This window comes from Triticum aestivum, chromosome 6D (assembly GCF_018294505.1).
Source record: "Triticum aestivum cultivar Chinese Spring chromosome 6D, IWGSC CS RefSeq v2.1, whole genome shotgun sequence".
In the NCBI taxonomy this organism is placed as follows: Eukaryota; Viridiplantae; Streptophyta; class Magnoliopsida; order Poales; family Poaceae; genus Triticum; species Triticum aestivum.
The window spans coordinates 487,030,148-487,174,326 of record NC_057811.1 but is presented as its reverse complement, the minus strand read 5'-3'; positions in this window follow the sequence as shown (position 1 = coordinate 487,174,326).

Sequence of the window (144,179 nt, the reverse complement as noted above, 5' to 3'; positions counted from 1 at the left end):
AGTTGTGTTGACCAATCCACAATTTTTTTTCAACCCCGTTGGCCAGTCAACGCATCCATGGAACGCATCCGAAAAAGGGGAAGCACCACGGATAACCAGCGATGGGTAAACTTGAAGGCCATCGGAGGCAGAACCAGCAAGCCGGCGTATCATGAATCAGTTGAGCCACGGCGGGTCGAGCGCAAGGTGTTGAAACTGATGGTGGCGCAAGGCCGCAGAGGCGGCTCGGCGGTGGAAACAGAAGTCCGCGGGGACGGAGAGGCACCGGCAGAACGGTGGCTCATCATGGAGCGGCTCAGCAGCAGGATGCCACCAAGGCGATTTACCGGGGGCGTCGCGGTGAACCGGAGGTGTACGTCCGCGACGGCGACTCAAGGCGGAAATGGCGGAGGTAGCCAGCGCATTGGAAAATTGGAATAAAGCGATGTGGCCACTTCGACGTGAGGCCTTGCGATGGCTCGAGGCGCTTCAGGCGGTTCATAACATCGCAACTGCGATGGCAAAAATCCGGCGATGAATCGAAACCGGCAAGGAGCAAATGGCCCGCGGTGATTTGCGGAGGACTGAGGCCGTGGCAGCTCAGGGGCGTCAGCGGGTGCCGGATCCGACACGGGGAGGAAGCAGGGCCTTGCACCAGGGACCATGGAGGTTAGGCAGCTGAGGCGGCTTATGGCACAACCACGGCCGCAACAGCAACGACCCGGCGATGCGGCGGCCGGCTCAAGATGACTCAGGTCAGCAGCAGCGTCCAGCAGGAGGCAGGGATGGTGCGACGGGCGGCTCAGCGGAGTGAGGCCGAGGCAATTTTTGGCGACGGAGGAGAGGCGTCTGCTGGCTCAGATGCGTGGCGAGTCGGCCGCGGGCGTGGCAAGGCCAGCAAGTGGCTGGGCCGAGATAGAGGGGCGCCGGCGGTTTGGCCACGGCAGGGTGAGCTTGGCCACGAGGAGGCCGAGTCCAGGTGACCACGGGGCGATTCACAGCAACATAGAAAACGGTGCGGTGAACTGGACAGAGGCGGAACACCAACAGTGGCCTTTCCGCGGCGGAGGTGGAGACCGCGGCAGCGACTCCGATTGAAGAATGGCGACTTGGGCGACGCGGTCAAAACCGGAACGGGTCGTAGCCAGTTCGCGAAGGCGAACAGGGTGGCGTCCGCGGCCCTGGGCTTGCGGAATCAGCGGAGGTGGGCGGTTCGTCCGGTTTGCAGGTGACCGCGGCGGTTTGAGGCCACTCCGGTTTGCTAGAACGAGGCTGCGGCAGCTCAGCGCGGCTTGGCGCGTCGGGCGGCCCGGGGTGAGGTGCGTCGTGGCTGTCTTGGAATCAGTCGGCGAGGGCGGCAGCCCAGGCAGGCCCGCGATGAGTCGATCGAAGCATAAAACGGCCGGCGGCCCAGAGTACAGTGACTCAAGGAGGTGGTGAAGGAAGCTCAATCGTGGTGGCGTCGGCGAGCCAAGGAAGCCCCCGGCGAGGCTGAGCTGCAGAAGCAGGAGTCATTTGAAGGCCGAAACGGGTTGCGCCGGCGGGTCAAGGCTGAGGAGGCGCATGGCCGCTGGGTCCAGAACCGGCCGTGGTAAAGGCGTCTGAACGAGGCCGTGGGTGACTCGCCATCGACTTGGCGGAAACGGCTTGAGGCCGGGTGCCCGTGGCGGAAACGAACCGGGGCGGAGGCACGCAGGCGTAGCCTCGTGCAGCGGTGAACCGGACCGGGTCGTAGACGGCCAAAGGCAGGCCGGCTGCAGGGGGAGACGGAGCCGGCAAGGGTGCTCGTGGCAGAGCCGGCGACGCGGCGGAGGAGGTGAGGCGGGACACAGCCGCGGCGGCGCGGGGACAGCCCAAGATCCTCTGGTGGCTCAGCGCGAGGTTGAGGTAACCGTGAAATCTGAATCCTTCGAGCGAGGTTGAGGTAACCCGGATGGCGGTTTGAAGCTGAGCGCGAGGCCGGGGTGCGGGTGTGAAACCGGCGGGTCGCTCGAAGTGGAATCCGACCAGAGGAAGCGCCAGCGTTGGAGGTCGAGGCACCTCGAGGTGAGGTCTGAAGCACTGATGGTCAAGGAGTCCGAGTCTTGGCCCGCTCCGTTTTCGGGTAATCTTCTCAGGTAGACCCAGTCGTATAGTTTGGCAGCAATTTCGATTGCTACTGTTTTGCCCGTGCAAACAAAGGTGTCACATGAGTATACTGCAACAGATCTGAACCCTTCGTGCGTGTGCGTCTTGACTGATTGGAGGAAAAACGAGGACTCTGCGATTTGACCGCAGCACACAAGAACAATTGCAGCGGAACAACGACTCACGGCGCGGGCAGATCAAAACGGCCACAGTGGTGGAAGAGTGGCTCCGGTGACCCGGCAAGGAGCGATGGCGAGTTAACGCGGCCATATGTTGACAGCCATTTTAAACAGCAACAGATCTGAACCCTTCGTGCGTGTGCGTCTTGACTGATTGAAGGAAAAACGAGGACTCTGCGATTTGACCACAGCACACAAGAACAATTGCAGCGGAACAACGACTCACGGCGCGGGCAGATCAAAACGGCCACAGTGGTGGCAGAGTGGCTCCGGTGACCCGGCAAGGAGCGATGGCGATTTAACGCGGCCATATGTTGACAGCCATTTTAAACAGCAAGAGATCTGAACCCTTCGTGCGTGTGCGTCTTGACTGATTGGAGGAAAAACGAGGACTCTGCGATTTGACCGCAGCACACAAGAACAATTGCAGCGGAACAGCGACTCACGGCGCGGGCAGATCAAAACGACCATAATGGTGGCAGAGTGGCTCCGGTGACCCGGCAAGGAGCGATGGCGATTTAACACGGCCATATGTTGACAGCCATTTTAAACAGCAACATATCTGAACCCTTCGTGCGTGTGCGTCTTGACTGATTGGAGGAAAAACGAGGACTCTGCGATTTGACCGCAGCACACAAGAACAATTGCAGCAGAACAGCGACTCACGGCGCGGGCAGATCAAAACGGCCACAGTGGTGGCAGAGTGGCTCCGGTGACCCGGCAAGGAGCGATGGCGATTTAACGCGGCCATATGTTGACAGCCATTTTAAACAGCAACAGATCTGAACCCTTTGTGCGTGTGCGTCTTGACTGATTGGAGGAAAAACGAGGACTCTGCGATTTGACCACAGCACACAAGAACAATTGCAGCGGAACAGCGACTCACGGCGCGGGCAGATCAAAACGGCCACAGTGGGGGCAGAGTGGCTCCGGTGACCCGGCAAGGAGCGATGGCGATTTAATGCGGCCATATGTTGACAGCCATTTTAAACAGGCAGCTCAGCGAGGGCTCAGGCAAGCCACGACGACTCGGATAATAGAATCCGTTGATGCTTGTGTCATAGCTTCTGCAAATTTCACCTGTGTGATTGAAATCACGGAATAACCCGTTGACTGCTTTCGGTCATCGCGATCTGATCCCGTCAGTCTTTGGTAATTTTCGAGACGGCTCAACCGATGCAATCCGGATCATCCTGTGCGATGGTTCTCTGCCGGTTCTTCTTCATCCAGCCAAACACGTACTTCTTGATTTCTGAGAGAGATCCCTCCAAGAACTCCTTACCACTGTGCGCACGCCCCACGGTGGGCGCCAACTGTCGTGGAATTGTCACGACAGATGTCCTTAGTGTGAGGACTTAGTCGTGAGGCCAACGCATCTATGTGGTAGCTTAAGAGGGGTTGAGCGAAATTGAGAAAACGCAACACAAGACAAAGATTTAGACAGCTTCGGGCCCCGAGAAACATCACCCGGTAACAACCCTACATGTTGTTGTGGCTAGGTCTCATTATCATCATGAGGGAGTCGCCGTAAACCAGATCTCCCAGTTATGACTGGATCTCCCAGTTATGTCTAGCCCTAAGATTGTTTCTTGTTCCTTGTCCCTCTTTTGGGGAGCTCTACCCCTCCTTATATATGTTGAAGGGGCGCGTTACATGTAGAGTTCATCTCGGACTAAGACTTAAACTATTTTGACTTCTCTTCCTGAGCTTCTTAACGTCTCGGGCTTGTTAACCCCGGACGACTCTGTCTGCCGGGTTATGACTGGTGCCGGTTTATGATGGTCTGCCGGTTTATGATTGTCTGCCGGGTTATGACTGGTGCCGGTTTATGATGGTCTGCCGGCTTATGATTGTCTGCTGGTTTATGATTGTCTGCCAGGTTATCATCTGACTTAACTCCTGCCGGGTTATCATCTGACTTAACTCCTGCCGGTTTATCATCTGTCTTAACACCTGCCGGTTTATCATCTGTCTTAACACCTGCCGGGTTATCACTCCGGTCGGGTCATACCGCGGGGTATATCCCCGACACATGCAGTGGCGACCGCGGAGATCGGGGCGGCGATCATGGCGGTGACCGTGGTGGCCAACTTGGTGCCAACCGCCACCAGCGCGGCGGCCGCGGGCGCAGACGGGGGCGTGGGCGCGGTGACACCACCGCTGGACATGGTGCGGGCGGCCAGCCGTGGCTGGGCTACTTCGCGCCCATGGGGATGCCCTTCCCGCCGCCACGGCCCCCTGGATCCCATCGAACTCCAGCGGCATCCTTGGGCCTCGCCCAGGGGCGCCTACGCAGGCTTACCCGCTCCTGTACTCCACTGCTCCGGTGCCTGCTGCTCCAACGCCCTACGCTGCACCACCACAAGGCTGGGACGCCTCTGCCATGTTCCACGCCGCGCCTAGCTATGACGCTGCCTTCCTGTCCGGTGTCGAATGGATCATGGACACGGGCGCGGCCTCACACGTCACCGGCGATCCAGGTACCTTGTCCACGTTACATCCCACTGCAGTGCCGAGGCAGAGTACCGTGCAGTTGCTAACTGTGTGGCTGAGTCATGCTGGCTGCGCCAGCTCCTTGTAGAGCTCCATCGCCCTCCTCGCCGAGCCACGATCGTGTACTGCGACAATGTGAGTATTGTGTATCTCTCCTCTAACCCCGTCCAACATCAGCGCACCAAGCATGCGGAGATTGACCTACATTTTGTATGTGATCGTGTGGCTCTTGGTGAGGTCAAGGTGCTGCACGTCCCGACCACATCTCAGTTTGTTGATGTCTTCACCAAGGGATTGTCATCTTCAGTTTTTCGTGACTTCCGATCCAGTCTGAACGTCTTGCCTAGCACCGTTCGGACTGCGGGGGGTGTTGAACTGTCACGTTATATCTGTACCCTCTGTGATGTATATCTTGGTTTGTTTGTTGTAACCAGTAGGCCTAGTCTATAGGGGTGTTCCTAGTCTAACGCCACCTTCTGGATAGTGCCCTGCATGTAGGGACTTCCGCCTGTATATGTAACCCTGATCGCCTAAGGCAATACACAGCGTGATTCACTTGTCTTGTGAGAAGGACTATGGCTGAATATCCTGATGAGCAGAGCACACCTGCTGTTGATGCTCAAGTAAACGATCCTCCCAGTAATTTGCATGGGTCAGAAACTGATGCAAGGGAAGGAGCAGCAGTAGTCGGCCACGCCTGCCTTCCATGAGCAGCAGGGAGCTCCGCATCCAGCGTCGATGTCGTCAAGTCCAAGAAGCCAAGGCACTGCAACCCGGCCTCACGCTCGCGCCCGCGCCCGGGGCTGCTGCACGGCGCTCGGCCCGCCGCCGCACACGGCTTGCGCTCCTGGCCGCGCCCAAAACACACTCCAGGAATCTTATCAGAATGCCAGTGTCAGCGACCCAAATGCTGCCACAACCACATGGACCCAAGCCCAGGAGGGCCCCGCCCCACGGTCGCCCATGATGCACCCCTGCTCTGCATCGAGCTGGCGCCCGTCACCTGTTCGACGGATTGCACGGCCCAGGTCGTCACCATTGCCAGCGTCGACGAGGTCCACGACACCGCCACAACCGTCTGCCTCGAGCCTGTGGTCGATCTCATCCACCAGGAGGTCGCGCAGCTCATGCCTGTACATGCAACACCCTCCGTCGGCACCAGCACCACCTCTTCGATCACCGAGGAGGTTGTTTCCCCCATGGTGACCACCACCGATGTCGACCCCAAGGCCGGCTTGCAGCCCACTTACGAGCGAGTGATTCACAACGTCGTCTCTATTGTCTTCAGGGACAGTGCTGCCCCAACCACCCGGCAAGGGTGGTCAGCGAACAAAAAAAACAGTGCTGCCCCAACGCTCACCGCGAGGTCTATGCAATACTCAAGTCGCGACCCACCCCTGTGATGTTCATGCTCCACCCAGTTGTGACATTCTCATGGCTGGTGCTACGACCGAAGCCATGGCCGTCATTTTGGAGGGATTGTGCAGGGAGGGACCGAGGATTATGATGATTCAGAATTCCATTGTGCGTCTATTTCGGAGCCTGAAGAACCCAGGTACTTTGAGCACAGAACTATCAAGCAAAAATGGTCTTTCAGTCAATGTGGCTCAAGTAGAGTCCAATGGATGAACCTCTCAATTCTCTGCAAGATGAACAATGGCAGTCCCGGTATTCCCGGATCGTGCAACACACATGTACAGAGCACCAAGAGTCATTTGCAGAACGCAATGCAGTGCTGGGCATTTGATATTTCTGGAGGTTTCAGTCAGGCAAAACCGGAGGAACTTTTTGTACATTCAGATGCAGCCTTTCCTAAACCTTTCAATTGCAGTCAGTCGCATGAAGTCACATATGTCAGCTCTGCACTAGTTCCGTTGTTTTTCAGATATGATGATCCTCTACAAAGTTGCTGCTGCAAGCTGATTCTCGTAGACGAACCCTTCAGTTGTTCCCACGGTACACAACGGGAGTCTCGGAATCTGGGTGATCAAAGAACATTTGCCATACAAACAGCTTATTTGATTTCTGGTATGTCCAAAGTCCAAACCATGCCCATGGGTGTCGTTTGATTGCTTTCATGAAGGCGCGTAATTGAAGTATACATGTCCGCAGTCGCAAATTACTTATGGCATGAATCATTTTTCTGGTGCTCTGAATGCCCTGATAAAATCCTTGAGATGTCGCCTAAGTGTGCACCTGAAATTATCGTGGTCATCATTTTCAAGCAATAATGGAGCAGTATAAGTGTGGTTAGAACTACCCAGGTGTGAACTCCTTGATGAATACTACTATGATGTTACCATTTTTTCTTCAGTGGTGACTATATCTGTTCTTGTCGTTTGTTCATTGGAATCTGTTGAGCATCAGGTGCTAGCTGCTCCTGAGCACATCACGAGCATGCCAGTTGTATCTTTTATGAAGTCATCATATTAATTTCTTGCTCAAGTTCAACAAGCTCCTTGTACCAAGACCATGGCCACTGTTCGAGTTCAATCCGGAGACCATCCAGCTGAAGCTACCATGTACATCATTTTCAGATAATTGCCGAGTCGTACATGTGGTGTTCAAGCATTACTTGTGTGGTCACCCCTATCCAAGAGTAATGAGCATGTCAATGCACAAGCAAGTTTTGAGCCAAGAGCAACATAAGGGGAGTGGCTGTTTTGCTAAAGAATGCAGACTTGAACAATTAGATGGTGGTTCAGGGGCAAGAATTCAGCTTGCTGTACTGACCAGCTTTCAGTATTGCTTCTTGAAGTGTAGACCAGATAGGATACTATTGGTCAGGCCACCTGCAAAAAAGAGAACATCAGAGGAAAACAATTCGTCAGTAAAGGCATTTTTCACAGCTGCTCATACACATGAAAATTGGTTTGTTGGCTACACCATTCGTCATTGTACCCTTAGCAAAAAGGTGAGGAGTCAAGGTTACACGGTGCAATATTAGGAGCTTTATGCTACTTTCCTGCCCGTGAAGATAGACCCAATGACCAGTACTGATGCTTGGGAACAGGGGGTCTGTCAACATTTTATATCAACCGGGACTTCTTTCATGATTGATCTCTTGATCCTTCTTTCATGTTCGATGTATCAGCAGGTTAGCATTCCGCAGTTTGGTTGCAACCCCAACTCGCTACTTCCAAAAGCCCCGTTCCTAAATGGTCCACAACTATTTGGGCGTACAAAATTGAGTGGTTCTGATTTTATCCAAGGAGTTCTCTATGACTACGATTTTTTCACTGCTGTTCTGATTTTGCACTCGTTCTACTTTTAACTCTATTAAATCAGCCTATTTATATGATAAGTGCAGCTCATCTTGAACAGGTTCACAATATGTTTTCACCATTTTCGATATAGATATTTTTCTCAGTTGAGTTTTTCTTAATCATTTGATTATTTGTAGTTACTCAATCTTCTGGAAGTTGTTATGCTTAATGCTGAGAATGAAGTAAATCAAGCTAAGTTGGAAAGTTCATCTGAGAGACTGTCTGGACATGAGAATGCAACACAAGATGCCCAAGAGGATGCCAGTGTTGCTGGATCATTTGGAGCGAAGCCCAATGCTGAGGATAGTGGTAAATCATCTGCAGATAATATAAGTGACTTGCATGCTGTTTTGCATAGTCTTCCGCAAGCCGAGCTTCGGTTGCTGTGTTCATTGCTTGCGCATGACGGCCATGGTATGAACTTCTAACTTCTTCAGTAATTTATACTATTCGTTTTCCCTATTGGCCTGCCGGCATTGCCATAATCATGCACACTATTGTTTTGCTCAGTTTAAAAAAAAATAGATAGCTTTTTTGTTAGATGTTCTTGTATCAGTTATCCTTGCCTCATATTCTTATGACCAACTAACATAAGCGAGGCTGGTCCTTATTTGTTTCCAGGTTATCAGACAATGCATATCTCCTTGTAGCAGAAGTTCTGAAAAATATTGTAGCTTTGGCTCCTTTCATCTGTTGCCATTTCATAAATGAGCTTTCACGTTCGATGCAAAATTTGACTGTTTGTGCCATGAATGAGCTTCACTTGTATGAAGATTCTGAAAAGGGAATTCTGAGCACATCATCAGCCAACGGCATGGCAGTTCTAAGAGTTGTGCAGGCCTTGAGTTCTCTTGTCACATCTCTGCAAGAGAGAAAAGATCCAGAGCTTCTTGCAGAGAAGGACCATTCAGATGCACCGTCCCAGATTTCTGATATTAACACAACATTGGATGCGTTGTGGTTAAGGATTATTGATATTATAATAACTACCAGCTACCACCACTACTACTAACAATTTTCTCTCCACGGGTTCGAAAAGCTCTCTTTGATGCCCAACTTTTGGATGTCCATTTCACTAGATCTTTCTACAAGCACATACTTGGTGCCAAGGTTACTTACCATGATATTGAAGCCATTGATCCTGCTTACTACAGAAACCTTAAGTTAAGTGGATGCTTGAGGTATGTATATTTGTGTGTACGTTTATGTTTATGTCGACCGTTGACAGTCCAGATGTGCTTTTCTTTTGTGCAGAATGACTTAAGTGATGTCCTGGACCTCACATTTAGCATGGATGCAGATGAAGAGAAGCTGATATTGTATGAGAAAGCTGAGGTACACCCTCTCCCCCCCTTTCTCTCTGTCTCATTCCTCTCCGTGTGGTTACTGGTTAATGTGGGTGACTGTAAGTACCAACTCTATGCAGTGAACTGATTGTGAGTTGATTCCTGGAGGGCGTAACATTAGGGTCACTGAGGAGAACAAGCATGAATATGTGGATAGGGTAGCAGAGCATCGTTTAACCACTGCAATTAGGCCTCACATTAATGCTTTCATGGAAGGATTTAATGAGCTCATTCCTCGCGAGCTAATATCCATTTTTAACGCCAAAGAGTTTGAACTGCTAATCAGTGGACTCCCAGATATTGACTGTGAGTTGAAAGAGTTAATTCAGTTCTATAATGATCCGTTTAGATCTTGCATCTGCTCTACTTATTTAGATATTGACTGCGAGTTGAAAGAGTTAATTCAGTTCTATAATGATCCGTTTAGATCTTGCATCTACTCTACTTATTTAGATATTGACTGCGAGTTGAAAGAGTTAATTCAGTTCTATAATGATCCGTTTAGATCTTGCATCTGCTCTAGTACTTATTTTGTACATCTGCCTTTAGTGGACGACCTAAAGGCGAATACAGACTACAGCAATGCTTCTCCAGTTATTCAATGCGTTGATGCTCTTAGTGCATGTTATATGTGGTGTTTTATCCTTTGAACTGAACTGCAGGTACCTCTAGAGGGTTTCAGGGCGCTCCAAGGAAATATCTGGGCCACAAAGGTTCCAGATACACAAGGCAGCACCAACCATCTGCCCTCAGCTCATACTTGGTAGCCAATCTACACTAGTCCATGATTGTTTCATTTAGGTATATATTGATTTGCTATTCTTCACTAGTCCATGATTGTTTCACTTGGTAGCCAATCTTCACTAGTCCATGATTGTTTCATTTAGGTATATACTGATTTGCTATTCTGCTTCTGCACCACAGACCAGCTGCAGGAGAGATTGGCTATTCATGAGGCAAATGAAGGGTTTGGATTTGGTTAATCAGTCATTCCATTCGCTGGTGGGTATTTGTACAGATAGTACGAGAGTCGCAAGAGTCAAGGGAATGTGTGCCTGCTTGTTCCACAGCCTTTGTTCCACAGCCTGCTACTCCCTTCCTTTCCAAATATAAGTCTTTGTAGAGATTTCACTACGGATGTATGTTACAGTGTAGATTCACTCGTTTTGCTCTGTATGTAGTCTATAGTAAAATCTCTACAAATACTATAGTGTAGATTCACTCATTTTGCTTCGTATGTAATCTATAATAAAATCTCTACAAATACTTATAGTTAGGAACAGAGGGAGTAGATCCCACTAGTTGGCAACATGAAGCATCTGCCTTTGCCCTGTTAAAATGTCATCTTGTGTCACATTGGATCTCTTGAGGTCTTTTACTTGGTTTTGCGGAATGGACTGCTGGAATGCAGCAATAAGGCTAGTGCAATTTTCTCTCTTAGTCATCACCATCGGTGCTACCTTGTAGTCGACCAACAAGATTTCACAGTGGCAGCATTTCAGTCAAATCAAATGTGAATCCATACATTTCTTCAGTCAAATCAAATGTGAATCAGTAAGCAAAGATCTAACAAAGTGAACCCATACCATCAGAAGCATTTCTTGTTGATGTTCCAACACACAAATCGATAGAGAAACATCAACTCACCCTTCAATAAAATCAAATGTGAATCCTTCAAATCAAATGTGCATCAGTAAGCAAATATCTAACAAAGTTAACCCATACATCAGAAGCATTTTTTGTTTATGTTCCAGCACACAAATCTATAGAGAAACATCAACTCACCCTTCAGTCAAATCAAATGTGAATCCATACATTTCTTCAGTCAAATCAAATGTGAATCAATAAGCAAAGATCTATCAAAGTGAACTCATACATCAGAAGCATTTTTTGTTGATGTTCCAGAACATCCAAAAAGATCATATTAAAACGGAGGGCTTTAGCTTTACAACATCTATGCAACAAAGCAGTGGGTTAAATATATACACAACACAGCAGTGGCATCTAAGCAACACATAGAACTTGCAAAAATAACTGATATAGCATCCAAAAAAACTGAAAAATCCGCAAGGCTCTACTATAAGAAGAATGGCAGAAGAGTAAAAACAAAAAGGCAGGAACAACAAAAAGGACACAAAGCCGGGTTATAAATTGCTCATCATATCATGCAGGTAAAATGCACTCTCCGTTCAAAAACTGGCTTAAGTTAGACCAAATGGCCCCTCCGGAATGCGATGATTTTTTCGACCACCTCCAAATCATGTGTGCAAGCTTGGAAACCATATTTTCCACCACCTCCAAATCACTCAAATTTTCTTGTACTTGGTGACCCACATGTGCCAAACATGGCTATGAAAGAAAAAATTTGAAAATATATATTTTACAATGCCCCCTTGAGGTATAGACCGATATTTTGACCAGTCAGTCTAGAGGGCATTATAAATTAATTAAAAATTTAAAAAATATAAAACCTTGGAAACTAGCTTTGTTTGTGCAAGAGATCATGTGTGCCAAAACTGAGGTGATTTGGAGGTGGTCGAAAAAATCATCGCATTCCGAAGGGGCCATTTGGTCTAACTTAAGCCAGTTTTTGAACGGAGAGTGCATTTTACCTGCATGATATGATGAGCAATTTATAACCCGGCTTTGTGTCCTTTTTGTTGTTCCTGCCTTTTTGTTTTTACTCTTCTGCCATTCTTCTTATGTTGAGGGCACGTGGCGGCCGCTTTCGAATGTTTAGGATGGTCGATGGCTGCGGGTGAGCCCCCTGGCCGTCTGGTGACCGGTGTTGAGGGCACGTGGCGGACAAGCGGCTAACGTTGACGGCGACGTCCATCTTACATTGTTTTCCTAATAATATGTCGAGTAGCATTTTGTTTAGTTTTAGAAAATGGTAGCATTTGTCTACGTGTTTTATCCACCGCAAAAAAGTCCACGTGTTTTATGTGTATTTTTTTGTGATGTGTTTTATCTCTATTATGTGTATGACCTGGTTTGTTATGAGCCCGTTGAAATAGTGGTCTACCGAGCCTGGCTTTCATTGGATGATCTGGGTTTCACTGGCCAGGCAATGTGCTTTCTCAAAATCTAAAAATAAATATTTTAAAATATTGCTTTTTGACTGTTTTAAAATTTTCGCATGAGTTTGATGTTGGCGTCCTTGGTCCTGTTTTCAGCATGGTTGGTCGTTCGGGTCATGCTTTTGGTCGCTCGTAAGTCATCCATCATGCTCGCCACACGACGGGCATGAAGGACCAAACAAGCTATGTGACCTTGTAATGGTGAGAAAATCTTGTCATGGTTTATTTTCTACTTTGAATAAGTTACAGTCGTTTACTTCACAATAGTGTCATGCGTAGTTTTTGGATGAACAAAATGCATCATGTTGATAGTATTACTTATAGCATGCATCGATCCGTCACTTCGCGACTTGTGTTTTGACTCTCCGACAAGACCTTAAAATGCCTAACTCGACAACCTCAACATGAGCCCGACCTATCATGGTTCGAAAAATACAAACAAATGGCAGCTTAAAAAATTATTTAGGAGATAATGTCAGCATTGTGCATATATTAAAAAAATGTAGGTGTTCAGACCAAAAATTGCCACGAGCATGGCCTCCTGGCAAGCTTCGGGATCGGGCCGTCAAGCCATGCTCGACAATATAAGATGCTCAAGGCTCCATGGGATGCTCTTCAGTCCATTCCTCAAGGCATCTTCGTCGTAGTCATCTCCACCTATGTCCTCAGCTTGTTATCATCTATTTGTATGTGGCGACCATGCCCCAAGCTTCTTATCATTGCCCTGTCTACGGCAACCATGTCCCAAGCTCGTTACCATCGATTTGGCCGCGACGACAATGACCCAAGCTCATAATCATCACTTCGCTCGTGATGACCATGTTCAAGGCTTGTTGTCCTCCGTTTGCTGATGTTTGTTAGGATATAGTCGTCGATCATCTACCGATGGTCTCGGACCGCTTATAGATGGTCATGGTGGCTGGTAGCTGTGGATGGCCAGCCCCCGAGGGTTTGATGGCCGGCGTTGAGGATACATGGCGGATACACGGCTAATGTTGACATGGTCGCTCATGTTACGTTTGCTAACGTGTCGAGCTGCATTTGGCAACGGGTGGCGGGTCCATGTCTTCTCTATGAAGGCTTGGTTTTTCATGAGCCTGTTGAAAATACGTGGGCCTTCTAACCCTTTATAAATCGAAGAGGAGATTTGTTCGTGTTAAGAATACAAATTTGTGTCACGGGTTTGAGAGACGATGGCCAAAATGTATGCGTATGGGCGTGCGCCAAACATGCACCGAGCCACGCGTTGGAGAGGTGTGCAGGCATGCCTTGGTGCGCTGTGAGAAGAGTGAAGTCTGATTTAAACCTTGAGTGTGTAGAGCTCGTCCGAAATGAACCCTCACCTTAAAATCCCTGAAGTCTGTATCCTATATTTCGTAATCCCGGTCGTTTTTAACCTATCCAAACAGGAAAAGGGCCGGGATTGGCGGATTAAGCAAAATATATGTGTGTGTGGCCTACTTGTCAGCGGGAGAAATACAGTATGCGGCCACTTCTCGGCAGGAGAAATAAATAGCAAAATGAAAATGGAAAGAACAGGATACGGACCAGCGAGCAAGATCGAGCTCTGCACCTGTTAACCATCCCAACTAACTTCGTACATTGAGCTCTGAATTTTGGGAAGCCTCTATTCCCGATTTTATTTCTCACCTTTTTGTAAAAGACCTATCCATCATTTAAGAAATAAAGTCTTACCTTTTTCAAAAAAAAACATCGTATGTCTAAACACTGAGCTTGAATTATGTATACCCACTTTTGTAAACCTGGCTCCGCCACTCAAGGAGCAATTGCAAGACGGCGTACTTAACGGCTGTAGACAGGAGGAGCGAGGATGTACGACGGCGTACTAACGGCTTTAGGCAGGAGCGAGCGAGTGAGCGCGGGTGCACGACGGCGTACTCGACAGCGAGCAGGCAGGGCGTCGGCCTTGGATGCAGTGTTGCGCCCGTGTGCAGGACACTGGCCTTGAACGCAACGGCCTAGGAGGCGAGAGCGTGCTGGTTGGTCTGGAGTCCATGAACTCCTCGCCTAGCCGCGCACGCCGTCCGAGAACTCCCGTTCAACCAGAGAACCCATGTGGAGGCTCCCTAGGGTTTCCCCCCGCTCGCGGTCCTCCCCTGCTCGGGCGGTGATGGCCGCCGGCGGTGCGTCTCAGCCGGTGGCGGTCCGGCGTCCTGGTGTGGAGGTCGGCTGTGCTCGCCATGGTGGTGCCGCCTCTTGGCGGCTGGGTGGTCCGGTGGTGCTGGCCGGCCGGGGGCGCGTCCCCGGCCCAGATCTGGGCCCGTAGGGTCCCTTCTGGGTCCTTGCGGGTCGGCTCCGGCGCGACCGCGACGCTCTCTGTATGGGGAGGCAGGGGAGCGGCTTGGACTGGGACAGCGACGCTGACGGCGTACCAGCTGCTGTGCGGAGGCGGGAGCTGTCCGGGCCCTTGAGGGCCCGGCCGGGCCTGTGGGGCCACGGGCCCGGTAGGCTCCTGCCATGGCGTCCGGTCGGCTACCGTCGTGGACGGTGGAGGTGGGGCCCTCCCGTATGCCGACGGTGCTGTTGCCCTAGTCCCGACTCCTCTTCTCCGTTGTGCAGACCATCTTCACGGTGCCGTGGTGAGACAGCGTGGGAAGCTTCATGTCCATGTTGGCGCAGGGTGGTGGTCGGTCTGGTGGCGAGCTCCGGAGTGCCTGAGGTAGAGGCTGTGATCGGGAGAAATCTCTGTTGGCTTGGCCGACACTGACGCGGTGGCGCCTGAGGGTGCCGCCGGACCTTCCTGGAGGGCGTCGGGGCTACCCTTCCTCTCTCCTCGCCGTGTACCGGGGGAAACCCTTGGCAGCAGCTTCGTCATCGTCGCGTCCCTTCTTGAAGGTGTTGTTGGGTATCGGCACTTCGAAGTCTCGGAGCTTGATGGGCGATCTCCGATGGACGCAGCGGTCACGAGGCTTCGTCGTTTTGTCGATCCGCCGTTATCGGCATTTGTTTCTTTTCTTTTTTCTCTTCCCTTTCTTTTGGGCGTGTTTGTGCTGCTTTCGCCCCAACCCCTATCGTCGGTTGTACCCTTTTTCTCAACCAGAGAACCCATGTTCCGGTACCTAGGCAAATCGTGGGACAAACTGGGCTGCCTGTGCAATGACTCTGAGTTGGCCTTGCAGCCGACGTTGGTGGCGCCCCGCTACAGAGATCAACTCTTTTAGTTGTAGTAGTACAGCTCGCCTAGCATCCATTAATCCATGCAAATACAAAACCATGCATGCATGCGGAGTATGCAATGCAAGCAAGTCAGCAATCCCAGCGTCTCGCTGCCACATCATCAAATCCCCTCCCAAAAGAGTGTCAAGGTTAGAAACGACTGGGATTACAAAGTACAAGGTATAGACTTCAGGGATTTGAAGGTGAGGGTTCATCTTCGACAAGCTCTACAAATTCAAGGTTTAAAAGTGGGCGTAGCCAGGCCCACAGTGATGCCCAGCTCTCTCAAGGAGGTTAGATTCGTCTTGAGCGGGTCGACGACTTTTCTAGTAGTATGGGGCACAGAACCGGGCCTCGTGACCTCGTGCTCTCACGTGCCTGCCACCCTCGTCTCATACTATTTTTCTTGTCCCGATAGAAATGCTCGGGTAGTCCGAAAGCTGAACTATGGCGAGATAGACAAGGCACTAGGCAACCCACACTCTGGCAATAATTAAAGGCATCTCCAACCCTAAAAGCACGCCCCGTCTAACCAAGTTGTTTGTACGCAATTTGCGATCTAACATGATAACGGTTTGGAAGTTCGTTTTCTCACAAATCGGAGGCGGACAGAAAGGAAGGCTTTATGGGAGTTCAGGCCGCCAACACATAGGGGGTTTAATGAGCAATGGGCCAATCTGATTATGAATTGTGTTTCTTTTGTGAAATATAATGTTAGATATAATTCTCAGGAAACAGAACAGTTCATTCCCACAAGAGGTCTTCGACAGGGTGATCCTCTATCACCATACCTGTTTTTGCTATGTTCTGAGGCTTTATCTAGCTTACTGTTGTTTGAAGAAGAAGTTGGTGGCATCGAAGGGATCAGGGTGTGCAGAAATGCATCATCAGTTTCACACCTTTTATTTGCTGATGACTCCCTTATTCTCATGAAGGCAGATATGAGTAATGCAACTTCCTTATAGCAGGTGCTTGATTCCTATTGTGCAAATTCAGGACAATTGGTGAGTTTTGCAAAATGTAGTATTTTCTTTAGCCCAAATACTGAAGTGGATATGAGAGCAGATATATGTTTGCATCTGAATATAGATAATGAAGCACTGTCGGACAGATACTTGGGACTCCCGGCACTTGTTGGTATTGATAGAAGTGACTGTTTTAAACATCTTGTTGAATGAATTATGCCGAGAATTAATGGTTGGAAGGAAAAGAACTTGTCCATTGCTGGCAAAGAAACTTTGTTGAAATCGATTGCACAAGCCATTCAAGTGTTTGCAATGGGAGGTTGTGACCAGGCACCAAGCTTGTGATCGTTGCCTTACTCGTGGCGACAATGTCCGAAGCTCATTACCATCTTTTTGCCCGTGGTGACCATGGCCCAAGCTTTGTTATCATTGCCCTGCCCGCAACGACCATGTGTCAAGTTTGTTATCCTCGCTTCGCATGTGGCAACCATGTCCCGAGCTCATTATGCTCGGTTCGTCACGGTGAAGATATTGTCGTCGGTCATTTCATTCCTCCATGGCGGTCGCTTTCGAATGTTTAGGATGGTCGATGGCTGCGGGTGAGCCCCCTGGCCGTCCGGTGACCGGCGTTGAGGGCATGTGGTGGACAAGCTGTAAACGTTGACGGCGACGTCCATGTTAAGTTTTTTTCCTAATAATGTGTCAAGTAGCGTTTTGTTTAGCTTTAGAAAAAGGTGCGTTTGTCTAGGTGTTTTATCTCTATGTGTATGACCTACCGAGCCTTTGTAAATCGGAGATGAGGTTTGTTCTTGTTTTTAAATTAAATTCCTCCAATGCACCAATTAAGAAGCTATCCATATATTAACCAAATAATCACAATTTGTCGATACACATATAATTGACAAGTATATATGTGTATGAGTTATGGATCATACATGTGCTTAACCGCTAATCAGGCCATGCGTCGGAGTCATGCCTGCTTGCATGTAGGCTGGAGCATAACCTAGGTTCTTGGCGTTGTTGTCTGCTTGTTTGCATGTAGGCTGGAGTAATAACCTAGGTTATTGTTGTTGTTGCAGGCAAACAGTAGCACCACCTGCAAATATATGCAGAAAAGGAGATAAGCATATAAACATATAAACTCACCTGGAGATAAACATATGAACATGAAAAAATACAGGGAGAGCAAAGACAAAAAGAATTGCAGCCTAGGTAGAGGTACAATATGGATTCACCTAAGGAAAAAAATTCAAAGAGAATAGCACGCGAAGCATTGCACTCTGGGCATATCTTCTGCATATACAGAACACGTATCACACAGTAAATTTGAATACATGCATCCTTCTCCATTACTCTCCACCTGGTTAAAATCATCTTTGACACGAACTGGTGCCTAAACTACAACAAGACAAAATTATACAAAGTAGGGATAACAAAAAAAATGGGTGAACCGCGCAGGTCACCAAAATTCTGGACACTGAAGAGGCTCCAACAGATTGGTACACCGCTGTCTGGGTCATTCATATTCAACTCGTATGGGTAGAGATATACTACTTGCTCTATTTTCCCGTAGGCTGGATTGATTGAGATCTATCACATTGCACTTCTGATTCCCCCCACCAGAAGAACTCGAGAACAAAAGCACTCAAATGTAGTAAGTGAGAAGATTCCCAAAAATCAAATCCACCAAGCAACGAGCTAACAACCTTAGCATGTTTAGAATTCCAGTACGACAAAATTAAAACTTGAAACAATTATTTCTATATCTTGTGATTTTTTAATTGAAAGAACTCAAGAACAGGAATAACTTATGCACTAATCCTGACACTGTTCAAAAAATCCTCCGATTCAGCTATTTATGGTCCGATTTATCACTACTCAGGGGGTGACCGATAAGATTATGTCTTATCTTCTTTGTTTATCTTTTGGGCCGATTTATCGCTTTGACAAGCGATTTATCAGGAATCTACCGATAAATCGGGCCTATTCCTAGCAATATGTATATTTGTGTTTTTGTGGACCTTGTTATGCAATGTGTACTATTGTCCTATTTTGTTTGTCATTGTGCGAGTATTCAATGGCTAGGAATCAAGGTAACACTTATGTATAATATATTTTTGGTGTTGAATATATCATATTTTTGTCTTGGAAACCTGGGATTTGCAAAAAATGGTCGATTAATAGTCGACCGATAAAATCGATTAATCATCCAATTTCCGATTAATATCTAATCCCTAGCTGACAGAGACACTGACGATAAGCGATATCCTCAATATTGAATCCATATATGAAATTGCCTCCAAAAGCTTAATTATTCTTTCCCTTGAAAAAATGAAATTATGTTCAAGAGTAAATTCCACCAAATAAGCTCATGAATAAAGATGTAGAAAAATAAATATCAACTCATGACAGCAACAGGGGCATGCATATATAAACAAACATAGGCAACGTGACATGAAGGGCAATACTAATTACATTGAGCTAGATTGGAGTGTCATATGTGAAGATTAATACTCACGCGTCATGGATTTAACAAAACGGGGAGAGGAGGGGAGTGGAAGACGGTTAGACGGCAGCAACAGTCCTCGTGTGCATGGCTACGGCGACGTGAGGCTGATACCTCTCCAACGTATCTATAATTTTTAATTGTTTCATGATGGTATATTATCAATCTTCGATGTTTTATATACATTTACCAGGAATTTTATATGATTTTTGGGACTAACCTACTAACTTAGTGCCCAGTGCCAGTTGCTGTTTTCGGCTTATTTTTTACTTTGCAGAATATCCATATCAAACAAAGTCCAAATGCCACGAAACTTTTTGAAGATTTTTTTTCTAAAGATAAGAGACCCTGGAAGCTATGGAGGGAACCAGAAGATGAACGCGGGTCCCACTCAGCACCAGGGTGCGCCAGAGGCCCCTGGCGCGCCCTGGTGGGTAGTGGGGCCCACAAGCACCGCCTTGACCTCCCTCCGACTCTATAAATACTCTAAAATCCCCAAAACCCTAGAGGAGCATACAAAATACTTTTTACGCCGCCGCAAGTTCCAGAACCACGAGATCCAATCTAGAGGCCTTTTTCGGCACTCTGCTGGAGGAGGAATCGATCACCGAGGGGCTCTACATCAACCTTGTTGCCTCTCCGATGATGTGTGACTAGTTTACCACAGACCTACGGGTCCATAGCTAGTAGCTAGATGGCTTCTTCTCTCTCTTTGATCTTCAATACAATGTTCTCCTTAATGCTCTAGGAGATCTATTCGATGTAATGACTTTTTGTGGTGTGTTTGCTGGGATCCAATGAATTGTGAGTTTATAATTACATCTGTCCATGAATATTATTTGAGTTTCCTCTGAACTCTTTTATGCATGATTTGTTATAGCCTCGTATTTCTTCTCCAACCAGTTGGTTTAGTTTGACCAACTAGATTGATTTTTCTTGCCATGGGAAGAGGTGCTTTGTAATGGGTTCGATCTTGCAGTGCTCAATCTCAGTGACAAAAGGAGACATGGCACACATGTATCATTGCTATTAAGGGTAACACGATGGGGTTTATTCATACGTGAGTTTATCTTGTCTACATCATGTCATCTTGCTTAAAGCATTACTCCATTTTTTGTGAACTTAATACACTAGATGCATGCTGGATAGCGGTCGATGTGTCTAGTAATAGTAGTAGATGCAGGCAGGAGTCGGTCTACTAATCTTGGACATGATGTCTATATACATGATCAATGCCTTGGATATTTTCATAATTATTTGCTTTTCTATCAATTGCCCAACAATAATTTGTTTACCCGTCGTATGCTATCTTCAAGAGAGAAGCCTCTAGTGAAAACTATGCCCCCCCGGGTCTATTTCTATCATATTATTTTCAGATCTATTAAACCAAAAATACAAAAATACCTTGCTAAAATATATTTACTTTAATTTCATTTGCATCTGGCAATCTATCTTTTTATCAAATACCATACAGTTTAATCTTGCACGTAACCTTCGAGGGATTGGCAACCCCTTATTGCGTTGGGTTACGATGATTTGTTGTTTGTGTGTAGGTGCTGTTTACATAGTGTTGCTTGGTTCTCCTAGTAGATTGATAACCTTGGTTTCATAACCGAGGGAAATACTTTTCTCTACTGTACTGCATCATTCTCTCCTTTTCGGGGAAATACCAACGCAGATCACAAGTAGCAGGAAGAATTTCTGGCGTTACTGGGGAGACATCATCAACATCTATCAAGTATTTACGCACACACTTTCATCTCCTCGCAATTACATTATTTATCATTTGCCTCTCGTTTTCGTCTCCCCCACTTCTAAAACTTTTTCAGAAAAAATACAAAAATACTTGCCTATTTATTTGCCTTCTTCCCTTTGCCTTTTTCTCGCTTGCTTTTTTTTTGCTTGTTTTGAAACTATCATCATGAGTGATTTTGGTATGGAAGAAAGGATAATGGCAGAACTCCTAAGATTGGAAGTTCTACTAATCTTGATGCTAAAACTTTCGTCTTAGGGCAAGGAAATGTTATAGGGAAAAAGTGTCATCCAAGAATCCTTTAATTGCATTGAAACTTTGACTTGTGATGGCGTTCCTATACTGAAAAGAACTAAAACTTATGCAGAAGCTATTTCCTCCATTGTTCTTAAACTTGAGGAAAATTTATTCACACTCATCCTACCTTGCAAAGATTGTATTATGAGTTGCCTGTTATAAAAGATCCTAGAGCTAAAAAGATACCTACCCTTGTCCTTGTGAATGAATCCGATCACATAGTACGGGAAGCTAGGGAGATCCTTGATTTTTATGGTTTGAACCGTGAAAAACGGTAATAGATGAGATCCTTTATAATAGTGACTACTTATTGAGGTATTTGCTTCACAATGATCACATTTTTTATAAGAACCTTAAAAGAAAGTCCCTCCTTTGAGTATAATCCAACAAGTTTTGAATAATGTTAATGAACAATATTCTTGGATTGTAGCCACAAATTGAGGGGGATTTGTAGACGGGCAACTTGCTAATGCTAAAGTTTCTATGGATGATGTGTTTCATGTTACATTTGAAAAAACTTTCGTTAAAAAAACATCTATTGAAAATAAAACCAAAGATGACAACACTTGAAACTATGCAATATGCCTATGCCTAGCTAGGAGCGTAAAACAATAGCGCTAGTTGGGAGGCAACCCAATATTTATCTTATTTTTTCTTGAACTTTTTCTGTATTCCAATAATTACACATTTACGCCTTTGTTTTGGATGTGTATTTGTGTTTTAATTTAGTGTTTGTGCCAAGTAAGACATTTGGGGTGATGTGGAAGATAGTTGATTTGATTCTGTGCTGAAACAGAAACTTTCACGTCTAGTAGCAGAATTCTCTGTGACTGATGGAGCTTGAAAAACTTCTGATTTTTTCACATTATTAATAAACGAATTGCTCATGTTGTCCTAATTTTTCAGAATTTTTAGAGTTGCAGAGGTATGACTATAATTTTGACAGATTCTGTGTTGTTGTGTTGTGTGCTTATTATGATGAATCTATGGATTGTATCTTGGGGTATAAGCCATGGTAAAGTTGGAATACAGTAGATATATGATACGTCTCCAACGTATCTATAATTTTTGATTGTTCCATGCTGTTTTATTATCAATCTTGGATGTTTAATAATCATTTTATATCATTTTTTGGTACTAACCTATTGACATAGTGCCAAGTGCCAGTTGCTATTTTTTCCATGTTTTTTTACATCGCAGGAAATAAATATCAAACGGAGTCCAAATGCCACGAAACTTTACGAAGATTTTTTATGGACAATAAGGAAGATATTGGGACCTGATTGCACCTGGGGGGAGTCCCGAGGAGGGGACAACCCACCAGGGCGCGCCAGGAGGCCCAGCCGCGCCCTGGTGGGTTGTGCCCACCTCGGGTGCCCCCCGGGCCGCCTCTTTGCTCTATAAATACCCCAATATTCCAGAAACCCTAGGGGAGTCGACGAAATATTCGTCCAGCCGCCGCAGAGTCCAGAACCATCAGATCCAATCTAGACACCATCACGGAGGGGTTCACCACTTCCATTGGTGCCTCTCCGATGACGCGTGAGTATTTCTTTGTAGACCTTCGAATCCGTAGATAGTAGCTAGATGGCTTCCTCTCTCTTGCTGAATTCTCAATACAATGGTCTCTTGGAGATCCATATGATGTAACTCTTTTTGCGGTGTGTTTGTTGGGATCGGATGAACTTCAAGTTTATGATCAGTTATATCTTTTTATATCCATGAAAGTTATTTGAGTTTCTTTGATCTCTTATATGCATGATTGCTTATAGCCTCGTATTTCTTCTCCGATATTTGGATTTTGTTTCGCCAACTTGATCTATTTATCTTGCAATGGGAAGAGGTGCCCGGTAGTGGGTTCGATCTTGCGGTGCTCGATCCCAGTGACAGAAAGGGAACGACACGTATGCATCGTTGCTACTAAGGATAAAAAGATGGGATCTATATCTACGCAATAGATAAACGGATCTTGTCTACATCATGTCATCGTTCTTATTGCATTACTCCGTTTTTCCATGAACTTAATACACTAGATGCATGCTGGATAGCGGTCGATGTGTGGAGTAACAGCAGTAGATGCAGACAGGAGTCGGTCTACTAATCTTGGACATGATGCCTGTGTAATGATCATTGCCTGGATATCGTCATAATTATTTGAAGTTCTATCAATTGCCCAACAGTAATTTGTTTACCCACAGTTTGCTATCTTTCTCGAGAGAAGCCACTAGTGAAACCTACGGCCCCCGGGTCTTCTTTCTCATATATTTGCCTTTGCGATCTACTTTTTCCTCGCATTTATTTTCATATCTACTAAACAAAAATTACAAACATACCTTGCTGCAATTTATTCTTATTTATTTTGTTTGGCGTTCGATCTATCAATCTACTAAATTTTCCTCACGTCCGTTTGCCTATCTTGAGGCGCCGTACCCCGAAAGGGATTGACAACCCTTTTAACACGTCGGGTTGCGAGAGATTTGTTCTTTGTGTGTAGGCGTTGTTTACATTGTGTTGCTTGGTTCTCCTACTGGTTCGGTAACCTTGGTTTCATATCTGAGGGAAATACCTACCGCCGCTGTGCTGCATCATCCCTTCCTCTTTGGGGAAATACCGACGTAGCTTCAAGCAACATCAAAAGGAATTTCTGGCACCGTTGTCGGGGAGGATCAAGTCAAGATAGTCTCCCGGCCACGTGCCAATTTCTGGCGTCGTTGCCGGGAAGGATCTTCAACATAACCAAGTTCCTAATCACAAATCTCATCTCCTCGCAATTTACATCATTTACCATTTGCCTCTCGTTTTCCTCTCCCCCACTTCACAAAAATTTGCCGTTTTATTCGCCTCTCTTTTTCCATTCGCCATTTTCTTGCCGGATCTTTTTCTGAGTGCAATCTTGTTGTGTGGTCATCATGACTCAAGAGAACACCAAATTATGTGATTTCTCAAGTACCAACAACAATGATTTTATTGGCACTCCGCTTGCTCCTCCCGCCACTAGTGCGGAGTCTTGTGATATTAATACTGCTTTGCTGAATCTTGTTATGAAAGACCAATTTTCCGGTACTCCTAATGAGGATGCCGCGTCCCACTTAATACCTTCGTGGAATTATGCGATATGCAAAAGAAAAAAGATGTGGACAATGATGTGGTCAAGATGAAATTATTTCCGTTTTCTTTGTGTGATTCTGCAAAAATTTGGTTCTCTTCTTTGCCTCGTAATAGTATCGATTCTTGGAATAAGTGCAAAGATGCTTTTATCAGTAAGTATTTTCCGCCCGCAAAAATTATTTCCCTTAGAACCCAGATCATGAATTTCAAGCAACTTGAACATGAGCATGTTGCACAATCTTGGGAAAGGATGAAAATAATGCTAAGGAATTGCCCAACTCATGGGTTAAATCTTTGGATGATCATACAAATTTTTTATGCGGGGTTGAATTTTGTTTCTCGTAATCTTTTAGATTCCGCCGCGGGTGGTACTTTTATGGAAATTACTTTGGGTGAAGCCACCAAATAGCTTGATAATATTATGGCAAATTATTCACAATGGCATACTGAAAGGGCGCCTACTAGTAAAAAGGTTAATTCGGTTGAAGAAATTTCTTCTTTGAGTGATAAAGTTGATGATTTTATGAAATTGGTTGCTAGTAAAAGTGCTCTATTGATTTTAATGATACGCCTTTGTCTACTTTGATTGAGCAAAATAGTGATGCCATTGATGTGAATTTTATCTCTCGCAATAATTTCAATAACAATGCTTATAGAGGTAATTTTAATCCTAGGCCTTTTCCTAGTAATTCCTCTAATAATTATGGTAATTCCTCTGGAAATCGATCTTACAATAATAATATGAATATATCTGATCTTGAGAATAATATTAAAGAATTTATCAACACGCAAAAGTTTTCAACACTTCCATAGAAGAAAAGTTGAATAAGATTGATGATTTGTTTAGAAGTGTTGATAGAATTGCTCATGATGTGGAAAATCTCAAGTTGAAAATTTTTGTGCCTAAAGTTGATGAATCAATTAAAGCTCTTTATTTTCCTATGGATGAAAGTCAGAAAAGAACTGCTATGCTTAGAGCTAAAAGAGAATTTTTAGAGAAAACTTTTTCTAGTGATTATTCTAGCGTAAATGATGAAGATCTTAAAATGATTGGTGTCTTCTATTGATTCCTTGTTTAGTAAAGTTAATATTGATGAAAAAGGGACTGGAGAAGAGTCAACTTTAGGTAGAAGGCGTCCCAATATTTCAGAGGGTGAAAATCTTGTAGAGAAAATTGATGAAAGTGGGTTTGGAGAGGTCAAAACTTTAACTAGTGATGTGCCCACTCTTTTGGATTACAAAGAATTTAACTATGATAGTTGCTCTTTGATTGATTGTATTTTTTGTTGCAATCCATGCAAAATTCACCCCATGCATATGAACAAAATAAAGCTTTTACTAAACATATTGTTGATGCTATTATGAAAGCTTTGGAAGAAAAACTGGAATTGGAAGTTTCAATTCCTAGAAAATTTCATGATGAATGGGAACTACTATCAAAGTTAAGATTAAAAATTACGAGTGTTTTGCTTTGTGTGACTTGGGTGCTAGCGTTTCCACAATTCCGAAATCTTTATTTGATGTGCTTGGTCTTACCAATCTTGAAGAATGTTCCTTGAATTTGCACTTGGCGGATTCTACCATTAAAAAGCCTATGGGAAGAATTAATGATGTTCTTATTCTTGCAAATAGAAATTATGTGCCCATAGATTTTATTGTTCTTGATATTGATTATAATTTTTCTTGTCCAATTATTCTTGGTAGACCGTTTTTATGCACTATTGGTGCCGTGATTGGTATGAAAGAAGGCAATATTAAGTTCAATTTTCCTTCGAGGAAAGGTATGGAACACTTCCCTAGAACAAGAATTAAGCCACCCTATGAATCAATCATGAGAGCGTCTTATGGATCTCAAACCAAAGATGACAAAACTGAGATCCTTGCCTTACGCCTAGCTAAGGGCGTAAAACTATAGCACTTGTTGGGAGGCAACCCAATGAATAAAATTCATTTTTGCTTTTTACTTTCTGTTCTTGTGTGTTTGCACAATTATGCTACTGTTATGATTATGTTTTTTTGTTTTAATTAGTGTTTGTGCCAAGTACAGCCTTTAGGATCTTCTTGGGTGATAGTTGTTTGATCTTGTTGAAAAAGACAGAAACTTTGCTCTCACAAAAATAATTTTCACAATCACAGAAAAGAGATTTTGCCCTGATTCTTTTTGCAGAAGATCAATATACAAATTACCCTGGTCGCCCTAATTTTTCAGAATTTTTGGAGTTACAGAAGTATTCGAAAGTTCTAGATTACTATAGACTGTTCTGTTTTGACAGATTCTGTTTTCTTTGTGTTGTGTGCTTATTTTGATGGCTCTATGCATTTATTTGATGAGTTTTTGCCATAGAAAAGTTGGAATACAGTAGATATAATACAAAAACAAAATATGAATAGGTTTGATACAACACTTATAGTGGTTTGCTTTCTTACACTAACGGATCTCACAAAGGTTTTGTTGAGTTCTGTGTGATTGAAGTTTTCAAGTTTCGGGTAATCTTACGATGGATGAAAGAAGGATAGAAGAGCCTAAGCTTGGGGATGCCCCGGCATCCCAAGCTATTATCCAAGAATGAGAAACCAACTAAGCTTGGGGATGCCCCCGAGTGGCATCCCCTCTTTCTTCTAATGAGCATCTGTATTTTACTCGAGACTATACTTTTATTCGTCACATGATATGTGTTTTGCTTGGAGCGTCTTGTATGATATGTGTCTTTGCTTGTTTTATTTTGTGTTTTAAGTCATCAATCCTTGCTGGACACACCTATTTGAGAGAGCCAAAATTATATCATGACTTGTTAGAGTTGCTCTCTGTGCTTCACTTAAATCCTTTATGAGCTAGGACTTGCTCTAGTGCTTCACTTATATCTTTTTGAGCACGGTGTGCTTAGTATTTTTGAAGAAATGCTCTCTTGCTCCACTTAGATTTATTTGAGAGTTAGTAAAATTTTGAAGAAATTCTCTCTTGCTTCACTTAAATTATTTTGAGAGAAAGAAAAAATTTATGCTCATGATCTTCACTTATATTTGTTTGAGCTTATGAGAAGCAACACATGAAAATTAGTCCCAAAGTGATAGATATCCAAGAAGGATGAAGTAAAAAAATGCCATGAAGATCATTGGACAAAATAAACTTGATTCTTAGTAATAGTTTTGAGATATGATGATGTGATATGTGAGTTATGTTGATGAGTAATTGTGCTCTAGTAAGAATATTGGTGTTAAGGTTTGTGATTCCCTATGCATGCACGAAAGTCAATAATCATGCAATGAAAATTATATGGTGCATTATTCGGTCTTAATTATGCTTAATGCTTGCTTATGAGATTATTTGTTTCTTGGTTGGTCGCTTCTCAATCTTTTTGCTAGCCTTCATTTTTGCACCAAGAATGACCTCTACTTGTGCATCCAAAATCCTTTAAACCAGTTTTACCACATGACTCCACTATATCTACCTATATGCGGTATTCTTTTGCCGTTCTAAGCGAATTTGCATGTGCCATCTCTAATTTTCAAAATAAACTTCTCTTTTGTGTGTTTGTTTCGCTCACGGAACGGTAACGGGTGGCTAATATTTTCCATGCTGGATGTGTTATTCTCACGATGAGTGTTTATTCACTTGTCATTGCACGAGAATAAGGCAAAGGTTTTAGGGATGCCCATTCCTGAAATGCAAAAATGAATTTACTTTATGTTGTCAAATAATAAATTCCTTGGAAAGTGTTGGTATGGAAGGCAACCGTCGATTCGGCTAGCCATGGAAAGTGAAAGTATGGTGGAAAAAGGAATAAACTTTATTTTTTGTTTGGAACCGCCTATGGCATATCTAGCATGGAAAGTGTTCGGAACTCTGCGTCGTTTTCGTGGTGGGATGGATACACCTCCCAAAATGTTTTTTATCTCTATTTTTTGCTTTGAGCTCTGGCACCTCTACAAATCCCTACTTCCCTCTGCGAAGGGCCTTTCTCTTAATTTATGCAATTTTTATTTTGAATTTGAGTCTCCATCTTCTCTTATAAAAGCACCAACTAAGAGGCAATATGATCATGCGTAAGTATTGGGTATAGTTAATATTCGAGTGTGTTTCATGAATGGATCAATGTTTGAGCATGATGGGCTAGGGATAACTTGTTTTAGCATTGATATTTTGAAAGACATGGTTGCTTGTTGATATGCTTGAGTATCTAAATTATCATGTCAAAACTAGACTATTGCTTTGAATCACATAAAAGTCTAAATGTCCATGCCATAAACAAAAGAATATGATATGACATGATAAACAGCACTCCACATCAAAAATTCTGTTTTTATCACTTACCTACTTGAGGACGAGCAGGAGTTAAGCTTGGGGATGCTGATACGTCTCCAACGTATCTATAATTTTTGATTGTTCCATGCTGTTTTATTATCAATCTTGGATGTTTTATAATCATTTTATATCATTTTTTGGTACTAACCTATTGACATAGTGCCAAGAGCTAGTTGCTGTTTTCTGCATGTTTTTTACATCACAGGAAATCAATATCAGACGGAGTCCAAATGCCACAAAACTTTACAGAGATTTTTATGGACCAGAAGGAAGAGATTGGGCCCTGGTTGCACCTGGGGGGGAGTCCCGAGGAGGGGACAACCCACCAGGGCGCACTAGGAGGCCCAGGCGCGCCCTGGTGGGTTGTGCCCACCTCGGGTGCCCCCGGACCGCCTCTTTGCTCTATAAATACCCCAATATTCCAGAAACCCTAGGGGAGTCGAGGAAATATTCATCCAACCGCCGCAGAGTCCAGAACCACCAGATCCAATCTAGACACCATCACGGAGGGGATCACCACTTCCATTGGTGCCTCTCCGATGCTGCTTGAGTAGTTCTTTGTAGACCTTCAGGTCCGTAGTTAGTAGCTAGATGGCTTCCTCTCTCTCGCTGAATTCTCAATACAATGGTCTCTTGGAGATCCATATGATGTAACTCTTTTTGCGGTGTGTTTGTTGGGATCCGATGAACTTCGAGTTTATGATCAGTTATATATTTTTATATCCATGAAAGTTATTTGAGTTTCTTTGATCTCTTATATGCATGATTGCTTATAGCCTCGTATTTCTTCTCCGATATTTGGGTTTTGTTTGGCCAACTTGATCTATTTATCTTGCAATTGGAAGAGGTGCCCGGTAGTGGGTTCGATCTTACGGTGCTCGATCCCAGTGACAGAGAGGGAAACGACACGTATGTATCGTTGCTACTAAGGATAAAAAGATGGGATCTATATCTACACAATAGATAAATGGATCTTGTCTACATCATGTCATCGTTCTTATTGCATTAGTCCATTTTTCCATGAACTTAATACACTAGATGCATGCTGGATAGCGGTCGATGTGTGGAGTAATAGTAGTAAATGCAGGCAGGAGTCGGTCTACTAATCTTGGACGTGATGCCTATGTAATGATCATTGCTTGGATATCGTCATAATTATTTGAAGTTCTATCAATTGCCCAACAGTAATTTGTTTACCCACCGTTTGTTATCTTTCTCGAGAGAAGCCACTAGTGAAACCTACGGCCCCCGGGTCTTCTTTCTCATATATTTGCCTTTGCGATCTACTTTTTCCTCGCGTTTATTTTCAGATCTACTAAACCAAAAATACAAAAATACCTTGCTACAATTTATTCTTATTTATTTTGTTTGGCGTTCGATCTATAAATCTACTAAATTTTCCTCACGCCCGTTTTGCCTATCTTGAGGCGCCGTACACCGAAAGGGATTGACAACCCCTTTAACACGTCGGGTTGCGAGGATTTGTTCTTTGTGTGCAGGCGCTGTTTACGTTGTGTTGGTTGGTTCTCCTACTGGTTCGATAACCTTGGTTTCATATCTGAGGGAAATACCTACCACCGTTGTGCTGCATCATCCCTTCCTCTTTGGGGAAGTACTGACGTAGCTTCAAGCGCAATCACCCCTCCATGATCGAATATTGGTCTTAAGGTTTGTGATTCCATATGCATGCACATTAAGTTAAGAGTTATGCAATGAAATTATATCCTACTTATGGTGCACCTACCTATATGTGGTATTTGCATGCCGTTCCAAGTAAATTTGTATGTGCCAACTCTAATTTTCACAATAAATTTCCTGTTTGTGTGCCCGTACCGCTCATGAAGTGGTAGGGGGTGGCCAATATCTTCCATGCTAGATATTTTATTCTCACGGTGATTCTTTATTCACTTGTCATTGCACGAGAGTGTGGTAGGTAATAGGGATGCCCAGTCCCGAAATGAAAAGGAAATTAATATTATGATAATAAATTCCTTGGTATGTGTTGGTATGGAAGGCATCTGCGGATACGGCTAGCCATGGATTGTGAAAGAATGGTGGAAAGGAAATAAACTTTATTTTCTGTTTGGGAACCGCCTATGATTTATCTAGCATGGAAGATATTGGGAATTCCCGGTCGTTTTCGTTGACAGGAAAACCATACCTCTCAAAACAATCTTTATCTCTCAATTGAAGCTATGAGCTATGGCACCTCTACAAATCCCCGCTTCCCTCTGCGAAGGGCCTATCTATATACTTTTATGCAATTTTTATTTTTCTTGACTCTCCATCTTATCTTATAAAGCACCAACTAGAGAGCACTATTGTCATACTTGTGTATTTGATGTAGATAATATTAGGATGCTTCATGAATGGATCAATGATTGAGCATAATGGGCTTGGGATTACTTTCTTTCACATTGAATTTTGAAAGACAAGGTTGCTTGTAGATATGCTTGAGTATTGATTTCTTCATGTCAAATTATAGTCTATTGCTTTGAATCATTCAAGTCCAAAAGTCCATGTTACAAAGAAAATAATATATGATGAATATGTTAGGCAGCATTCCACATCAAAAAATCTGTTTTTATAAATAGCCTACTCGAGGACGAGCAAGAATTAAGCTTCGGGGTGCTTGATACGTCTCCAACGTATCTGTAATTTTTTATTGTTCCATGTTGTTATATTATCAATCTTGGAATTTTTTATATACATTTACCAGCAATTTCATATCATTTTTTGGGACTAACCTACTAACCTAGTGCCTAGTGCCAGTTGTTGTTTTCTACTTGTTTTTTACTTTGCAAAATATCCATATCAAACAAAGTCCAAATGCCACGAAACTTTTTGGAGATTTTTTCGGGAGCTAAGAGACCCTGGAAGCTTCGGGAGGGAAGCAGAAGATGAACATGGGGCCCCCTAGGCACCAGGGCACGCCAGAGGCCCCTAGCGTTCCCTGGTGCGTAGTGGGGCCCACGAGCACCGCCTTGACCTCCCTCCGACTCTATAAATATTCTAAAATCCCAAAACCCTAGATGAGTAGATGAAATACTTTTTTTGCCGCCTCAAGTTCCAGAACCACGATATCCCTAGAGGCCTTTGTCGGCACTCTGCCGGAGGAGGAATCGATCACGGAGGGGTGATTGCGCTTAAAGCTATGTCGGTATTTCCCCAAAGAGGAAGGGATGATGCAGCACAACGGCGGTAGGTATTTCCCTCAGATATGAAACCAAGGTTATCGAACCAGTAGGAGAACCAAGCAACACAACGTAAACAACACCTGGACACAAATAACAACTTCTCGCAACCCGACGTGTTAAAGGGGTTGTCAATCCCTTCCGGGGTACGGCGCCTCAAGATAGGCAAAACAGACGTGAGGAAATTGTAGTAGATTGATAGATCGAATGCCAAACAAAGTAAATAAGAATAAATTGCAGAACGGTATTTTTGTATTTTTGGTTTAATAGATCTGAAAATAAATGCAAAGGAAAAGTAGATCGCAAAGGCAAATATATGAGAAAGAGCCCGGGGGCCGTAGGTTTCACTAGTGGCTTCTCTCTAGAAAAATAGCAAACGGTGGGTAAACGAATTACTGTTGGGCAATTGATAGAACTTCAAATACTCATGAGGATATCCAGGTAATGATCATTATATAGGCATCACGTCCAAGATTAGTAGACCGACTCCTGCCTCCATCTACTACTATTACTCCACACATCGACCGTTATCTAGCATGCATCTAGTGTATTAAGTTCATGGAAAAACGGAGTAATGCAATAAGAACGATGACATGATGTAGACAAGATCTATCTATGTAGAGATAGACCCCATCTTTTTATCCTTAGTAGCAACGATACATACGTGTCGGTTCCCTTTCTGTCACTTGGATCAAGCACCGTAAGATCGAACCCACTACAAAGCACCTCTTCCCATTACAACATAAATAGATCAAGTTGGCCAAACAAAACCCAAATAGCAGAGAAGAAATACGAGGCTATAAGCAATCATGCATATAAGAGATCAAAGAAACTCAAATAACTTTCATGGATATAAAAAGATATAACTGATCATAAACTCAAAGTTCATCAGATCCCAACAAACACACCGCAAAAAGAGTTACATCATATGGATCTCCAAGAGACCATTGTATTGAGAATTCAGCGAGAGAGAGGAAGCCATCTAGCTACTAACTACGGACCCGAAGGTCTACAAAGAACTACTCACGCATCATCGGAGAGGCACCAATGGAGGTTGTGAACCCCATCTGAGATGGTGTCTAGATTGGATCTGGTGGTTCTGGACTCTGCGGCGGCTGGATCAATATTTTGTCGACTCCCCTAGGGTTTCTGGAATATTGGGGTATTTATAGAGTAAAGAGTCGGTCCGGGGGGCACCCGAGGTGGGCACAACCCACCAGGGCGCGCCTGGGCCTCCTGGTGCGCCCTGGTGGGTTGTGCCCTCTTCGGGACACCCTCCAGGCGCAGCTAGGGCCCATTACGTTCCTTCTGGTCCCAAAAAATCTCCGTAAAGTTTCATGGCATTTGGACCCCGTCTGATATTGATTTCCTGCGATGTAAAAAACATGCAGAAAACAGAACTGGCACTTGGCACTATGCCAATAGGTTAGTACCAATAAATGATATAAAATGACTATAAAATGATTATAAAACATCCAAGATTGATAATATAACAACATGGAACAATAAAAAATTATAGATATGTTGGAGACGTATCAGCATCCCCAAGCTTAACTCCTACTCGTCCTCGAGTAGGTAAGTGATAAAAGCAGAATTTTTGATGTGGAATGCTGCCTAACATGGCATATCATATTCTTTTCTTTATAGCATGGACATTTGGACTTTATGTGATTCAAAGCAATAGTCTAGTTTGACATGGCAATTTAAATACTCAAGCATATCAACAAGCAACCATGTCTTTCAAAATACCAACGCTAAAATAAGTTATCCCTAGCCCATCATGCTCAACCATTGATCCATTCATGAAACACACTCGAATATTAGCTACACCCAATACTTAAGTACGATCATCTTGCCTTCTAGTTGGTGCTTTTATAAGATAAGATGGAGACTCAAATTAAAAATAAAATTGCATAAAGTAAAGGATAGGCCCTTCGCAGAGGGAAGTAGGGATTTGTAGAGGTGCCAGAGCTCAAAGCGAAAAACTTAGAGATAAAAACATTTTGGGAGGTGTATCCATCCCACCAACGAAAACGACTTAGAGTTCCCAACACTTTCCATGCTAGATATATCATAGGAGGTTCCCAAACAGAAAATAAAGTTTATTCCTTTTTCCACCATACTTTCACTTTCCATGGCTAGTCGTATCCACGGTTCCCTCCATACCAACACTTTCCAAGGAATTTATTATTTGACAACATAAAGTAAATTCATTTTTGCATTTCGGGACTGGGCATCCCTAAAACCTTTGCCTTACTCTCGTGCAATGACAAGTGAATAAACACTCATCGTGAGAATAACACATCCAGCATGGAAAATATTAGCCACCCCTCACCGTTCCGCGAGCGAAACAAACACACAAAAGAGAAGTTCATTTTGAAAATTAGAGATGGCACATGCAAATTTTCTTAGAATGGCAAAAGAATACCGCATATAGGTAGATATAGTGGACTCATGTGGCAAAACCGGTTTAAAGGATTTTGGATGTTCAAGTAGAGATCATACTTAGTGCAAAATGAAGGCTAGCAAAAGATTGAGAAGCGACCAACCAAGAAACGGATAATCTCATAAGCAAGCATTAAGCATAACTAACACCGAATAATGCACCATAAGTAGGATATAATTTCATTGCATGACTATTACTTTCGTACTTGCGTGGGGAATCACAAACCTTAAAACCAATATTCTTACTAAAGCATAATTACTCATCAACATAACTCACATATCACATCATCATATCTCAAAACTATTACTAAGAATCAAGTTTATTTTGTCCAATGATCTTCCTAAAAGTTTTTATTATATCCTTCTTGGATACCTATCACTTTGGGACTAATTTTCATGTGTTGCTTTTCATAAGCTCAAACAAATATAAGTGAAGATCATGAGCATAATATTTCTTTCTCTCAAAATAATTTAAGCGAAGAAAGAGAGAATTTCTTGAAAATTTTACTAACTCTAAAATAAATCTAAGTGAATAGAGAGAGCATTTCTTCAAAAATATTAGAGCACACCGTGCTCAAAAAGATATAAGTGAAGTACTAGAGCAAGTCCATAGCTCATAAAAATTTAAGTGAAGCATAGAGAGCAATTCTAACAAGTCATGACATAATTTTGGCTCTCTCAAATAGGTGTGTCCAGCAAGGGATCAAGACTAAAAACACAAAATAAAACAAGCAAAGACTCATATCATACAAGACGCTCCAAGCAAAACACATATCATGTGATGAATAAAAATATAGCTTCGAGTAAAATACCGATGGTCGTTAGAAGAAAGAGGGGATGCCACTCGGGGGCATCCCCAAGCTTAGTTGGTTGCTCATTTTCAGATAATAGCTTGGGATGCCGGGGCATCCCCAAGCTTAGGCTCTTCTATCCTTCCTTCATCCATCATAAGATAACCCAAAACTTGAAAACTTCAATCACACAAAACTCAACAAAACCTTCGCGAGATCCGTTAGTATAAGAAAGCAAACCACTACTATAAGTACTTTATTAAACCAATTAATATTTTATTTTTACATTATATCTACTGTATTCCAACTTTTCTATGGCAAAAACTCATCAAAGAAAACCATAGAGCCATCAAAATAAGCACACAACACAAAGAAAACAGAATATGTCAAAACAGAACAGTCTGTAGCAATCTGACTATTTTGAATACTTTTCTAACTCCAAAAATTCTGAAAAATTAGGACGACCAGGGTAATTTGTATATTAATCTTCTACAAAAGGAACCAAGGAAAAATTACTTTTTTGTGATTTATGAAAATCATTTTCATGAGTGCATAAGTTTCTGTTTTTTAGCAAGATCAAAAAACTATCGCCCAAGAAGATCCTAAAGGATTTACTTGGCACAAACACTAATTAAAACAGAAAAAACACAATCATAACTGTAGCATAATTGTGCAAACACACAAGAACAGAAAGCAAAAAGTGAAAATAAATTTTATTCATTGGGTTGCCTCCCAACAAGCGCTATAGTTTTATGCCCTTAGCTAGGCATAAAGCAAGGATCTAAGTTTTATCTTCCGAAGTTTTGGCAACTTTTGTAAGGGTTTTCTCAAACCTCGGAGGCTCCTTATGCTTCCCTAAATTCTCAGGGAAAGAAACCATTTTAAGATCCAAAATATCTAGTCGCTTGTTATAAAGAGTAATCAAGGTATTCATGCGGTTGATACTACCGTTGATGTGTTTGAGAGGTTCATTATATTTCTGTATTCAACCATATGTTTATGCAAATAACCAAGTTTATACAACATTTGAACGCCCTCAGGGGTAAAAGAAAACCCCTTCTTTTGAGGTGGAATTCCCAAAATTCCTCCTAAAATCTCATAAGCTGCATTAGCATCGAGCTCAATAAAATTTCCTTTAGCGGCAAAGTCTAGAAGTTGTCTATGATGCCAAGCCAATCCTATGTAAAAATTGTGAAGGAAAACCTTAGCGTCCCCCTTTAGATTGGAAATACGATACGATTCCATAAGCCTATACCAGGCATCTTTCAAATTTTATCCTTGTCTTTGCTTGAAGTAGAGAACTTCAAAATCTGGTGACAAAGGAGGAGCAGGAACGCTAGCCATCCAAACTGAAAAGCAAGAGAACGGCGAACAGAAAAAGAGAGGCGAATAAAACGGCAAATTTTTGTGAAGTGGGGGAGAGGAAAGCGAGAGGCAAATGGCAAATAATGTAAATTGTGAGGAGATGAGATTTGTGATTAGGAACCTGGTATATGTTGAAGATCCTCCCCGGCAACGGCGCCAGAAATACCTTTTGATTGCGCTTAAAGCTACGTCGGTATTTCTGTTGGAAATATGCCCTAGAGGCAATAATAAATGGTTATTATTATATTTCTTTGTTCATGATAATAGTCTATTATTCATGCTATAATTGTATTGTCCGGAAATCGTAATACATGTGTGAGTACAAAGAACACAACGTGTCCCTAGTAAGCCTCTAGTTGACTAGCTCGTTGATCAACAGATAGTCATGGTTTCCTGACTATGGACATTGGATGTCATTGATAACGGGATCACATCATTAGGAGAATGATGTGATGGACAAGACCCAATCTTAAGCATAGCATAAAAGATCGTGTAGTTTCGTTTGCTAGAGCTTTTCCAATGTCAAGTATCTTTTCCTTAGACCATGAGATCGTGCAACTCCCGGATACCGTAGGAGTGCTTTGGGTGTGCCAAACGTCACAACGTAACTGGGTGACTATAAAGGTGCACTACGGGTATCTCCGAAAGTGTCTGTTGGGTTGGCACGGATCGAGACTGGGATTTGTCACTCCATGTGACGGAGAGGTATCTCTGGGCCCACTCGGTAATGCATCATCATAATGAGCTCAATGTGACTAAGGCGTTGGTCACGGGATCATGCATTGCGGTACGAGTAAAGAGACTTGCCGGTAACGAGATTGAACAAGGTATTGGGATACCGACGATCGAATCTCGGGCAAGTAACATACCGATTGACAAAGGGAATTGCATATGGATTGATTGAATCCTCTACACCGTGGTTCATCCGATGAGATCATCGTGGAACATGTGGGAGCCAACATGGGTATCCAGATCCCGCTGTTGGTTATTGACCGGAGAGGCGTCTCGGTCATGTCTACATGTCTCCCGAACCCGTAGGGTCTACACACTTAAGGTTCGGTGATGCTAGGGTTGTAGAGATATGTGTATGCGGAAACCCGAAAGTTGTTCGGAGTCCCGGATGAGATCCCGGACGTCACGAGAGGTTCCGGAATGGTCCGGAGGTGAAGAATTATATATAGGAAGTCCAGTTTCGGCCACCGGGAAAGTTTCGGGGGTTACCGGTATTGTACCGGGACCACCGAAAGGGTCCCGGGGGTCCACCGGGTGGGGCCACCTATCCCGGAGGGCCCCGTGGGCTGAAAGTGGAAGGGAACCAGCCCTTAGTGGGCTGGGGCGCCCCCCTTGGGCCTCCCCCCATGCGCCTAGGGTTGGGAACCCTAGGGGGGGGAGCTTCCCCCTTGCCTTGGGGGGCAAGGCACCCCTTCCCCCCCTTTGGCCGCCGCCCCCCCTTGGAGATCCCATCTCCCAGGGCCGGCGCCCCCCACCAGGGGCCTATATAAAGGGGGGGGGGAGGGAGGGCAGCAATACACAGCCTTGGGCGCCTCCCTCCTCCCCTGCAACACCTCTCTCTCACAGAAGCTCGGGAAGCCCTGCCGGAGACCCGCTACATCCACCACCACGCCGTCGTGCTGCTGGATCTCCATCAACCTCTCCTTCCCCTTGCTGGATCAAGAAGGAGGAGACGTCGCTGCACCGTACGTGTGTTGAACGCGGAGGTGCCGTCCGTTCGGCACTCGGTCATAGGTGATTTGGATCACGGCGAGTACGACTCCGTCATCCACGTTCATTGGAACGCTTCCGCGCGCGATCTACAAGGGTATGTAGATGCACTCCTTTCCCCTCGTTGCTAGTATACTCCATAGATGCATCTTGGTGAGCGTAGAAAAATTTTAAATTATGCTACGATTCCCAACAGTGGTATCAGAGCCAGGCCTATGCGTAGTTACTATGCACGAGTAGAACACAAAGCAGTTGTGGGCGTTGAGTTTGCCAATTCTTCTTGCCGCTACTAGTATTTTCTTGTTTCGGCGGTATTGTAGGATGAAGCGGCCCGGACCGACCTTACACGTACACTTACGTGAGACAGGTTCCACCGACTGACATGCACTAGATGCATAAGGTGGCTAGCGGGTGTCTGTCTCTCCTACTTTAGTCGGAACGGAATCGATGAAAAGGGTCCTTATGAAGGGTAAATAGAAATTGGCAAATCACGTTGTGGTCATACGTAGGTAAGAAACGTTCTTGCTAGAAACCTACAAACCACGTAAAAACTTGCAACAACAATTAGAGGACGTCTAACTTGTTTTTGCAGCAAGTGCTATGTGATGTGATATGGCCAGAAGATGTGATGAATGATATATGTGATGTATGAGATTGATCATATTCTTGTAATAGGAATCACGACTTGCATGTCGATGAGTATGACAACCGGCAGGAGCCATAGGAGTTGTCTTTATTATTTTGCATGACCTGCGTGTCATTGAATAACGCCATGTAAATTACTTTACTTTGTTGCTAAACGCGTTAGCCATTGAAGTAGAAGTAATCGTTGGCGTGACGACTTCATGAAGACACAATGATGGAGATCATGGTGTCATGCCGGTGACGAAGATGATCATGGTGCCCCGAAGATGGAGATCAAAGGAGCATGATGATATTGGCCATATCATGTCACTATTTGATTGCATGTGATGTTTATCATGTTTTTGCATCTTATTTGCTTAGAACAACGGTAGTAAGTAAGATGATCCCTTATAATAATTTCAAGAAAGTGTTCACCCTAACTGTGCACCGTTGCGAAGGTTCGTCGTTTCGAAGCACCACGTGATGATCGGGTGTGATAGATTCTAACGTTCGAATACAACGGGTGTTGACGAGCCTAGCATGTACAGACATGGCCTCGGAACACACGCAATACACTTAGGTTGACTTGACGAGCCTAGCATGTACAGACATGGCCTCGGAACACGAAGGACCGAAAGGTCGAGCATGAGTCGTATAGAAGATATGATCAACATGGAGATGTTCACCGATCTTGACTAGTCCGTCTCACGTGATGATCGGACACGGCCTAGTTAAACTCGGATCATGTTTCACTTAGATGACGAGAGGGATGTCTATCTGAGTGGGAGTTCATTATATAATTTTATTAGATGAACTCAATTATCATGAACTTAGTCTAAAATCTTTACACTATGTATTGTAGATCAAATGGCCAACGTTGTCCTCAATTTCAACGCGTTCCTAGAGAAAACCAAGCTGAAAGATGATGGCAGCAACTATACGGACTGGGTTTGGAACCTCAGGCTCATCCTCATAGTAGCCAAGAAAGATTATGTCTTAGAAGCACCGCTAGGTGATGCACCAATCCCACAGAACCAAGACGTTATGAATGCTTGGCAGCAGCGTGCTGATGATTACTCCCTCGTTCAGTGCGGCATGCTTTACAGCCTAGAACCGGGTCTCCAAAAGCGTTTTGAGACACATGGAGCATATGAGATGTTCGAGGAGCTGAAACTAGTTTTCCAAGCTCATGCCCGGGTCGAGAGATATGATGTCTCCGACAAGTTCTTCAGCTGTAAAATGGAGGAGAACAGTTCTGTTAGTGAGCACATACTCAGAATGTCTGGGTTGCATAACCGCTTGACTCAGCTGGGAGTTAATCTCCCAGATGACGCGGTCATTCACAGAATCCTCCAGTCGCTTCCACGAAGCTACAAGAGCTTTGTGATGAACTACAATATGCAGGGGATGGAAAAGACCATTCCTGAGGTATATTCAATGCTGAAATCAGCGGAAGCGGAGATCAGAAAAGAACATCAACTGTTGATGGTGAATAAAACCACTAAGTTCAAGAAGGGCAAGGGTAAGAAGAACTTCAAGAAGGACGACAAAGGATTTGCCGCGCCCGGTAAACCAGTTACTGGGAAGAAGTCAAAGAATGGACCCAAGCCCGAGACTGAGTGCTTTTATTGCAATGGAAGTGGTCACTGGAAGCGGAACTGCCCCAAATACTTAGCGGACAAGAAGAAGGCCGGCAACACCAAAGGTATATGTGATATACAAGTTATTGATGTGTACCTTACCAGTACTCGTAGTAGCTCCTGGGTATTTGATACCGGTGCAGTTGCTCATAATTTTAACTCAAAACAGGAACTAGGGAATAAACGGAGACTGGCGAAGGATGAGGTGACGATGCGTGTCGGGAATGGTTCCAAGGTCGATGTGATCGCCGTCGGCACGCTACCTCTGCATCTACCCACGGGATTAGTTTTAAACCTTAATAATTGTTATTTAGTGCCAGCTTTGAGCATGAACATTGTATCTGGATCTCGTTTAATTCGAGATGGCTACTCATTTAAATCCGAGAATAATGTTGTTCTATTTATTTGAGAGATATGTTTTATGGTCATGCCCCGCTGGTCAATGGTTTATTTTTGATGAATCTCGAACGTGATGTTACACATGTTCATAGTGTGAATACCAAAAGATGTAAAGTTGATAACGATAGTCCCACATACTTGTGGCACTGCCGCCTTGGTCACATTGGTGTCAAGCGCATGAAGAAGCTCCATGCAGATGGACTTTTGGAGTCTCTTGATTACGAATCATTTGACACGTGCGAACCATGCCTCATGGGTAAGATGACCAAGACTCCGTTCTCCGGAACAATGGAGCGAGCAACCAACTTATTGGAAATCATACATACCGATGTGTGTGGTCCAATGAGTGTTGAGGCTCGCGGAGGATATCGTTATGTTCTCACTCTCACTAATGATTTAAGTAGATATGGGTATGTCTACCTAATGAAACACAAGTCTGAAACCTTTGAAAAGTTCAAGGAATCTCAGAGTGAGGTCGAGAATCAACGTGACAGGAGAATAAAATTCTTACGATCAGATCGTGGTGGAGAATATTTAAGTCACGAGTTTGGTGCACACTTAAGGGAATTTGGAATAGTTTCACAACTCACACCGCCTGGAACACCTCAGAGAAATGGTGTGTCCGAACGTCGTAATCGCACTCTATTGGATATGGTGCGATCTATGATGTCTCTTACCGATTTACCGCTCTCATTTTGGGGTTATGCTTTAGAGACTGCCGCATTCACTTTAAATAGGGCTCCTCGAAATCCGTTGAGACGACACCGTATGAATTATGGTTTGGGAAGAAACCTAAGCTGTCGTTTCTAAAAGTTTGGGGATGCGATGCTTATGTCAAGAAACTTCAACCTGAAAAGCTCGAACCCAAGTCGTAAAAATGCGTCTTCAAAGGATACCCTAAGGAAACTATTGGGTATACCTTCTACCTCAGATCCGAAGGCAAGATCTTCGTTGCCAAGAACGGGTCCTTTCTAGAGAAGGAGTTTCTCTCGAAAGAATTGAGTGGGAGGAAAGTGGAACTTGATGAGGTGATAGTCACCCCTTCCGAACTAGAAAGTAGCGCAGCGCTGGAAAATGTTCCTGTGGTGCCTACACCGACTGGGGAGGAAGTTAATGATGATGATCATGAAGCTTCGGATCAAGTTACTGAACTTCGTAGGTCCACAAGGACACGTTCCGCACCAGAGTGGTACGGCAACCCTGTCCTGGAAATCATGTTGTTAGACGACGGTGAACCTTCGAACTATGAAGAAGCGATGGCGGGCCCGGATTCCGACAAATGGCTAGAAGCCATGAAATCCGAGATAGAATCCATGTATGAAAACAAAGTATGGACTTTGACTGACTTGCCCGATGAGCGGCGAGCCATAGAAAACAAATGGATCTTTAAGAAGAAGACGGACGCAGATGGTAATGTGACCATCTACAAAGCTCGACTTGTCGCTAAGGGTTATCGACAAGTTCAAGGGATTGACTACGATGAGACTTTCTCACCCGTAGCGAAGCTGAAGTTCGTCCGAATCATGTTAGCAATTGCCGCATACTATGATTATGAGATATGGCAGATGGACGTCAAAACGGCATTCCTTAATGGCTTCCTTAAGGAAGAGTTGTATATGATGCAGCCGGAAGGTTTTGTCGATCCTAAGAATGCTAACAAAGTATGCAAGCTCCAACACTCAATCTATGGGCTGGTGCAAGCATCTCGGAGTTGGAACATTCGCTTTGATGAGATGATCAAAGCGTTTGGGTTTACACAGACTTATGGAGAAGCCTGTGTTTACAAGAAAGTGAGTGGGAGCTCTGTAGCATTTCTCATATTATATGTGGATGACATATTATTGATGGGAAATGATATAGAATTCTTGGAAAGTATAAAGGCCTATTTGAATAAGTGTTTTTCAATGAAGGACCTTGGAGAAGCTGCTTATATATTAGGCATCAAGATCTATAGAGATAGATCAAGACGCCTCATTGGTCTTTCACAGAGTACATACCTTGACAAGATATTGAAGAAGTTCAGTATGGATCAGTCCAAGAAGGGGTTCTTGCCTGTATTGCAAGGTGTGCAATTGAGCAAGGCTCAATGCCCGACCACGGCAGAAGATATAGAAAAGATGAGTGTCATCCCCTATGCCTCGGCCATAGGGTCTATTATGTATGCCATGCTGTGTACCAGACCTGATGTAAACCTTGCCGTAAGTTTGGTAGGAAGGTACCAAAGTAATCCCGACATGGAACACTGGACAGCGGTCAAGAATATCTTGAAGTACCTGAAGAGGACTAAGGATATGTTTCTCGTTTATGGAGGTGACGAAGAGCTCGTCGTAAAGGGTTACGTTGACACTAGCTTCGACACAGATCTGGATGACTCGAAGTCACAAACCGGATACGTGTATATTTTGAATGGAGGAGCAGTAAGCTGGTGCAGTTGCAAGCAAAGCGTCGTGGCGGGATCTACATGTGAAGCGGAGTACATGGCAGCCTCGGAGGCAGCACAGGAAGCAGTCTGGATGAAGGAGTTCATTACCGACCTAGGGGTGATTCCCAATGCGTCGGGCCCGATGACTCTCTTCTGTGACAACACTGGAGCTATTGCCCTTGCCAAGGAGCCCAGGTTTCACAGGAAGACCAGGCATATCAAGCGTCGCTTCAACTCCTTTCGTGAAAGTGTTCAAAATGGAGACATAGATTTTTGTAAAGTACATACGGACCTGAATATAGCAGATCCGTTGACTAAACCTCTCCCTAGGGCAAAAAATGATCAACACCAGGACGCAATGGGTGTTCGATTCATCACAATGTAACTAGATTATTGACTCTAGTGCAAGTGGAAGTCTGTTGGAAATATGCCCTAGAGGCAATAATAAATGGTTATTATTATATTTCTTTGTTCATGATAATAGTCTATTATTCATGCTATAATTGTATTGTCCGGAAATCGTAATACATGTGTGAATACATAGACCACAACGTGTCCCTAGTAAGCCTCTATTTGACTAGCTCGTTGATCAACAGATAGTCATGGTTTCCTGACTATGGACATTGGATGTCATTGATAATGGGATCACATCATTAGGAGAATGATGTGATGGACAAGACCCAATCTTAAGCATAGCATAAAAGATCGTGTAGTTTCGTTTGCTAGAGCTTTTCCAATGTCAAGTATCTTTTCCTTAGACCATGAGATCGTGCAACTCCCGGATACCGTAGGAGTGCTTTGGGTGTGCCAAACGTCACAACATAACTGGGTGACTATAAAGGTGCACTACGGGTATCTCCGAAAGTGTCTGTTGGGTTGGCACGGATCGAGACTGGGATTTGTCACTCCGTGTGACGGAGAGGTATCTCTGGGCCCACTCGGTAATGCATCATCATAATGAGCTCAATGTGACTAAGGCGTTGGTCACAGGATCATGCATTGCGGTACGAGTAAAGAGACTTGCCGGTAACGAGATTGAACAAGGTATTGGGATACCGACGATCGAATCTCGGGCAAGTAACATACCGATTGACAAAGGGAATTGCATACGGATTGATTGAATCCTCGACACCGTGGTTCATCCGATGAGATCATCGTGGAACATGTGGGAGCCAACATGGGTATCCAGATCCCGCTGTTTGGTATTGACCGGAGAGGCGTCTCGGTCATGTCTGCATGTCTCCCGAACCCGTAGGGTCTACACACTTAAGGTTCGGTGACGCTAGGGTTGTAGAGATATGTGTATGCGGAAACCCGAAAGTTGTTCGGAGTCCCGGATGAGATCCCGGACGTCACGAGAGGTTCCGGAATGGTCCGGAGGTGAAGAATTATATATAGGAAGTCCAGTTTCGGCCACCGGGAAAGTTTCGGGGGTTACCGGTATTGTACCGGGACCACCGGAAGGGTCCCGGGGGTCCACCGGGTGGGGCCACCTATCCCGGAGGGCCCCGTGGGCTGAAAGTGGAAGGGAACCAGCCCTTAGTGGGCTGGGGCGCCCCCCTTGGGCCTCCCCCCATGCGCCTAGGGTTGGGAACCCTAGGGGGGGGAGCTTCCCCCTTGCCTTGGGGGGCAAGGCACCCCTTCCCCCCCTTTGGCCGCTGCCCCCCTTTGGAGATCCCATCTCCCAGGGCCGGCGCCCCCCCAGGGGCCTATATAAAGGGGGGGAGGGAGGGCAGCAATACACAGCCTTGGGCGCCTCCCTCCTCCCCTGCAACACCTCTCTCTCTCGCAGAAGCTCGGCGAAGCCCTGCAGGAGACCCGCTACATCCACCACCACGCCGTCGTGCTGCTGGATCTCCATCAACCTCTCCTTCCCCCTTGCTGGATCAAGAAGGAGGAGACGTTGCTGCACCGTACGTGTGTTGAACGCGGAGGTGCCGTCCGTTCGGCACTCGGTCATCGGTGATTTGGATCACGGCGAGTACGACTCCGTCATCCACGTTCATTGGAACACTTCCGCGCGCGATCTACAAGGGTATGTAGATGCACTCCTTTCCCCTCGTTGCTAGTATACTCCATAGATGCATCTTGGTGAGTGTAGAATTTTTTTAAATTATGCTACGATTCACAACAATTTCCCCAAAGAGGAAGGGATGATGCAGGACATCGGCGGTAGGTATTTCCCTCAGATATGAAACCAAGGTTATCGAACCAGTAGGATAACCAGGCAACACAATGTAAACATCACCTGCACACAAATAACAACTTCTCGCAACCCGACGTGTTAAAGGGGTTGTCAATCCCTTCCGGGGTACGGTGCCTCAAGATAGGCAAAACGGACGTGACGAAATTGTAGTAGATTGATAGATCGAACGCTAAACAAAATAAATAAGAATAAATTGTAGTAAGGTATTTTTGTATTTTTGGTTTAATAGATCTGAAAATAAATGCAAAGGAGAAGTAGATCGCAAAGGCAAATATATGAGAAAGAGACCTAGGGGCCGTAGGTTTCACTAGTGGCTTCTGTCGAGAAAAATAGCAACCGGTGGGTAAACGAATTACTATCGGGCAATTGATAGAACTTAAAATACTCATGACGATATCAAGGCAACGATCATTATATAGGCATCACGTCCAAGATTAGTAGACCGACTCCTGCCTGCATCTACTACTATTACTCCACACATCGACCGCTATCCAACATGCATCTAGTGTATTAAGTTCATGGAAAACGGAGTAATGCAATAAGAACGATGACATGATGTAGACAAGATCTATCAATGTAGAGATAGACCCCATCATTTTATCCTTAGTAGCAATGATACATACGTGTCAGTTCCCTTTCTGTCATTGGGATCAAGCACCGTAAGATCGAACCCACTACAAAGCACCTCATCCCGTTGCAAGATAAATAGATCAAGTTGGCCAAACAAAACCCAACTATATAAGAAGAAATACAAGGCTATAAGAGTTCAAAGAAACTTAAATACTTTCATGGATATAAAAAGGTATAACTGATCATAAACTCAAAGTTCATCAGATCCCAACAAACACACCGCAAAAAGAGTTACATCATATGGATCTCCAAGAGACCGTTGTATTGAGAATTCAGCGAGAGAGAGGAAGCCATCTAGCTACTAACTACGGACCCGAAGGTCTACAAAGAACTACTCACGCATCATCGAAGAGGCACCAATGGAGGTGGTGAACCCCTTCCGAGATGGTGTCTAGATTGGATCTGGTGGTTCTGGACTCTGCGGCGGCTGGATAATAATTTCGTCGACTCCCCTAGGGTTACTGGAATATTGGGATATTTATAGAGCAAAGAGGTAGTCCGGGGGCACCCGAGGTGGGCACAACCCACCAGGGCGCGCCTGGGCCTCCTGGCACGCCCTGGTGGGTTGTGCCCTCCTTAGGACACCCTCCAGGCGCAGCCAGGGCCCATTACGTTCCTTCTGGTCCAAAAAAAAATCTCCGTAATGTTTCGTGGCATTTGGACTCCGTCTGATACTGATTTCCTGTGATGTAAAAAATAGGTAGAAAACAGCAACTGGCACTTGGCACTATGTCAATAGGTTAGTACCAAAAAATGATATAAAATGACTATAAAATGATTACAAAAAATCCAAGATTGATAATATAACAACATGGAACAATCAAAAATTATAGATACGTTGGAGACGTATCAAGGGGCTCTACATCAAACTTGCTGCCTCTCCGATGATGTGCGAGTATTTTACCACAGACCTACGGGTCCATATCTAGTAGCTAGATGGCTTCTTCTCTCTCTTTGGTCTTCAATACAATGTTCTCCTTAATGTTCTAGGAGATCTATTCGATGTAATGACATTTTGCGGTGATCAATCTCGGTGACAGAAGGAGACATGACACGCATGTATCATTGCTATTAAGGGTAACAAGATGGGGTTTATTCATACGTGAGTTTATCTTGTCTACATCATGTCATCTTGCTTAAAGCATTACTCCGTTTTCCATGAACTTAATACACTAGATGCATGCTGGATAACGGTTGATGTGTGGAGTAATAGTAGTAGATGCAGGCAGAAGTCGGTCTACTAATCTTGAACATGATACCTATATGCATGATCATTGCCTTGGATATCATCAGGATTATTTGCTTTTATATCAATTGACCAACAGTAATTTGTTTACCTGTCGTATGATATCTTCAAGAGAGAAGCCTCTAGTGAAAACTATGGCCCCCGGGTTTATTTCTATCATACTATTTTCAGATCTATTAAACCAAAATACAAAAATACCTTTCTGCAATTTATTTATTTTTATTTTATTTGTATCTATCAATCTATATTTTTATCAAATACCATACAGTTTAATCTTGCATGTAATCTTCGAGGGATTGACAACCCCTTGTTGTGTTGGGTTGCGAGGATTTGTTTTGTGTGTGCAGGTGATGTTTACATAGTGTTTCTTGGTTCTACTACTGGATTGATAATCTTGGTTTCATAATTGAGGGAAATACTTATCTCTACTGTACTATATCATCCTCTCTTCTTCGGGGAAATACCAATGCAGATCACAAGTAGCAGACACTACTGGAATCAGCTAATTTGCCATCTGCCAGCTCTTTGCCGTCTGCTAGCTGACGGCAAAGAAGCTCTTTGCCATCAGCTACACATAAGTAGACGGCAAAGAAAAGGCTGACGGCAAAGAAGCTCTTTGCCATCTGCCAGCTCTTTGCCGTCTGCCAGCAGACGGCAAAGAATCTAGTGACGTGTAGATGACATCATACGGCGGACGGCAAAGACCAGAGAAATTTTGCCGTCTGCGGCGGACGGCAAAGGTCCGCCGTTAGCCACTTAACGGACTGACAGCGCAATTATTGCCGTCCGCCCTCTTTGCCGTCCGCCACAGACGGCAAAGAGCCTTTGCCGTCCGCCGCCAGGAAGCAGACGGCAAAGCAGCTGTTTACCGTAGCCTTCTTTGCCGGAGCCTTTTGCCGTCCGCGGCTGACGGCAAAGGTCTTTGCCGTCCGCCTTTCGAGCCTTTGCCGTCCGCCGTGGCAGACGGCAAAGTAGCTGTTTCCTGTAGTGAGAGTCATTCTTTTGATATTTCGTCCTACAAAATTAAAATGATCCTGCAACTCATAAAGAATCGGAGTAAAGGTGTCCAAGCTAAATTTAAATTTTACTTCAAGTAAGTTGTGGGCCCATGATTCCATCGAGAAAAAAATACATTAACTCCATGGCAAATCCATGAGGAGGTTATACCATATTTTATATGCATTAGGAATTGTGCCCATGAAATCACCTCCAGGTTTGATTGAGAAGCTTCTTTACATGTTCCTCACTTTCAAAGCATAACTCTGAAGATTTGTAAATGTATTGATCAACATCGAGAGGATAAAAAATTGTATGGATTGATCAGTAATGATCTTGGTATGTATATGTGTGTACTTGCGTGTGGTCGTCGCGACGAGCTAGACCTTGCCGTCGATGGCGACGTGGCAAACTTTGCCGTCCACGGCAACGAGGCTGAAGTTGTACTCACCAGCCTTGCAGACGCGGAATCGTGCGAAGAGGTGCACAAGGAATAGAGGAAGACGAGCCAAGCGTGATGTCACTCCCATCTGTTTCACGTTCGGCTATTCTTCCTTGGCTCAACGACCACCACAGATGTAGGGGCCCCCTTGACTCACAACGCTCCTTTGTGCTATCCCTCGTTCTCTCTTCCATGGCTGGCACAAAGGACATGACGGACAGGATACAACCACTTGATCCAGATCGGACAGAGGTTAGGTTTGGAAAGAATAAATTAGTGGTGATTCAAGACTTACCTCTAGATCATTAGTGATGAATGGAGGCACGCCGACGACGAAGTCCTACTTCAGGAGGAGGAGGCGGACTAAGGTGAGAGGGTCTCAGGGATTGGCTCGTCGTGTGGAGGAGGAGACCTGTGGGGACGAGCTTCTCTCGCCTGGAGGTACCGCGCGGCTGCTCCCACTAGAGTCCAACATCGATGAGGCAAGTATGGATGCCGTCGTCATTCATACCACCTCGCCATGTCGCCTCCTTTTTCTAGATCGATATTCCAATGCGAGAGAAGAGAAAGGGAGAATAAAGAGTCGCGGAAGGAAGGACATAGAAAGGTATCACATGACGGGCAAAGGGAGAATCACTCCAGATCATGTGGGGGTTGGGTTTGGATAGAAAAATCAAAATCCAGAATGGATCGGGAAGGAGATTGAGGTGGATCAGAAAAGAATCACTCCCTGCCCATTTGTAACATGTCTGGTTAGGAAAGTTTAAAAGGGTCAGGAACGTTTTTATTGGGAGGGTGAAAAAACCATTGTGAGAAGATGGTGGTGGGAAGCGAGACAAAAAAAAGCCAGACGAAGGTGGGAGGTGGGACGAAAAAACCCGGAACGGAGACTACCAACTGCTCCATTAGGAGTAGGTATTTTTACTCTGAGGACTCGACCTACATGCTACACGGGAGAGTGATACAGTCAAAGTGCAAGATCTTTCATTGTTCCAAACAACTTGTCACGAGGAGACAAGCATGCCACACCATTGATCCGCAAGTAAGGCTCTCAATGGACGATCATGGTTACACTGTGTTGGAGTAATGGGCCACAGGTAGCCTAACCCGAGTCCCTGAGCATTTCAAGACATTGGGCCGGCTACGCCCCTCAAGCATCCAAAGTGAAGCGCCGCCTTCTGGTGGCCGGCTGGCTCAAGCGGCCGGCTGCCAGAAGACGGCCAAGTACCAGAAGACGGCACCAAGACGGGCCGACTCCTAGCAGGCGGCCCACAATGCCCTCAAAGTCTGTGCCCCCATTAAGAAGACAAGACATGATGTGGCTATAGTGTAGCCCATCACCCCCATATCCAAGGCACGGCGCAGCCACAGTGCCCCGTACAGGCGGAGATTTCCGCATGACGCGGCACTGTTGCCACTCCACCCCTGACGTCACCCCTGTCAGGCGGAACCCTACTCCCACGATGGCCTGTCGGTACGGCCTGCAGGCGGCGGGCCCTACCGGGCAGTGAGAGACTGGAGGGCGGCAGGGCTCGACCAGTCAGACCCAAGGGAGGCCGGCTTCTAGCAGGTGACCCACTCCTCCCTCGGTGTCCGTGCGCCATTAACCAGACGAGACACGGAGTGGCTACAATGATCTCCCACCAGACGGCGGGACTGTAGCCACGCCCCCCCGACCAAGCAGGCGTCATTAGCCTTGTGGCTACAGTAACAAGCCGCTGACCAGACCCGCAAGCGGCGGGGGCGTCCTGTCGGCTCTGCTCCAGACCAGTCGGCAGGGCCCACCAGGCGGCGGGCCCCAGCGGCCGACGGAGAAGCCGGCGACCAGAGACACTGACAACCAGGGCCAACACCCGGCCAGATTACCATTGTACCCCTGGGGGTAGGCCTATATAAACCCCCCAGGGCACCCATGCAAAGGGTTCCCAACCTGTTAGACCTAGACTCATACATAGAGGGAGGAGAGAGCTAGCGTTGCTTCCTCCTACCTCCAACATACAGCTCAAGGAGCACCATTGTACTCACTAGTGCCTTAGTGATCATGCGGAGACCCCGCAGAGCAGGAATAGGGGTGTTATCTCCTAGGAGAGCCCCGAACCTGGGTAAAGTACGCCGGCGTTCGTGTCTACGCCTCATCTCGCTTCCGAGCACCGGCGACGTTCTACTCGCTCCCACCATGATAAGCCATCCCTTGGCATAAGTCGCACCCAACCCTCGACACACTGGCCAGTGTGCTTTCCCGAAATCCAAAAATAAATATTTTAAAATATTGTTTTTCATCTAATTTTAAAAATTGTCACGAGTTTGATGCTGCATCGTCGCAAATATTTTAGCATTGTTGGGGTTTTAATCTTCCACGTCGTCGTCGCCTCACTTCCCGTTGTTATTGCCTTTGCCGCCACCACCACTATTAGTGTTGCCATATCCTCCTATGGGGGACCGTCATCCCCATTCTTGGGGCTATCTCCCCCTCCGTTCTTAGGGGTGTCTACCATGTAGACGTCATATGTGGAGGTTGCAGTCCAATGGCCTGTGCGGGCGGCTGCTGGGGGTGCGTTTCCGAAAGATTCTCCCACGTCGTCATCCATGTCAATTTTCTCCTTAGGGGAACTTGCGAGGATGTCAATTAAATCTTTGACATTGGCGACTAGGTGGGTGGTGGGTGGGTTACAAATTCCCACCTTCCCCGGAATTCCCTAGATCTGCTCGTAAACTGAGGTTTGTTCATCTGAGATCGCGAGGTTTTTAATCTGATCTAACATCTCATTCAAAAGTTTCTTCTCACTTTGACCCAGGGCCCGATCGAGAGTCAAGACTAATGGGAATCTCTCTAAGATCTGATCTGACATGGTCTCAGGTTCTTCTTTGTAGACCAGGACTAGATGCCTAATCCTCAGGAGTGGTGCTCAGATATACTCGAGGCCGGATCCAAGGTATGGACTTTTCTATTGTCTTAACACTGAGCTAGGATTGATTCCGATGTCTGGACGGGCATGTTGTTGCATTCTTCAATCTGGTATGACACCCAGTTCAAGAACACAAGTTCACGCGAGAATCCGCGGCGTATTCCAGTTTTCTGAATGTGATAGTTCGTCCTGGGGTGAAGGTATGACAAGTGAATCAGCGTGGAGGGCGATGCTGCCAAAGAGAAAGCGTTGTCCTAGCATGAAATTCATGCCACAACCAACCTGATTGTCGATTTGGAGGCGCGACATCAAACTGCTTTAACTACTCAGATGGACCTGTATGGGCACCAATGATGGATTCAAATCCAGCAGATCTCGGGTAGGGGGTCCTAGGCTGCTAGGCTTGGCATGATGGTAATAGGGAAACATGATTTTACCCAAGTTCAGGCTCTCTCGAAGAGATAATACCCGACGTCCTGCTTTGATCGTATTGATTTCGAGGGAGTACAAGTTACATGTTAATCTACCACGAGATATGTGTGTCCATGAGAGTTGTCGTCTATGAGCTTTGTCCCTCGGTTTATATAGATACAGGGGTTGCCTAGGGTTTACACATAGGTCAGTTACATCTAGGGTAATCGTTGTGAAGAAGACCTCTAAATCTTGGAGTATGTGCCAAGTTCTCAAAAGTTTTCCTCTTGGCACTCTTGGGCCCGAAGAACATGGCCCACTTGAAAATTATCTTGGGGGTTGTCGGCCCTGCCTAGCTAGCCAAGACACGTCTGGGTACGCACCCCCTAGTCCAGGACACCAACACCGTGGGAACAGGGAGAGCAAGGGGCTTCGAGCAAAAGCCATGGCAGTGCGGGTGCTGCAGGTCGGAGTTCGGCGTAGATCCATTCGTCTTCGGTTTGCACAAGTTAGAACAGGAACATGGGGGTAATCCACATGTAATCTCTCTCTCTCTCTCTGTCTGTGTGTGTGTGTTCAAACTAATGGGATGCCGACTGATATGCCCGGACCAATCTAGGTCAAAGGGCGGCGGGGTGCTGGGAGCGCGGGCGAGAGGGCGATGGCCGACGAGGACAAGGGGTCGCCAGTAGGAGAGAACTGCTCGTGGAGGCTGCTCTTTTCCATCGAGTGCAAGTCATATGGTCCGAGGAAGGAGAGGGTTGACTTGTGCGATAGGAAATGATCAATCCAATGGGTGTTAATGGGCCAATCGGACGAGTGCGCGACAACCTGCAGAAATTCCGGCCGAACGACTCGCGCATATCACTGCCCTAACAGAAGCTACCAGGGAATAATGGCAATATGTCGGAGCTTGGTCTCCTTGTTCGCATTCGCCTCTGAGTCTTTTGGGCCAATTCCTTTTCCTGGCTTCTAGAATGAGCTGCCCCTACCCAGCTTATTATAGAAACCCTAACGAAAATTAGTTTTTTGAAGCTTACTAGCTATTAACTAAAAGAACTAGCCCACGGGGTTAGTGCTTCTGGCATTGTCCACTCTAGTCATCTCTTTTGGGCGGGATGGCCCAAATGGGGAAAAGGCGACACGGGAAAATTGGGAAACAGACCTTCAAAAAGACTTCTCCTGACAACAACAATCTCAGGCCCGTGGTGGAGGCATATACACACATAATAATTACATAATCATCACAATCACATTATTAGAAAAAATAGTTATATCCAAGAGCCTACTAAACACATATAAATAATTTAATATCTAAACAAAATAAAAGACCTAATTTGTAATAGCAAGTTCCCCTACCAAGCAATTTTAGTTAGCCCACTAGTTTCTTTCTCTGGTGAACGTTATCTTAGCTAGAACTATGTTAAATATACATCCCCCCGTTCCTAAATATTAGTGTTTTAAGATATTCCACTATAGACTACATACAAAGAAAAATGAATGAACCTATACTCTAAAAGGCGTCTATATACATCCGAATATAGTCTTTACAGTGGAATCCCTAACATCACCAACATATTACCAACATATTAAATACTATTCCAATTATCAGGTGCAAAGATCCTTGTACTCTTGTGTACTCTAGATTTTTCTATTTGCATATGTCTAACCATAAAGATCACTATCGATATACATTTTATACCACACTTTAGAAGTATTTACTAAGATAGTTCAGGAACAAATATAAATATGCACTATATCAATGCAAGATTCACGAACTAAACCAAGAAGACTTGCAATTTTATCATTTCTAATTTTCTCACATTTAAGTGAAATTGATGTAAATATGTTTTAAGGCGTATTCTATTGAAACTTATAAATTTATTACATAATGTAGTTTAAAGTTATCTTAATAATTACTCCCTCCGGCCCAAAATACATGGCGTATAAACTAAGTCAAAAAGTCAATGCTTTCTAAGTTTGACCAAACCTATATACAAAAATATTAAGAGAAACAATACCAAATTAATATCAATATATTTACCATTGATGTATTTTATAATTTATTCATTCAATATTTTAGTTGTTGATATTTTCTTTTATCTATTTGGTAAAACTTAGACAACATCGACTTGCTATATGAGAAATTTGAGTTTAAGACCTGGTGGTTCCCCAGAATGGATTGACCAACAGATCAACACCAAGCAGATCAAGCACATACATATCATGGACAAACAAATTAGGTCGGGGCAACGAACAACAAAAAGGAAAGACCTATAAAACACAGTACGGGCGAGGCGAGATCACAGTACATGCGAGATGAGCAGACAGATTACATGTGGATTAACCTAACGTCGGATCTATATAGACGACAGGGTAGAACAACGGCAGAGTTCGCGGGAGGGGGAAGTTTCAATTCCTAGAAAATTGCATGATGAATGGGAACCTACCATCAAAGTCAAGATTAAAAATTGTGAGTGTTTTCTTTTGTGTGACTTGGGTGCTAGCGTTTCCACAATTCCGAAATCTTTATGTGATGTGCTTGGTCTTACCAATCTTGAAGTATGTTCCTTGAATTTGCACTTGGCGGATTCTACCATTAAAAAGCCTATGGGAAGAATTAATGATGCTCTTATTCTCGCAAATATAAATTATGTGCCCATAGATTTTATTGTTCTTGATATTGATTACAATCCGTCTTGTCCAATTATTCTTGGTAGACTGTTTTTACGCACTATTGGTGCCGTGATTGATATGAAAGAAGGCAATATTAAGTTCCAATTTCCTTTGAGGAAAGGTATGGAACACTTCCCTAGAACAAGAATTAAGCCACCCTATGAATCAATCATGAGGGCATCTTATGGATCTCAAACCAAAGATGACAAAACTGAGATCCTTGCCTTACGCCTAACTAAGGGCGTAAAACTATAGCACTTGTTGGGAGGCAACCCAATGAATAAAATTCATTTTTGCTTTTTACTTACTGTTCTTGTGTATTTGTACAATTATGCTACTGTTATGATTGTGTTTTTTTGTTTGAATTAGTGTTTGTGCCAAGTAAAGCCTTTAGGATCTTCTTGGGTGATAGTTGTTTGATCTTGTTGAAAAAGACAGAAACTTCGCGCTCACGAAAATAATTTTCATAAATCACAGAAAAGAGATTTTGCCCTGATTCTTTTTGCAGACGATCAATATACAAATTACCCTGGTCGCCCTAATTTTTCAGAATTTTTGGAGTTGCAGAAGTATTCGAAAGTTCCAGATTACTACAGACTGTTCTGTTTTGATAGATTCTTTTTTCTTTGTGTTGTGTGGTTATTTTGATGGCTCTATGCATTTCTTTGATGAGTTTTTGCCGTAGAAAAGTTGGAATACAGTAGATATAATACAAAAACAAAATATGAATAGGTTTGATACATCACTTATAGTAGTGGTTTGCTTTCTTACACTAACGGATCTCACAAAGGTTTTGTTGAGTTTTGTGTGATTGAAGTTTTCAAGTTTTGGGTAATCTTACGATGGATGAAAGAAGGATAGAAGAGCCTAAGCTCGGGGATGCCCCGGCATCCCAAGCTATTATCCAAGAATGAGCAACCAACTAAGCTTGGGGATGCCCCCGAGTGGCATCCCCTATTTCTTCTAACGACCATTGGTATTTTACTCGAGACTATACTTTTATTCGTCACATGATATGTGTTTTGCTTGGAGCGTCTTGTATGATATGTGTCTTTGCTTGTTTTATTTTGTGTTTTAAGTCATCAATCCTTGCTGGACACACCTATTTGAGAGAGCCAAAATTATATCATGACTTGTTAGAGTTGCTCTCTGTGCTTCACTTAAATCTTTTATGAGCTAGGACTTGCTCTAGTGCTTCACTTATATCTTTTTGAGGACGGTGTGCTTAGTATTTTTGAAGAAATTCTATCTTGCTCCACTTAGATTTATTTGAGAGTTAGTAAAATTTTGAAGAAATTCTCTCTTGCTTCACTTAAATTATTTTGAGAGAAAGAAAAATTTTATGCTCATGATCTTCACTTATATTTGTTTGAGCTTATAAAAAGCGACACATGAAAATTAGTCCCAAAGTGATAGATATCCAAGAAGGATAAAATAAAAATGTCATGAAGATAATTGGACAAAATAAACTTGATTCTTAGTAATAGTTTTGAGATATGATGATGTGATATGTGAGTTATGTTGATGAGTAATTGTGCTCTAGTAAGAATATTGGTGTTAAGGTTTGTGATTCCCTATGCATGCACGAAAGTCAATAATCATGCAAGGAAAATTATATCCTACTTACGGTGCATTATTCGGTGTTAATTATGCTTAATGCTTGCTTAGGAGATTATTCGTTTCTTGGTTGGTCGCTTCTCAATCTTTTTGCTAGCCTTCATTTTTGCACCAAGTATGACCTCTACTTGTGCATCCAAAATCCTTTAAACCAGTTTTGCCACATGAGTCCACTATATCTACCTATATGCGGTATTATTTTGCCGTTCTAAGCGAATTTGCATGTGCCATCTCTAATTTTCAAAATAAACTTCTCTTCTGTGTGTTTGTTTCGCTCGCGGAACGGTAATGGGTGCTAATATTTTCCATGCTAGATGTGTTATTCTCACGATGAGTGTTTATTCACTTGTCATTGCATGAGAGTAAGGCAAAGGTTTTAGGGATGCCCAGTCCCGAAATGCAAAAATGGATTTACTTTATGTTGTCATATAATAAATTCTTTGGAAAGTGTTGGTATGGAAGGCAACCGTGGATTGGGCTAGCCATGGAAAGTGAAAGTATGGTGGAAAAAGGAATACACTTTATTTTCTATTAGGGAACCGCCTATGGCATATCTAGCATGGAAAGTGTTCGGAACTCTGTGTCGTTTTCGTTGGTGGGATGGATACACCTCCCAAAATGTTTTTATCGCTATTTTTTTGCTTTGAGCTCTGGCACCTCTACACATCCCTACTTCCCTCTACGAAGGGCCTTTCTTTTACTTTATACAATTTTTATTTTGAATTTGAGTCTCCATCTTCTCTTATAAAAGCACCAACTAAGAGGCAATATGATCATGCGTAAGTATTGGGTATAGCTAATATTCGAGTGTGTTTCATGAATGGATCAATGTTTGAGCATGATGGGCTAGGGATAACTTGTTTTAGCATTGATATTTTGAAAGACATGGTTGCTTGTTGATATGCTTGAGTATCTAAATTATCATGTCAAAACTAGACTATTGCTTTGAATCACATAAAAGTCTAAATGTCCATGCCATAAACAAAAGAATATGATATGACATGATAAACATCACTCCACATCAAAAATTCTATTTTTATCACTTACCTACTTGAGGACGAGCAGGAGTTAAGCTTGGGGATGCTGATACGTCTCCAACGTATCTATAATTTTTGATTGTTCCATGCTGTTTTATTATCAATCTTGGATGTTTTATAATCATTTTATATCATTTTTTGGTACTAACCTATTGACATAGTGCCAAGAGCTAGTTGCTGTTTTCTGCATGTTTTTTACATCGCAGGAAATCAATATCAGACGGAGTCCAAATGCCACAAAACTTTACAGAGATTTTTATGGACCAGAAGGAAGAGATTGGGCCCTGGTTGCACCTGGGGGGAGTCCCGAGGAGGGGACAACCCACCAGGGCGCACTAGGAGGCCCATGCGCGCCCTGGTGGGTTGTGCCCACCTCGGGTGCCCCCGGACCGCCTCTTTGCTCTATAAATACCCCAATATTCCAGAAACCCTAGGGGAGTCGAGGAAATATTCATCCAACCGCCGCAGAGTCCAGAACCACCAGATCCAATCTAGACACCATCACGGAGGGGATCACCACTTCCATTGGTGCCTCTCCGATGCTGCGTGAGTAGTTCTTTGTAGACCTTCAGGTCCGTAGTTAGTAGCTAGATGGCTTCCTCTCTCTCGCTGAATTCTCAATACAATGGTCTCTTGGAGATCCATATGATGTAACTCTTTTTGCGGTGTGTTTGTTGGGATCCGATGAACTTCGAGTTTATGATCAGTTATATATTTTTATATCCATGAAAGTTATTTGAGTTTCTTTGATCTCTTATATGCATGATTGCTTATAGCCTCGTATTTCTTCTCCGATATTTGGGTTTTGTTTGGCCAACTTGATCTATTTATCTTGCAATGGGAAGAGGTGCCCGGTAGTGGGTTCGATCTTACGGTGCTCGATCCCAGTGACAGAGAGGGAGACGACACGTATGTATCGTTGGTACTAAGGATAAAAAGATGGGATCTATATCTACGCAATAGATAAATGGATCTTGTCTAGATCATGTCATCGTTCTTATTGCATTACTCCGTTTTTCCATGAACTTAATACACTAGATGCATGCTGGATAGCGGTCGATGTGTGGAGTAATAGTAGTAGATGTAGGCAGGAGTCGGTCTACTAGTCTTGGACGTGATGCCTATGTAATGATCATTGCCTTGATATCGTCATAATTATTTGAAGTTCTATCAATTTCCCAACAGTAATTTGTTTACCCACCGTTTGTTATCTTTCTCGAGAGAAGCCACTAGTGAAACCTACGGCCCCCGGGTCTTCTTTCTCATATATGTGCCTTTGCGATCTACTTTTTCCTCGCGTTTATTTTAAGATCTATTAAACCAAAAATACAAAATTACCTTGCTGCAATTTATTCTTATTTATTTTGTTTGGTGTTCGATCTATAAATCTACTAAATTTTCCTCACGTCCATTTTGCCTATCTTGAGGCGTCGTACGCCGAAAGGGATTGACAACCCCTTTAACACGTCGGGTTGCGAGGATTGTTCTTTGTGTGCACGCGCTGTTTACGTTGTGTTGCTTGGTTCTCCTACTGGTTCGATAACCTTGGTTTCATATCTAAGGGAAATACCTACCACCGCTGTGCTGCGTCATCCCTTCCTCTTTGGGGAAATACTGACGTAGCTTCAAGCGACATCAATATAATGCAATAGTAAAATATGAATGAGTTTCCAACAGTACTAAAAGTAAAGATTAGATTGGTTATACTAACGAATCTCATGAAGTTTTGTTGAGTTTTGTGTGATTGAAGTTTTCAAGTTTTGGGCGAGATCGCGATGGATGAAGGAATAAGGAGTGGCAAGAGCCTAACCTTGGGGTTGCCCAAGGCACCCCAAGGTAATATCTAAGGACTACCAAGCAACTAAGCTTGGGGATGCCCCGAAGGCATCCCCTCTTTCTTCTAACGACCATCAGTAATTTTACTTGAGGCTATATTTTTATTCGTCACATAATATGAGTTTTGCTTCGAGCGTCTTGTATTATATGAGTCTTTGCTTGTTTTGCCTTTTAGTTTTTCACAATCATCTTTGCTGGACACACCTATTTGAGAGAGGCACATGCATATCATAATTTGTTAGCATACTCTATGTTCTTCACTTATTTTTTTTAGCTAGGCAGTTTCTCTAGTGCTTCACTTATATCTTTTTGAGCACGGCGGTGGTTATACTTTGAAAAAATATTTATGCTCTCATGCTTCACTTACATCTTTTTGAGAGGTAAGAAAAATATTAATGGTAATTTGCACGAGATATGAATTTGGTCCCAAAGTGATAGATATTCAAGAGGGATATAGTAAAAACTTTCATAAAGCTCATTGGATGTTATGAACTTGATTCCTTGCAGAAGTTATGTGATATGGAGATAGTGATATGTGAGTCATGTTGATGAGTAATTATGCTTTAGTAAGAATATTGGTGTTAAGGTTTGTGATTCCGTATGCATGCACAATAAGTTAAGAGTTATGCAATGAAATTATATCCTACTTATGGTGCATTATTCAGTGTTAATTATGTTCAATGCTCGTTTATGACCGTTTTCGTCTTTGGTTGGTCGCTTCTCAATCTATTTGCTAATCTCCATTTTTACTAAACGGGAATACTGCTTGTGCATCCATTTCCTTAAACCCAAAGTCGTGCCAAATGATTCCATCATACCTACCTATATGTGGTATTTCCATGTCGTTCCAAGTAAATTTGTATGTGCCAACTCTAATTTTCACAATAAATTTCCTGTTTGTGTGCCCGTACCACTCATGAAGCGGTAGGGGGTGGCCAATATCTTCCATGCTAGATATTTTATTCTCACGGTGATTCTTTATTCACTTGTCATTGCACGAGAGTGTGGTAGGTAATAGGGATGCCCAGTCCCGAAATGAAAAGAAAATTAATATTATGATAATAAATTCCTTGGTATGTGTTGGTATGGAAGGCATCCGCGGATACAGCTAGCCATGGATTGTGAAAGAATGGTGGAAAGGGAATAAACTTTTTGTTTGTTTGGGAACCGCCTATGATTTATCTAGCATGGAAGATATTGGGAATTCCCGGTCATTTTCGTTGACAGGAAAACCATACCACTCAAAACAATCCTTATCTCTCAATTGAAGCTATGAGCTATGGCACCTCTACAAATCTCCGCTTCCCTCTGCGAAGGGACTATCTAGTTACTTTTATGCAATTTTTCTTTTTCTTGACTCTCCATCTTCTCTTATAAAGCACCAACTAGAGAGCACTATTGTCATACTTGTGTATTGGATGTAGCTAATATTAGCATATGCTTCATGAATGGATCAATGATTGAGCATAATGGGCTTGGGATTACTTTATTTCACATTGATATTTTGAAAGACAAGGTTGCTTGTAGATATGCTTGAGTATTGATTTCTTCATGTCAAATTATAGACGATTGCTTTGAATCATTCAAGTCCAAAAGTCCATGTTACAAAGAAAATAATATATGATGAATATGTTAGGCAGCATTCCACATCAAAAAATCTGTTTTTATCAATAGCCTACTCGAGGACGAGCAAGAATTAAGCTTCGGGGTGCTTTATACGTCTCCAACGTATCTGTAATTTTTTATTGTTCCATGTTGTTATATTATCAATCTTGGAATTTTTTATATACTTACCAGCAATTTCATATCATTTTTTGGGACTAACCTACTAACTTAGTGCCCAGTGCCAGTTGCTGTTTTCTGCTTGTTTTTTACTTCGCAGAATATCCATATAGAACAAAGTCTAAATGCCACGAAACTTTTTGGAGATTTTTTCTGGAGATAAGAGACGCTGGAAGCTTCGGGAGGGAACCAGAAGATGAACGTGGGGCCCACTAGGCACCCGGGCGCGCCAGAGGCCCCTAGCGTGCCCTGGTGGGTAGTGGGGCCCATGAGCATCGCTTTGACCTCCCTCCGACTCTATAAATATTCTAAAATCCCAAAACCCTAGAGGAGTAGATGAAATACTTTTTTCGCCGCCGCAAGTTCCAGAACCACGATATCCCTAGAGGCCTTTGTCGGCACTCTGCCAGAGGAGGAATCGATCACGGAGGGGTGATTGCGCTTAAAGCTACGTCGGTATTTCCCCAAAGAGGAAGGGATGATGTAGCACATCGGCGGTAGGTATTTCCCTCAGATATGAAACCAAGGTTATCGAACCAGTAGGAGAACCAAACAACACAACGTAAACAACACCTGCACACAAGTAACAACTTCTCGCAACCCGACGTGTTAAAGGGGTTGTCAATCCCTTCCGGGGTACAGCGCCACAAGATAGGTATTTTTTATTTTTGGTTTAATAGATCTGAAAATAAATGTAAAGGAAAAGTAGATTGCAAAGGCAAATATATGAGAAAGAGACCCGGGGGCCGTAGGTTTCACTAGTGGCTTCTTTCGAGAAAAATAGCAAACGGTGGGTAAACGAATTACTGTTGGGCAATTGATAGGACTTCAAATACTCATGAGGATATCCAGGTAATGATCGTTATATAGGCATCACGTCCAAGATTAGTAGACCGACTCATGCCTCCATCTACTACTATTACTCCACACATCGGCCGCTATCTAGCATGCATCTAGTGTATTAAGTTCATGGAATAATGGAGTAATGCAATAAGAACAATGACATGATGTAGACAAGATCCATTTATCTATTGCGTAGACATAGATCCCATCTTTTTATCCTTAGCAGCAACGATACATACGTGTCGTTTCCCTCTCTGTCACTGGGATCGAGCACCGTAAGATCGAACCCACTACCGGGCACCTCTTCCCATTACAAGATAAATAGATCAAGTTGGGCAAACAAAACCCAAATATTAGAGAAGAAATACGAGGCTATAAGCAATCATACATATAAGAGATCAAAGAAACTCAAATACTTTCATGGATATAAAAAGATATAACTGATCATAAACTCAAAGTTCATCAGATCCCAACAAACACACCGCAAAAAGAGTTACATCATATGGATCCCCAAGAGACCATTGTACTGAGAATTCAGCGAGAGAGAGGAAGCCATCTAGCTACTAACTACGGACCCGAAGGTCTACAAAGAACTACTCACGCATCATCGGAGAGGCACCAATGGAGGTGGTGAACCCCATCCGAGATGGTGTCTAGATTGGATCTGGTGGTTCTGGACTCTGCGGCGGCTGGATCAATATTTTGTCGACTCCCCTAGGGTTTCTGGAATATTGGGGTATTTATAGAGTAAAGAGGCGGTCCGGGGGGCACCCGAGGTGGGCACAATCCACCAGGGCGCGCCTGGGCCTCCTGGTGCGCCCTGGTGGGTTGTGCCCTCCGCAGGACACCCTCCAGGCGCAGCTAGGGCCCATACGTTCCTTCTGGTCCAAAAAAATCTCCGTAAAGTTTTGTGGCATTTGGACCCCGTCTGATATTGATTTCCTGCGATGTAAAAAACATGCAGAAAATAGAACTGGCACTTGGCACTATGCCAATAGGTTGGTACCAAAAAATAACTATAAAATGATTATAACACATCCAAGATTGATAATATAACAACATAAAACAATAAAAATATTATACATATGTTGGAGACGTATCAGCATCCCCAAGCTTAACTCCTACTCGTCCTCGAGTAGGTATGTGATAAAAACAGAATTTTTGATGTGGAATGCTGCCTAACATGTCATATCATATTCTTTTCTTTATAGATGGACATTTGGACTTTATGTGATTCAAAGCAACAGTCTAGTTTTGACATGATAATTTAAATACTCAAGCATATCAACAAGCAACCATGTCTTTCAAAATATCAACGCTAAAATAAGTTATCCCTAGCCCATCATGCTCAACCATTGATCCATTCATGAAACACACTCGCATATTAGCTACACCCAATACTTAAGTACGATCATATTGCCTCCTAGTTGGTGCTTTTATAAGAGATTATGGAGACTCAAACTCAATATAAAATTGCATAAAGTTAAAGATAGGCCCTTCACAGAGGGAAGTAGGGATTTGTAGAGGTGCCAGAGCTCAAAGCGAAAAACTTAGAGATAAAAACATTTGGGAGGTGTATCCATCCCTCCAATGAAAACGACTTAGAGTTCCCAACACTTTCCATGCTAGATATATCATAGGCGGTTCCCAAACAGAAAATAAAGTTTAATCCTTTTTCCACCATACTTTCACTTTCCATGGATAGCCGTATCCACGGTTGGCCTCCATACCAACACTTTCCAAGGAATTTATTATTTGACAACATAAAGTAAATTCATTTTTGCATTTTGGGACTGGGCATCCCTAAAACCTTTGCCTTACTCTCGTGCAATGACAAGTGAATAAACACTCATCGTGAGAATAACACATCCAGCATGGAAAATATTAGCCACCCCACACTGCTCCGCGAGCGAAACAAACACGCAAAACAGAAGTTCATTTTGAAAATTAGAGATGGCACATGAAAATTTGCTTAGAATGGAAAAAGAATACCGCATATAGGTAGATATAGTGGACTCATGTGGCAAAACTGGTTTAAAGGATTTTGGATGCACAAGTAGAGATCATACTTAAGTGCAAAATGAAGGCTAGCAAAAGATTGAGAAGCGACCAACCAAGAAACGAATAATCTCATAAGCAAGCATTAAGCATAACTAACACCGAATAATGCACCATAAGTAGGATATAATTTCATTGCATGACTATTGATTTTCGTACTTGCGTTGGGAATCACAAACCTTAAAACCAATATTCTTACTAAAGCATAATTACTCATCAACATAACTCACATATCACATCATCATATCTCAAAACTATTACTAAGAATCAAGTTTATTTTGTCCAATGATCTTCCTGAAAGTTTTTATTATATCCTTCTTGGATATCTATCACTTTGGGACTAATTTTCATGTGTTGCTTTTCATAAGCTCAAACAAATATAAGTGAAGATCATGAGCATAATATTTCTTTCTCTCAAAATAATTTAAGTGAAGCAAGAGAGGATTTCTTGAAAATTTTACTAACTCTCAAATAAATCTAAGTGAATCAAGAGAGCATTTCTTCAAAAATACTAGAGCACACCATGCTCAAAAAGATATAAGTGAAGTACTAGAGCAAGTCCATAGCTCATAAAAATTTAAGTGAAGCATAGAGAGCAATTCTAACAAGTCAAATAGGTGTCTCCAGCAAGGGATCAAGACTAAAAACACAAAATAAAACAAGCAAAGACTCATATCATACAAGACGCTCCAAGCAAAACACATATCATGTGATGAATAAAAATATAGCTTTGAGTAAAATACCGATGGTCGATAGAAGAAAGAGGGGATGCCACTCGCACTACTACAAAAACAGCTATAGCCAATATGGACACTAATGGCGCACTGTACATGTGGTGCGCCATTACTAAATACTAATGGTGCACCATGTGTTGGTGCGCCATTAGTGCGAAAATACTAATGGCGCACCACATCTACGGTGCGCCATTAGTATTTTTTTTAAATTTTTTCAAAACTACTAATGGCGCACCGTGGGATGGTGCGCCATTAGTAGTTCAACTAGTAATGGCGCACCATCCCACGGTGCGCCATTAGTAATTATGTTTCAAATTTTTTTTATTTTTATTTTTTAAACTACTAATGGCGCACCGTGGGACGGTGCGCCATTACTAGTTCAACCAGTAATGGCGCACCACTCCCGCGGTGCGCCATTACTAGTTGAACTACTAATGGCGCACCACTCACAGGTGCGCCATTAGTAATTTTGTTACAAATTTTGTTTCAATTTTTTTTGAAAAACTACTAATGGCGCACGGTTGGGGTGGTGCGCCATTAGTAGTTCAACTACTAATGGCGCACCACCCCCACGGTGCGCCATTAGTAACTTGGCCCATTCCACCGAATGCACCCCCACCCCACCCTGGACCGCCTTTTCAGTTTTTTAAAAAATAAAAGAAAATGATGGAAATGTCAAACAAAATAAAAGAAAATAAGTTTCCCATGTGATATGTGGTCTAGTTGTTGGGAAAATTAACAAATATGAATTTCGACTTTATTTGCAAAATCTCTCTGGAATTTCTTAAAATGGGCATAACTTTTGCATACGAACTCGGATGAAAAAGTTTTTTATATGAAAAATCATCTACTCGAAAAGTTACATCCGAATTTAACCGGGGGAACCCCGTTAAACATTTTCAAAATCCTCAAAAACCTAACAGAAGAAAGATACGGGGCTTTCAAGATCTAGAGGCAAAAAAATTAAAAAAATTTCAAACTTACTAGTGGCGCACCGGTTGCTAGGTGCGCCACTAGTAACAGAAAAAATATTGGTTTTGAAATTTTTTTTGGATTTTTTTTTCAATAAATGATTCGTAATATGACAGGGAAGTTTGAAATATTTTTCAAAATTTCATCATACTCATGAATATGAACAAAGTCCTAGACATCAACAAGGTTTAATAGGATTGATATGATAGATATATCAACAAGTGGCTGTTAAGTGAGGTGGTGCTGGGGTTGGATAGAACCGCGAAGTTAAGCGTGCTCGGGCTGGAGTAGTGTGAGGATGGGTGACCTTCCGGTAAGTTTGACCACTTAGTGCGATTTGACTTGAAATTAAGCATATTGACCTGAGATTAAGCCATAGTGACCTGAGATTAAGAAAAAATTGAAAAAAAAATTGGAAATATTTTTTGAAATTTTTTTGAAAAAAATATTTCTGAAAAAAAATTAAAAAAAAAATTTGAAAAACTTTTTTTCTGAAAAAAATATTTGAAAAAAAATTGTTACTAATGGCGCACTTCTATGTGGTGCGCCATTACTAAGTCAGATAGTAATGGCGCACCGTGGCATATACTAATGGCGCACCACTGGTGCGCCATTAGTATACCAGATACTAATGGCGCTACAGCGGTGCGCCATTAGTAGGCACCAGTAGTGGCGTGATGCTAGTGGCGCCATTAGTAAAAATTACTAGTGGCGTGATGCTAGTGGCGCACCAGTAGTGCGCCATTAGTAGGCAAAACTGGTGCGCCACTAGTAGGCCTTTTTCTAGTAGTGTCGGGGGCATCCCCAAGCTTAGTTGGTTGCTCATTTTTGGATAATAGCTTGGGATGCCGGGGCATCCCCACGTTTAGGCTCTTCTATCCTTCCTTCATCCATCATAAGGTAACCAAAAACTTGAAAACTTCAATCACACAAAACTCAACAAAAACCTTCGTGAGATCCGTTAGTATAAGAAAGCAAACCACTACTATAAGTATGATACGTCTCCAACGTATCTATAATTTATGAAGCATTCATGCTATTTTATTACCTGTTTTGAATGTTTATGGGCTTTATTATACACTTTTATATTATTTTTGGGACTAACCTATTAACCGGAGGCCCAGCCCATATTGCTGTTTTCTTGCCTATTTCAGTGTTTCGAAGAAAAGGAATATCAAATGGAGTCCAAACGGAATGAAACCTTCTGAAAAGTTATTTTTGGAACAGAAGCAATCCAGGGAACTTGGAGTGCAAGCCAGGGAAGCTTCGAGGAGGCCACGAGATAGGGGGGCGCGCCCACCCCCTAGGCGCGCCCTCCACTCTCGTGGGCCCCTCGTGGCTCCCCCGACCGACTTCTTTCGCCTATATATTCCCATATACCCTAAAACCATCGAAGAACAAGATAGATCGGGAGTTCCGCCGCCGCAAGCCTCTGTAGCCACCAAAAACCTCTCGGGAGCACGTTCCGGCACCCTGCCGGAGGGGGAATCCATCACCGGTGGCCATCTTCATCATCCCGGCGCTCTCCATGACGAGGAGGGAGTAGTTCACCCTCGGGGCTGAGGGTATGTACCAGTAGCTATGTGCTTGATCTCTCTCTCTCGTGTTCTCTCTATGGCACGATCTTGATGTATCGCGAGCATTGCTATTGTAGTTGGATCTTATGATGTTTCTCCCCCTCTACTCTCTTGTGATGAATTGAGTTTTCCCTTTGAAGTTATCTTATCAGATTGGGTCTTTAAGGATTTGAGAACACTTGATGTATGTCTTGCCGTGCTTATCTGTGGTGACAATGGGATATCACGTGATCCACTTGATGTATGTTTTGGTGATCAACTTGCGGGTTCCGCCCACGAACCTATGCATAGGGTTTGGCACACGTTTTCGTCTTGACTCTTCGGTAGAAACTTTGGGGCACTCTTTGAAGTACTTTGTGTTGGTTGAATAGATGAATCTGAGATTGTGTGATGCATATCATATAATCATGCCCACGGATACTTGAGGTGACAATGGAGTATCTAGGTGACATTAGGGTGTTGGTTGATTTGTGTCTTAAGGTGTTATTCTAGTATGAACTCTATGATAGATTGAATAGAAAGAATAGCTTCATGTTATTTTACTACGGACTCTTGAATTGATCGAGCAGAAAGGATAACTTTGAGGTGGTTTCGTACCCTACCATAATCTCTTCGTTTGTTCTCCGCTATTAGTGGCTTTGTAGTGACTCTTTGTTGCATGTTGAGGGATATTTATATGATCCAATTATGTTATTATTGTTGAGAGAACTTGCACTAGTGAAATTATGAACCTTAGGCCTTGTTTCCTACCATTGCAATACCGTTTACGCTCACTTTTATCATTAGTTACCTTGCTGTTTTTATAATTTCAGATTACAAAAACCTATATCTATCATCCATATTGCACTTGTATCACCATCTCTTCGGCAAACTAGTGCACCTATACAATTTACCATTGTATTGGGTGTGTTGGGGACACAAGAGACTCTTTGTTATTTGGTTGCAGGGTTGTTTGAGAGAGACCATCTTCATCCTACGCCTCCCACGGATTGATAAACCTTAGGTCATCCACTTGAGGGAAATTTGCTACTGTCCTACAAACCTCTGCACTTGGAGGCCCAACAACGTCTACAAGAAGAAGGTTGCGCAGTAGACATCAAGCTCTTTTCTGGCGCTGTTGCCAGGGAGGATAGGTAAGCGGCACTCACACCCCGTCAACTAAGCTCTTTTCTGGCGCCGTTGCCGGGGAGGTGAGTGCTTGAAGGTATATCTTTACATCTTGCAATCGAATCTTTTTTTTTCTTGTTTTATCACTAGTTTAGTTTATAAAATACAACTAAAAAAATGGAATTGAGTTTGCCTCATACGCTTCATCTTTTTAATATCTTTCGTGAGAATGATGGAAAGGAAAATTGTGCTCAAGTGCCAGAAGAAGAATGCATTAAAATGTTTGGTACTAGATCTTTGTGTGCTGAGCATGATTGCAATGTTGTTAGTATGAATTCCTTGAATATCCATGATGCTAATGATATGCAAAGCCACAAGCTTGGGGAAGCTATGTTTGATGAATATGATATTTTTAGTCCCCCAAGTTTTGATGAGAATATTTATTATGATGAAAGCATGCCTCCTATTTATGGTGATTATGTTGATTAAAGAGGATTTGGAAGAGTGTCAACTTTAGGAAGTAGTGATCCCACTATTTTGGAGGATGTTTAATCTTATAATATTTATGAAAGTGGATTTGGAAGAGTGTCAACTTTATTTAGTGATGATTCCACTATCTTGGAAGAGGTTTCAATCGATTATGATGAGAACAAAGTTGCTACTTATGATGACTATTGTGATTAAACTTATGCTATAAAAATTAGTGATTATTATATTTATAAAACTTGTCATGATTATGATTTCCCTTTTTATGAACATTACTCTTTTAATGTGGAAACAATTTTTAGTATTCGAGTCTTTTATGATACTCCCACTATTCCGAATGAGAAAAATTTTGCTTATGTGGAGAGTAGTAAATTTTCTATGCTTGTAGATCATGAAAAGAGTGTTTTAAGTGATGGTTATATTGTTGAATTCATTCATGATGCTACTAAAAATTATTATGAGGGAAGAACATATGCTTGTAGGAATTGCCATAATATCAAGTTTCCTCTCTATGTGCTTCAAGTTTTGAAGTTATGCTTGTTTTGCCTTCCTATGCTAGTTGATTATTGTTCCCATAAGTTGGTTGCTCACAAAATCCCTATGCATATGAAGTGGGTTAGACTTAAATGTGCTAGTCATATTCTTTATGATGCTCTCTTTATGTTTCAATTCTTATCTTTCATGTGAGCATCATTGAAATCATCATGCCTAGCTAGGGGCGTTAAACGATAACGCTAGTTGGGAGGCAACCCAATTTTCTTTGTGTTTTTTGTTTTTGTTTCTGTTTAGTAATAAATAGATCATCTACTTTATGTTTATATGTGCTTTCATGTTTTAATTAGTGTTTGTGCCAAGTAGAACCTATAGGATAACCTATGGTGATAGTTAATTTGATTCTGCTGAAAAACAGAAACTTTGCGCGCATGATAAAAAATTTAGTAAATCACAGAAAAGAGATTTTGCGTTGATTCTTTTTGCTGTATATCAATAGACAAATTTCCTAAGACTTCCTATTTTTGTAGAATTTTTGGAGTTCGAGAAGTTTACGTTAGTTACAGATTACTACAGACTGTTCTGTTTTTGACAGATTCTGTTTTTCGTGTGTTGTTTGCTTATTTTGATGCATCTATGGCTAGTAAAATAGTTTATAAACCATAGAGAAGTTGTAATACATTAGGTCTAACACCAATATAAATAAATAATGAGTTCATTACAGTACCTTGAAGTGGTGTTTTGTTTTCTTTTGCTAACGGGGCTCACGAGATTTCTGTTGAGTTTTGTGTTGTGAAGTTTTCAAGTTTTGGGTAATGATTTGATGGACTATAGAATAAGGAGTGGCAAGAGCCTAAGCTTGGGGATGCCCAAGGAACCCCAAGGTAATATCCAAGGACAACCAAGAGCCTAAGCTTGGGATGCCCCGGATGGCATCCCCTCTTTCGTCTTCGTTCATCGGTAACTTTACTTGGAGCTATATTTTTATTCACCACATGATATGTTTTTTGCTTGGAGCATCATTTTATTTTGTTAGTATTTTCTTGGTGTTATTTAGAATAATGTTTTGCATCTTTATTTTCAATAAAAATGTCAAGGATAGCCTTTACCATGCTTATTTTGCAAGTATACATGTTGCTGTTTGAAAACAGAAAGTTTACCGCTGTTGCGAAAATTCCCTAGAAAAGTCAGAATGTGATAAAATGTTGAAACCTTTTTCATAATAAGATCTGATAAATTTACTACAGTGGGAATTTTCTTTCATAATTTTTGGAGTTATGGAAGTATGATGAATCTTGCATTCTTTACAGACTGTACTGTTTTGGCAGATTGCTGTTATATTTGCATTGTTTGCATATGTTCGCTTGTTTAATGATTCTATTTGAGGATAGGAGTATTAAATATGCAGAGACATTCAGTATACAATGTTGAATAATAATTTTAGTGATTTGCTACAGTAGAGTATGATAAGGTTTTTGCATTGGTTTATACTAACTTATCTCACGAGTCCTTGTTGAGTTTTGTGTGGATGAAGCTTTTGAGATTTAGGGAGACCGTGGTAAGGAATTAAGGAGACACAAAAGTTCAAGCTTGGGGATGCCCAAGGCACCCCAAGATAATATTTCAAGAAGTCTCAAGCATCTAAGCTTGGGGATGCCCCGGTAGGCATCCCACCTTTCTTCTTCAACAATTATCGGTTAGTATTGGTTGAGCCTAAGTTTTTGCTTCTTCACATGAGTTGTGCTATCCTTGCAATGTCATTTTATTTTGCTTTGCTTGCTGTTTGAATAAAATACCAAGATCTGAAATTCTTAAATGAGAGAGAGTCTTCACGTAGTTACATAATTATCTAGCTACTCATTGATCTTCACTTATATCTCTTTGGAGTAGTTTGTCATTTACTCGTGTGCTTCACTTATATCCTATGAGTAAATGGTTGAATGAGTTGAATGTCATAAATCTGAAATTATATATGTTTCATTTGCTTATCCCATGGGGAGTAATGACTTCACATCTATGATGTAGAGGTTGTAAATTTATTGAAGGTTAGCAAGCATTGTATTGGTCATTTGAACAATTCATGAAAGAATATTGAAGGAAGAGAGGTTTCACATATAAATATACTATCCTAGACATCTTTTATAATTGTGAGCACTCATTAAGTATGACATGCTAAAGAGTTGATGTTGGACAAGGAAGACAACGTAATGGGTTATGTTTTCTCACATCTCAGTTAAAGTATATTGTCATGGATCATTCAAACATGTTGAGCTTGCCTTTCCCCCTCATGCTAGCCAAAATTCCTTGTACCAAGTAGAGATACTACTTGTGCTTCCAAATATCCTTAAACCCAGTTTTTGCCATGAGTGTCCACCATACCTACCTATATGCGGTATTTACCTGCCGTTCCAAGTAAATTTGCGTGTGCCAAACTCTAAACCTTCAAATAATAATCTGTTTTGTATGCCCGAATCGCTCATGTAGCGACTAGGGGCTGTCAGTATCTTCCATGCTAGGTGGGTTATTCTCACGATGAGTGGACTCCACTCATCATTCACGAGAAAATGGCTGGTAACCGGGATGCCCAGTCCCACAATCAAAAGATCAAAATCAAATCAAAAATAATTGTAAACAAAACTCCCCTAGAATTGATGTTAGTTGGAGGCACTCGTTGTTTCGGGCAAGCCATGGATTGATGATTGTTGGTGGAGGGGGAGTAAAAACTTTACCATTCTGTTTGGGAACCGCCTATAATGTACTCCCTCCGTTTCTTTTTAGTTTGCATATAAGATTTGGTCAAAGTCAAACTTTGTAAAGTTTGAACAACTTTATAGAAAATAATATCAACATCTACAATACTAAAGTTATATGATATGAAAATTAATTTGATGACGCATCTAACAATGTTGATTTCATATTGTGAATCTTGATAAAAAAATTTATAAACTTAGTCAAATTTAATAAAGTTTGACTTTGACCAAATCTTATATGCAGACTAAAAAGAAATGGAGGGAGTATGTAGTATGGAAGATATTGGGAACTCTTGGTTGTTATGTTGACAATGAGATCATACCTCTCAAAATTATTTATCTCTATTTCAAAATCGAGCTCTGGCACCTCTGCAAATCCCTGCTTCCCTCTGCGAAGGGCCTATCTTTTACTTTTATGCAAGAGTCAAGGTGATCTTCACCTTTCCCTTTTTCATTTTATCCTTTGGCAAGCACCTCGTGTTGGGAAGATCCTGATATATATATATCCAATTGGATGTAAGTTAGCATGAACTATTATTGTTGACATCACCCAAAGGTGAATATGTTGGGAGGCGAAATTATAAGCCCCTATCTTTCTCAGTGTCCGATTAAAACTCCATAACCATAAGTATTGCGTGAGTGTTAGCAATTGTAGAAGACTATATCATAGTTGAGTATTTGGAGTTTGCTAAATTAAAGCTCTGACATAGACCCTTCCTGAAAATAAGATGAACTGTAATTGTTTGATGACTGAGAATGAAGTTTGCTAGTTTTCAAGAAAGTTTATGGTCTATGCTTTAACATATGAATAGCTTGTTACTTGATCTTGAGAAGCTTTATGAGATGAACTACTGTTATGACATATAATCATGCTAGAAAAGGTGATTGAAATTATCATTGATCAAACTTGTGCACCTGCTAGCATTCACACTTCATAAATTCTTCCTTTATCATTTACCTACTCGAGGACGAGCAGGAATTAAGCTTGGGGATGCTGATACGTCGCCAACGTATCTATAATTTATGAAGCATTCATGCTATTTTATTATCTGTTTTGAATGTTTATGGGCTTTATTATACACTTTTATATTATTTTTGGGACTAACCTATTAACCGGAGGCCCAACCCATATTGCTGTTTTCTTGCCTATTTCAGTGTTTCGAAGAAAAGGAATATCAAACGGAGTCCAAACGGAATGAAAACTTCGGAAAAGTTATTTTTGGAACAAAAGCAATCCAGGGAACTTGTAGTGCAAGCCAGGGAAGCTTCGAGGAGGCCACGAGATAGGGGGGGGGGCGCCCACCCCCCTGGGCGCGCCCTCCACTCTCGTGGGCCCCTCGTGGCTCCCCCGACCGACTTCTTTCGCCTATATATTCCCATATACCCTAAAACCATCGAAGAACAAGATAGATCGGGAGTTCCGCCGCCGCAAGCCTCTGTAGCCACCAAAAACCTCTCGGGAGCCCGTTCCGGCACCCTGCCGGAGGGGGAATCCATCACCGGTGGCCATCTTCATCATCCCGGCGCTCTCCATGACGAGGAGGGAGTAGTTCACCCTCGGGGCTGAGGGTATGTACCAGTAGCTATGTGTTTGATCTCTCTCTCTTGTGTTCTCTCTATGGCATGATCTTGATGTATCGCGAGCATTGCTATTATAGTTGGATCTTATGATGTTTCTCCCCCTCTACTCTCTTGTGATGAATTGAGTTTTCCCTTTGAAGTTATCTTATCGGATTGGGTCTTTAAGGATTTGAGAACACTTGATGTATGTATTTCCATGCTTATCTGTGGTGACAATGGGATAGGACGTGATCCACTTGATGTATGTTTTGGTGATCAACTTGCGAGTTCCGCCCACGAACCTATGCATAGGGTTTGGCACACGTTTTCGTCTTGACTCTCCGGTAGAAACTTTGGGGCACTCTTTGAAGTACTTTGTGTTGGTTGAATAGATGAATCTGAGATTGTGTGATGCATATCATATAATCATGCCCACGGATACTTGAGGTGACAATGGAGTATCTAGGTGACATTAGGGTTTTGGTTGATTTGTGTCTTAAGGTGTTATTCTAGTATGAACTCTATGATAGATTGATCGGAAAGAATAGCTTCATGTTATTTTACTACAGACTCTTGAATAGATCGAGCAGAAAGGATAACTTTGAGGTGGTTTTGTACCCTACCATAATCTAATCTCTTCGTTTGTTCTCCGCTATTAGTGGCTTTGGAGTGACTCTTTGTTGCATGTTGAGGGATAGTTATATGATCCAATTATGTTATTATTGTTGAGAGAACTTGCACTGGTGAAAGTATGAACCTTAGGCCTTGTTTCCTACCATTGCAATACCGTTTACGCTTAGTTTTATCATTAGTTACCTTGCTGTTTTTATAATTTCAGATTACAAAAACCTATATCTATCATCCATATTGCACTTGTATCGCCATCTCTTTGCCGAACTAGTGCACCTATACAATTTACCATTGTATTGGGTGTGTTGGGGACACAAGAGACTCTTTGTTATTTGGTTGCAGGGTTGTTTGAGAGAGACCATCTTCATCCTATGCCTCTCACGGATTGATAAACCTTAGGTTATCCACTTGAGGGAAATTTGCTACTGTCCTACAAACCTCTGCACTTGGAGGCCCAACAATGTCTACAAGAAGAAGGTTGCGTAGTAGACATCAAAGTACTTTATCAAACCAATTCATATTTTATTTTTGCATTATATGTACTTTATTCCAACTTTTCTATGGCAATAACTCATCAAAGAAAACCATAGAGCCATCAAAATAAGCACACAACACAAAGAAAACAGAATCTGTCAAAACAGAACAGTGTGTAGCAATCTGACTATTTCGAATACTTTCGTAACTCCAAAAATTCTGAAAAATTAGGACGCCCAGGGTAATTTGTATATTAATCTTCTGCAATAAGACAGGGAAAAATAACTTTTTTGTGATTTATGAAAATCATTTTCGCGAGTGCATAAGTTTCTGTTTTTCAGCAAGATCAAACAACTATCACCCAAGAAGATCCTAAAGGATTTACTTGGCACAAACACTAATTAAAACAAAAAAAGCACAATCATAATAGTAGCATAATTGTGCAAACACACAAGAATAGAAAGCAAAAAAGCAAAAAATAAATTTTATTCATTGGGTTGCTTCCCAACAAGCGCTATAGTGTTACGCCCTTAGCTAGGCATAAAGCAAGGATGTAAGTTTTATCTTCCGAAGTTTTGGCAACTTTTGTAAGGGTTTTCTCAAACCTGGGAGGCTCTTTATGTTTCCCTAAATTCTCGGGGAAAGAAACCATTTTAAGATCCAAAATATCTAGTCGCTTGTTACAAAGAGTAATCAAGGTATTCATGCGATTGATACTACCATTGAGGTGTTTGAGAGGTTCATTATATTTCTGTATTTCAACCATATGTTTATGCAAATCACCAAGTTTATCCAACATTTAAACTCCCTCAGGGGTAAAACAAAACCCCTTCTTTTGAGGTGGAATTCCCAAAATTCCTTCTAAAATCTCATAAGCAGCATTAGCATCGAGCTCAGTAAGATTTCCTTTAGCGGCAAAGTCTAGAAGTTGTCTATGATGCCAAGCCAATCCTATGTAAAAATTACGAAGCAAAACCTTAGTGTCCCCCTTTAGATTGGAAATACGATACGATTCCATAAGCCTATACCAGGCATCTTTCAAATTTTATCCTTGTCTTTGCTTGAAGTAGAGAACTTCAAAATCTGGTGACAAAGGAGGAGCAGGAAAGCTAGCCATCAAAACTGTAAAGCAAGAGAAAGGCGAACAGAAAAGGAGAGGCGAATAAAACGGCGAATTTTTGTGAAGTGGGGGAGAGGAAAACGAGAGGCAAATGGCAAATAATGTAAATTGCGAGGAGATAAGATTTGTGATTAGGAACATGGTATATGTTGAAGATCCTCCCTGGCAACGGCGCCAGAAATTCCTTTTGATTGCGCTTAAAGCTACATCGATATTTCCCCAAAGAGGAAGGGATGATGCAGCACAGCGGCGGTAGGTATTTCCCTCAGATATGAAACCAAGGTTATCGAACCAGTAGGAGAACCAGGCAACACAACGTAAACATCACCTGCACACAAATAACAACTTCTCGCAACCCGACGTGTTAAAGGGGTTGTCAATCCCTTCCGGGGTACGGCGCCTCAAGATAGGAAAAACGGACGTGAGGAAATTGTAGTAGATTGATAGATCGAACGCCAAACAAAATAAATAAGAATAAATTGCAGAACGGTATTTTTGTATTTTTGGTTTGATCTGAAAATAAATGCAAAGGAGAAGTAGATCACAAAGGCAAATATATGAGAAAGAGACCTAGGGGCCGTAGGTTTCACTAGTGGCTTCTCTCGAGAAAAATAGCAAACGGTGGGTAAACGAATTACTGTTGGGCAATTGATAAAACTTAAAATACTCATGACGATATCCAGGTAGTGATCATTATATAGGCATCACGTCCAAGATTAGTAGACCGACTCCTGCATGCATCTACTACTATTACTCCACACATCGACCGCTATCCAGCATGCATCTATTGTATTAAGTTCATGGAAAACGGAGTAATGCAATAAGAACGATGACATGATGTAGACAAGATCTATCTATGTAGAGATGGACCCCATCGTTTTATCCTTAATAGCAACGATACATACGTGTCAGTTCCCTTTCTGTCACTGGGATCAAGCACCGTAAGATCGAACCCACTACAAAGCACCTCTTCCCATTGCAAGATAAATAGATCAAGTTGGCCAAACAAAACCCAACTATAGGAGAAGAAATACAAGGCTATAAGCAATCATGCATAGAAGAGATCAAAGAAACTTAAATACTTGCATGGATATAAAAAGATATAACTGATCATAAACTCAAAGTTCATCAGATCCCAGCAAACACACCGCAAAAAGAGTTACATCATATGGATCTCCAAGAGACCATTGTATTGACAATTCAGCGAGAGAGAGGAAGCCATCTAGCTACTAACTACGGACCCGAAGGTCTACAAAGAACTACTCACGCATCATCGAAGAGGCACCAATGGAGGTGGTGAACCCCATCCGAGACGGTGTCTAGATTGGGTCTGGTGGTTCTGGACTCTGCGGCGGCTGGATAATAATTTCGTCGACTCCCCTAGGGTTTCTGGAATATTGGGGCATTTACAGAGCAAAGAGGCAGTCCGGGGGCACCCGAGGTGGGCACAACCCACCAGGCACAACCAGGGCCCATTACGTTCCTTCTGGTCCAAAAAAAATCTCCGTGAAGTTTCATGGCATTTGGACTCTGTCTGATACTGATTTCCTGCGATGTAAAAAACATGCAGAAAATAGCAACTTGTGTCGGTGTCAAAACCGGCGGATCTCGGGTAGTGGGTCCTGATCTGTGTGTCTTAGGCTAATGGTAACAGGGGGCAAGGAACACGATGTTTACCCAGGTTCGGGCCCTCTCGACGGAGGTAAAACCCTACTTCCTGCTTGATTGATATTGATGATATGAGTAGTACAAGAGTTGATCTACCACGAGATCGTAGAGGCTAAACCCTAGAAGCTAGCCTATGATGATTATGATTGTGATCGTCCCTCTAAGGACCAACCTCTCCGGTTTATATAGACACCGAAGAGGGCTAGGGTTTACATGGAGTCGGTTACAAGGAAGGAAATATAATATCCGGATCGCCAAGCTTGTCTTCCACGCAAAGGAGAATCCCATCCGGACACGGGACGGAGTCTTGAGTCATGTATCTTCACGCTCCAACAGTCCGGACAAAGTATATAGTCCGGCTGTCCGGATACCCCCTAATCCAGGACTCCCTCAGTAGCCCCTGAACCAGGCTTCAATGACGATGAGTCCGGCGCGCAGTTTTGTCTTCGGCATTGCAAGGCGGGTTTCATCTCCGAATACTCCAAAGTAATTTCCGAACACTTAGACCGTGTCCGGATATGCAAGATGATCTTCACATACCACCTATAGGGAAAATGATATTTCACAAATATAATCTGCTGACAACTTTAGACAAAGCGACATGATACTACGGTCGAGTCATTATTCGAACCGTTTTTCCACAACCAGCCTCAGCACATATCGTGAGGCGGTTTCCTCTGCACGTTTTGCCGAAGCAGAGATCGTGTTCCCTTATCGCGGGATTCTCATCAATACGGGTGCGGGGTAACCCAGACGCACCGCCAATTACGGCGAGTGGAGAACGAGCGGGTTCCATGAGGCAAGTGGGGAGGCGCAAAAGCTTTACCGCCCTATAAAGAGATGAGATCTCTCCCTCTCTACCCACGCCCTTTCCCCCTGCCAGTCCATTCTCTACTGCTCGAGCCCTAGCGCCCAAGCATTCTTCTTCTTCACCGAAGAGAGGTTCTCCGAAGATGTCCAGATCTAGAGCAGGAGGCAAATGGATGGCCTCTACAGTCCAGGAGAGGGATATTAGGAGGCTCCGAGAGGGCGGGTACCTGGCCAAAAAGATCGGCCATCGTCTTCCACCGGCGGGACAGATCGTCCCGACTCCGGAGTCTCACGAGAGGGTCGTGTTTCTTCCTCATTTCATCCGCGGGCTCGGGTTTCCCCTTCACCCATTCGTTCGCGGTATCATGTATTATTACGGGATTGACTTTCATGATCTGTCTCGCAATTCTTTCCTTAACATCTCGATGTTCATCGTCGTGTGTGAGGCTTTTCTCCGAATTCCGCCTCACTTCGGCCTATGGCTGAAAATTTTCAATGTGAAGCCCAAGGTGGTGAGTGGCGAGCACACCGAGTGCGGCGGCTCCATGGTGAGCAAGATGCCCAAGGTTATATGGCCGACGGGCACCTTCAATGACTCGGTCAAGGAGTGGCAGCAGCAGTGGTTCTATATCACTGAACCACGCGGCAAAAAGTGGGCCGCGGCCCCTGAGTTCAGATCCGGAGCCCCGCTTCGGCTCACGTCCTGGCCCGAGAAGGGCCTGAACTGGTCCTCGTCCGATGAGCTGTCACTGCTCCAGACGCGCGTCCAGAGTGTGGTCGACAAGGAAGTCAAACTTGTCGACGTAGTCCAGGTGATGTTAGCTCGCCTGGTTCTCCCTTGGCAACGTCTAGCCTGCAATTTGTGGGAGTTCGACCCAACCGAGCACCAGACCCTTCAAGAGCTCTATGGTTCCTCCCACAAGGATATCTGGAAGGTGCTCTTTAAGTTCGGCAAATCATGGCCGGACTCCACCGAGGACCGTGGGTATCACTTGTCCCATTCTGCAAGTTCGGTAAGTTACTGCTATGCTCTTGTCCATCCATGCTTTAGTTGGCATGTCCTGAGGGGGACACTTTTATCGTGCTCTACCATGACCCTAGGGATGGATAAAAAAGGTGGAGCGGATACACTGTCCTGCCCCGCTACCGGAGGAACCGGCCGGACCTCTTCTGACGAAGATGCTGGTCCCAGCGCCTTACGAGGCGCCAAAGAAAGAGGCTTCCAAGAAGGTCAAGAAGACCCGGAGTAGCCTCCGTCGTCGCGATGCTTCGGACACGAAATCCGAAGACTCTAGCGACCGTCCCTCCTCCGAAGACGAAGAGGAGGAGGAGGAAGACGAGTTCCCCGCAGGGGGTGGAAAGAAAAGGACAACTTCCTCGTCCCTGGAGGCCGGATCGCCAAAGAGGGGGAAAGGTCCCCTCCTCGAGGCGTCCACCGCGGCTGTTGATAGCAGCCCGGAGTGGGATCCCAGGGTCCAGCCCCTGGAAAAGTCGTAAGTATACGAAACCCGAACACGCATACGCGCCCGCGGTTGTTAGGATATGAGAGTTTTAACCGTCACAATATTTTGTGCAGCCCGGCAAGGTCCCACGCCGGACAGTCCTCATCGGAGGATTCACTGAGCTCTGATGCCCTGGCGAGCGAGACGCCTCCAGAGGCCCCTTCCCTGAAGTCTTGGCGCGACACCGAGGTATCGTCTCAACGGGACTCGGACCGGGGGGGCATATCCCTGGGGCCGGACACACGGAAGCAGCGGCTCCCAGGCGTGTTGACGGCGGGGGCGATCTCGGGTACGGACCGCAGCCGGACGCGGTCCTGGAGACCTTCAAAGCTCCAGGATCGGGCGAGCAGCCTCCTTTGACGAGGGGAGGCTTGCCTACCCCGCCAGCAACCTCTGTCTAAGCAGAGCTACCGGGCGGCCTATTGACAGCGCTAAGGAGCGCGTCCATCGTCGATGAACACCGGACCCTCATGGGTGCGGTGATTGAAAAGATTCAGTCCACTGAGAGCGGGCTGAATGAGTCCTGCCTTGGTCTTATAAAGGGTTTTGAGGTACGTATTTAGAAACCTTTTGGAGATTGTCATAGTATGAGCAGTAGCCCATGATGCACTGTCCGGCGAAAGAGAGAAAAAGCCGGACAGGGGATCAAATCATCCGCTTTGCAGGTGACTCAGTTAATGACGTGTATCCCTTTGTTTGAAACCAGGCGTCTGTAGAGACAACCGCCGCTCATAGTGCGGAGGTGTCCGGACTAAAGCAGAGTCTGGAACAGGCCGAAGAGGAACTTGGCCGCGTGAAGAAGCAATTGGAGGATAAGCAAGGTATGTTGAAACCTTGTCCTAAATTTGGCACGGATGAGGAGTTGTGCCTGACTAGAAATATTTGTATTTTATGCTCTAGGGGCGAGTGCCGAATATGAGGCACTGAAGAAGGCTGTGGCCGAAGCCAACGAGAAGGTCGCCGCCGAGCAGGCTCTTCGTGAGAAACACGAGGCCAGGGTCATTGAAGCTGAGCGAGAGCTTCATGAGGCTGTGAAGAAAGGTGAGGCCTTGGAGCAGAGTTTAGGAGGGAAAGAATCCGAACTCGCCCAAGCTCTCCAAGCCACGGAGGATGCTCGGGAAGAAGCCCGAGGTGCTCTGAAGGACATTCAAGAGGCACGGAAGATTGCGGCTGGTAAGGCCTTTTGTACTCAAGGCCACGTTTTTTATAGTAATGGCGGCTCTATGCGACAAGCTGAATTCTTGTTTCTCCAGGTGTGTTTGCGGACCTGCCACACAGCATATCAGATGCTTCCCACTTCTACCGTACTGAGGAGAAGAAGTCTGCGGAGAAGGATTTCTGGTCGCAGTATTTGGCGCCGAATTATCCGGTGCCCTTTATTGATCAGCTGAAGCAGCTGGTCGAACTGCACCAGGCGGCCGAACTAGCCATGAAGGACTTGATTGTCCGGCTGTGGCCCGCGGAGCCTATTCCAAGCAGTTACTTCGGACTCGTGAAGCGGATTGTTGGCGCCTGCCCTCGGCTTGATGTCATTAAGCGATCGGGTCTGCATAGAGGGTGCACGCATGGCGTTCGCCCGTGCGTAGGTGCATTGGGGGAAGCTTGACGCTGAGAAGCTGATGACTGAGGGACCGCCGGAGGGTAAGGAGCATCGCAAGCATGAGTTATACTATGAAGGTGTCCTGAGAGGAGCCCGCCTTGTGGCGGATCAGTGTACCAAAGACACTATATTTCCCTGAAGGCCGTCGTGCCATTCTTTGTAATGTGGGATAATGGCACTTTTATTATTTATTGCCTGTTTATGTGAACGTTTGTTCTTCCTGTGCGGCCGTTTAGTGTATATAAAACCTGAGAGTTGGCCAGTCGTCGGCTTCTGCCCCCACATGAAGAGCACGGGGGTGTTCGGGATATACCTGAACACTCTTTATCCCATTGTTGGGTCCTTTTAAGGAGGTGTTCCTCATCATGAACCAGGCAATCAGATTATAGGGCTTTATCACTCTCACTTAGCCATAGAATTTTGAGTATGGTTGGCGCAACCCCTGGTATTCGGAAGGCCGTACTAGGGGTTCTATCGGCGCCTGATCGGGAAACTGATCCCTCGCACTTTGCATTTATGATGGCATTGTGCGGAATGAATCTCTAGAGATTCTATAACCTCTCGAACAGCTGACCAACTCTCGCCGTATCATGACAATCAGTTTTTGGCTTTCTCTACTGAGGTGCTCGTCCGGAAAAACCGGGACACAATCGCAGTAGTTCTCCCAGTGCTACCTTAGCCGATAGAGAGGAACATAAGGTACCAAAGCATGGGAGCCGGTGAAACCCAACTAATGACCCAAGACATGATTCGGAGCTGATGCATAGAATGCTATAAGTTCGGGGTGCCGAGCGACCGAAAAGGTGGCTGGACTTTATTGCCGTGCTATGAAGCCCCTGGTATAATGGGGCGTGACACAAGGCATAGGTGCCATTTGTGACAAAAAGGCGTCAATGAGAAGCGACGGCCGGCAAATGCTATCTAGGTCTACGCATTGTAGTAGAGTGACATGTCTATGCATATGAGTGCAGTTTATGTTTATGAAAAAGAAGTGTTTTTTGGCGGAACCTGTCGTGGCCGGACTGGAGGAGGCTGTGCATGGATCTGAGGTGTATCCGGACTGCCTTATGCGTTCCTGCCTTGTTTGCCCGAGCTGATTTCGCGTCGCCAGTCCTGTTCTGCGCCAGAGTTAGTCTGTAAAGACAAATGCTTAAAGGAAGCTGCATGTACTTTTTGTGTTTGAATCATGGGTGCCTGATTGGAGCCTAGCTGAACCAGGCTATCATGCCATAGAGTAGCTCGTACTCCTCAATTGGTGTCCGGGTAGTTGGCTGCCGAATCAGGATTTGATAAATAGGCACGACTCGCTATTCCAGCAGCGGTATGATTTCCACTCCAAGGGTGGGTTTCGGCCTAGCCCATAATTGTGACTATGTCACGCGGGACTGGCCTAATGTTGTACCTCGTTGGATCTAGCCAACGTGGTTCGTCCTGGTAGTATGTGGTAATTACTGTGTAAGGGGACAGTGCCTGAAGACTTATTCTTCGGCATGGTATTTGTTTGGTGATCCGAAGACAACCATTAATATGGTGGGCCAGTTAAAACTTGGCCTTGGCACCTGGCATCTTTGAGGAGATGTTATTGGTAGTTTTATGCCCGTGGGGGCTCGTGTAAGATGGAGCCCCCAAACTGGGTGGGTAGTGAATGTGACGAAATTGCTATGGCTGATGTTTGCCCGGACGGTCGATGTGATTAGAAATGATCGGCCGTATTTTTGCACTGTGGGGGGATCTTCCTTTGTCCTCACCATGTTTGATTGGTTTTTGTTTGAGACCTCCCTTCATTGTTTCCGGCGTACGACCGGCCGTTTTGTTCTGAGGATCCGACATTCTCTATTAGTGTGCTTGGCCGCCCTTCTGGGGGTACCATGAATTTCACATGGTTGATCAAGTATGCCGCTTGGGCCGGATGGGCTTGAGGTGTTCTTTGTCCGCTGACCGGACTGGGGGCCTCTGAATTTGGTACTAACTTCCCTGATTTGATGTTTATGACGATTGCGCCGAGGCTTGAGGGTGCCGCCTCGTGTTTCCATCGTATTGTCCTGGACCGTGGTGGTATATTGGCGTTGTGGTATGTGCCTTAGGTTCTCCTTCTTAGGTTGAGGTAGCGAATTGTGCCTTGTGTGCTCTTTATCGGGGCGGTCGAGTCCGTATTCCTCGGTAGCCAGGACCTTGGTCCATCTGTCTGTGAGCAAATCTTGGTTGGCTTTGAGCTGCTGTTGCTTCTTTTGTAGGCTCCTCGCAGTGGCTATAAGCCGACGCTTAAAGCGAACTTGTTCCGCGGGATCCTCAGGCACGCCGAATTCATTGTCACCGAGGCTCACCTCGTCTTTGGAGGGGGGCCTATAATTGTCCCTCTCCAAATATCCGTCCGTTGCCAGTCCGGCCTGCTTAAAGGCAGGCTGACCAGGATTGTATTCTTCGGCACCATCCGGATTGTTCGTGTCTCCTGTGCCGGTATTGTTGTGGCAGGGCTTGGAGCGGCGTTGACGACGCCCATGCTTAGCTTTCTTCCCTGAGGGGTTATCCTCCGTTGCCTCATCGTCATTGGTTTCTTTCGGAGTGTCCACCATGTATATATCATATGAGGAGGTGGCTGTCCACCACCCCGTGAGCGGTGGTTCCTGTTCTTCTCTTGCATCGTCGTTCATACCGTCGATGTCTTCGGAGTCGAAGTCAAGCACGTCGGTTAAATCATCGACCGTGGCGATGAAGTGGGTGGTGGGTGGGCAACGAATTCCTTTGTCGCCTGCCTCCCACTCGAGCCGGACATAGTTCGGCCGAGAGTCTCCTGACAAGGAGAGACTTTAACGAGTTCAGCACGTCCCCAAAGGGCGAGCGCTGGAAGATATCCGCTGCGGTAAACTCCATTAACGGAGCCCCACTAGATTCGGTGGGCTTGGAGGCGCGCGGACTGGAACCTACGTCCGGATACGAGTCTGGGGGTCCGGTGTCACAGGCCTCCTTGGTGGTGAGGTCTGTGTTTGGCTCTACCGCCGATGAGTGTGCGGCCTCTGGGGCGGGGTCCATCCACCCGTCCTCGGGCGACGCAATCTGCTCCGGATTTAGGTCCGGGGCTCCTGTAGGGGCGATATCCCGAGCTTTATCCGACAGCTGGTCCAGGCCATGCTCGTCATGACCGTCCGGTGCCCTTGGCGTAGGCCCAAATCCGTTGAGGATCAAGTCTCCGCGGATATCGGCCATATAGTTCAAGTTTCCGAACCTGACCTGGTGGCCAGGGGCGTAGCTGTTGATCTGCTCCAGATGGCCAAGCGGATTGGCCCGCAGTACAAAGCCGCGGGACACGAAGATCTGTCCGGGGAGAAAGGTCTCACCCTGGACCACGTCATTGTTGATGATTGAAGGAGCCATCAAGCCTTGCAACGACGACACAGAGGAACTCTCAATGAAAGCACCAATGTCGGTGTCAAAACCGGCGGATCTTGGGTAGGGGGTCCTGATCTGTGCGTCTTAGGCTAATGGTAACAGGGGGCAAGGAACACGATGTTTACCCAGGTTCGGGCCCTCTCGACGGAGGTAAAACCCTACTTCCTGCTTGATTGATATTGATGATATGAGTAGTACAAGAGTTGATCTACCACGAGATCGTAGAGGCTAAACCATAGAAGCTAGCCTATGATGATTATGATTGTGATTGTCCCTCTAAGGACCAACCTCTCCGGTTTATATAGACACCGTAGAGGGCTAGGGTTTACATGGAGTCGGTTACAAAGAAGGAAATACAATAGCCAGATCGCCAAGCTTGTCTTCCACGCAAAGGAGAGTCCCATCCGGACACGGGACAGAGTCTTGAGTCTTGTATCTTCACGCTCCAACAGTCCGGACAAAGTATATAGTCTGGCTGTCCGGATACCCCCTAATCCAGGACTCCCTCAACTGGCACTTGGCACTATGTCAATAGGTTAGTACCAAAAAATGATATAAAATGACTATAAAATGATTACAAAACATCCAAGATTGATAATATAACAGCATGGAACAATCAAAAATTATAGATACATTGAAGACGTATCAAGGGGCTCTACATCAACCTTGCTGCCTCTCCGATGATGTGCGAGTATTTTACCACAGACCTACGGGTCCATATCTAGTAGCTAGATGGCTTCTTCTCTCTCTTTGGTCTTCAATACAATGTTCTCCTTAATGTTCTAGGAGATCTATTCGATGTAATGACATTTTGTGGTGTGTTTGCTGGGACCCGATGAATTGTGAGTTTATGATCACATATATCCATGAATATTATTTGAGTTTTCTCTGAACTCTTTTATGCATGATTTGTTATAGCCTCGTATTTCCTCTCTGATTGATTGGTTTAGTTTGGCCAACTAGATTGATTTTTCTTACCATGGGAAGAGGTGCTTTGTAATGGGTTCGATCTTGCGGTGCTCAATCTCGGTGACAGAAGGAGACATGACACGCATGTATAATTGCTATTCAGAGTAACAAGATGGGGTTTATTCATACGTGAGTTTATCTTGTCTACATCATGTCATCTTGCTTAAACTTAATACACTAGAAGCATGCTGGATAACGGTTGATGTGTGGAGTAATAGTAGTAGATGCAGGCAGAAGTCGGTCTACTAATCTTGAACATGATACCTATATGCATGATCATTGCCTTGGATATCATCAAGATTATTTGCTTTTCTATCAATTGACCAACAATAATTTGTTTACCTGTCGTATGATATCTTCAAGAGAGAAGCCTCTAGTGAAAACTATGGCCCCCGGGTTTATTTCTATCGTACTATTTCCAGATCTAGTAAACCAAAATACAAAAATACCTTTCTGCAATTTATTTATTTTTATTTTATTTGCATCTATCAATCTATCTTTTTATCAAATACCATACAGTTTAATCTTGCATGTAATCTTCGAGGGATTGACAACCCCTTGTTGTGTTGGGTTGCGAGGATTTGTTTTGTGTGTGCAGGTGATGTTTACATAGTGTTGCTTGGTTCTCCTACTGGATTGATAATCTTGGTTTCATAATTGAGGGAAATACTTATCTCTACTGTACTATATCATCCTCTCTTCTTCGGGGAAATACCAACGCAGATCACAAGTAGCAGAGTCATTCTTTTGATATTTCGTCCTACAAAATTAAAATGATCCTGCAACTCATAAAGAATCGGAATAAAGGTGTCCAAGCTAAATTTAAATTTTACTTCAAGTAAGTTGTGGGCCATGATTCAGTCGAGAAAAAACACATTAACTCCATGTCAAATCCATGAGGAGGTTATACCATATTTTATATGCATTAGGAATTGTGCCCAAGAAATCACCTCGAGGTTTGATTGAGAAGCTTCTTTACATGTTCCTCACTTTCAAAGCATAACTCTGAAGATTTGTAAATGTATTGACGTCGATGGCGACGTGGCAAACTTTGTCGTCGATGGCGACGTGGCAAACTTTGCCGTCCACGGCAACAAGGCTGAAGTTGTACTCACTAGCCTTGCAGATGTGCAATCGTGCGAAGAGGTGCACAAGGAATAGAGGAAGACGAGCCAAGGCGTGATGTCACTCCCATCTGTTCACGTTCGGCCATTCTTCCTTGGCTCAACGACCACCACAGATGTAGGGGCCCCCTTGACTCACAACGCTCCTTTGTGCTATCCCTCGTTCTCTCGTCCATGGCTGGCACAAAGGACAGGATGAACAGGATACAACCACTTGATCCAGATCGGACAGAGGTTAGGTTTGGAAAGAATAAATCAATGGTGATTCAAGACTTACCTCTAGATCATTAGTGATGAATGGAGGCAGGCCGACGATGAAGTCCTACTTCAGGAGGAGGAGGCGGACAAAGGTGAGAGGGTCTCGGGGATTGGCTCGTCGTGTGGAGGAGGAGACCTGTGGGGACGAGCTTCCCTTGCCTGGAGGTACCGCGATGCTGCTCCCACTAGAGTCCAACATCGAGGAGGCAAGTATGGATGCCGTCGTCATTCATACCACCTCGCCATGTCGCCTCCTTTTTCTAGATTGATATTCCAATGCGAGAGAAGAGAAAGGGAGAATAAAGAGTCACGGAAGGAAGGACATACAAAGGTATCACACGACGGGCAAAGGGAGAATCACTCCAGATCATGTGGGGGTTGGGTTTGGATAGACTAGAATGGATCGGGAAGGAGATCGAGGTGGATCAGAAAAGAATCACTCCCTGCCCGTTTGTAACATGTCTGGTTAGGAAAGTTTAAAAGGGTCAAGAACGTTTTTATTGGGAGGGTGAAAAAACCATTGTGAGAAGATGGTGGTGGGAAGCGAGACAAAAAAAAGCCAGACGAAGGTGGGAGGTGGGACAAAACGGAGACTACCAACTGCTCCATTAGGAGTAGGGATTTTTACTCCGAGGACTCGACCTACATGCTACACGTGAGAGTGATACAGTCAAAGTGCAAGTTCTTTCATTGTTCCAAACAACTTGTCACAAGGAGACAAGCATGCCACACCATTGATCCGCAAGTAAGGCTCTCAATGGACGATCATGGTTACACTGGCCAGTGTGCTTTCCCGAAATCCAAAAATAAATATTTTAATATATTGTTTTTCATCTAATTTTAAAAATTGTCACGAGTTTGATGCTGCGTCGTCGCAAATATTTTAGCGTTGTTGGGGTTTTAATCTTCCACTTCGTCGTCGCCTCACTTCCCGTGGTTATTGCCTTTGCCGCCACCACCACTGTTGTTGTTGCCATCCTATGGGGTACCATCATCCCCATTCTTGGGGCTATCTCCCCCTTCGTTCTTAGGGGTGTCTACCATGTAGACGTCATATGTGGAGGTTGCAGTCCAATGGCCTGTGCGGGCGGTGATGAGGACATAGACTTGGGGTAGGGTCATAGGCCTGACCTATTAATCCTACCCAGGGACATTATCAAGGAAGCAAAGAAACCCAAAGGATAACATGAAGGACCCAGTCAAGGTCTCGAGTGTCATCCACTCGACTGGTCAACCACTCGGAGATATGTCCTTCCCGTGATCACTCGAATACATGAAGAACCACTCGACCTATTAAAGATCAGGAGTCGACCAGCACCTTAACGGTCAGGCATTCACTCTGTAGTCTTTAATACCATTTATAGCACTTAATGCTGGCGTTACCAGTAATGCCTCGTCTTTATGTACATTGAACCCCTTGTAACGTGGGCTGGCTGGGGTCCTGGCGCACTCTATATAAGGCACCCCCTCCACTGGCACAAGGGTTCGCACCCCCTGTAATACTCACAAACATAAACCAATCGACAGCCTCCGGGCTCCGAGACGTAGGGCTGTTACTTCCTTAGAGAAGGGCCTGAACTCGTAAACTCGTGTGTACAACTTCACCGTAGCTGGGATCTTGCCTCTCCATACCTACCCCCCTCCTCTACTGTCAGACTTAGAACAACGACAGTTGGCGCCCACCGTGGGGCCGGTGTCTTAGCAACTTTTCGGTGAGGTTGCAATTTTTTCCGATTCCCATCATCATGGTTTCCGGCGGAGGATTGGCTGAGGTCCGTGAAATCCATCTCGGCGCGCTGGTCTTCATCACCGATGACTCCGCCTGGCTCCAAGAAGCTCCACTCGACGTTGAGGCGCTCCCCGTCCGTGGGGCGACGCACTTTCGCGCGTGTGTTCGCGGCGTTCTCCTCCGGCAGCAGTCGACTCAGTACCAGTCGGCTCCTGTAGTGTCTTCACTCCCCGCTGCACGCCGCCGCAAGCGATCCGGTCAGTCGGGGCTTCAGCGGTGGGTGAGGCATGCGGTGGCCCGCCGGTCGGCTACTCCGCAGGTCGCGGCGATCAAGCCCGACGAAACTCTCTACGGCCTATTCGACCTGTCGACTGGTTCCGCAGAGACTGCGTCCGACTGCGACAGCAGCGATCCCGCGGCGGAGGTTTTGATGGTCAATGGACCACGCAGTCCCCCTGGCTTCCCCCGCGAGGACGGTGGTGATGGCAACGGCGATCCGTCGCATGCCCACGAGGAGTACCGTCCCGAACCACTTTCTTCGCAGCAGAGGGAAGAGCTCTGCCGCCGCAATATGTATGCACTCCACACTCCCATCGTTGGGGAGACCCCCGAGGCTCGGGCCTTGGAAGAGGTGCGCTTGGCCAACCTGGCTGAACGCACTCGACTAGATAACCTCCAGCGGGCTCTCGACGAGCGCGCTCGGCAGCGTATCCCTGATTCCAATCGACGACAACTTTTCCCACCTCCACCGCAGGTATATCGCACGCCGATTGAAAATCTCACCGCTGCAGCTCGTATAGCAGAGTCGATTCAGCCCTCCCAATCGGAGGCTGGCCGCGGTTTGTTGCAGATCCGAGCTTTGCTCCAAGCGGCAGGAGAGTAGAACACAGCGGTATCTCAATCGCGGAATAGGATCCACAGCAGATCTGTGAGGGCAGACACGGTTCAGTCGGCCCACAACCCAAGATCGCCTCCGAGGCGTGAGGGGTGGGAGCCCCGGCAAGATCGGCACAGGAACTATGAGCAGTATGATCACCGACTCGGTCAAGACAATCATCGTCGAGTGCACACACCTCCTCCGAGGAGTGGATCGAATGTGCCACGGCAACATGATAACAGACGCCCTCGCAGTGGCGGGCGCGGAGGTCCAGTCGACCCCAGAGAGCCGGGCTTTGATGCAAGATCAATTCTTGTTCAAGGTCTGGTGGACAGGAACAGAGCGCACCGGGAGGGCCGTGACAGGGATTAACCGACTGGTAATAGAGTTCATGTCTCAGGCCCCGAGTGTTTTAGCAGAGCCATTCGAGCCGCAGTGATTCCTCCCAACTTCAGGTTGGCGACTGGAGTCAGCAAGTTCACTGGTGAGTCCAAGCCTGACACTTGGCTAGAGGATTCCCGAGTGCTTATCATGCTATTCTAGGCAGACCTGCTTATGCACGTTTTATGGCTTGACCATGTTACGTGTACCTCAAATTGAAGATGCCCGGTCCCAGAGGAGTGATCACTATCACTGGCAATCGACAGAAAGCAGAGGAATGCTTTCAGAAAGGTTCCAAAATTGCTGATGCGCAAATGGCAGTAGCTGAATTGCAAGAGTACCAGAAGAACGCAGATCCGAGTGATTTGCTGCGAGCCAAAAAGCCTACTACTGACTCTGCATTTCAGTCGGCCGGTGAAACGAAGCCGATTCATATTCACCCGACCGATCCCATTGCTGCGCCGACTCATATTTCAACGACACTCGGCAGCAAATAGGAAGAAGCGCTCATCCAGTTCCTCCGTGAGAACTGGGACATCTTTGCATGGAAACCTTCTGACATGCCAGGTGTACCCAGGGGACTGGCTGAGCACCGTTTGCGAGTCGACCCAAAAGCAAAACCAGTCAAAGAGCATCTTCGACGGTCCGCCGTACAGAAGAGAAAAGCAATCGGTGAAGAGGTGGCTCGACTCCTAGCATCTGAGTTCATCCGAGAGATTTACCACTCCGAGTGGTTGGCCAATGTTGTCATGGTCCCCAAGAAGGACGATTCGCTTCGCATGTGCATTGACTTCAAGCATATCAATCGGGCCTGCCCGAAAGATCATTTTCCTCTGCCCCGGATCAACCAGATTGTCGACTCGACGGCGGGGTGTGAACGACTGTCTTTTCTAGACGCTTATTCCGGGTACCATCAGATCCGACTGTATGGACCCATGAGATAAAAACGACTTTCATCACTCCATTCGGGTGCTTCTGTTATGTCACCATGCCATTCGGCCTCAAGAACGCCGGAGCCACATTCATGAGGATGATTCAGAAGTGCCCGCTCACTCAAATCAATCGAAATGTGGAAGCGTATATGGATGACATCGTCGTCAAGTCACACAAAGGTTCCGACCTGCTGGCTGACCTCGCTGAAACCTTTGCCAACTTGAGAAGGTATGATATCAAGCTAAACCCGTAGAAGTGCACATTCGGAGTCCCAGGTGGGAAGTTGCTCAGTTTCCTCGTTTCCGAACGAGGGATTGACGCGAACCCAGAGAAAGTTGGCACCATCCTCCGAATGAAATGCCTCGTGCGCGTGCATGACGTTCAGAAGCTCACCGGGTGTTTGGCTGCCTTGAGTCGATTCATTTCTCGTCTTGGTGAAAAGGCCTTGCATCTTTATCGACTGATGAAGAAATCCGACAAGTTCGAGTGGACTGACGAAGCTGACGCAGCGTTTGCAGAGCTCAAAGCCCGGCTTTCCACCCAGCCGGTGCTCGCTGCCCCAGTCAGCAAAGAGCCTTTACTGCTTTATATTGCAGCCACTGGACAAGTTGTCAGTACAGTACTCACGGTCGAGCGAGAAGAAGAAGGAAAAGCTTATAAAGTCCAGCGCCCAGTATATTATCTTTCGGAAGTTTTGACTCCATCCAGGCAGAGATACCCACATTATCAGAAGCTTGTCTATGGAATCTATATGACCATGAAGAAGGTTGCTCATTATTTCTCTGATCACTCCATTACAGTCGTCAGTGATGCACCACTGTCTGAAATTCTGAACAACAGAGATGCAACTGGTCGAGTGGCGAAATGGGCAATTGAACTCCTTCGGTTAGATATCAAGTTTGAGGCAAATAAAGCTATCAAGTCCCAAGCAATCGCCGATTTCCTTGCTGAGTGGATTGAGCAGCAATTACCGACTCAAGTTCACTCGGAGCATTGGACCATGTTCTTTGATGGTTCCAAGATGTTGAACGGTTCCGGTGCTCGGGTGGTTGTCGGTGTCAAAACCGGCGGATCTCGGGTAGGGGATCCCGATCTGTGCGTCAAGGCCGATGGTAACAGGAAACAAGGGACATAATGTTTACCCAGGTTCGGGCCCTCTCGACAGAGGTAAAACCCTACTTCCTGCTTGATTAATATTGAAGATATGGGTAGTACAAGAGTAGATCTACCACGAGATCGTAGAGGCTAAACCCTAAGAGCTAGCCTATGATGGTATGATGGTAATTGTGATCGACCTTCTAAGGACCAACCTCTCCGGTTTATATAGACACCGGAGAGGGCTAGGGTTTACATGGAGTCGGTTACAAGGAAGGAAACATAATATCCGGATCGCCAAGCTTGCCTTCCACGCCAAGGAGAGTCCCATCCGGACACGGGCCAAAGTCTTGAGTCTTGTATCTTCATGCTTCAATAGTCGGGACGTTGTATACAGTCCGGCTGTCCGGATACCCCCTTATCCAGGACTCCCTCAGTAGCCCCTGAACCAGGCTTCAATGACGATGAGTCCGGCGCGCAGTCTTGTCTTCGGCATTGCAAGGCGGGTTCCTCCTCCGAATACTCCAAAGTGGTTGTCGAACACGTAGACCGTGTCCGGATCTGCAAGATGATCTCCGCATAGCATAACATAAATCTGGTCCGCGGGCAATCCTCGTGTGTTGTGCCATCGCATCATGGCCTGGTCCAACATGAACCAGCGCTTCTTACCCCCACCTCGACTCGCGTTACGAGGCGGTTTTACTGGCACGTCCTGTCGAGGCAGAGATCGTGTACCCCTTATTACGGGATTTACCATTAATATGGGTGCGCGTGACCCCACGACGGCTGTTGGTATAACTCTGTGTGTTTTTAGATAAATCTCAAACGGTCACATCGAGGACTCCTGATATTCACCTTCTTTATAAAGGGATCGAGGTCTACGCCTCTTTTCCACCTTCCTCACGCCTTCTCGCACCTCGAGTTCTAACACCCAAAACCTAAGCTCCAGCACCCCAGATCTTCCAATATGTCCGGATCTGACCCTCAAGGCCGGTGGGTGGCTTCCTCGATTCAGAAGGAGGACATTGCGAAGCTTAGGGAGGTCGGATACCTGACCGCTGACATCCAGCACAGGCTCCCTGTCCCAGGGCAGGTCATCCCCACACCGGAGCCCAATGAGTGCGTCGTCTTCGTCCCGCACTTCCTCCACGGCTTGGGCTTCACCCTTGACCCCTTTGTGAGGGGGCTCATGTTCTATTATGGGTTGGATTTCCATGATCTGGCTCCAGATGCTATCCTCCATATCTCGTCGTTCATTATCGTGTGCGAGGCTTTTCTTCATGTCACCCCACACTCCGGCTTATGGCTCAAGACCTTCAATGTGAAGCCGAAGATGATCGAGGGGCGTCATGTGGAGTGCGGTGGTGCCGTAATAAGCAGGAACGTCGATGCCCCATGGCCAGAGGGTTCTTTCCCAGAAGTATCCGATGTATGGCAGCGGAGGTGGTTTTATGTCACAGCCCCCAGGGGCTCAAAGTGGGTAGCCGCCCCTGAGTTCCGCTCGGGCCCTCCGTCATAGTTGGCGTCCTGGACGGACGTAGGACGGAATTGGGGGCCCGCTTCTGATGTACCAGTACTGCAGAACCGCATCCGGGAGCTTCTTGAGAGGGACACTAACCTCATCAGCATAATGCAAGTAATGTTAATCCGACGGATGTTGTCGTGCCAACGCTGGCCTCTCCAGATGTGGGAGTTCAATCCGGAGGGTCCGCGGACCGTCAAGCACTTCTTCGGCTCGAAGCTTGAAGGGATGTGCAAGTTATTCTTCGGACAGAAAGTAAAGTGTCCGGACACCACCGAGGATGCGGGCCTAAGCTGTAATCGCCTAGATACCCAAGTAAGTAGCCTTAATATCGGACACCTTGTTTTGTATTTGTCATATTTGTTTATTCTGACGACCATCCGCGGCCAGAATGGCTCAACAAGGCGGAGAGAATCAGGTGTCTAGCGCCACTTCCCGAAGGCTCGCCTGGTCCCACCGTGGACAAGATGCTTGACCGGGTACACAGCAGAATGCCCTCAAGGAAGGACAAGGGGAGAACGAAGAAACCGAACTCCCCACGCTACGCATCCGAACCAGGAGAATTGTTACCTCCCCTGAGGAGGATAATTGGGGCGGGGAGGCTAAGGCCTCCTCCCCGCGCGGGAAAAAGAGGGCCGCCTCCGAAGACTTGGAGACGGAGATGCCCAGGCAAGGGGAGAAAGCATCACCAAGGGGCTCTGCCGCAACGGGCATCCTCACCGTGCTATGCCCGCCAACGGGCCAGCCCTCCACCGAGCTGTAAGTCAATCGTTAATTTGAAGGTGCTGTGCTTCCCCTAGATCAGTAACCAGGATTTGCCTTTTGCAGTCCGGCGAGCAGCTCTTCTCAACAGAGTTCGTCTTCGGGGGATCTTCCTCCGGAGATGATGGAGAGCGAGACCCCACCTATCTCTCCGGCTCATGAGGCGGGCGACACCGAGGTGTCGTCACGGAGGAGTCCGGATCTGCCGAAGCCGGAAGCCAATACGTCAGCCGCCCTGAGCCCGGAGCGCTTGGCTTCCACGGGGGGCGATGGTAAGGGTCCGGCACAGTTCGATGTCCGGCCAGACGTACTGATGGGCCTACTGGAGCGAGATGCGATCTCGGGTGAGCACCGCTCATTCATGAGTACGGTGCTCAAGAAGATTTCATCCGCTACGAGCGGTTTGAATGAAGCATTTACAAGCCTGCTCAGAGGCTTTGAGGTATGTAGTGAAGAATACACCATTTTATGGCTGAGTGGCACGCGCTAGGTGTGCTCCATATAGATAGTAGCCCCTGATTCTCTGGTTGCCTGCCCTAGGTGGCAAACGGGGGATCATAAACCAATGATTGCTTTGTAAATACATGCAGGTAACCGGAGGTCCGGCCGCCGACCAGTCCGTTGAAATTGCCGAACTAACAAGGCAGATTGGATCGATTGACGCCGAAATCACGCTGGTGAATGAGCGGCTGGACAACTCACAAGGTATGTGCCCACCTTCCTTAGTATAGGAAGATATGAAGGTGGCATTACATTAATGTAATATGTTTGGGCTGCAGATGGTGCTGCTGCCGTGGAGGCCCTGAGGGCGGAACTTGCTCAAGCCAAGGAACAAGCTCGGGTGAGTAATGCGGCTGCCCTAAAGGCGACTGAGGAATTGAGAGCCGAACAGGCTGCTCATCGCCGAAGCGAGGAAAAGATAGCCGAAATGGCTATTGAGTTAAAAAATGCCGCTGACCGGTATGAGCTTCTGAAAAATGAGCATGAGAATAAGTCGGCCGACCTGAACAAGGCACTAAATGCCACCAAGGAAATACGGACCGAGCTTAGGGGTGCGCGGGAGGAGCTTCAACAGGCTGATAAAATTGCGGCTGGGGGCTCCTATTTACTGCGGACGAAGTATGTCGATCCGAAGTACGCTCCCCTGGATGGACGCTGGAGTCCCGCGGGTGCATATGCGGATTTGGCGAAGAGTACGGCTGACGCCGCCGAGTTCTTCAAGGACCAAGGTGATTAGGAAGTGGAGAAGCTTTTCTGGTCCCAATTCAATGCTCCCACTCGCCCGCTGCCGTTAAGTGACAAAATGGCTGCTATAGCAGAGCTTCACAGGCTGTCAGGGCTTGCAATGCGGTCTATAATAGACCATATTTGGCCGCAAGGGCCTAAGCCGGACAGTTACTCTGGCTTGGTGCAACAATTCCTTGGGGCAGTGTCTCGGATCGATGCCATGAGAAGGTCGGCGTGCATAGAGGGTGCATGGATGGCTCTTGCCCGCGTTCAAGCCTATTGGACGGATACGGAGGTCAGCATTGTAGCGACCCAGGATCCGGCGGGGGGCCAATATCCGGCCGAGCACTACTTGGCGCAGGTCACAGAAGGTGCCCGCCTAATAGAGGCGCAGTGCTTGAAGGATGTCCTGTTCGAATGATGAATCGAATCATTGTAAAAATGATGTTTATTTTGATTATGAGGCTATATTTATACTGTTTGCCTGAAAATATGATTATGTCCCTTGTGCGGCCGTTTATATATATGTATATATAAATATGTAATCCGAAAGTTAGCAGTCGTTGGCTTCAGCCCCCACGCATATAATGCAGGGGTGTTCGCGAACAATATGCTTAGTCACTCTTGATCCAACGTCCTGGTCCATTAAGGAGGTGATCGCACGGCGAACTAGGCAACCGGACTATATAGTTGTAACGCTTTCGCTTAGCCGCGGGAATATAAAGTTGGGGCTACTATGTAGCCCCTTGTACCTTTGCGTGCATCCGAATACGGGCGTGTATGTACATGGCCGGGAAAGGGGCCCTTCGTTAATGAGGAATCCGAAAGATTCCGGTGAGTCTTCGAGTGGTTGATCAGTCTCTCGCTGTATCATGACAGTCAGTTTTTGGCTTTCTCTACTGAGGTGCTCGTCCGGAATAACTAGGGCACAATCGCAGTAGTTCTCCTTTGGCCGCCTTAGCCGATAATAACGGAACGTAAGGCGGCAAACCCAGGAGCCGGGCAAACCCAACATTTGACCAAAGACATGATTCAGAGCTGATGCATATAAGGCCAAACTCGTGACGCCGAACACTCCCTAAGGTATTCGGACTTTATAACAGATGATGGGCTCAAGAATGCCCATTCAGTATAAACCCTGTGTTTCTAGGTACGTGCGCTAATCTGTCGTGGCGAAATGCCAAAAACGACAGTATCCTCTGTGGGTATGAAGCCCATGGGATGGTTGTACAACAAGAGGCAATAGAAAAGGTTTACACATGGGCTTAATCTAAAAAGAAACCTGTTGAACGGGGCCCTGCTGCACGTCTGCGCCTTTGTCTCTGTTGTGCCGTATCCTGGAAGGGTGTCGCGCGAACATTGTCTGTGAAAAGAAAATAGAAAACTCATAGGAGAGTACAACGTAAGTATGCGATGGATAGTAAAAATGTAAGATGTTGGCTTTCCCATAAGGTTTAGCCAAGTGTGGGGCTTTATTAAGTATTTATAGCCCCTGGTATCCGCTAAGGGATGACATATACGGTGCCCTGGTTCGATCTGGGCTACCGGACTCGTCTAACCGTGTCTGTGGTCTTAACGACCAGTCATGTTTATTTTTTTATATTGGAGGCCGCTTATAGTCCGGCCGTTAGGGCCGTCGCGTGTTCCTCTGCGCGTGAAGAGCGTGTTGTAATTCCGCTAACGGTGATGACGCCACGTGGATCGGGCATTTTGAGAGTAAGGTAGCCGTAGTGCGGCAATGCGTTGAAGCGGGCGAAGGCCGTTCTTCCAAGCAATGCGTGATAGTCGCTTTGGAAGGGTGCGATGATGAAGAGTAGTTCTTCGCTTCTGGAGTTGCTTGGGGAGCCAAATGTTACCTCCAGTATGACGGAGCCCCTGCTGTGGGCTTCAACGCCTGGTATCACCCCTTCAAAGGTGGTGTTGCTTTGGCTGATTCTGGATGAGTTTATCTCCATCCTGCGGACAGTGTCCTCATATATTAAGTTGAGACTACTGCCGCCGTCCATGAGGACCCAGGTGAGACGGTATCCGTCGATAATTGGGTCAAGCACCAAGGCCGTTGATCCTCCACGCCGAATACTAGTTCGGCCGTCCGTGTGATTGAAAGTGATCGGATAAGACATCCAGTAATTAGGTGTGGGTATGATGGGCTCTATGTCGCGCGCGTCTTTATGCACGCGTTCGTGCCTTCTCATGGATGGACGAGTCGCATGGATCGTGTTCACTGTTTGAACCACTGGCGGGAATTCTTTCTGTCCCCCAGTGTTCGGCTGGCGAGGTTCATCCTCGTCTTCACTTGGTGTTTCCCTTCCCTTGTGTTCGGCATTTAATTTGTCGGCCTGCTTGAAGACCCAGCACTCTCTGTGCGTGTGGTTCGCAGGTTTGTCCAGGGTGCCATGAATTTGGCACACTCTGTCCAGGACTCTGTTCAGACCGGACGACCCCTCTTTGTTGCCTTTAGATGGCTTATTTTGCTGATTAGGTCGAGAGCCCCTGAATCCGGCATTAACCGTCGTGTTATCCAGGCTCTCTTCCTTGTTTTGGCATTTGTTTTTATTATGCCGTGGCTTCCCGTTGCCATCCCTTATTTCGGATGTGCTGGGGTCACTGGTGCCTTTACGGGCTAGCCAGCTATCTTCGCCCGCGCAAAAGCGGGTCATAAGACTTGATAGGGCTGCAATTGTCCTTGGCTTTTCTTGGCCGAGGTGTCTAGCGAGCCACTCGTCACAGATGCTGTGTTTGAATGCCGCTAAGGCTTCGGCATCCGGACAATCGAAAATTTGATTCTTCTTGGTGAGGAATCTGTTCCAAAGCTTGCGGGCGGACTCTCCGGGCAGTTGGATTATGTGACTTCGGTCGTCAGCATCCGGAGGCCGGACATAAGTCCCTTGAAAATTCGCCCTGAAAGCATCCTCGAGTTCCTCCCAACTCCCAATTGTATTTTCGGGGAGGCTTTTCAACCAGTGTCTAGCTGGTCCCTTTAGTTTGAGAGGAAGGTATTTGATGGCGTGGAGATCATCCCCACGAGCCATATGAATATGTAGGATGAAGTCCTTCATCCAGACCCCTGGGTCTGTTGTTCCGTCGTATGCCTCTACGTTCACAGGTTTAAAGCCCTGTGGGAATTCGTGGTCCAGTACCTCTTCGGTAAAGCACAGGGGGTGAGCAGCCCCTCTGTAACTGGACGTGCGGCGGCATGTCGTCGGCTGTTGTTGTGTCCGGTGTTTATTCCAAACTGGTATTTGGTTGGCATAATCGTTTTGACGACCACAGTCCCTCGTCGAGGTGTGTCCTTTAGATCCGAAGATGGACCTAGTTGCGCCAGCTTTCTTAGTCAGGTGCTTACGTAGATCGTGTGCGGCGTCGGTAGCTGCTTTATTGCGGTTATGAAGTGGTGCGTCTGGCCTCCTGGTCGTCTTATTCTTCGGTGGAACGGCCTCGTCGTCGAATTCTAGTAGTAGCTTGCGTTTTGGGTAGCTCTTTGTATGGCGATCATTGCCATATCTTTCTTCAGTGTCTAGCACTTTGTTCCATCTGCGATTGAGCGTTTCCTGTGCGGCCTTAAGCCGTTGCTTTTGCTTCTTCAGACTTCTCGCTGTGGCCATAAGCTTTCTATGGAGGTTATCTCGTTCCAAGCGTTCTTCCGGAATGATGAATGCGTCATCGTCCGTACTGTCTTCTTGTCCTAGGCCGGTTAGATGATCTTGTCCCTCTGGATCATTGTCCTCAGGCGTCTGCTCCGAACTGTGTTCGGTGTGACCAGGCTCGTCCTGCTCCATCGCTGGTTCTGTATGGTCATTGTTGCCTTCGGGGTTGGCTGGAGTGTCGATCCTTCTGGCGCTCTTGCTGCTATTTTTGTTGTTGCTTGACTTGGAACGGCGTCTGCGCCGTCGCTTCGGCTTTTGCCCGGGGGTTTTACCTTCCGGGTTGTCGCCGTCGTCCCCCTTGGGCGTGTCCACCATGTATATGTCATGTGACGAGGCGGATGTCCGGCACCCCACGGATTCTGAATCTTCCCCTGCATCGTCGTCCATACCGTCGATGCCTTCGGGGTCGAAGTCAAGCACGTCAGTTAAATCATCGACCGTGGCAATGAAGTGGGTGGTGGGTGGGCAACGAATTCCGTCGTCGCCTGCTTCCCACTCTAGCCGGGCATAGTTCGGCCCAGAGCCTCCTGACAAAGAGAGAGATTTTAATGAATTCAGCATGTCGCCAAAGGGCGAGTGCTGGAAGATGTCCGCAGCGGTGAACTCCATTACCGGAGCCCAACCAGGCTCGGTGGGCTCGGGAACGCGCCGACTGGAGCCTGCAACCGGATACGAATCCGGGGGTCCGGAGTCACAGGCTTTCTTAGAAGTGAGGCCTGTGTTTGGCTCCACCGCCGATGAAGGTACGGCCTGTGGGGCGGGTTCCATCCCTCCGTCCCTAGGCAACGCAGTCTGCTCTAGATTTAAGTCCAGGGCTACTGCCGGGGTGATATCCCGAGTGCTGTCCGACAGCAGGTCCAGGCCATGCTCGTCGTGACCGTCTGGTGTCCCTGGCATATGCCCGAATCCGTCGAAGACCAAGTCTCCGCGGATGTCTGCCGTATAGTTCGGATTTCCGAAGCTGATCTGATGGCCAGGGGCATAGCTGCTGATCTGCTCCAGATGGCCAAGCGAATTGGCCCGCAGGGCAAAGCCGCCGAACATGAAGATCTGTCCGGGGAGAAAAGTCTCGCCCTGGATTGTGTTGTTGATGATGGTTGAAGGAGCCATCGAGCCTTACGGTGACGACACAGAGGAACTCTCAATGAAAGCACCAATGTCGGTGTCAAAACCGGCGGATCTCGGGTAGGGGGTCCCGATCTGTGCGTCAAGGCCGATGGTAACAGGAAACAAGGGACACAATGTTTAACTAGGTTCGGGCCCTCTCGACGGAGGTAAAACCCTACTTCCTGCTTGATTAATATTGAAGATATGGGTAGTACAAGAGTAGATCTACCACGAGATCGTAGAGGCTAAACCCTAAGAGCTAGCCTATGATGGTATGATTGTAATTGTGATCGGCCTTCTAAGGACCAACCTCTCCGGTTTATATAGACACCGGAGAGGGCTAGAGTTTACATGGAGTCGCTTACAAGGAAGGAAACATAATATCCGGATCGCCAAGCTTGCCTTCCACGCCAAGGAGAGTCCCATCCGGACACGGGCCGAAGTCTTGAGTCTTGTATCTTCATGCTTCAATAGTCCGGACGTTGTATATAGTCCGGCTGTCTGGATACCCCCTTATCCAGGACTCCCTCAGTGGTATTGGTGTCCCCCCGAGGAGACAAGCTCAGTTACATTCTTCAGATTCACTTTGATTCCTCCAACAATGAAGCTGAATACGAGGCTCTCCTGTACGGGTTGCGTATGGCCATTTCACTCGGCGTCCGATGCCTCATGGTCTACGGTGACTCAGATTTGGTGGTAAATCAAGTGATGAAGGAGTGGGACGTCAGAAGTCCGGCTGTGACTGGTTACTGTAATGCAGTGAGAAAGCTGGAAAATAAGTTTGAGGGGTTAGAGCTCCATCATATACCCCGACTGAAAAATCAAGCAGCTGATGATTTGGCGAAGATAGGTTCCAAGAGGGAAGCTATTCCCAGTAATGTGTTTTTGGAACATATTCATACACCTTCAGTTCAGGAAGATCCCTTCACTGAAGAGCTCCCACAACCAAAGAGTGATACCGATCCGACTGAAGTTGAGGTCCCAGCCGTGGTCGACTTGATCATGGAAGCTTTGGTCATTACTCCCGACTGGACTGTGCCGTACATTGCATACATTCTCAGGAAGGAACTCCCAGAGGATGAAGAAGAAGCTCGTCAGATCGTCCGTTGATCCAAAGCCTTCACTGTGATAAGAGGACAGTTGTTCAGAGAAAGTGTGACCGGAGTCTGTCAGAAGTGCATAACACCAGAAGAAGGTCGAGTGATCCTCAACGACATCCACTCGGGGACCTGTGGTCACCATGCGTCCTCTCGGACCATAGTGGCTAAAGCATACCGAGCGGGATTCTATTGGCCTCGAGCAAATGAAATGGCAAAGGAAATAGTGGACAAGTGTGAAGGTTGCCAATTCTACTCCAACATGTCCCACAAGCCTGCGTCTGCTCTGAAGACCATTCCACTCGTCTGGCCTTTTGCTATCTGGGGGTTAGATACGGTTGGACCTCTGAGGACCGGCAGGAGCGGCTTCACTCATGTGCTGGTGGCAGTCGACAAGTTGACCAAATGGATTGAAGCCAAGCCTATCAAGAATCTTGAAGCCAGTACTGCTGTCAGTTTTATCAGAGAGTTGACATTCAGATATGGTGTGCCACACAGCATCATCACTGACAATGGGTCAAACTTTGATTCTGATGAGTTCAGAGCTTTCTGCGCCTCCCAAGGTACTCGGGTCGACTATGCTTCAGTCGCCGATCCTTAGTCGAATGGACAAGCAGAAAGAGCGAACGGATTGATTCTCAAAGGACTCAAACCTCGGCTGATGCGTTATATCAAGCATGCGGCAAGCGCCTGGGTTGATGAACTTCCGTCAGTACTTTGGGGTTTGAGGACAACTCCCAATCAGTCGACTGGCCGAACCCCGTTCTTCTTGGTTTATGGAGCCGAAGCTGTACTTCCGAGTGACTTACTTCACAATGCACCCCGAGTCGAACTCTTCTCAGAAGCTGAAGCAGAGCAAGCACAGCAAGACGCAGTGGACCTCCTGGAGGAAGAAAGAGAAATGGCCCTGATCCGATCGACCATTTATCAGCAAGACCTGCGTCGTTTCCATGCCAGGAACGTGAGAGGTCGAGCCTTTCAGGAGGGAGATTTAGTTCTTCGAGTGGATCAGCAGAAACCACACAAGCTTGCCCCATCTTGGGAAGGTCCCTTCATCGTTACCAAAGTACTTCACAATGGAGCGTACCACCTCTACAACGTCGAACACAAGAGAGACGAGCCACGCGCTTGGAATGCGAAGCTGCTCCGCCCCTTTTATACTTAAACACTCGGTCTGTCGAGTTGTAATAAGAAACACCTGTTTAGTGTGGTTATCAAAGACAGAGTTTTGCAGTTACCTAAATATGATTGTCGTCGAATAATCTTGTGTTTAAAATCCCCAAGTGGGTGACTTAGCTGCGAATCCGCTTCGCCTAAGTCTTTTTAACAAAATCCTACCGAGTGGTGAGCAAGCCTCCCACTCGGGGGCTTAGCTGCGAATCTGTTTTGCCTAAGTTTATAAAATCCTACCGAGTGGTGAGCAAGCCTCTCACTCGGGGGCTTAGATGCAGTCCAGTACTCGTCTAAGTTTGAAAAATCCTACCGAGTGGTGAGCAACCCTCCCACTCGGGGGCTTAGCTATAGTCCAGTACTTGCCTAAGTTTGAAAAATCCTACCGAGTGGTGAGCAACCCTCCCACTCGGGGGCTTAGCTGCAGTCCAGTACTCGCCTAAGTTTGTAAAATCCTACCGAGTGGTGAGCAACCCTCCCACTCGGGGGCTTAGCTGCAGTCCAGTACTCGCCTAAGTTTGAAAAATCCTACCGAGTGGTGAGCAACCCTCCCACTCGGGGGCTTAGCTGCAGTCCAGTACTCGCCTAAGTTTGAAAAATCCTACCGAGTGGCAAGCAACCCTCCCACTCGGGGGCTTAGCTGCAGTCCAGTACTCGCCTAAGTTTGTAAAATCCTACCGAGTGGTGAGCAACCCTCCCACTCGGGGGCTTAGCTGCAGTCCCGTACTCGCCTAAGTTTGAAAAATCCTACCGAGTGGGGAGCAACCCTCCACTCGGGGGCTTAGCTGCAGTCCAGTACTCGCCTAAGTTTGAAAAATCCTACGAGTCGTGAGCAACCCTCCCACTCTGGGGCTTAGCTGTAGTCCAGTACTCACCTAAGTTTGAAAAATCCTACCAAGTGGTGAGCAACCCTTCCACTCGGAGGCTTAGCTGCAGTCCAGTACTCGCCTAAGTTTTAAAAATCCTACCAAGTGGTGAGCAACCCTCCCACTCGGAGGCTTAGCTGCAGTCCAGTACTCGCCTAAGTTTGTAAAATCCTACCGAGTGGTAAGCAACCCTCCCACTCGGGGGCTTAGCTGCAGTCCAATACTCGCCTAAGTTTGAAAAATCCTACCGAGTGGTGAGCAACCCTCCCACTCGGAGGCTTAGCTGCAGTCCAGTAGCCTAAGTTTTATAAATCCTACCGAGTGGTGAGCAACCCTCCCACTCGGGAGCTTAGCTGCAGTCCAGTACTCGCCTAAGTATGAAATACATTCCGAATGAGAACTGACCTTCCCATTCGGAGACTTTACCACACAATCCGTCCCGATATACAAGGGCGGCGAGGTGTAGGTCGACTGCTACCTTCTCCTCGGAGCTGCGCCACAAGTATAACGTACGCTCCATCCCGATCCGTAAGGACGACGAGCCGGAGGTCAACTGCAACCTTCTTCTCGGAGCTGCGCCACAAGTATAACGTACGCTCCATCCCTATCTACAAGGACTGCAAAGTGCAGGTCGACTGCCTCTTGCCACCATGAAGCTGCACCGATCAAAAGGTTATGTCGAGTGAAAGAGCAAGTACCACTCGAAGGCAAGTGCAAGCATATTCAGAAATAAACCAAGTTCGGATAAATCCTAAGGTTCCGACCTACGGATTAAAGTACTAGATCATCAAGCCCGAAGGAGTTTAACGATTACATAATCACTCGGCATCCCGAGGCAAATAAAGGTGAAGCATAAAGTTTTTTGGTCACTCGGCAGGAGAAGGACTGGCTGGATCACAGAAACTGTCGAGGTCTATGCTGTCTGCAATGCGAGTGGCGGCGTCGAGGAAAGTATCCATGAAGGATTGGAAAGTTAGCTTTTTGGTATAGGCAACCTTGAGCGCCGCCAGCTTGTCTTTGTTGACATCCTTGCAATGCACTCGAACCAATGACAGAGCGACATCAGCACCGCAACGAGCAGATGATTTCTTCCATTCTTGCACTCGTGCAGGTATCTGATTCAGTCAAACCATCAGAGATTCGAGGTCTTGAGACAGTTCCGCCTGGGGCCAAAGTTCAGCGTCAACCAGAGTCATTGCCGCCTTCAGACGAGCAAGATAAGCTGTCCATGCAAGATTCCAGCCGCAGCACGTTCATTGTGATGTCATCTGCAACTGGGCAGAGTACGGGATCAAGATCCGTCTCAACCCGCCCGGTTTCTTCTTCAAAGTCTCGGCAAAGTTCTGCACAGTCGAGTGAATAGTGAGTCGACAGGATGATAAAACTTATTAGTCGACAACATCAAGTCAATCGAATAACAAACACCTTCAAGCTTGGAGACCAGTTTTGCAGCAAGCTAGCCCAGATAAGATTCTAACTCACCCTTCTTAGCCTGAAGGCTTCCAATCTTATCAGTTAGCCTGTCCTTGTCCTTCTTCAATTGCTCGATTTCCCGGTTGGCATCTGAGACGACGGTCTTGAGGGTGGAATTCTCCTCTTCCAGCTTACCGACCGAAGCTAGTTTCTTGTCAGCAAGCGCTGTTTTCTCTCGCGCCTCCTTTTGAGCAGCAGCAAGATCAAGATCCTTTTGCTCCAGAGCCTGCTTCATTTTCTCTAAAGAAACAACATTCTTCAGACGACCTTGAAGTTGACGGTTTTCACTACGCACATCTGTTCGAGTGAAGTCACTTGGTTCAAAGTGACTAAAACACACACATGAAAAAATACAAGTTGCAAGGTGAACAGTTGACGAGTGGTTACCTCCATGGCAGTCACTTCGTCACGAGCGGTCTGAAGGTTTTTCTGAGCCAATTCCAGATCAAGATTGAGGCTGATTTGTTGCTTGTTCAGTACGGAAATCTGAGCTCCAAGATCACAAGACTTCTGCAGTCAACATATAAGTTATATCAGTCAACAGAAATTAAAAAGCGTCACAGTGAAAGTTACTCTAAGACTACCATCGAATCAAACATTCAACGGCAGTCTCGGGGACTACACCCAGTGGGTGCACTCAGCGTGCCCCCACTGGTTCGATTCAACACTCGGCATGGTCTGCCCAGCGTGAGTACAAAAAAAGAGGTTGTTCTCAGACCATAGTCGACTGCCCGCAGTCGACCACAGTCTCGGGGACTACACCCAGTGGGTGCACTCAGCGTGCCCCCACTGGTTCGATTCAACACTCGGCATGGTCTGCCCAGCGTCGAGTGAAGAAATTTAAACTATCAGACCACAATCGACTGCCTGCAGTCAACCATGGTCTCGGGGACTACACCCAGTGGGTGCACTCAGCGTGCCCCCACTAGTCCAACAGTGCAAGAACTACAACATGATGGACGGTGCAAACTCCTGATAGATGCACATAAAGTTCCAAAACGCTCATCCACGACTCGGTTGACTCAATCCTAGTCGACTCAACCAGACTTATACAACCTCCGGACAGATGCACCCAGTGGGTGTTCGGAATGAAATCAGATGGGAGATAACTGACCTTGACATTGGCCTGCAGGGCGGTGCTAGCGTTGTAGGCCACCTGACTGGCCTCGTGTATCACCTTCACCTGCTCCATAACAAGGGTCACTTGGCGAAGAGCCTCTCTAGCAGCACTTGGCGGGTCGTCCAGGGTTTGATATGCAGTAAAGAGTGATGACTCCAGAACAGGCGAGGCAGGGACTTGCACTAAGGCAGCAGGAGCTGGATTAACCGACCCCGACGGGCGGTCAGTCGTCAGCGGGTCGGCGAATGTAATGTTGGTCCGAACCGGATCTCCAGTTCGCTCGACCACCGCTTCAAGCACCGGCGTCGACTGAGAGACTTGGACTTCAGGCACTCTCCGGCTCGAGCCTTTGCCCTTCCTCTCCTTCGGAGGCATTTCTTCTTCTTCGTCATCAGGAAGCACAACAATGTCTCGCAGAGCTGCAGCGAAAAGAGCAAACGACAGAACATCAGTCGACCGACAATTCAATCGACAAAAGTAAGTTTTGACTAAGTGGAATCACCAGCTCGAGAGGAGGCCGCGTCATAGGTCTCTTCATCCCTTGTAGTCTTGTCAACATCCATATCAGTCGCAGCAGAGGCAGGGCTGGACAAGTTTGTCATCCGCTCGGTCAGATCAGAAGAATCAGTCGGCGCAAAGGAAAAACACGAAAAGAACATGTTACCCAGAGGCGACACGCACGTCCGTCTTGATCTTTGGCAGGGTTTTCCGAACCATGGTGGGGTTGGTCTTGGGTTGCTTGGTGGTTTTCTCCGTCAGCTCCGGAGTCGAAGACCGGGCACGCTTTTTCGCTTGGGTGCTCGAGGCCACAGCCTTACCGCGCCCACCTGCTGGGTCGTGATGTTGCTTGGATCGGCGTTCGGTTCGGGGCGGCGAGTCGACCTCCTCCTCCTTGTCCGACTCCTCGCTCTCATCGTCATCGTCGTCATCGTTGTCTAGGGATTCCCATTCACCGCTTTCCTCCGCACTGTCCTCGCCCTCTTGGTCTTGCGCTGGAGCCTATTCACCGTTGGGCATCAAGTACGTCTCGGTATAAATCTGCAAAACAAGGAGTCGAGTGAAAATCAGTCAGATTCAAGGACGATCGGAATGCATGTTCAAAAACAGTCGGAGTAAAGATCGTACCTTGTCAGGCAGATTGCCGTCGCTGAAGGGCACCACTCTCCTGGCTCCTCGGGGGTTGTCCTTGTTACCAGTGATACTTGTCAACCACATGGCCACCGTCTCAGCCGATACTTCTTCAGGATGCACCCGAGCAGAGTCACTAGGCCCAGTATACATCCACATGGGATGGTCACGTTACTGCAAGGGCTGAATGCGTCGACTGAGGAACACTTCTAACAGATCCATACCAGTGACCCCCTGATTTATCAACTGAACCACCCTCTCGACCAGCATATTCGTCTCTACTTGCTCAGCAGCGGTCACTTTCAAGGAAGAAGGAGTTTGAGCACGGTCGAAAGTAAAAGGAGGAAGTCCAGTCGGTTGACCAGGAGTTGCGAGGTCCTGGCGGTAGAACCAGGTCGACTGCCAGCCTCTAACTGACTCGGGAAAGGTCATGGAAGGGAAAGAGCTCCTCTTCCTCTTCTGGATGCCTAAGCCACCGCACATCTGGATGACATGGGTTTTCTCGTCACTCGAATTTGTTTTATTTACCGACTGGGAGCGAATGGTGAAGATGTGTTTGAACAGACCCCAATGCGGTCGACATCCCAGGAAGTTCTCACACATGGACACAAACACAGCAAGATAGATGATGGTATTGGAAGTGAAGTGATGGAGTTGAGCACCAAAAAAGTTCAAGAATCCCCTGAAGAAGGCGTGTGGGGGAAGAGAAAACCCCCGGTCGACGTGGGTGGCGAGCAGTACGCACTCACCAGGTCGGGGCCGTGGCGCCATCTCGCTCCCCGGCAGCCTCGCCGCGCCCTTGGCGACCAGGCCAGATTCCATCAGCTCGTCCAAGTCATCTTGCCGAAGCGAAGATTGGATCCAGTCGCCTTGGATCCAATCCACCGGAAGCTTCGAGCGCGATGACGACCCGCGGTTCGGCTTCTTCCCCTTCGCCGCCCCCGCCGTCTTCTTTGCGCGCTCCAGCATCTTCGTCTTGTCCTTTGCCATGGAGGCGGAGCGGCGGCGTCGAGGCGGCGGAGCTAGATGTCGCGGAGGAGCGGAGGAAGAAGAGAAGAAACAGATGCAAACAGTACCGGTGCCTCGGTCCCCGTCGCCTTATAAGGGGTCACTTCCGAGTGGCTGACGGGTGGGTCCGATCAATCTTATCAAATCCCGTAGCAGCCACGCGCGTCGTACGTGGCGAAAAAGGTGGCGCAGAAATCGAGGCGCCCCGTTTATCCATCCCGTCTACTTCGGCACGTCCCGTCCCGCGCGCTTCACCGAAAACTTCGAATCCCGTGAGATGCGGGATACGCTGTGATCAATCGTGCCGGAGATTCAGTGCCCCAGGGCAGCACTCGGCGGATGGTGTTATAAATCCAATCGACGATTCCTGAATCGATCGAGGCGACTGAAATAAAGCTGAGGTCCCAACATTATCCTCTGCACAAGCATAAGGGCCGTGAAGCACCAGAGTCGAAGCGGGATCAACCTCAACCCCTTTTTCACTCGGACCTCAATCCATTCGGGGGCTAATGATGAGGACATAGACCTGGGGTAGGGTCATAGGCCTGACCTATTAATCCTACCCAGGGCCATTATCAAGGAAGCAAAGAAACCCAAAGGATAAAAGGAAGGACCCAGTCAAGGCGTCGAGTGTCATCCACTCGACTGGTCAACAACTCGGAGATCTGTCCTTCCCGTGATCACTCGACTACATGAAGAACCACTCGACCTATTAAAGATCAGGAGTCGACCAGCACCTTAACGGTCAGGCGTTCACTCCGTAGTCTTTAATACCATTTATAGCACTTAATGCTGGCGTTACCAGTAACGCCTCGTCTTTATGTACATTGAAGCCCTTGTAACGTGGGCTGGCTGGGGTCCTGGCGCACTCTATATAAGCCACCCCCCTCCACTGGCACAAGGGTTCGCACCCCCTGTAATACTCACACACATAAACCAATCGACCGCCTCCGGGCTCCGAGACATAGGGCTGTTACTTCCTCAGAGAAGGGCCTGAACTCGTAAACTCGTGTGTACAACTTCACCGTAGCTGGGATCTTGCCTCTCCATACCTACCCCCGTCTTCTACTGTCAGACTTAGAACCACGACAGGCGGCTGTTGGGGGTGCGTTTCCGGAAGATTCTCCCACGTCGTCATCCATGTCAATTGTCTCCTTAGGGGAACTTGCGAGGATGTCAACTAAATCTTTGACATTGGCGACTAGGTGGGTGGTGGGTGGGTTACAAATTCCCACCTTCCCCGGATTTTCCTAGATCCGCTCATAAACCGAGGTTTGTTCATCTGAAATCGCGAGGTTTTTAATCCGATCTAACATCTCATTCAAAATTTTCTTCTCACCTTCACCCAGGGCCCGATCGAGAGTAAAGACTAATGGGAATCTCTCTAAGATCTGATCTGACATGGTCTCAGGTTCTTCTTTGTAGACCAGGACTAGATGCCTAATCCTCAGGAGTGGTGCTCAGATATACTCAAGGCCGGATCCGAGGTATGGACTTTCTATTGTCTTGACGCTGAGCTAGGATTGATTCCGATGTCTGGACGGGCATGTCGTTGCATTCTTCAATCTGGTATGACACCCAGTTCGAGAACACAAGTTCACCGCGAGAATCCGCGGCATATTCCAGTTTTCTGAATGTGATAATTCATCCTGGGGTGAAGGTATGACAAGTGAATCAGCGTGGAGGGCGATGCTGCCAAATATAAAGCGTTGTCCTGGCATGAAATTCATGCCACAACCAACCTGATTGTCGATTTGGAGGCGTGACATCAAACTGCTTTAACTACTCAGATGGACCTGTATGGGCACCAATGATGGATTCAAATCCAGCAGATCTCGGGTAGGGGTCCTAGGCTGCTAGGCTTGGCATGATGGTAATAGGGAAACATGATTTTACCCAAGTTCAGGCTCTCTCGAAGAGATAATACCCGACGTCCTGCTTTGATCGTATTGATTTCGAGGAAGTACAAGTTACATGTTAATCTACCACGAGATATGTGTGTCCATGAGAGTTTTCGTCTATGAGCTTTGTCCCTCGGTTTATATAGATACAGGGGTTTCCTAGGGTTTACACATAGGTCAGTTACATCTAGGGTAATCGTTGTGAAGAAGACCTCTAAATCTTGGAGTATGTGCCAAGTTCTCAAAAGTTTTCCTCTTGGCAGTCTTGGGCCCCAAGAACATGGCCCACTTGAAAATTATCTTGGGGGTTGTCGGCCCTGCCTAGCTAGCCAAGACACGTCTGGGTACGCACCCCCTAGTCCAGGACACCAACACCGCGGGAACAGGGGAGCGCAAGGGGCTTCGAGCAAAAGGCATGGCAGTGCGGGTGCTGCAGGTCGGAGTTCGACGTAGATCCATTCGTCTTCGGTTTGCACAAGTTAGAATAGGAATATGGGGGAATCTGTCTCTCTCTCTCTCTGTGTGTGTGTGTGTGTGTGTGTGTGTGTGTGTGTGTTCAAACTAATGGGATGCCGACGGATATGCCCGGACCAATCTGGGTCGAAGGGCAGCGGGGTGCTGGGAGCGCGGGCGAGAGGGCGATGGCCGACGAGGACAAGGGGTCGCCAGCAGGAGAGAACTGCTCGTGGAGGCTGCTCTTTTCCATCGAGTGCATGTCATATGGTCCGAGGGAGGAGATGGTTGACTTGTGCGATAGGAAATGATCAATCCAATGGGTGTTAATGGGCCAATCGGACGGGTGCGCGACAACCTGCAGAAATTTCGGCCGAACGACTCGCGCATATCTCTTCCCTAACAGAAGCCACCAGGGAATAATGGCAATATGTAGGAGCTTGGTCTCCTTGTTCGCATTCGCCTCTGAGTCTTTTGGGCCGATTCCTTTTCCTGGCTTCTAGAATAAGCTGCCCCTACCCAGCTTATTATAGAAACCCTAACGAAAATTAGTTTTTTGAAGCTTACTAGCTATTAACTAAAAGAACTAGCCCAGGGGGTTGGTGCTTATGGCATGGTCCACTCTAGTCATCTCTTTTGGGCGGGACGGCCCAAATGGGGAAAGGGCGACACAGGAAAATTGGGAAACAGACCTTCAAAAAGACTTCTCCTGACAACAACAATCTCAGGCCCGCGGTGGAGGCATATACACACATAATAATTACATAATCATCACAATCACATTATTAGAAAAAAATAGTTATATCCAAGAGCCTACTAAACACATATAAATAATTTAATATCTAAACAAAATAAAAGACCTAATTTGTAATAGCAAGTTCCCCCACCAAGCAATTTTAGTTAGCCCACTAGTTTCTTTCTCTGGTGAAGGTTATCTTAGCTAGAACTATGTTAAATATACATCCCCCGTTCCTAAATATTAGTGTTTTAAGATATTCCACTATAGACTACATACAAAGAAAAATGAATGAACCTATACTCTAAAAGGCATCTATATACATCCGAATATAATCTTTACAGTGGAATCCCTAACATCACCAACATATTACCAACATATTAAATATTGTGCCAATTATCAGGTGCAAAGATCCTTGTACTCTTGTGTACTCTAGATTTTTCTATTTGCATATGTCTAACCATAAAGATCACTATCGATATACATTTTATACCACACTTTAGAAGTATATACTAAGATAGTTAAGGAACAAACATAAATATGCACTATATCAATGCAAGATTCACGAACTAAACCAAGAAGACTTGCAATTTTATCATTTCTAATTTTCTCACATTTAAGTGAAATTGATGTAAATATGTTTTAAGGCGTATTCTATTGAAACTTATAAATTTATTACATAATGTAGTTTAAAGTTATCTTAATAATTACTCCCTCTGGCCCAAAATACATGGCGTATAAACTAAGTCAAAAAGTCAATGCTTTCTTAGTTTGACCAAACCTATATACAAAAATATTAAGAGAAACAATACCAAATTAATATCAATATATTTACCATTAGATGTATTTTATAATGTATTCATTCAATATTTTAGTTGTTGATATTTTCTTTTATCTATTTGGTAAAACTTAGACAACATCGACTTGCTATATGAGAAATTTGAGTTTAAGACCTGGTGGTTGCCCAGAACGGATTGACCAACAGATCAACACCAAGCAGATCAAGCACATACATATCACGGACAAACAAATTAGGTCAGGGCAACAAACAGCGAAAAGAAAGACCTATAAAACACAGTACGGGCGAGGCGAGATCACAGTTCATGCGAGATGAGCAGACAGATTACATGTGGATTAACCTAACGTCGGATCTGTATAGACGACGGGGTAGAACAACGGCCGAGATCGCGGGAGGGGGAAGGTCTCACCTCAAGGTCTCCTCGTTGGCAGTGGCGAGACGGGAGAGTGGACGACGGACGCTCCAATCGCACCTGCAAAGCAACCACAAACCGACAGAAAATCAGATGCAGATGAACGCTCATTTGAGGAATTCGAGGAATTGGGGGGGGGGAGGGAGGGATCCAGATCTCAGACCGTCGAGGCGAGCGATCCAGACTCGGGGCGAGGGCTGCGGCGGCGGGGTGGGACTGGGAGGAGGGGGAGGGGAAATTATTTGTAGGGCGAAACCCTAACGGCGGGTGGGAACGGCGTTCCAGACGTCGGGACGGTGTGGGGGGCGCGGTACGTCGGTACCAGCTGTTTTGCTCGTGGGGGCTGGGAGGAACCGCGTCTCGGCTGGCGCCGTTCTGTTCCGGTGGGAGTGGTGCGGTGGGTCCAGTCCAGCCGGGTCGGATCCAAGGGGCGTGGGTTGGGTTTGGGTGCATCGGATCGGATCGGAGGGAGCTGATCCCTTGTTCATTGCTGAAAAAAGAACAGAAAATTAGAAGGAAAAAATGAGCTTCCCTCAGACCTGTTTTGCACATGCTTCAACAACAAACATCTTCTTCCCAATTTCTTCTCTCTTGTACCGGTGAAACCCAGCCATCTATCTTTCTCTTCGCAAACAAGAGAGGAACCGGCCGGCACGACGCAAAGGCTGGTTGGTTTATCCGTTGTGGGCGCGAGAAAGATGGACTGGCGCCGTGGTGCTCAACACATACCCAAGCACACATGAGAACCAAGAACCTTGAACCGGATGAGAACCAACAACTCGGCCTTCCTTGGACCCATGAGCAGAGCCTTGCATGGGAAGAGGAAGCAAGAACTTGCTTTGCTTTGGAGGGAGGAGGAAGAAGAACTACAGGGGTACGGAACCAAGGCTCAAGGGGGGGTGCGAGGGGGAAAAAAATTATATGAGACCAAGTCTCATATAAACCAGGTGAGACCCACCTTGATGGATGACATGTGGCATTCAGGGGGGAGAGATTAGATGCTTTGTGATTTATGAATGTCACGTGTCATCCATCAGAATGGGTCTCACCTGTTAACCCGTGAGACCTGGTCTCATAGAATTTTTTTCCGTGCGAAGGCAGCTTATATAGGAGAACCCGGTGGACACGCACCCACCACCGTCCCTGCAATTGCGGCTTGATATGTGCATCTACCCGATATTACACACGCCACGCCACCCTCTTTTTAGCAGGTAATAACGCTTTTAAATAGCCTAAGATTTTTTACCCTTTCCTTGTGCATGGCGCATGCGCCACTAAAATGCCACCAAATTGAAAGCTTTCCATCCACAGCACGTACTAAAATACAACCGTGACAGCTACGTTGCTGGTGGGTGCTATGCATGCTCGAGCACATGGTTTGCCTACCCACAAAGCGTATTACAAGTGGGGCCGGGGTGATTTATTACGCGGGGCCTCGAGTGATGTGACACGCCGAGACAAGCACGCCACGCCAGCGATCCATTACGAATGCTTTCATTGGACGATTAGTGGTTCGCTCAGACCGGTGTGCTTTCTCGAAATCCAAAATAAATATTTTAAAATATTGCTTTTGCATGTTTTTAAAATTTTCGTCGCGAGTTTGATGCTGGCTTCCTTGGTCATGCTTTCAGCATGGTTGGTCGTTCGGGTCATGCTTTTGGTCGCCCGTAAGTCGTCCATCATGCTCGCCACACGACGGGCATGAAGGACCAAACAAGCTATGCACCCGTGTAATGGTGAGAAAATCTTGTCATGGTTCGTTTAACTTTAGTTTAGTGAGTTGTCGGTTCTATTTTGAATAAGTTACGGTTGTTTACTGGGAAACGTTTATGAGCGGAAGGCGGGCGGAACGCTCGGACGGTCGCTCGCGCGCGTGCTGTGCGTAACGTGGACCTCACGTCCCTTGCTCCCAACCATTCTTTCCCCTCCCGACCAAACCTTGTCTTCTTTTCTCGTTTCTTTCTGAGCCATTTTATTTCTTTCTCTTGATTTTTCTCAGCCAGAGAGCTCGTCTACTGCTGCCACAAGTACGGCTGCCGTCGAGTGCAAGTATGTGAGCCCGAGGAGCTAGCACGAGCTTCTCTCCGCTCTCTCGCTCGTCAAACTTCTCTTCTCTATCCGACTATCCCAGCAACCAACACCTCAAACCAGCCATGCGAGCATGCCGGTCGCCGCAGCTCGGTCATCATGACCATGCCCACCCATCCCTTGCTCCTTCATTAGCCCACCGTCGAAGCTACAACTGGCGAGCCTCGGCGCTGCAACCGTTGATGTCTTTTGCTACGACCGATGACAGTAATTGCTACAACCATTCATGGGATGTTGCATTGGCGACGGCGATGACAACCATTTGTTGCAACCGTCGTCGGCTTTTGCTAGGACCGGCGACGACAGTTGCTACAACCATTCATGGCGATGCAGCGATCTACTATGGCATCGACGACGACTTGTTGCAACCGTCGTCTACTTTTGCTACCACTAGCGATGACATTTGCTACAACCATTCATGGCGATGCAAAGATCCACGATTGTGGCGACGACGATTTTGCTACAACCGTCATCGGCTTTTGCTACAACCGTCATTGGCTTTTGCTACAACCGGTGTTGGACAATTGCTACAACCATTCATGGTGATGATTGGTGGCTGTTGTTTGCAAAGGTTGCAACCGATGGCCATGGAAGCTGCGACCATGCTTCGGCGATGATAGGACCAGCAACTGGGATGCTGAGATCGTGACGAGCTGGAACCAGCACAACGGTGAGCTTCAACCCAAGGCGCTATGTGCTGCAACCGACTCTGCCGCGAGCTGGAACCAGCACCACAGCGGCGGGCAGGCCGATGGTGCCAAGCCCACCGGCGACGGTTGCAAGCTGTGTTTTCCGGCGGGTTGGAGGTCCATGATGTGTCGGCGCTAGGCGCCCCTGCGTTGGTCGTTTTTTCGATGCACATGTACAAGATACGAAGTGGAAACATTAGTCTTTTTTTTTCAATACACATGTACAAAGATGCAAAGAGAAGAATGAGCAAGCACGTCAAGTCTTTTCTAGATACACACGTACGTACGCAGTGGCGAGTCCAGTAGGGGGGCTTCAACAGGCTCTAGCCTACCCTTCAAATATACATTTTTTTACTACTACATGTCCTAGGCTCCTAGCGCAGCAACCCAATCTCTCATTCTCAGCCATACAATACCAACAGCCCACAGGTAAGTAGCCGACAACACAACACCAAATATATAGTAGCAATGTGGCAAATTTAGAGCTTATTTGAAGAAAAAGGATTAAGAGATATTGACTAAATTTTGCTAAATAAATTCAAATTTTTGGTTAAAATTTTGATATACTTCTGTTGAAAAATCTAGCAAATACTTCATGTTTCCAGTAGTAATCTAGGAAAGTTTTACCTTGTTTGGAGCAAAGGACTAGGAGATAACAACTATTTAGGTAGATAGATTTGAACTTTCGTTCAAAACATTTCATTAAAAATAACCAGAGAATGACAATACTAATACATATGTTTTAGTAGTACTCTGGCAAAATATTAGCTTATTTGGACAATAGGATTAGGAGCTAATGCCTTTTTCTTTTCTTTTTTGACTGAAATGCCTTTTTCTCTTCAAAATGACGTTAGTTTCTCGCTGTTAACTTTGAGCCCACCCTTCATTTTCTTCCTGGATTCGCCACTGTACGTACGAACATGCAAAGAGAACGAGCAGTCTTCCTTTATATATATATATATATATATATATATATATATATATATATATATATATATATATATATATATATATATATAGACACACGCATATACAAAACGTCGGAAGACATAAAACCGAACCGAGCAGTGGTAGGCGCGCTAGGCGACCGGCCGAAAATTGAGCCGGTCCGCTGGTGCCTAGCGTTGGCCTTGTTTACTTCACAATAGTGCCATGCGTAGTTTTTGGATGAACAAAATGTATCACTTTGATAGGATTACTTATAGCACGCGTCGATCCGACACTTTGTGACTTGTGTTTTGACTCCCCAACAAGACCTTAAAATGCCTAACTCGACAACCTCAACATGAGCCCGGCCTATCCTGGTTCAGAAAAAAACATATATACGATGGTAGTTTAAAACAATTTGGTTGGGGTGTATATACCAACATTATGCGTATTAAAATATGTAGGTATTTTAGGACAAAAAATGCCATGAGCATGTCCTTGCCGTCAAGCTTCATGCTCGGGCCATCAGGCCATACTCGATGATGTAAATAAAGTGCTCAAGGCTCCACGAGATGCGCTTGAGTCCATTCCTCAAGACATCATCGTCTCGTTGTAGTCTCGTTGCCTTGGTGTCGACGACTATGTCCTGAGCTCGTTATCGTTAGTTTGCCCGTGGCAACAAGGCAGTGAGCTTGTGATCATTGCCTTACTCGCGACGACAATGTCTGAAGCTCATTATCATCTTTTTGCCCGTGGTGACCATGCCCCAAACTTGTTATCATTGCCTTGGACTAGTGCCAAGCCTGGTATCCTCGCTTTGCATGTGACAACCATGTCCCGAGCTCATTATGCTTGGTCCGTCACAGTGAAGATATTGTCGTCGGTCATTTCATTCCTCAATGGGCCGTGGCGGTTGCTTTCAAATGTTTAGGATGGTCGATGGCTGCGGGTGAGCTCCCTGGTCGTTCACTGACCGGCGTTGAGGGCACCTGGCGGACAAGCGGCTAATGTTGACGGTGACGTTCATGTTATGTTTCCCCCCTAATAATGTGTCAAGTAGCGTTTTGTTTGGCTTTAGATTAGAAAAAGGACCGTGTTCAAAAGAAAGATTAGAAAAATGTAGCATTTTGTCTACGTGTTTTATCTCTATGTGTATGGCCTGGCTTGTCACGAGCCCGCTGAAATAGTGGTCTACCGACCCTTTGTAAATCGGAGAAGAGGTTTGTTCTTGTTTTTCGGTTCAACAGGAAGTTTGTTCGGGTTAAGAAAAGTTTTTTTTTTTTTGCGGGTGGTGTTAAGTAAAGTTGTACACTAGGAGAATCTTTTTACTCCGAGGACTCGACCTACACGCGAGAGGGATACAATCAAAGTGCATGCGTATATGCGTGTGCGCCAAGCCTGCACCGAGCTAAACGCGCATGCGCTCGTAGGTGTGCCGCAGCTAGGCTCACAGTGACACGCAGCTCTCTGAGGCTAGTATGGGGTCAGTTCTTTTGGCTTGATTCTAAAGAATTACTATCCGGAGAATCAAAATAACAGAAGAACTCATATTTGCCCCAACAATCATCCAAAATCATACCAGAATTGCAGTGCAACTAGAACCACCGTAACTTGGCAATTCTCATAATTGTAGCCAGTCCCTCAAAACAAAACTGTCGGATTTAATACTCCTATTGGCAATTGAAATTATGGCCAGAATGCCACTCGGGCAACCCGACCGAGCAAGGCCCCAAAGCATGGGATTCTGTCGAACAACTTCGTCCACCCCCCCGGGCACTCACCTCATCCCCATCCTCTTTTGCTAGGGTTGGCGTGCCACCAGGATACTCCCCGCCCCGGCGTCATCAGATCCGCCGGCGGGAATGCTTGCGTTTGCTTTGGAAATGGCGTCGTCAATCAAATCGCCGTCGTATGCATCAAGAAGATTACCCCTTGTAACAGGCCTCCAATGGGTGGAAGAGAATGAGCGGGATCAAAAAGCTTTCTATGCTATGTTCAAAATGAGGAGGTCAGTGTTTTACCCATTGGATGATTTGTTGGTCGAGAAGTATGGGCTTAAGTCAGTTTGCAACATTAGTATGCTTGAAGTATTATCATTTTTATGCCAATATTAAACTTTTGTTTTGAATCTTATGGATCTGAATATTCATGCCACAATAAAGAAGATTACATTAATAAATATGTTAGGTAGCATTCCACATCAAAAATTCTATTTTTATCATTTACCTACTCGAGGACGAGCAGGAATTAAGCTTGGGGATGCTTGATACGTCCCCAATGTATCTATAATTTTTGATTGTTCCATCCTATTATATTATCCATCTTGGATGTTCTATATGCATTTATATGCAATTTTATATGATTTTTGGGACTAACCTATTAACCTAGAGCCCAGTGCCAGTTTCTGGTTTTCCCTTGTTTTTGAGTTGTACAGAAAATGAATATCAAACGTAGTCCAAACAAGCTGAAAATTTACGGTGATCTTTATGGACCAGAAGAAGCCCCCGAAGCAAAAGAGTTGGGCCAGAAGAGTCCCGAGTCATCCACGAGGGTGGAGGGCGCGCCCTACCCCCCTGGGCGCGCCCCCTACCTCGTGGCTGACTCGGGGACCCTCCTGACGTGAAACCGACGCCAAAAATTCCTATAAATACAGAAACCCCTGAAAAGACACCAAGATTGGGAGTTCCGCCGCCGCAAGCCTCTGTAGCCACCAAAAACCAATCGGGACCCAGTTCCGGCACCTTGCCGGAGGGGGAAATCATCACCGGTGGCCATCTTCATCATCCCGGCGCTCTCCATGACGAGGAGGGAGTAGTTCACCCTCGGGGCTGAGGGTATGTACCAGTAGCTATGTGTTTGATCTCTCTCTCTCTCTCATATTCTTGATATGGCACGATCTTGATGTACCTCGAGCTTTGCTATTATAGTTGGATCTTATGATGTTTCTCCCCATCTACCTTCTTGTAATGGATTGAGTTTTCCCTTTGAAGTTATCTTATTGGATTGAGTCTTTAAGGATTTAAGAACACTTGATGTATGTCTTGCATGTGCTTATCTGTGGTGACAATGGGATATTCACGTGATCCACTAGATGTATGTTTTGGTGATCAACTTGTGGGTTCTGTGACCTTGTGAACTTATGCATAGGGGTTGGCACACGTTTTCGTCTTGACTCTTCGGTAGAAACTTTGGAGCACTCTTTGAAGTTCTTTGTGTTGGTTGAATAGATGAATCTGAGATTGTGTGATGCATGTCGTATAATCAAACCCGCGGATACTTGAGTTGACATTGGAGTATCTAGGTGACATTAGGGTTTTTGTTGATGTGTGTCTTAAGGTGTTATTTTACTATGAACTCTAGGGCCGTTTGTGACACTTATAGGAATAGCCCAATGGATTGATCGGAAAGAATAACTTTGAGGTGGTTTCGTACCCTACAATAATCTCTTCGTTTGTTCTCCGCTATTAGTGACTTTGGAGTGACTCTTTGTTGCATGTTGAGGGATTGTTATATGATCTAATTATGTTATCATTGTCGAGAGAACTTGCACTAGTGAAAGTATGAACCCTAGGCCTTGTTTCCTAGCATTGCAATACCGTTTTCGCTCACTTTTACCACTTGCTGCCTTGCTGTTTTTATATTTTCAGATTAAAAAACCTATATCTACCATCCATATTGCACTTATATCTCCATCTCTTCGCCGAACTAGTGCACCTATACAATTTACCATTGTATTGGGTGTGTTGAGGACACAAGAGACTCTTTGTTATTTGATTGCAGGGTTGTTTGAGAGAGACCATCTTCATCCTACGCCTCCCACGGATTGATAAACCTTAGGTCATCCACTTGAGAGAAATTTTCTACTGTCCTACAAACCTCTGCACTTGGAGGCCCAACAACGTCTATAAGAAGGTTGTGTAGTAGACATCAACCAACCACAGACTGATAGGAACATCAGTTTTTGGATAAATAGGAGGTAAACTAGGGGAGGAGGAGAGGCAAAATAGGGGAGGAGGGCTTTGTGGGAGTCTGGACCGTCAACGCGTAGGACTCTGACACCCCTGGCCCACTCAAATCCCCCTTCCGGTCTACTTTTCTTCCACTCTGTCCCTGCTTTCCTCTTGCTTTGCATCCACACTCTTCCCACCCAACGTCACCGATGTACCTCTCCGATCATCGCCCGTGCATCATAGGACGTCTGAAGTGTCAGCAGCTCTAGCAAGGAGGTTGATCAAGCCAAGGCGCGGGAATGCCGGAGTTCAACTCGTGGGCCAATGATACGTCCACTTTGCATCATGTTTTATGTTGATATTTATTGCATTATGGATTGCTATTACACATTATGGTACAATTCTTATGCCTTTTCTCTCTTATTTGACAAGATTTTCATAAAGAGGGAGAATGCAAGCAGCTGGAATTCTGGACCAGAAAGGAGCAAATTTGAGATACGTATTCGCCACAATTCTAAATGTCCTGAAACTTTATGGAGAATTGATTTGGAATACATAAAAAATGTTAGGCTAAGAAAGAATAGAAGGGGACCCACCAGGTGGCCACACGCCTGGGGGCGCTCCCCTTGAGCTTGTGGCCCCCCGGCCAGCCCCCGGTGTCCATCTTTTGCTATATGACGGGTTTTGACCTGGAAAAATCATAAGAAGGCTTTTGGGACGAAGCACCGCCGTCTCGAGGCGGAACCTGGGCAGAAGCAATCTAGGGCTCCGGCGGAGCGATTCTGCCAGAGAAACTTCCCTCCGGGAGGGGAAATCGACGCCATTGTCATCACCAACGATCATCTCATTGTGGAGGGTCAATTTTCATCAGCATATTCATCAGCACCATATCCTCTCAGACCCTAGTTCATCTCTTGTATTCAATCTTTGTCTCAAAACCTCAGATTGGTACCTGCGGGTTGCTAGTAGTGTTGATTACTCTTCGTAGTTGATGCTAGTTGGTTTATTTGGTGTAAGATCATATGTTCAGATCCTTAATGATATTCAATACCCCTCTGATCTTGAACATGAGCATGCTTTGTGAGTAGTTACATTTGTTCTTGAGGACGTGGGAGAAGTCTTCTTATAAGTAATCATGTGAATTTGGTATTCGTTCGATATTTTGATGAGATGTATGTTGTCTTTCCTCTAGTGGTGTTATGTGAACGTTGACTACATGACACTTCACCATGATTTGGCCCTAGGGGAAGGCATTGGAGAAGCTATTGAACCCACAATAATATGCTGGACACAATTAACGAGTAAAAATAAATAAAGCAACGTGACTTTTATTAGGTACCAGGCTCCTTGTAAACATCCTGTGTACCCCAGATTCTTCTACTTGCATATGTCTAGTTATAAACGTGGCTATCAAGATAATATTTTCACCACATGATTTAGAAGTATTTACTAAGATATTTAACGACACACACATACATATACACTATATTACTGTAAGATTCAAAATTAAATTAAGGAAGACATGCAATTTTTATTTTCTAAATTTACACATTTAAGTGGGATTTATGAAAATAAGGTTTAAGGCATATTGCACCAAAAATGTAAATAAAATATAGTTTAATTTTATCACAATAATTAGCTATAACTCTAATTTTACAAAAAGAATACTTATAAACATGTATTAAAGTTTATTATAAATAGTGAAGGTACGCCGTACGCGTGAATTGTACTAAACTACCTTCTATTTCATATCCTTTGACATAGAGATCGCTGCCTACACGCAGCGAACCCGTGGTAAGCGCGCTCATATTCACCGGGAAAACCAGCAAACCTGAATCAATGGAGGAGAGAAAGTAAAAACAAAGTAATGAGAGCTTCCCAATCTTTGCTCCAGCACGTCAGAGGAACAAGTTCAAATGCGAGACAAGGCCACAACAGTTCGGGATGAGCACACGCACAGGAGAATCAAACACAACAAACCTAACTAACATCTTCACCAGTCCGACCAGATCCGAGACCGCATCTAGAACATCGTGTGGACGAGAATACCAAATCAGACCTGGAAGAGCGCATCTACAGCATCGCGTGGACGGCTACACCGGGATCTACGTGAGGCGCCGAAATGGTACAAGAACGGCGATTTAGCTGAGCGCTGCAGGACGGGGACCTGGGCGTGACTCGCCTTCGAGGGCCGGCGGTCGTCTTTGACGAGATGGGCACAAGGAAGGGGCGTCGGCGGAAGAGGGGGAGGGGAAGGGAAGGGGGCGCGGGGTGAGAAGGGCCGGTTTTATATGCAGGTTTCTAGGTCACACGGCGAGCGGCGTGGGTGAGAGCGGCGGGCTTGGGCCGAGGCCGAGAGGCGAGCTTGGCTCGGAAGCGGCATGCGCGGGCCGAGGCAGAGGACGCGAGGTGCGGCTGGCGGGTTGGGTTCGGGCCATCGCTGCTAGACTCAGGGGGAGATTGCTTTGTTTCCACGTCTTTTTTTGGCGAATAACCTTTGTTTCCTCTTGATCCTTGAACGATGCCGCCTTTACCTTGAGGATGCAATATATAATCCTTCTTACCTTGAGGATGCCATATTCGATTATTTTCTCTCTTTGCGGACAAGAGAGAAGTCAACCACACGGCTGGTTCCTCCCTTGTGCACAAGGGAGAAAATATTGCAGCTATTGTGAAGAAGATTGATTTTGGCCATGAAGTAGATAACTTGGGAGGAGGAAGAACATGGTAGCTTGTTTGGGTCACTATGGATGAGGGGGGGGGGGGGGGGGGGGGAGGAAGAACAGGCGTGTACGGGACAGAGACTCCATGGACGGTGCAAAACCACGGCTTATATAGGCGAGGCAACGATGGACACGGACCCTAACGCCTACCAACCACTCATGCCTATTATCGTGCCGTGATTTGTGCGCCGCTCACTTTGGCAAGTATTAGGGCATGTACAATAGTGCTATTTTAAGAGTGACATGTAGGATAAACAATAAGGTGGAGGTGAGAGAACTCGTAAGATAAGGCTTGTCTTCTTTTATTTAAGAGAAGATAAAAGATGATCTCTTAGCACAATATGTATCATCATATTTTTAGGAATAGCTAGTTATTAAAGATAAGGCTAAGAAATGACCCATTGTAGACATCTTTTTTGTCATGTCTAAATTACATGCAAGACTTAAAATAAGAACGTCGTATCAACCATTGCACATGCCCTAACGCCACGGCACCCTCTTTTTCTAGCAGGGATAACCCTTTTAAATAGCAAAGATTTTGACCCCTTGCGCATGGCGCATGCACCACTAAAATATAGAACCAGATTGAAAGCTTTCCATCTACAAAACGTGCTCTACTAAAATACAATTTGTGACATTTGGTGGGTGCTAATGCTATGCATGCTCGAGCACATGGTGTGGTACCCGCAAAGCCAATTACAGGTGTGGCCGTGGTGATTTATTATGCAGGGCCCGAGTGATGTGACACGCCGAGACCAGCACGCCGATCCGCGAGGAATGCTCATTGGACGATCAGTGGTTCACTCTGCCGGTGTGCTTTCTCGAAATCCAAAAATAAATATTTAAAAATATTGTTTTTCGCCTGTTTTAAAAATTTTGTCACGAGTTTGATGCTGGCTTTCTTGGTCATGCTTTCAGCGTGGTTGGTCGTTCGGGTCATCCTTTTGGTCGCTCGTAAGTCATCCATCATGCTCGCCATACCACGGGCATGAAAAGGACCAAACAAAGCTATGCGTAGTGTCATGGTGAGAAAATCTTGTCATGGTTTGTTTTCTACTTTGAATAAGTTACAGTCGTTTACTTCACAATAGTGTCATGCGTAGTTTTTGGATGAACAAAATGCATCACGTTGATAGTATTACTTATAGCATGCATCGATCCGTTAAATTGTGACTTGTGTTTTGACTCTCCGACAAGACCTCAAAATGCTTAACTCGACAACCTCAACATGAGCACGGCCTATCATGGTTCAAAAAATACAAACAAATGGTAGCTTAAAAAAATTAGGAGATATATGTCAGCATTATGCATATATTAAAAAAATGTTGGTGTTTAGACCAAAAAATGCCACGAGCATGGCCTGCTGGCAAGCTTCGGGATCGGGCCGTCAAGCCATGCTCGACGATATAAGATGCTCAAGGCTCCATGGGATGCTCTTCACTCCATTCCTCAAGGCATCTTCGTCGTAGTCATCCCCATCCTGGTTTCGACAACTATGTCCCGAGCTCGTTATCATCTATTTGTATGTGGCGACCATGCCCCAAGCTTCTTTATCATTGCCCTGTCTGCGACAACCATGTCCCAAGCACATCATCATCGATTTGGCCGCGACGACAATGACCCAAGCTCATAATCATCACTTTGCTCGTGATGACCATGTTCAAGGCTTGTTTCCTCTGTTTCCCGATGTTTGTTAGGATATAGTCGTCGATCATTTACACGCTTCTACCGATGGTCTCGGATCGCTTATAGATGGTCATGGTGGCTGGTAGCTGCGGATGGCCAGCCCCCGAGGGTTCGATGGCCGGCGTTGAGGATACACGGCGGATACACGGCTAATGCTAACGTGTCGAGCTGCATTTGGCAATGGGTGACGGGTCCATATCTTCTCTATGAAGGCTTGGTTTTTCATGAGCCTGTTGAAAATACGTGGGCCTTCTAACCCTTTATAAATCCAAGAGGAGATTTGTTCGTGTTAAGAATACAAATTTGTGTCACGGGTTCGAGAGACGATGGCCAAAATGCATGCGTATGGGCGTGCGCCAAACATGCACCGAGCCACGCGTTGGAGAGGTGTGCAGGCATGCCTTTGTGCGCTGTGAGAAAACAGTGGGCGTAGCCAGGCCCACAGTGATGCCCAGCTCTCTCATGGAGGTTAGATTCGTCTTGAGCGGGTCGACGACTTTTCTAGTAGTATGGGGCACAGAACCGGGCCTCGTGACCTCGTGCTCTCACGTGCCTGCCACCCTCGTCTCATACTATTTTTCTTGTCCGGATAGAAATGCTCGGGTAGTCCGAAAGCTGAACTATGGCAAGATAGACAAGGAAGTAGGCAACCCACACTTTGGCAATAATTAAAGGCATCTCCAACCCTAAAAGCACGTCACGTCCGTCTAACCAAGTTTTTTGTACGTTCTCTCAAAAAAATGTTGTTTGTACGTAATTAGTAAGTGTGCACATGCAACGCACGTATCATAATCTATCTCTCATAGAAACATCTATTTTGAATGTAATTTCTCTTTTAGCGAGTTATTTTCACCGAGCTATTTAAATGTGTCTTATACCCAACGATATGATCGCGCCTGTAACATACAATCCGTGAGATTTGTATTGTTTCCATCATTTTCCAAGTCTCATTTTCTTAAATTACCATCACTCAATTCCGAGTCCACAAAAGTGACAGCTAGTTTTGTTCTAAAATCTATCATATGAACCTGGAAAGTAGTAACCATAGTTAGTTTCGAAATAGTGATAAAACATAGTATAAGTATAATGATACAAAATATATACCGATGCAGGAGTGTTAGAAAAAATATCTCCACTGAAGTGCTCCATAAAATTTAACATCCATAGACCAGAAGATGACCTTTATGATTATGGAACTTAAATATATTCAATAAATTTTTGTATCAACTTTTATATAGATTCTTTTTAATAAAAACAACTTTTATAGATATTCACATAATAAACTTTTAAAATCATCAAATAAAAATGATTGTAACAAGGCCCGATGATAAAACAATATCGCACGCACGCAGGCAACTCGGATAAAAAAGAATGGATCTTTTTAGAAGATAAAAAAAATTGATTTGAACAAAGTCGGAGTCACTCAAAATCTTTTTTTTTTTTGAAATAAACTCAAAATCCAAAAGTAAATAGTTGAAAATATTATTTTTCGCATGTTTTAAAAAATTTGACACGAGTTTGATGTTGGGGGCGTGATGCTCCCCAGTCGCCACCCCCACGTCGCATTTTTTTTTGAAAAACAAAATCCGGCCCCACATTCGCACAAACAACGTGCAAATTTAACCAAACTTCGACGTATTCATCAAATATTTTACAAAAGAAGAAAAAAAAGACACTACTAGACCCGTCGTTGCCCGCCGCCCTGAAGCTCTACATGCCGAGGAGCCTGTAGAACTGCGTTAGTCGCCGCTGTCGTTGTCGTCGTCGTCGCCTCCTCCGCGGCCGCCGTCCCTGCTGCTCCCCTGCCCAGGGTCACCGAGGCGCAGCGGGCTGGACGGTCCAGGGGCGTCCTCGTCCTCGTCGCTGTCGAGGATCACCACGCCGTTCTCGTCCTCGTGCCCACGCTGGCGGGTGGCTATCTCCTGCAAGGCTCGGCGCTGCCGGACCATCTCGTCGCGGAGGTAGTCGTCCCGCGCCCACTGTAGGGCGGCCTCTTCGGAGAAGCCGGACCGGGCTATGGCCTCGTACTCCGCGGGGAGGCCGGACTCCACCCTCGGCCTGACGAGCCGGGCAGAGATGGGGGAGGACTCGGTGATGCGGATGCCGCAGCTGCGGGTGCGCCGGCTGATCGGCGCGTCCTGGGGCTCCGGCTTGACGGGGAGGAGGGAGGGAGAGCCGGACGAGCGGCCGGATGAGGAGGAGGACGTCGGGTCCATGCGTCTCGGCGTCCACGAGCTCCCACGCCGGCGGGAGAAGGTGGGTGTCGGTTTACAAAAGTAGGGGCTCTCCTTTTGACCCCATTACTTGTGCATGGGCAGTCGGAGCCACGCGCCGCGGCCACACCTGGCAAGGCTGGGAAGGTGAACCGAGGTAGGACCAGAAGCACAAGACAAAGCAAGGCAACGCCAAGACTAAGACCACAGAGAGCAGAGGGACGAAGCAGGTTCCCCCGGCAAGGTCCTTGCCGGGGCGGCCTCTGCGGCCCCGGCAAGACCCTTGCCAGGGTAGCGCGCCCCAACACCAACGGAGCGAGCCACCCTTGAGCCTACGGCTTCCAACACCACCAACTACATGGGGCCAGGGCTCGGGAGGCTCCTCCGTGGTGGCATGCAGATCTTTATGAAGACAGGGAACAACACTCTTAATCAAAAGAGTGAGAGATGACGAGCCTGGGCAAAATCCTTGCCGAAGGAATCCACAAGGCCCCCGGCAAGATCCTTGCCGGGGACGACCGTGACGCCACGACAAGACCCTTGCCGGGACCCCGGCAGGGCCCTTGCCGGGAGCATCCGCGAGGCCGCAGCCAGGCCCGCGCCCACCAAGCTTTCCACCGCCAATCCCATGCAGCTGCCAGCCCACCAGCCGGGCAGGCACCTGCGTGTCAACGAAGGGCTCCTTCGCCAACTCATCACGTGCTTACGTGGTGGCATGCAGATCTTCTTGAAGGCTCCGCCACCGCGCCACCTCAGCTGCTTGCCTGCCTACATGGTGCCGCATGCACCGCTGGCCAAGGCGCGTGTCGAAGCGAGGAGGAGCGGCGACGGACGGGACGGGCCTCGGTCCCGTCCCCAATAAAGCGAGAGGACACCTAAGCTATGCATTAAATGCACTTTGTCCCGTAATGGCTAGCGATAAGCTTAGCCACATCACCTCGATGCCACCTCCTGGTGCCACTGTGGCAATCCCTTTGCCTATAAAAGGAGACGCAAGGCATCCAGGAGAAGGATTCGGATCCTTGGACAAGTTACGCTCCCTGTAGCTAGTCTGAGATCCTCAAGAACACAGATATACAACCACCAAAGCAGGACTAGGGTCTTACGCATCTCTGCAGCCCGAACCTGGGTAAACGACCCGCGTGTTTGCACTGACTGTTGATCCTGCTCTCCTCACCACTCCAGCGCCCCGCAACCGTAGTAGGGATTACTTTGATCCCATAGGTGTCGTTTCACCCCGACATCTTTGGCGCGCCAGGTAGGGGGCGCTGCAGGAGTGAGCATCTGGTTCTACAGCCATTAGCATAATTCTTCATCGCCATGGCTCCCAAGAAGAAGGCGACCACGACGGTCGGCTCGTCAGGAGCCAAGCGGACCGATCCGGTGCGGGCGAGCAGCGGACAGGTCGCGGACAGAACTCGGGCCGCAGCCCGTGAGCATTAGCATCGCTCTGGCGGTCATAGCATGGCGAGCGGCATCGTTCGTACGCCGAACGACGAGCCGCGCGCCGCTAGACCCCAAGGCGGGGCCGGGCCCCATGCAGGCGGCGCGGGGCCCTCCAAAAACGTTGCTGTGCCACCCACCGGCGGCGCAGCGACCTCCAAGACGCCTGTCTCGGCGCCCATAGCACGCTCTTCCCACGGTGCACGCGACGAGCAGCGTCACCATGTTGATGACCCTGGACGCCGTCGAGGGAAGAGCAAGGGCTTCATCCATGAGACGAAGGGGGCCAACGTACCCGCCGAAGCGCTGGCGAAAGTGGCACGCAACCGCTGGGCCGTGGCGGAGCTCCTTCTAACGTGGTTAGAAGTCAGAGCGCCCCACGGTCCACGCAGCTTCCGCCACCACCCACACTAGCAGAAGCTTTGGCGCGCACGCAGCTGCTCCTTGATTTCCCTCCCGCTGCGGAGAAGCTTGATGAGTTGAGAGCCACCATCCGGAGCCTCATTGCCATCGCCAACAAAGACGGTCCGCGACCAACGGGGCCCTCGGGTCGGCGCTCTGTCAAGCCACCGCACGCCAGTGGAGGAGGGATCAGGGGTGCTGCGGCCACGGTACACTCTCCTCCTCCACGCCAACCGCCGCGAGCGTCAGCCCGTCGTGACGACGCTTGTGATAATATTTCCAGAGCGTCGTCCGACCCGTGGACCCGCCATGACCAGCGCCAAGTTCTTCGAGAGCGAGCTCACGAAGACGCTCGAACCACCATCGAGCACCGGTGCGATACACGCCACCAGCGTCATGTCTTGGTTGATGCACTTGTCAGTGGATCTCCATTTCTTCTTGGTCGGACCTGTGTCATGAGTTTGTGAGTGCCTTCACTGGAGGCCACCAAGCTCACGGCCAGGCGAGTGATTTGCACATCATTCCCCAGAAGGATGGAGAAACCCTGCGCAAGTACATCCAGAGGTTCAGCTGGGTCCAGTACAACATCCCCGACGTTCACCCCGCCGCTGTGATTAGTGCGTTCCACCAGAACGTGCGCAATCGCAAGATGCGCGAAGAACTCGCGATGAACAAGGTTAGGGATGTGGCCGAACTTTATGTTCTGGCCGACAGATGCGCCCGAGCTGAGGAGGGAAGGAAGTACCCCGGCGAGAATGCTGGCGTGGAAACCGACTCTACTGACGGAGACACCGCCGCCCCGACGAAAAAGGGTCGGCGTCGCAACAAGAAATGCATGGGCAAGACCGTGCTTGCCGTCGAGGATTCCGGCGACACCGGCGCCACCAAGAAGGCCAAGGCAGACGACCCCGGCAAGGAGATTTCCGGGTGCACCGCCTGCCGGACCTTGGCGGCTGCCGATAAGCCAGGGGGCTTCGACAAGCAGTATTGCAAGATCCACCGCACCAAAGGCCACAACCTCCAGAACTGCCGACAAGTCGAGCTGCTTGCCGAGAAGCAAAAGGCTGAGTATGAAAGGCGGGACAAGGATAAGGGTCAGGATGGTGCCGGAGTGTCCAACAAGAAGCGTGGTGGCCAAGAAGGTCGCCGCGGCAAGGATAGCCAACAAGAGAGGCCCGCTCGGGGCCGCGACAAGAAGCAAGAATACGATGATCACGACGAGGATGACGAGTCCGGTGAGCAAGAGCTCCAGAAGGCTACAGAGGCCATGTGCGTCGATGGTGGCGCCTCGCTGCATACTTCTCATCGCCAGCTCAAACAGTGGGCGCGTGAGATTACAACGGCAGAGCCCTCGTTCGACGCCCAGAAACCCCTGAAATGGCCCAGCACGCCCCTCATCTTTGACGCCGAGGACCACCCTGACCGCACAACTGCGGTCAGGTGTTTGCCGTTGTTGGTCTCACCAACAATACGCAACCTCAAGGTGAACAAGATGCTGGTTGACGGCGGGGCCGGTCTGAATTTGATCTCACCTGTCGTAATCAAAAGGCTGCAAATTTCTAATGGAGACCTCAAAGAAATGGGCACGTTTCAAGGGGTCAACCCGGGAAGGAGCCAGCCAAAGGGAAAGGTCACATTGCCTGTGACGTTTGGAAGTGAGCTGAACTATAGGACGGAGAGGATTGTTTTTGATGTAGCCGAGATCCCCTTGCCCTACAACGGGATTCTCGGCCGCCCGGCACTTGCCAAGTTCATGGCGGCTTCTCACTACTCCTACAACACGCTAAAGATGCCCGGGCCGATGAACATCATCACCGTCCCCTCCGACAAGAAAGACGCGCTGATCTGCGCTGACCTACTCTACCGGGAAGCAGTCGCAGCAGCTGCCGCCAAGGCACTTGCTCCTGCCACTGAAGCCCCGGGAGGGAAGAAGAAGACCGGCGAGACCTCTCGCACCCACTCCGGCAAGCACACCTCTTCGGAGTGTTGTGCTACCGCCGAGGACGTGCCAGAGAGCTCCACCAACAAGAGCAAGAAATCCAGAGCTACGCCACCAGAGACCAAGAAGGTGTCCGTCAAGGAGGATGGCACGGGGGGAGCTTTTACCATAAGCTCCACCCTCGACAGCAAATAGGAAAGCAAGCTCGTCACCTTCCCGCGGGCGAATGTCGATGTGTTTGCATGGCAAGCCTCCGACATCCCCGGCGTTCCCAGGGAAGTGATTGAGCACCATCTTGCTGTCTGTCCTCATGTGCGGCCCGTCAAGCAAAAGGTCAGCAAGCAAGCCCTGGAGAGGCAGGAGTTCATCACAGAGGAAATCAGAAAGTTAGAAGCGGCAGGACTGGTGAGAGGAGTGCTCCATCCGACGTGGTTGGCCAATCCGGTAGTGGTGCGCAAGGCAAATGGGAAGTGGAGGCTGTGTATTGATTACACAGATATTAATAGGGCTTGTCCCAAGGACCCCTTCCCGTTGCCCCGCATCGACCAGATTGTCGACTCCACGGCCGTGTGTGATCTGCTATTGTTCCTCGACGCCTACTCAGGGTACCACCAGATCTTCATGACAAAAGAAGACGAGGAAAAGACAGCATTCATTACCCCATGTGGTACGTATTGCTTTTTACGGATGCCTTTCGGGTTGAAGAGTGCTGGCTCGACCTTTGCAAGAGCAGTCCAAATTGTTTTTGAGCCCCAGCTACATAGTGTTGGGAACATAGTAATTTCAAAAAAATTCCTACGCACATGCAAGATCATGGTGATGCATCGCAACGAGAGGGGAGAGTGTTGTCCACGTACCCTCGTAGACCGAAAGCGGAAGCGTTAACACAACGCGGTTGATGTAGTCGTACGTCTTCATGATCCGACCGATCAAGTACCGAACGCACGGCACCTCCGAGTTCAGCACACGTTCAGCTCGATGACATCCCTCGAACTCCGATCCAGCCGAGTGTTGAGGGAGAGTTTCGTCAGCATGACGGCGTGGTGACGATGATGATGTTCTACCGATGCAGGGCTTCGCCTAAGCACCACAACGATATTATCGAGGTGTAATATGGTGGAGGGGGGCACCGCACACGGCTAAGAGATCAATGATCGATTGTTGTGCCTAGAGGTGCCCCCCTGCCCCCGTATATAAAGGAGCAAGGGGGGTGCGGCCGGCCAAGGGGAGAGGCGCGCCAGGAGGAGTCCTACTCCTACCGGGAGTAGGACTCCCCCCTTTTCCGTGTTGGACTAGGAGAGAGAGGGGGAAGAGGTGGAGGGGAGGAAGGAAAGGGGGGGCACTGCCCCCTCTCCTTGTCCTATTCGAACTGGGGCGGGGGGGAGGGGCGCGCGGCCCTGCCCTGGCCTCCTCTCCACTCTTCCACCTAGGCCCACTAAGGCCCATTATGTTGCCGGGGAGTTCCGGTAACCTCCCGGTACTCCGGTAAAATCCCGATTTCACCCGGAACACTTCCGATATCCAAACATAGGCTTCCAATATATCAATCTTTATGTCTCGACCATTTCGAGACTCCTCGTCATGTCCGTGATCACATCCGGGACTCCGAACAACCTTCGGTACATCAAAACATATAAACTCATAATATAACTGTCATCGTAACGTTAAGCGTGCGGACCCTACGGGTTCGAGAACTATGTAGACATGACCAAGACACGTCTCCGGTCAATAACCAATAGCGGAACCTGGATGCTCATATTGGCTCCCACATATTCTACGAAGATCTTTATCGGTCAGACCGCATAACAACATACGTTGTTCCCTTTGTCATCGGTATGTTACTTGCCCGAGATTCGATCGTCGGTGTCTTAATACCTAGTTCAATCTCGTTATCGGCAAGTCTCTTTACTCATTCCATAATACATCATCTCACAACAAACTCATTAGTTGCAATGCTTGCAAGGCTTAAGTGATGTACATTACCGAGAGGGCCCAGAGATACCTCTCCGACAATCGGAGTGACAAATCCTAATCTCGAAATACGCCAACCCAACAAGTACCTTCGGAGACACCTATAGAGCACCTTTATAATCACCCAGTTACGTTGTGACGTTTGGTAGCACACAAAGTGTTCCTCCGGTAAACGGGAGTTGCATAATCTCATAGTCTTAGGAACATGTATAAGTCATGAAGAAAGCAATAGCAACATACTAAACGATCGAGTGCTAAGCTAACGAAATTGGTCAAGTCAATCACATCATTCTCCTAATGATGTGATCCCGTTAATCAAATGACAACTCATGTCAATGGCTAGGAAACATAACCATCTTTGATCAACGAGCTAGTCAAGTAGAGGCATACTAGTGACACTTTGTTTGTCTATGTATTCACACAAGTATTATGTTTCCGGTTAATACAATTCTAGCATGAATAATAAACATTTATCATGATATAAGGAAATAAATAATAACTTTATTATTGCCTCTAGGGCATATTTCCTTCAGTCTCCCACTTGCACTAGAGTCAATAATCTAGATTACACAGTAATGATTCTTACACCCATGGAGCCTTGGTGCTGATCATGTTTTGCTCGTGGAAGCGGCGCAGAAGAAGAAAATGGTGCAGCACTCAGTCTACTTCGTCAGCTCCCTCTTGCAGGGGCTAGGTCGAGGTACTCAGGTGTGCAGAAGCTACTCTTCGGCCTCCTTATGGCCTCGAGGAAGCTTCGCCATTACTTCCAAGCGCATGAGATCACCGTGGTCACCCGCCTCCCGTTGCAACGGATACTGCATAACCCAGACGCAATAGGGAGGATCGTGCAATGGGCCCTGGAGCTGTCGAGTTTTGGTTTGAAGTTCGAAAGCACCTCGATGATTCAGACCAGAGTCTTGGCGGAGTTTGTTGCAGAATGGACCTCGATGTCCGACGTAGAGGTACAGGATACCACTCTCCCCGGCAAGGAAACGAGCCGCAGCTGGATCATGTACTTTGACGGGGCCTTTTCACTGCAAGGCGCCGATGCTAGTGTACTGCTTGTTGCGCCCACCGGAGAGCACCTCAAGTATGTCGTCCAAATGCACTTTCCCCGGGAGATGTCAACTAACAACACCGCCGAGTATGAGGGTTTGCTTGCCGTTCTCAAGATCGCGGTAGACCTCGGGGTCAGAAAGCTCATCGTCAGGGGCGACTCGTAGCTCGTCGTTAGGCAGATCAACAAAGATTACCAAAGTCCGTTGATGGAGGCTTACGTGGATGAAGTGAGGAAACTGGAGGAGCGCTTCGACGGTATCCAAGCAGAGCATGTCCCTAGGGCGGAGAACGACATTGCTGACTACCTGTCAAAGCGTGCTGCCCTCAAGCTACCTGTGGAACCAGGTACTTTTGTGCTTCAGTTAACTCAACCATCCGTCGAACCATCAACTGGGCTGAACAAGCGAAGGAAGCTAAGCCCCGGCAAGTACTTCCCCGGTGAGCTCCCTGGAGCCGCCGGCAAAGATGTTGCCGTGGATGCCGATCATGCCGCGGGGCGACCGACTCCGGCAGGGCCCCAGGCGATGGCCGTAGAGACAGTCGCTCCCGTGGCAGAAGAGATGCCTTTAGTCCTTGCAGTCGAGCCACAGGCTCCGGCATGGGCGCAGCACACCGTCCAATTCCTCCAGACAGGAGAGCTTCCTGAGGAGCAGGAAGAGGCAGAAAGAGTAGCCCGCCGGTCTGCTCCGTACCAATTCGTTGACAACGTCTTGTACAGAAATAGGCTGAATGGGGTGAATTGAAGTGCATCTCCCGGGAGGAAGGACTAGAACTGTTGGCAGAGATACATGGAGGTATATGTGGCTCCCACATAGGGTTAAGGGCCCTTGCCGGCAAGGCTTTCCAGCAAGGTTTCTTCTGGCCCACCGCCCTCCAGGATGCGACGGCGCTAGTAACCAAGTGTGAAGCGTGCCAGTTCCATTCAAAGAAGCTTCATCAACCAGCACAAGCCCTTCAAACCATCCCTCTCTCCTGGCCCTTCTCGGTCTGGGGGCTCGACATATTGGGCCCCTTCCCTCGTGTCATCAGGGGCTTTGAGTACTTGTACGTTGCAATCGACAAGTTCACAAAGTGGCCAGAAGTGGAAGCAGTGAGGAAGGTGACAGCGCAGTCAGCCATCAAGTTCTTCAAAGGACTAGTTTGCCGTTTTGGTGTACCCAACAGGATTATCACCAACAACGGCACACAGTTCACAAGCCACGCCTTCATGCAGTACATTGAGGATCTCGGCAGCAAGGTCTGTTTTGCTTCCGTGGCACACCCACGGAGCAACAGCCAAGCGGAGAGAGCAAATGCTGAAGTTCTGCGAGGCTTAAGGACGAAGACTTTTGACAGGCTGCGCAAGAGTGGGAGGCGCTGGATTGATGAATTGCCGGCGGTTCTTTGGTCGATCAGGACGACGCCAAATCGAGCCACCGGCCAGACACCATTTGCCCTGGTCTATGGAGCAGAAGCAGTTCTCCCCACGGAACTCATATACGGGTCACCTCGAGTGCTCGCTTATGATGAGCTTGAGCAAAAGCGATTGCGGCAAGATGACGCAACGTTCCTTGAGGAAGATTGTCTCCGGGCGGCTGTGAGAGCAGCACGCTACCAGCAAGCCTTGCGCCGCTACCATAGCCGCAAGATTCATGTCTGAAGCTTTGAGGAAGGCGACCTTGTTTTTCGGCACGTTCAGTCGGCCAAGAATTCCAACAAGTTGACGCCAAAGTGGGAGGGCCTTATCGGGTAACACGAGTCACCAGGCCTGGCGCAGTCCGCCTGGAGACCGAAGATGCTGTTCTAGTGAGAAACTCCTGGAACATCGAGCATCTTCGCAAGTTTTACCCATAAGGCGCGGCTTGCCGGGCCTCCCGGCAAGCCACCCTTTTGTACAAGCCTTGCCGGCAAGGCATGTAACCCTTTGTACAAAGCCAGGCGCAGACCCTGAGCATAAATAAATGAAGCGCTGGCGCCCTATGTTATAGCATGCATGCTAGGTCGAGTCTCTTCCTCGGAGGGTTGATAGTGCTTAGCAGTGGCTAACCCCTAGCTTAGAGGTCGAGTGCGCGTCTCTCTGTTCTTTCCTGTCCTCTTTGGTTCGCAGGGCACATGAGCACTTCTGCCGAGCTACTTGGAAGGAGGAGGACGGGCCGGCGTCCTGGCCCCAACAAACCGAAGTTGTCGGGGGCTGCAAGTGCAAGGATCCAACCACGGCAAGCCAAAAGTTGCCGGGGGCTGCAGATCCAGATAAGTCTTTTATCCTCTATCATGCATTTCGGTATGGAACTGGGATATATGAAGCCTCGTTTTATTTCTAGACTACCGTGCTCCCTTTTTCCTATACCCAAGGTTTATCCCCTGGGTTCGGATTTGGTTGTAGCTGCGGCAACCAGAAAATGGAACGAGGAGCATAAGCCCACTTCATCCCTGCCTCCGCCAAGAGCACGAGAATGGTCGAGCGAAGTGGAGGGACGTCAAGGCCTGTTGTCGGGCGAAAAACGTTTATCTTAAATAGTAACAAGGATTTGTTCCTTGTCGTGGGTTTTACCCGCGAACGAAAAACCCGACAAACATCCCTTTTTCATTAAAAACATCCCATACAGGTACGGTTCATACGGAATGAAAAACATGAGCAAGGGGGATTACAAGTTTTAAATTCTACTAATGCCTGCAGGCTTACAAGTTGAAAAAAAGATAAGGTGCCCGTAATTCCATTCTTGTCCCTCTCCTCAGGAGGTAGGTAAAGGAAGCAAAGAGGGGTGAAAGGAGCACCTATGTGAGCTACGGGCGCCAGAAAGCACCAAGAGAACATCTCGGTGGCCATCCGAAGGCTGGCCGGTGATGACGGCGCCGGAGGAAGAGCTCGAAGACGAGGCGGCAGGACCGGCAATACGCGACGAAGGCGTCGGTGCCCGCGTACTCCGACTTGATGGCCTTGCCGCCTGCCCTCTTCCTCTTCCGCAGCTTCCCAATGCCAGCCGCCCAAGGAGACGGCCCCATGAAGTTCAAGGAGCTGGCCCCTCCCCCAGCGAACTCCGCCGGAGGAGCGGCCAGGTGCAGATGCTGCTGCTGCCGCACCCGCCCAGGCGCGGCGCGCCCGACGCCTAGTCGGACCCGTCATCCTGCCGCCCGCTACCCTCATCGTCGCTGCCGCTGTCCTCCTCGTCGCTCTCGCTCGAGGAAGAGTCTTCGCCATCGGAGGAGCTCTCCACGCAGCACCTCACGCGAGTCCCAAAGTGCCCAAGGGCTTTGACGAGGAGGAGGGCATCCTCCATTAACTTGAAATGGAGAGTGAGCCCCTCCGTCAGACTGTGGATGCAAGCAAAGGTCTTCCACCCTCGGCGAAGGTACATGACGTGAGGGGCGGGGAACTCGACGTCGGCCCACGTACCGCTGTTCCCGCAGCCCCTCATGTTGGGGAACGTAGCAGAAATTCAAAATTTTCTACGCATCACCAAGATCAATCTATGGAGTAACTAGCAACGAGAGAGAAAGAGTGCATCTTCATACCCTTGAAGATCGCTAAGCGGAAGCATTACAAGAACGCAGTTGATGGAGTCGTACTCGCGGCGATTCAAATCGCGGAAGATCCGATCCAAGCGCCGAATGGACGGCGCCTCCGCGTTCAACACACGTACTGCCCCGGGACGTCTCCTCCTTCTTGATCCAGCAAGATGAGAGGAGAAGTTGAGGGAAAGCTCCGGCAGCACGACGGCGTGGTGGTGGAGCTTGTGGTATTCCTGCAGGGCTTCGCCAAGCACTACGGAGGAGGAGGAGGTGTTGGGGAGGGAGAGGGCTGCGCCAGGAGAAGGGGTGTGGCTGCCCTCTCTCTCCCTCACTATATATAGGGGGAAGGGGAGTGGACGAGGCGCCCTAGGGTTCCCTAGGGGAGGGGTGGCGGCCACAGGGGAAACCCTAGATGGGTTTGGGTGCCCCCACCCCTAGGAAACTTGCCCCCCAAGCCGGGAGGGGTGGCTGCCCTAGGGGAGGCGCCCCCACCTCTCCACGTTACGTGAGAGGGGTTGGGAGGGGCGCACAGCCCCGTAGTGGGCTGGTTTGCCCCTTCCCCTTGGCCCATAAGGCCCCCCAACGCTTGCCGGGGCCTCCGAAACCCCTTGCGGACATGCTGGCCATAGCCTGGTACCCCCGGAACACTTCCGGACTCCAATACCCTTCGACCAATATACCGACACCTTCGGACCATTCCGGAACTCCTCGTGACATCCGGGATCTCATCTACCGAACAACCTTCAGTAACCACATACTATTTCCCATAAGAACTCTAGCGTCACCGAACCTTAAGTGTGTAGACCTTATGGGTTCGGGAGGCATGTAGACATGACCAAGACACCTCTCCGGCCAATAACCAATAGCGGGATCTGGATACCCATATTGGCTCCCACATGTTCCACGATGATCTCATCGGATGAACCACGATGTCGGGGATTCAATCAATCCCGTATACAATTCCCTTTGTCTATTGGTATGTTACTTGCCCGAGATTCGATCGTTGGTATCCCTATACCTTGTTCAATCTCCTTACCGGCAAGTCTCTTTACTCGTTCCGTAACGCATGATCCCGTGACTAACTCCTTAGTCACACTGAGCTCATTATGATGATGCATTAACGAGTGGGCCCAGAGATACCTCTCCCTCATATGGAGTGACAAATCCCAGTCTCGATTCGTGCCAACCCAACAGATACTTTCGGAGATACCTGTAGTGCACCTTTATAGTCACCCAGTTACGTTGTGACGTTTGATACACCCAAAGCACTCCTACGGTATCTGGGAGTTACACAATCTCATGGTCTAAGTAAATGATACTTACACCCATGGGGTTTGATCATATCTCGCTTGTGAGAGAGGTTATTAGTCAACGGGTCTGAACCTTTCAGATCCGTGTGTGCTTTACAAATCTCTATGTCATCTCCTAGATACAGCTACCACGCGCTATTTGGAACTATTCCAAATAACTGCTCTACTATACGAATCCGGTCTACTACTCAAAGTCATCCAGATTAGTGTCAAAGTTTGCATCGGCGTAACCCTTTACGACGAACTCTTTTACCACCTCCATAATCGAGAAAATTCCTTAGTCCACTAGTTACTAAGGATAACCTTGACCGCTGTCCTATGATCCATTCCTGGATCACACTTGTACCCCTTGACTGACTCATGGCAAGGCACACTTCAGGTGCGGTACACAACATAGCATACTGTGGAGCCTACGTCTAAAGCATAGGGGACGACCTTCGTCCTTTCTCTCTCTTCTGTCGTGGTCAGGTCTTGAGTCTTACTCAATATTCACACCTTATAATACAGCCAAGAACTCCTTCTTTGCCGATCTATTTTGAGCACCTTCAAAATCTTGTCACGGTATGTGTTCATTTGAAAGTACTATTAAGCATTTTTTATCTATCCTTATAGATCTTGATGCTCAATGTTCAAGTAGCTTAATCCAGGTTTTCCATTGAAAAACACTTTTCAAATAACCCTATATGATTTCCAGAAATTCTACATAATTTCCGATCAACAATATGTCAACAACATATACTCATCAGAAATTCTATAGTACTCCCACTCACTTCTTTGGAAATACAAGTTTCTCATAAAATTTGTATAAACCCAAAATCTTTGATCATCTCATCAAAGCGTATATTCCAACTCCGAGATTCTTACTCCAGTCCTTAGAAGGATTGCTGGAGCGTTGCATACTTGTTAGCATCTTTTAGGATTGACAAAAACCTTCTGGGTGTATCACATACAACCTTTCCTCAAGAAAATTGTCGAGGAAACAATGTTTGACATCCTATCTGCAAGATTTCATAAATAATGCAGTAACTGCTAATACAATTCCAACAGACTCTTAGCATCGCTACGAGTGAGAAAGTCTCACCGCAGTCAACTCCTTGAACTTGTCGGAAAACATCTTAACGACAAGTCAAGCTTTCTTAACGGTGATACTTACCATCATTGTCCGTCTTCCCTTTTAAAATCCATCTGTACCCAACAGCCTTACGACCATCAAGTAGTTCTTCCAAAGTCTATACTTTGTTTTCATACATGGATCCTCTCGGATTTTATGGCCTCGAGCCATTCGTCGGAATCCGGGCCCACCATCGCTTCTCCATAGCTCGTAGGTTCATTGTTGTCTAGCAACATGACTTCCAAGACAGAATTACCGTACCACCATGAAGTAGTACGCATCCTTGTCGACCTACGAGGTTTGGTAGTGACTTGATCTGAAGTTTCATGATCACTATCATTAGCTTCCACTTCAATTGGTGTAGGCGCCACAGGAACAACTTCCTGTGCCCTGCTACACACTAGTTGAAGTGACGGTTCAATAACCTCATCAAGTCTCTACCATCCTCCCACTCAATTCTTTCGAGAGAAACTTTTCCTCGAGAAAGGACCCGTTTCTAGAAACAATCACTTTTGCTTCCGGATCTGAAATAGGAGGTATACCCAACTATTTTGGGTGTCCTATGAAGATGCATTTATCCGCTTTAGGTTCGAGCTTATCAGGCAAAAACTTTTCAGATAAGCATCACATCCCCAAACTTTTAAGAAACGACAACTTACGTTTCTCTAAACCATAGTTCATATGGTGTCATCTCAACGGAATTACGTGATGCCCTATTTAAAGTGAATGCGGTTGTCTCTAATGCCTAACCCTTAAACGATAGTGGTAATTCGATAAGAGACATCATGGTATGCACCATATCCAATAGGGTGCAGCTATGATGTTCGGACACACCATCACACTATGGTGTTCCAGGCGGTATTAGTCGTGAAACAATTTCCACAATATCTTAATTGTGTACCAAACTCGTAACTCAGATATTTATCTCTATGATTATATCATAGACATTTTATCCTCTTGTCACAATGATCTTCAACTTCACTCTGAAATTACTTGAACCTTTCAATATTTCAGACATGTGTTTCATCAAGTAAATATACTTAGAATCTACTCAAATCATCTATGAAGTAAGAGCATAACGATATTTCAGACATGTGGTAATTCCAACAAGTTGCTCTTTTGTTCCATCTCACTGAAAACGAGGCCTTTCAGTCATCTTGCCCATGTGGTATGATTTGCATGTCTCAAGTGATTCAAAATCAAGTGAGTCCAAACGATCCACCTGCATGGAGTTTCTTCATGCATATATATACCAATAGACATGGTTCGCATGTCTCAATCTTTTCAAAAACGAGTGCGTCCAAAGATCCATCAACATGGAGCTTCTACATGCATTTTATACCAATATGACTCGAATGGCAGTGCCACAAGTATGTGGTACTATCATTACTATCTTATATCTTTTGGCATGAACATGTGTATCACTACGATCGAGATTCAATAAACCATTCATTTTAGGTGCAAGACCATTGAAGGTATTATTCAAATAAACAGAGTAACCATTATTCTCCTTAAATGAATAACCGTATTGCGATAAACATAATCCAATCATGTCTATGCTCAACGCAAACACCAAATAACAATTATTTAGGTTTCACACCAATCTCGATGGTAGAGGGAGCATGCGATGCTTGATCACATCAACCTTGGAAACACTTCCAACACATATCGTCATCTCACCTTTAGCTAGTCTTTGTTTATTCCGCAGCTTTTATTTCGAGTTACCAACACTTAGCAACCGAACCGGTATCTAATACCCTGGTGCTACTAGGAGTACTAGTAAAGTACACATTAATATAATGTATATCCAATATACCTCTGTCAACCTTGCCAGCCTTCTCATCTACGAAGTATCTAGGGTAGTTCTGCTTCAGTGACCGTTCCCCTCATTTCAGAAGCACTTAGTCTCGGGTTTGGGTTCAACCTTGGGTTTCTTCACTAGAGCAGCAACTGATTTGCCGTTTCATGAAGTATCCCTTCTTGCCCTTTCCCTTCTTGAAACTAGTGGTTTTACTAACCAGCAACAATTGATGCTCCTACTTGATTTCTACTTTCGCGGTGTCAAACATCGCGAATAGCTCAAGGATCATCATATCTATCCCTGATATGTTATAGTTCATCACGAAGCTCTAGTAGCTTGGTGGCAGTGACTTTGGAGAACCATAGCTATCTCATCTGGAAGACAACTCCCACTCGATTCAAGCGATTGTAGTACTCAGACAATCTGAGCACATGCTCAATGATTGACCTTTTCTCCCTTAGTTTGTAGGCTAATAAACTCGTCGGAGGTCTCATACCTCTTGACGTGGGCACGAGCCTGAAATCCCAATTTCAGCCCTTGAAACGTCCCATATGTTCCGCGACGTTTCAAAAACGTCTTTGGTGCCTCAATTCTATACCGTTTTAACATTGCGCACTGAACTATCACGTAGTCATCAAAACGTGCATGTCAGATGTTCGCAACATCCACAAACGACGCTCGAGGTTCAGCACACCGAGCGGTGCATTAAGGACATAAGCCTTCTGTGCAGCAATGAGGACAATCCTCAGTTTACGGACCCAGTCCGCATAATTGCTACTATCAACTTTCAACTAAATTTTCTCTAGGAACATATCTTAAATAGTAGAACTAAAGCGTAAGCTACGACATAATTTGCAAAGACCTTTTGACTATGTTCGTGATAATTAAGTTCATCTAATCAAATTATTTAATGAACTCCCACTCACATAGACATCCCTCTAGTCATCTAAGTGATACATGATCCGAGTCAACTAGGCCGTGTCCGATCATCACGTGAGACGGACTAGTCATCTTCGGTGAACATCTCCATGTTGATCGTATCTGCTATACGACTCATGTTCGACCTTTCGGTCTCTTGTGTTCCGAGGCCATGTCTGTACATGCTAGGCTCGTCAAGTCAACCTAAGTGTTTTGCATGTGTAAATCTGGCTTACACCCGTTGTATGTGAATGTTAGAATCTATCACACCCGATCATCACGTGGTGCTTCGAAACAACGAACTTTTGCAACGGTGCACAGTTAGGGGGAACACTTTCTTGAAATTTAGTGAGGGATCATCTTATTTATGCTACCCTCGTTCTAAGCAAATAAGATGTAAAAACATGATAAACATCACGTGCAATCAAATAGTGACATGATATGGCCACTATCATCTTGCTCCTTTTGATCTCCATCTTCGGGGCGCCATAATCATCATCATCACCGGCATGACACCATGATCTCCATCATCATGATCTCCATCATCGTGTCTTCATGAAGTTGTCTCGCCAACTATTACTTCTACTACTATGGCTAACGGTTAGCAATAAAGTAAAGTAATTACATGACGTTTCAGTTGACACGCAGGTCATAAATAAATAAATTAAGACAACTCCTATGGCTCCTGCCGGTTGTCATACTCATCGACATGCAAGTCGTGATTCCTATTACAAGAACATGATCAATCTCATACATCACATATATCATTCATCACATCCTTCTGGCCATATCACATCACATGACACACGCTGCAAAAACAAGTTAGACGTCCTCTAATTGTTGTTGCAAATTTTTTACGTGGCTGCTATAGGTTTCTAGCAAGAACGTTTCTTACCTACGCCAAAACCACAATGTGATATGCCAATTTCTATTTACCCTTCATAAGGACCCTGTTTATCGAATCCGATCCGACTAAAGTGGGAGAGACAGACACCCGCTAGCCACCTTATGCAACTAGTGCATGTCAGTCGGTGGAACCTGTCTCAAGTAAGCATACGTGTAAGGTCGGTCCGGGCTGCTTCATCCCACGATGCCGCCGAATAAGGATAAGACTAGTAACGGCAAGTAAATTGACAAAATCGACGGTCACAACAACTTGTGTTCTACTCGTGCATAGAAACTATGCATAGACCTAGCTCATGATGCCACCGTTGGGGAACGTAGCAGAAATTCAAAATTTTCTACGCATCACCAAGATCAATCTATGGAGTAACTAGCAACGAGAGAGAAAGAGTGCATCTTCATACCCTTGAAGATCGCTAAGCGGAAGCGTTACAAGAACACGGTTGATGGAGTCGTACTCGCGGCGATTCAAATCGCGGAAGATCCGATCCAAGCGCCGAACGGACGGCGCCTCCGCGTTCAACACACGTACTGCCCGGGGACGTCTCCTCCTTCTTGATCCAGCAAGATGAGAGGAGAAGTTGAGGGAAAGCTCCGGCAGCACGACGGCGTGGTGGTGGAGCTTGTGGTATTCCTGCAGGGCTTCGCCAAGCACTACGGAGGAGGAGGAGGTGTTGGGGAGGGAGAGGGCTGTGCCAGGAGAAGGGGTGTGGCTGTCCTCTCTCTCCCTCACTATATATAGGGGGAAGGGGGGTGGAGGAGGCGCCCTAGGGTTCCCTAGGGGAGGGGTGGCGGCCACAGGGGAAACCCTAGATGGGTTTGGGCGCCCCCACCCCTAGGAAACTTGCGCCCCAAGCCGGGAGGGGTGGCTGCCCTAGGGGAGGCGCCCCCACCTCTCCACGTTACGTGAGAGGGTTTGGGAGGGGCGAACAGCCCCGTAGTGGGCTGGTTTGCCCCTTCCCCTTGGCCCATAAGGCCCCCCAACGCTTGCCGGGGCCTCCGAAACCCCTTTCGGACATGCTGGCCA